At 56.8% G+C, this 140,724-nt stretch overlaps 3 protein-coding genes across 7 annotated transcripts in view; 1 reads left to right on the forward strand and 2 right to left on the reverse strand.

Moving 5' to 3' along the window:
- Nucleotides 1-17,858: 17,858 nt before the first annotated feature.
- KCNK9 (potassium two pore domain channel subfamily K member 9) lies at nucleotides 17,859-95,198 on the reverse strand. Its single transcript, XM_042973084.1, has 2 exons — nucleotides 94,916-95,198; nucleotides 17,859-19,889 (listed from the first exon to the last, which is right to left on the reverse strand). The coding sequence occupies exons 1-2, from the start codon at nucleotides 95,196-95,198 to the stop codon at nucleotides 19,048-19,050; spliced, it is 1,125 nt and encodes a 374-aa protein (XP_042829018.1). The 3' UTR covers nucleotides 17,859-19,047.
- Nucleotides 95,199-126,343: 31,145 nt separating this feature from the next.
- The window catches only part of TRAPPC9 (trafficking protein particle complex subunit 9), a 578,179-nt gene continuing 563,798 nt past the window's right edge, over nucleotides 126,344-140,724 (reverse strand). For both annotated transcript variants that reach the window (XM_042973222.1, XM_042973221.1), the window contains 2 exons: nucleotides 127,505-127,725; nucleotides 126,344-126,966 (listed from right to left, as the gene is read on the reverse strand). In XM_042973222.1, coding sequence (XP_042829156.1) covers nucleotides 126,799-126,966; nucleotides 127,505-127,725 — 389 coding nt within the window. In that variant the 3' untranslated portion in view covers nucleotides 126,344-126,798. The remainder of the gene's footprint in view (nucleotides 126,967-127,504; nucleotides 127,726-140,724) is intronic.
- On the forward strand, nucleotides 136,119-140,599 carry LOC122234978 (leucine-rich repeat extensin-like protein 5). 4 transcript variants are annotated; one of them, XR_006212990.1, is made up of 4 exons: nucleotides 136,119-136,283; nucleotides 136,731-136,825; nucleotides 139,669-139,874; nucleotides 140,074-140,228. XR_006212990.1 is itself a non-coding variant. In XM_042973224.1 (4 exons), the coding sequence occupies exons 1-4, from the start codon at nucleotides 136,257-136,259 to the stop codon at nucleotides 140,476-140,478; spliced, it is 621 nt and encodes a 206-aa protein (XP_042829158.1). In that variant the 5' UTR covers nucleotides 136,119-136,256; the 3' UTR covers nucleotides 140,479-140,599. The 4 variants fall into 4 exon arrangements, 1 of the variants encoding a protein (XP_042829158.1); XR_006212991.1 differs by lacking the exons at nucleotides 139,669-139,874; nucleotides 140,074-140,228 and adding exons at nucleotides 137,065-137,167; nucleotides 139,441-139,659; XM_042973224.1 differs by having other exon boundaries at nucleotides 136,731-136,750; nucleotides 140,111-140,599.

Here is a 140,724-nt window from a genome sequence, read left to right on the forward strand (position 1 = left end):
AAGTTGAGTTGCTATTGGATGGCCGTATGTCCCTTCGGGTGGTTATTCCAGAATACCACAGACTGGGGGCTTCTCAACTACAGAAGTTTATTCCTCCTGGTTCTGGAGGCTGGAAACTCAAGATCAAGAGCCCAATTCCTGGTTCACGAACAACCATCTTCTCGCTATGTCCTCACATGGCAGAAGAGGGGGAGGGAGCTCTGTGGGGTCTCCTTTATAAGGTCACCAATTTCATTCATGAGGGCTCCACCCTTCTGTCCTCCTCACCTCCCAAATGCCCTGCCTCCCAATGCCATAGCACTGGGGCTAGGTTTGAACATACAAATCTGGGGAAGACCTAAACATTTGGTCCAGAACAGACCATTAAGAAATGTAGTGAACACAAGAGTTCTGCTCTAAAAGCAGGGCCATCCTCACTTGTGAAGGGTGCCAGTTCTTGGGGTGAACTGTTCCAGTGGGAAACCCGGCATCAGAAGTACCCAAGACCATGCATGGCAACAGAACGAATGCCGGCTTGTTTCCTAAGCAATTGCTCTCCTTTGCTAGATGACTCGTTAGCTTTCCCAAGACCATTGTTTGGGCAGAGATGTATGTCCAGCTCTCAGAATCATCTCGTGATATTTTGTCAACGTCGGTTTAGTTGTGTGAATGTAGCAATCACGTGTGTGCAGGAGGCGGGATCCACCAGGAGAGAGACCACATACTCACAGTGGATGGGTTGAGAATAGTTGATTGCAAGAGCCATTTTCAAAAACTCAGCAGAGTACAAGGAAACCACAAAGGGTGGTACAGTACCTGGGGTGAATGGCAGGGCACTGTGGCCCTCTTGGGGGCAGGGGAAGGGGTTAGTTCAGAACCTTGAAAACCAGAGACTATGAAAAGAAGGCCACCTGGCAGAAGCTGGGACCCTTGCTTTAGAAACCATCCAGAACCCAGAGTCTCCCCAGGGCAAACCAGGAATAAATGTTCCCACCTTCCTTCCCCCTCCCAACCCCAAACTCCAGACTTCACTCTGGATGCTGCTAATTGGCCAAATCTAAATGGAAGCCACAGGTTTGTTTCCATGGACACAGCAGCGTGAAAAAAGGTGGAGAGAGATCTGGAGAGGAAACTCCCAGCTCAGCCTCTAGCTTGGGACGGTAGATCACCAAATCCCACCTCACACTGGCGTCTTAAAAACTGATGACCTCATCAGCCAGTCGAAAGGGCAGGGGTGGAGCTGGCCTTGATCAAGGATGCCTTGATTCAGGACTTAAATACTCTAGGCTTTGTAGGATGAGTCTGAATTCTGGCCTCTTCCTCTCCACCTGCCTGCTTCAAGGGACCCCATGCCACGGCTGGTGGCACATGGACCCTTCTCCACCAGCTCCTGTGGGGGAGGGAAAGGAGGGCTCTGATCGGCTGCTCTGGGCCACAGGTTCATTCCTGGAACAATCACCTGGTGGCACAGGGGACACGGTGCTCTAATCAGAGGCTGGGTGACCAGCCGTGCATGTGGCCAGGGGCAGGGTCTGTTTCCAGTGAGGGGATCCTGCCAGTTGTTGAGCATGGCTACTCCACTGTGCACTCCAGAACTTGAGAAGCAACACAGGGTGACTTGGGAGGCCCCCTGTGAGCCTGGTCGGAGCTAAACTGCACTGATCACCTGACCTCCACGAGCCTCTGCTCCGATGGTGGACCACATGCCAGTGTGGGTCTTCTGGAATTTGTGTCCGTTCAGAGCCAATGTCCAATAATCCCCCCAAAATTCTGGTTATTCTCACTCCCACAATGCACGGTCACCCTGGTAAATGGCCATAGGTCCCTTCAGGGAAGGCTGGAAGGAAGATTAATAGTATCAATTTTTGGCAGTGTGGCTGGATCTTTCCTCAAGGGGACCTGGCCTCCCTTTCATCCAGCAGTTCTGCGTCACTAAACTGGCTCAAGCCTGGAGTGTTCCCAGGATAAGGGGCCAAAGGGGGCATGGGGCAAATAAACACTCTAGAAGCCACTTTTCACGGGAGACCTACGGCCACGGGAACGTGCTTGGAATGCACACAGCTGAGCTGAAAGGAACAGCACAGAAACCGCATTCTCGGTGCCTGGCACACAGCTAGCATTTATTATGAGCATTACATATATTATCTCAGTGGGTTCCTTGGCTCATGGGGAGATGTTAATAGTAATAATTCCTCAAAAGAACCTGGTTTTACACATGCGAAACCTGCAGTGTAATGAGGTTAAGTAGCATTTCCACCTGAGACTGTGGGCTCTGAGCCGGACAGCTGACCCCATCCCACGGGGGACTCCCTGTGGCCCCTCCTGGCCCTGCAGGGGGCGGCCAGGTGAAGGGAGTCCTGCATGCCAGGCTCTTGGGTTTGTTTATCCACGGTGTTCTTGGTCTGGCTGGGGCTTGAGTGGACAGGAGCTGCCGGGAGGTGGAGAGTTTCTTGGACAGCACAACTACCAAGCTGATAGACCTTTAACTCTGTAATGAGGACTTGAAAAGCCTGCCCAGGCTTCACCCGACACCTGGCCCCTGGAGTTCCATCCAGACACGTTGTGTTCTCTGTTCAGATGAATGACTCCGGGTTCTGATGAGAGTGTGGCAGGACAGGAATCCCAGCCATGGTTCTGCTTGTTTCTGCTCCCCGCCCCAATCATCACCACCACCACCGGCTCTAGACGCATTATGAAAACCAAGGCCCGGATTGCCATCCGCGGCCAGTGCGTCCCCATCCCCTTCGGCCACTGCTGGTTGACGGATGCTAAGGATTCTGGAGAAGTGGCTCCTTGGCTTTTTCCTTTGTAGAAGGTGTCACCAGCCCCTGCAGGGGCCTCCCCCAATTGTGGGGGGGGGGTTGTGCTGGACGTACCAAAGAGATGGTGTAAAAACAATCCCCTGCACGGAGATGGGACTGGAATGGGGCAATGCTTGACCCAGATAAGGAGGAGCCAAAGTGGGGTTTCATTGTAGGCAACTGCCCCCAGCAAGATGCTGCTGGCCAGTGGCTAATTCAATGAATTCTTATGAGCCAACCACGTGCCAGACACAAAAGGGCTGAGGACCCAGTGTCCAGACCAGTTGGGAAAGTGAGAACTCCGGTAGGACTCAAAGGTATTTTTCTCTTTCACTCTATATGTCCACGGTTGGCCAGCTGGGGACTCTATGCTTCATGTCTTCACTTCACGAACCAGACTTGGCGGCCACTATCTTGAAACCTGTCAGCATGACAGAAGGAAAGAGAGTTCCAGAAGGCCTCACACCGTGACAGTTAATGCTCCAGCCAGGAAGTGACCTATGTCGCTTCCCTCATGATGCATTGGCCAGAACTAGTCCTAGGAATCCACTCACCCAGGGGGCCGGGAAGAGCCACCCTATCGTGTGCCTGGAGGGTGGCGGACTGGAAGGAGTGGGTGCACAGCATGGCTGACCACCAGGGGACACGCGCCTGGGGCTCCATGCACGTGAGCACGTGTGCTGGGGGGGGGTGTGTGGGCGCAGTGCTCCTCAGACCCATTTGCTCAGGAGTCACCAGGGTAACAAAGCTCAAAAGTTTCTTCAGGATATTAAAGGCTGTGAGAAGTTGTGTGTGGTGTGGTGGGCTATGAATCACCAGGAGAAGGACATAGAACACAGCAAGGCACATCACCTTTCGGGGGATGAGGGGAGGAGCAACTTGGAGAACCAGCGTTCTGGGAGCACACTGTGAGAAATGCTGCATCATTCTGTGAAAAGCACTTGGGGGATGAGTAGGAAGACAGGATTTCAGGGCGGTGAAACTACTCTGCATGATACTCTAATGGTGGATACGTGTCACCACACGTTTGTGCAAGCCCGTGGGGGGTACAGCACCAAGAGTGGGCCCTACCATAAACTCGAGGCTCTGGGTGATATGTCCATGTGGGTTCGTCTTATGGCGGGGGATGCTGACAACGGGGGAGGCTTGGAAAGGGGGGAGGAAGAGCTCAGGGAACCTCTCTGAACTGTCCTCTCCATCTTGCTGTGAACCTTAAGCTTCTCTAAAAAAAAAAAAAATTTGTTTAGGGCACCTGAGTGGCTCAGTCAGTTGAGCGTCCAACTCTTGATTTCAACTCAGGTCGTGATCTCAGTTTGTGAGATCAAGCCCCGTGTCAGGTGACGTACTGTCCTATGAGGAGCCTGCTTGGGATTCTCTCTCCCCTGCCCCCTCTCTCTGCCCCTCCCCCACTCAAAATAAATAAATATTTTAGAAGGGGATGAATACTAAATAAGAGGTGAAAACGTTATCTGAACCTCTTCTCCATTAAAAAGCACTTGGCACACAGTGATAGTATCTCACCGTTACTAAGCAGTGACTACCTGACCCTTAGTTAATAGTGTCTCTCTGCCCACGTGTAGATGAGGAATGTCCAAGGACATGGCGCCATTAAATGGTAGAAGTGACTTAGGCTGCTTCAAAGAATTACTAATCGTCATAAAATAAAGTTCCTTTTACTACTCCTTTTGGAGGACACAGAGGTGCCCACAGAAGCAGCTGGTTTGAAAACCAGCCCCTGCAATCGGGGATGTCCACCCTGTGGCTTTTGATGATGGGATTTTCCATTTGTGGCAAGGGAGAATAAAATCTTCAAAATCTCACGTTCTTTGCACTGTGACCTGTCCCCCGCCCCCCAATAGGAGACACAGGACCTCTTTGTCACCTTGGTTTCAGCCACCCTGGTGTCCTGTTTAGGGACCCCCAAAGTGAATGTTTTTTATACTATACTTAATATCGGGCTAACATCAACATACCCTACAATGTGGTGAAAATCCAACAATGTGATACAGTAACAGAAAAATTACACAGAGCTTAATTTATTTAGATGGTCATTTTTATTAATAGGTGCACAGCGATAACTTTAAGGGTGAATGTTGATGAACAGATTCCCTGAGTAGGCTCCAAAGGCAGGACGTGGAGACTGGACGTGAGCAGGTTCTCTGCACGGTGCAGGATGTGGGACAGCGGCCCCTGTCCCCTGCCCCCACCTCGGGAGTGAGGATTGCTGCGTCTGGCCCTTACCTGTGACTGCGGGGTCATGGCCATGTCTTGGCCCCGTGCTGGGGTGGAAGGAGGCATGGCACAGAGAGATAGGAAGACGATGTATGGGGTGAGGGTCAGGGAAGGCTAGTCTGGGTCTGCCCAGGGTAATAATCTCTCTGAACCCTCCCAAGAAGTGGCATCCCAAGAACAATGGGTAAAATAAAGCCTCCTCCAACTCGTGACCTGATTTTAGCCCTTCTACTGTCGTTAAGAAGCAGGAAGCTGACAACCTTCAAACTCTGGCTCCCTGCCCACCCCCCCAACCTTTTATAGATGACCTCACGGAGGGGTTCACAACAAGGGTCTCTGTATGACCTCCCAGCTCAGAATGACTTTTACATTATTAAATGGGGGGGAGGGGCAAGAGGAGAATAATATTTAGTTGCCATGAAAACGAGAGGAAACTCAAACTTCAGTCTCCATAAATACATTTTTTATTGGGCACCATCCCATACGTTCCTTTAGGAATCCTCTCTGGCTGCTTTCCTGCCACATCAGCCCAGTTAGGTTGTCGCACGGAGTCTAAGCTACCTAGCCGGCATTCTGTAGAAAGTTTGCCGATGCCTGGCTCAGAAGACCCAGCTCCTGAAGCCAGGCATGTGTTCGGGGAACAGGTGCAGTCACCAAGAGCTCAGGTACTCACCAGGGTCCGTCCCGTTTCCTGTATGAGCCTCTGGCAAGCGCCCGAGGAAGCCACACCAAGCTGGGAGGGCAGCTAGGTGTTCCATGAGTACAGACGTTTGCTACAAGACAGGCAGCAAGGAACCTGGCCTTGTGGGGCTCCCCCTGTGGCCATGATGTGCTTTTGGCCAGGGTCTCCCCCTAATCTCAGTTGGGACAGTACGAAGACCGCTGTCTTCAAGGTGGGGCCCCCACCCCAGCAGCGTCAACGTCACCTGAGACCTTGTTAGAGGCACATACTCTCGTCCCCATCCTGGACCTACATTCAGGGTGGGGTCTGGCAGTCTGTGGGAGCCCTCGGGCAAAGGTGATGCCCAGATTGGGGAGCCACGGCCCCCGGGAAGCTCTGACCCTGGCATCCCCAGGTGGGGCTCCATGAGGCCTGTGACTCCAGAGCACGAGTGAAGTCAGGAAGCCCCCAACGTCGGGGGGCTACCACAGATTTTGCCCTTGATTTAGAGAATACCGGGCACCTGCTGTTTTCCCCATCTTTCTTCAACACTCAGTAGTTGAAAAGGGGCAAAGGGGACGTCTCCTGTTTTGAACTAAGGCTCCTCACTCGGAAAAGAAAAACAAATGCTGTGGGGTGCCTGGGTGGCTCAGTCGGTTGAGCGTCCAACTTCGGCTCAGGTCATGATCTCACGGTCTGTGAGTCTGAGCCCTGCGTCAGGCTCTGCGCTGAGAGGTTGGAGCCTGCTTCCGATTCTGTGTCTCCTTCTCTCTCTGCCCTCCCCCTGCTCATGCTTTGGCTCTGTCTCTCTCTCTGTCAAAAATAAATATTTAAAAAAATTTTTTAAGAAAAACAAACACTGGCAAATCAGCTCTCGGTTCAGCTGAGGTCTTTGCTGGGCTTTTTAGGACCAAGGCTCCTTAGTGGGCCTGCCATGGGCTGCCCAGTTTTGACCCTGTCTACCTTGCTACAGGAAGCCGTCAGAAGGTGGCTGAGGGGTGAGGGGCCCCACATCAGGGGGACTCTTTCCCTGTCTTAGTGAAGGAAGACAAAGACACATTTGCAAACGTGCCATAGAGATTTTAATGAAAAAATTAGAAAAGTGCATTATTTTACAACACTACAGTAAATGATTCTTTCTTTTTCTGTAAAGACATTGTAAAATATATACAGGTTGCTTAGTGCATTCGTTACAAAAGAAAGATGCAATCCCTTGCATAAATTACATATTTTACACGGGCTGGATGTCTACTCGGACTTGTAAACATTGGTGATACAGTTTTGTTTGTTTTCGTTCTTCAGGTAAGCTGTGACAATAAATACCTCTGATTTCAGTTGATGGTTATCTCATTCTGTTCAACTTCAGAACGGCATGCTAAGGCCATTTGTGAAGGCGCCCTCTCCACAGGCGGAGAAGGCCAGAGAAGATCAACAAAGGGGAAACACAGGAAAAGGACAAGAGTAGGCTTCTTGGAATTTGGTTCACTGTGGTCCAGTTGGAATCACTGGTTTTGCCGAACCCAGAATGGCTTCCCACCGCCTGGTCTGATGCCCAGACCACAGTTAGACTCGTGGTCCGGTGCCCAAACCACCCACCAGGGTGGGAAGGGAGGTACCAGCTAGGGGCTCGGGACAAACCATCCCATCCACCCGCAGTGTGGCCGAGCCGGCCCAGCTTCTGGTAGAAACATCCTGACTTCCAAAACCGTCCCCTGGGAACATCCTTGAGGGCCTCCAGCCACATCCACACGCCCATCAGAACCAGACCCCTGTCCTCTTCACACGCAGACATGAAAACGTCCAGCAATGAAGAAAAAAAAAAACAAACTCAGATACCCAGTCAGTGCACGCACACACACACACACACACACACACACACACACACACGCTCTAAATGAATGTGAGAATCCACATCTCTGTGCCCGCCCCATTCCCGTGCATATATACCCATCATTTCACTGCGTGTGAGTTTGTAACTAATTCAAGCTTAACGACTCTATGCGTGGGGTCACAAATGATGCTTTTTCCTTGTTAAAGTTTTGAGGTACAAGGACACACGGTTGGCTGACATTAAAAATTGTGCGTCTTCGAGGGAGCATCTGTAATTTCTTGGCCTGCTGGGAATAGAATAGAAGTTCTTCCTCCTTGTTAACCAGATCAGTGGTTTAAAACCTACTTGTCTTCTCTGAAGTCTCTGCCTGGGTCTGATGTCGGTTTAGTTGCAAGCCCCATAGTTAACATTTAAGGGCATACGAGACTGCTTCAAACCTTCCAGTGGGGGCAAGCTGGATAATGCAGAGGGTGACCTAAGAGAACCTCTGCAAGTCCCTGCCGTCCCCAGATGGCTGTCAAAATGCTATTTGTAGGCTGAATAAACCAATATATAAATGGCCTTTTTTCAGGAGTGTGTTCTCTGAGGAGCCATCAAATTATAGAGAAATATTATTAATTGTGGGTTCTGCTCCACCGGGTTCTCGATATCATGTTTTTTCCGTTCGTTGGATTTTTACATTTCTACCCAACTCCTAAAATTCAGCTCAAACTACAGTAATTGCTGAAACACGTTCTCATCCCAATATCTGTTCAGGCGACTCTCTTTCTAGACCTCGGGCATCTTGGAAGCATGTGCTAGAGTTTGGTGTTCTGAGGTCAGGGACCTTGATGGTCCCATTCACCACCATGCCTCTTGCTGAGGCTGGCCCATGGCCGATGTCCAGCATGGTCAGTGAATAATCAGCAGGCCATACCACACAGAGGGCTGCCATGGCTGCAGCTCACACCTGGTGGCTGTAGGGTCCCCTTAGATTAAGGAAAGGCAAGACTTTCCCCCAAGGTTTGTCAGGGGCTTGGGACAGACTGTGGGCTTCGGGTCCTTGGAGGACCTCCCACCCACCCCATCGCCAAGCATCTGGTCCACTGGGAACTGAAAGGTGGGGCCAGAGAGGAGAACCCATCAACAGAGAGGGGTCGGAGGAAGTAGATGGAGACTTGATTCATCGGTGTGAGAAGGCCTACAGAAAACCTGTACCTGAAAAATGTGCTGGTCCTGGGAGAGAAGAGCTGGTCCAGCTCAGGAACCCTTCGCTGGGAGCACCTGGTCCTGCCCCCCCCTCCCCCCACTGAAAGGTCAAGCAAGAGCCCCACACATAATGACACGTATTTCCTTCATCTCCACCTATACCTATCTGGGGGACGCCTGCTTCTCCCTGGCTATTACATCATCCTTTGTGGAAGAGACTAAGACACGGCTTGCCCAAGGCCATGTGGCCTGATCACAAATGGGGAGGCAGGAAGCCAGGGCCAGGTGCTGACAGAGGTCCTTGAGGCCGCCAGCTCCCAGTGCTGAGGAGCTGGAAGAAGCAATGCTGGGGCTTTGTTTTCACTGGCCGAGGCTGAGGGCCACACCTCACGAAACCAAGAGCTGCTCTCTGGATGCTGGAGGTCTCCAGGAACCTGAACTGGGACCCAGGAGTGACAGGAAGCCATGAAGAACACAAGTTTCCCCAAGTAGAGATGCCTCACCTTGCAAGTGCCCTCCTGCCCTGACTCCTCCCATGGTGACCAGGCAAGGAGGCACAGGTGCCAGGAAGGCCATGCCCCTGTGCCTCAGGCAGAACCCAGGCAGCATCTAAAGGACCGGGTTTTCCACTCTCAATCCTTCTGGAACAATCCCACCCTTCTAGACCCTTCACAGGGGCCCAGGGAGATGGGGCATGTCCACCCGGATGACCTATCTGAATGTCAGTCCTCCTCCAAGCCATTCTCATGTCTCCCTCCCAGGGACGGTGACCTCCCCAGGCACAGAGTAGACTATGGAGAGGGTTCAGCTGAAGTTCTTCTGTCCCCCTTGGCCAGGCCCTTTGCCTCATGCAGGGGACCCTATGGCCTTTCTGGGAGACCTGCATTTCATAGTCACATTCTGACTCCCCTGCCTCCTGCCTCCTGCCTGGGTCTACCAGCCCACCCTCCCTGTAGCAGGGAACTGCCCTCTGGGCTGGGGTCTGCCCTCTGGGGCCACTGCTACTCAGCCAAGACACCTGAGGATGAAGCTTGGCAAGATTAATGACAAAGGCTTGTTCTGAGCATGGCACTCCTCTCGGGCTCTGGGCCCTGGTGATCTGCACAGAGATGGGCATTTGAACCATGTGAAGGAACCAGCACATTCAGCAAATGCTCTTCCTGAAGGCCCAGAACTTTGTCCTGTCCAATGCCCACCCATCTGGAAGCCTCCCCGTTCACCTAGAAGTGACCCCCTTCTGCCTCCCCCCTCAGGCAGTCCCCGTGTCCCTTCTGGTAAGCAAGAAGACCCACCTCTCCCTGTGAGCCTGAGCACAGAGCCTGGGGAGGAAGGGCCAGAAAGTGTGCATTCAGGGCTCCCTCCCAGTGATGCTACTTCTGAACCCAGCCACCCCACCCAGCACAAGACTGGAGGAGCAGTAAAGGGGCTGTCTACATCGTGCCCCTGATGTAGAGCTGTCATGGCTCAGCCCCAGTAGAGCAAAGACAGCTGACCTGAGTCAGATGGGGCCCTGCAGGAGGCCCCGTGCTGAGCCAGTGGCTTCTGTAGGGGGGGCGACATATCCTCCCAGGAAGCAAAGAGCCCTGAAGTCAGGACGAGCTGAGAACACAGCAGGGAAGAACAGAGGTAGATGGAAGGGAGAACTAGGGTTTCAGGACTAATGGGAAGGCAGATCCTGGGGAGGCAGACCCATCCTCCTACCAGAGAGGGGGAGGGCTACAGACACGGCGTCCCAGGGTTCCCCCAGGCACAGGTGCTCTCTCTTTAGAACAGGCACCTTGCACAGTCAGGGTGCCTTACGTAGACCCAGGAAACTAAGCAAAGATGCACCACAAGAAGCTATCGGTTAATTAAGGATCCATATGCCATTAAACATGTCTAACTGGGAGAGTTACCTTCAGCAGAAGGTGTCTGGGTAGATACTTCTAGATGCCGGTTGACGTCAGCCCAGCTGGTCCTCCCCAGGCTGGAGCTGGGGGCAGAGAGAACGAGGCAGACAAGGTTTGGGGGAGGGGTGGGGCAGGGTGGGAATTTGGGACCTTGGCCAAACCCCTCAGTCTAGAAAGGAAGAAACTCGGGCCCAGAGAAGTGAAATGACTTACTCTGGGTCACACAGCAAATCACAAAGGCAAGGTTTGAACCCTGGGTCACGTTTCCTAGGCTAGACTACTTTCCACTCAGCCAATGTCTCCCCTCAGCCTCCACCACTCAGAGGCCTCGCCTCAAAATCAAAGTCCACAATGCATTGCCTATGGGGGTGGGTGGAGAGCTCCATACCAGGATGCCACCCCTTGACCTTGACCGTACATCATGGCACATGCCCGCCAGCGCTCACCACGACGGCAGACGGCCCTGGCTCTTCAAAGGACCCTGCCCTCAGCACCACAGCCATAAGAGACCCCAACTCAAGGGGAGAAACCTGGAATAAGGGCAGGGGCCCAGACCAGCATCTGCAACTCCCATGAGGCCTTAGCCCAGGGCCCGAGGCCCTAGTCACAGGCAATCACAGAATCTGTTGATCAGAGAGTGGCAAATTCTTCACGCCAAGTGAGCATGACCTTTCCCTTTTCCTTTCATCAGCTCCATGCTAATCTTTGGTAGCTGTCAGACTTTGCCAGACAAGTCCCACGGATGCCCGAGTGACAGACCAAGCAGCCCTTATCCAAAAATGTTCCCCTATGCAAATTAGAGCCAATGTCCAGAAGACTTAAACACTCCCCCCCCCCCCCCCCCCCCCCCGCCACACACACACAACCATTAACTCCACCTCAATGATAAGACTCCAAAGGATTCAAGTTTGGTGAGACTCCAGGATCTGCCTGTGGAGTTCTGTCACGAGAGGAGACCCCAGTAGGGACATTCGGATGGACAGGTCCTCCACAGAAGCCTGAGACTCGGGCTAGGGTGTGAGGGGGAAGGGCCTTGAAATAAACTTACTGTGTGGGCACTGGGGAGCCAGGGAATGCTCTTGAGCACAAGACTGGCCCGAACGACTGAGGATGTGAGCAGCTTGTGAAGGGCCTGGACAGTCACGCCGCCTCCTGTCTGTCGGGTGTGGCTCTGGGGCAGGATTCCACTGCTCGCTGGCTGAAATCTGCGCTCCCGTGCCATGCCTCTGCTGAAAACAGCACCCACCTGCTCCTTCAAGGCTTGCCTAGAGAGTTCCAAAAGCTACTTCCTCTACAAAGCCCTACCTGAGTTCCTCGACCAGACTCCATCACTTCCTCTCCACGGTATGATTTCAAGTCCAATGCCTGGGAGTTAACCCACGGGAGCCTTGAGGCTGGCCGCTCTGAGAGCAGCAGATGGTGAGGGCACCAGTGTGGCACCTGGCATGGACCGGGTACCCAGTGTTATCCCCTGTGGTTCCCGTAGCCACTCTGCACAGCAGGGTTTATTTCTAACCTCCAACTTAAAGCTAGGGAAACGGAGGCCCAGAGAGGCAAAACCACCCCCCCACCTGTGAATGTCAGAGGCCAGTCTCGGGTGTGCAAGGTGCCGCCAGACTAAGCGGCTTCCTCCCCACACGCTGCCCCACAGAGGCAGGAAGGGTGTGCCTGTGTCCCAGGGCCCCAGAGCCATGCTGGACAGGTGCAGAGCTGAGGCCCAGGAGGTTCTGGTCACTCACCGTGCATGGTCCCACACTACCCAGCCTCTACTGGCGGGACTTCTGTGAGAACACAGCGCTGGCCTGGCTCCTGGTGACAGACGGGGCCACCACAGGGCCCCCTCCCCCCAGCCCCCACTGCAGGGTGAAACGTCACAAGCGTGCTTCTGGAGACTGAGGACGTACCAATCACCCACTTTATGGGAAGTGCCCAGCCGTGAGCAGCTTGGGGCACACTCAACGTTGGCAGGCAAATGACACGGAGTAACCAATGGCAGGTGATGGATTTCTAGCACACGGGTGTGCACTGATTTTCAGGGAGGGAGCAACTACCTGACTACCTGCATTGAAGGTCAGACATGTCTTGATAGCGGGGATGAGTAGGCAAGAAGCTAGAAATGGGACTGCCACGGTTCACCTCTCTGGGTCCTCCCAGCACTTACAGCGCTTAAGGCCAGCGCCATCGCCGTTCGCCCCCCACAATGTTCTCCTGGGACAGAAAGAACTAGGGAGCCCGGAGGAAGGCACCCCTGAGTCCATCAAGGGACAAAGGGTCAAGAGTGGCTTTTGAAGGATGAGGGAGAAGCCCCCTTCTCCACCTGCATGCTGGAAAGCAGCAGGGAGACCTTCCAGGTAGCAGGAACAGCAGGGGCAAAGGCTCAGAGGTGGGAGTCTGCATGGGCATGTTTTCTTGATTTTCTTGATCAAAATGAAAGGTTACTTAGCCACGGCAGGTAGGCTGCTTGATGGTATCAGAACCGAAAAATCCGTGCTATAGAACCTGCCGGTGTAAAGATCTCAAAGACAGAGGTCAGAATCACAGTCTTTAATAGCCAAGAGCACTGCCATAAAACCAATTACAGTTCTATGATTATTAATGATAGGAAAGGCTCAGCGATCATTAATACTCATTGAGCAGCTATCAGGTGCCAGAGTACCCTAACTAGCTTACAGGATCCTTACAACAATCCTACTGGGTTCTACCTGCCAGCCAGCTTTGAAATCGATAAAAGCAGATCTCTGTGCTTCATGTGTATTTATAGCTGGATCACCCCTACAGATGTTTAGGGAAAAGATGGCTGGTGTTCCCACAGCACAGCAAAGAGCTCCGTGTCAGAAGTCAGAAATAGCAGGGCGGTGTTGGGCTTTGGTATCCAGGGACTCATGGACACCTCCAGAAGCTTCCACTAGTCTCACCAACACAAGAGAACCACGTTTAATGTGACTTATCTTTCTACAATGAGAGGGGTAATCACAGAGGTCTCAAGAGAGCCAAACACCTCAAATGCATTAATCATGGCTACACATCTCCAGTGTTTTCTTGCCTAAAATTCCCTAACCTGAGCAAACCAGCAGACGGAAGCAGACCATGGGTCCGTTCCCCAAGACAACTGGCCTGGACTCTTCAAAATGGCAATCTCCCGAAAGACAAAAATGGTGAGGAAGAATGTCCTAGATTGGGCAAATCTGGGCCAACCAGACAGGCAACATGGAACGTGACCTTGGGCTGTCTGTCCGACTCACAAGAAAGCTCCGGAGGACATTTCTGGGACAATCGGGGAAATGCGGATGCTGTATTTGAGATATTATTATTGTACGAATGCTAACTTTCCTAAGGTGTTAAGAGCACTGTTCTCTAGGACAGTGCTCTCGTTCCCGGGAGATCAGCAATTTTTTCTTTGGCTGATCCACCTAAATGGTCCAGACCCCACTTCATTCTCCACATACCTCAGCATGGGCATGAGGGCATGGGAAGGGTGGGAGAGGTAAGCAAATGTCACAAAGTACCAAACATTGGGGAGTCTGGGTGATAGGTATACGGAAATTCATCATACTGTTCTCTCAACTTTAATCTGGAACTTTCAAAACAGAGTCAGTGGGGAGAATCATGCAAACAAGATCTCCCCCCACCCCGCCCCCCAACAGCAGCGCCTACCAAGGTGTGGGGCTCTGGGGAACCCAGAACGCACGGGTCCTGGTTCACGTGATGACCTCTGTTCTCGGTGTCACCACGTGTCCCTCTCTGTCTCCCCAGCACCCTGCCAAACCAAATCGCTGTTGGTATTCTTTCTGGTGTCCCGACCTTCAAATATGCCCATTGATGGGGGCACCCAGGGCACACGTCTTCATGGGTCAAATTCATTTTGTGCTAAGTGCTCATCAATCCCACCCAAGCTGTCCTGTCGTGTTATGGGACAGTAAGAGGTCTGGGAAGGTCCTCTGACTTCTGGGGGCCCAGCGAAGCAGCAGGTATGCACCAGGTCCCTGCCCTGCCAACCCTTCCTCTACTGGGAGGCGTCCAGAGTCCCACACAAGCCATTACCGGAGGAAACCCACATCAGAGCCCCAGCAGCAGGCCTGCACGTGACACACGCCCAGTCTGACACCCCTCTTGGAACACTTCAGAAGGTGGTACCCGTCACACTAGTAGAATGGATGCGTTCCAACACAGGCCTCAGACCTCACGCCTCTGTGGATGCCCGTAACTGGTATCTTAATTAGGGCCAATTATTTTAAAAGACTGCGTAAAGAAATAGGGCCATAGACCTCAGTGGTGGGTGGCTTTCCTCCTCTGATCATCTGTGCTCTTACCTCCCTCTCCAAGTCAATGTGCACACACAGTGAACGCCTCTAACCCATTCCTTCCAGCTGCTAGTGATCGTTGCTAGGAATCAGGATCCACAAGGCTTTCAGATCTAGGTGAGGCAGAGAAAAACGACCTCCTAGACTTATTGGTGGATTTCTGAGTTACTGTCCAGACGGTTCCCCACTCAAGGCCCCTTGTGCAGAGAAGAAACAGCCAAGGTTCTGCAGTCACCCTCCCCTTTTTACGGATGGGGTTTTAGCACCTGCAAAGGCGGGCCTCCTGGCCAACAGCCTGGGTCCATCCATTTCCTCTCCCTGTGGGGATCTTTGGGCTGCAAATGACCTGCTGTGATCATGCCCAGTGCGGGCAGCTCTTCCCCATCAGTGATGCACGGCAGGAGCACAACAGATGCTGCAGGGAGCACCGGGCAGCTGACTGCACTGAAGGGTTTGCTGCCTGGGTTTCAAGACAAAGGGGCGTGGGTGGGAAGAGACCAGATCCCAGCTCCGGGGCTAACCAGGCATCTCAAAAACCCAGACAGTGGGTTCACTCTGAGGTAAATGAGAGTCTAACAGTCCCGTGGTGTGATAGCACCTTCCACCCAGCAAGGGTGTGGTGAAGAGGGAAACAGGGAAGGTCTCTAGAAAGCACCCAGACCTGTTTGGGACGATCAGGGCCACTGCCCACCCTCCTGTCTTTGGTGGAGTGGATGGATTGAGATCTCCTAGGCGGAAAACGTTCGAGCAAGAGTCCAAAAGCTCTTGAAGGATCTACAAGGCATGTTGACTTTTAGACCCTGCATCTAGAGCTGGGTGGCCAGCCAGTCCCCCTGTGATTCAGGTGGAATGCAGCTCTTCTCAGCTCGTCCTAACTGAAGCTGAAGCCTGCCTCCAAACTCCTGTGACTTCTCCCCTTCGCCGAGTGGGCACTGCTACCTGGAAGGGTGTGAGAAGCCTGACTCCGGAGAGAAGTCGCCAGGCACGAGAGGGAGGAACAGAGACTCCTTGAGGTGCTGAGGGACCTTGCAGGTATAAGCAACAGCAGTGACCGAAGAGCCAGGAAGAAAGCAGGAGAAACCCACAAGAAGACCAAGGGCCTGGCTGGCTGACCTGTGATGCCAGCTCACTCTTTCTGCACCTCAACTCCTCCCCCACCCCCCCGAAAAATGAGGGATCTCGGTGAGGTGACTCAGACTAAGCTTCCTCTTGGCTTTTTGAGGATTCTTGTGCTGACTGAGCAGGTCTCAGGTGTCCAAGCCCTAGATGGAGATTCCTCAGACCCATTTTATTGGAAGAGAAGGACCCTGGAGGCCCTTGACTCACTGTCCCCAAGAGAGCACCTCATTGGTGCGCATGGAGAACTCCTTGGCCAGAGACCACGGTAGCGAACCGCTGGGCCATCACCTAAGAAAGAGATGGCTGTCACAAAAGAAGCAAAGCTAGGTTCCCCTCTGTCCCCTCAATATACCAAGCATGAACAAGGATGTTTAACTTTGGAAGAGAAGACTCACTGATTGTCCTTCAGAGGGCTGAACAGTCGCCAAGGACAGAGAAATAAGAGGGATATGGCAGGACAGGTTCCATGCTGCTTCCAATATTTAAGTTGGTGGTCATCACTGAACAGCAAAAACTCCATCCTATCATCCTTAATCCTATACAGAACAGTCAACTCTGTGGAAATACAGAATACGGAATGTTTTCCCAATCTCCCCAGGAAAGGAGGAGCTCTCTGTCACTGGAGGCATTTAAGTAGAAGGCCACTTTAAATGGATATTTGAGTCAGGAAACCAGCTCTGAATGAAGAGTTGAGCCCATGTTCCTCTGACTCCAGGGTCCTGGTGCACCTACCTGTGGACAGAAAGGCAGGTGCCCTCAGTAGAGGGCCTAACGAGGACACCGTGGTGTGGCAGGGTCTGCTTCCTGGACCAAGACCAGCTCTGGGACATTGATGAGCAAACCACTCACCGTCTCAGTACCTCAGTTTCCTCTCTAGATCAAAGACGATCCTACCCCCATCTGAGGACACACCTTACAAAGGTTTTGATGAGAAACCTCACACTTCTTCTAAGCGGACTCCTCCAATACATGAAGCACTCTGCAAGGATGGGCTAGTATTTTCATACCCGTGACCCCCTATCACCAAAAATTTCTTCTGATGGAAAAAAAAAAATTAACTGCTTCTATTTTCTGGACAGATTTTTATCCCTAAAATATGCATCTATTCAAAATGAGTGAATCGAGACAACCTTGAAGGTTGAGAATGGTCTATTCTGGCCTCGAGAAGCTGTGGTTCCCAGACCCCTTCCTCAGGCTCTGTGTCCTGATGCAGGTGCCATTTTCAACATGTGACGTAAGCACTACAGTATCTGCCTCTTTGGAGGAGCCTGGACTACTGCATTTCAGTCCAATGGCCCAGGTGCTTGGGACTGGTGGCATTTAGTGCCCTCTCCTTTCAGGAAGCTTGAAGGTCCACTCCTTCTAGGGAGATCCTCCCTTCTGGGAGATCCCACGGGGGCTCCCACTGCTGCTTCTGGGCAAAGCAGTTAAAGCCCTTTTCTATCCAAGAGCCGTGACCTTTGAGTTTATGTAGAAGCCATGAGAGGATAGGTGAGTTTTACAAATGACAGGGGTGGTGACCAGGCAAATGAAAGGCACCAGACTTTCCTTTACTCCTGTCATTGAAAAGGCCTGCAACATGCCATATTCAATAACCTAGCTGCCCCCAGGAGACTAACAGGCCTTCCCATTGAGCCATCTAAAGGGAGGGTGGGGAGGAATTTCTCCACTACTCAGGAAAACCATCCCCGGAGATCGACAAGTTCCCAACAGGCCAAGACACCACCCTTACCTCCAAACGCTTCCTGAGACCAACACAGACTTGCCCTTATTTACAAATCAAATGCAATTAGAGACTGTCTTTCTTGAACTACATACATACATATATATATATTTTTTAAACAAGGAATGCCCTGTCGTTTTTTATTAGGAAAAGAAACCACATCCACGAATACCCATTCTCATCCAAGCATCCCACACTGTGATTCTTACTTATGCAGATCGATGCTGCATAAACCACCATCACCACCATGTAAGCGAGAGGGAAATAACAAAATAGATACTCTGAGGTTCCAACAATTTTCCAGTTTCCCCTGACGCTTCCAGTTGTGCGGTAAATTGTTGGAACTGGAGATGATAAAATTAAAAATGTCTTTAATTCGTATTATTCTTGGCTTTTGATTAATTCCGCTGCTAGTTTTGTTTTCTTGCGTTGATAATGCATACCAGTTTTAACAAAGTGCATGCTTTTAAAAATTTTTGAACTGGCAAGCTAAGATGATCCGTATCTTCTTTCCCACCCACCCCGAAAAAGAAGTTAATATAATTTAGAACGTAGCGTCTAAAGAATATGGTCATGACACATCTGGGATCGAGCCTGCTTATGGAGCATGCTTGATTTGGCAGAATGGTAAATCAAAAGCCTCGTGGGTTTTGTTTTCCCGTTTTTGTTTGGAAGCAGCTGAAAGCAGGTTCTTAACAGAACTGTGTCGTGGAAAAGAAAAATTAATACCTGCCACTTTCCGCTTTGTCGCACGATACACACACACACGGGTACACGGGCGTGTGCACTCACTCACACACCATCCGCGCACGCACACCCACCCAGTGCTCGGGAGGACGAGAGGGAGGAAGTTAGGGCAGACAGCACGTCGGTGGTCCCTGGCCGGCTGGCAGCCTGGGGGGCAACTTTGGGTCGGGTATATTCTCTCAGCTCTGCCTGGTGGTCTTGGTCTGACACCTGTCCTGGGAGAGCCACCCCAGAGGTGGGGCAGGCTGGGGAGGGGTGTAAGGCATTCTTCGCTGGGAAGGAAGGAAGAAAGGAAGGGAAGAAGGAATCCATGCTTCATGCTCAGACGCGAGTCTCAGAGGGAGTCGGGCCTTTCTCTCCCCTTGGGCCTGCTCTGTCTCGCCGGGGGCGGTGGGGGAGGACGTGAAACCTGGGGGGGGAGGGGAAAGGAAGGAGGGAAGGTAATCGTGACGATGACCATCACAACCAAGGATGCTCGGAACGAATAAATGAGAACGAAAAGACGAGGTGGGCCGGTGGCACTTGACGTCAAGGAGGACAAGCGACTTTTCCCGCCTGCCCGGCACGCCCCGCACCCTAAACGGACTTCCGCCGTCGCATCAGCCTGTGGTTGTCGGTAAAGCTGTGTAACCCGGGGGAGGTGGAGCTGATGGGGGAGGGGAAGAGGCTGTTTTTCAACGTGCTTGGTGAGATCTCCTCGATCTTGTACGAGATGGAGTGGAAGTAGTGGGGGGCGAGCTTGGCGCTGAAGGAGTTCTGCTGGGCGGCCGGGCGGCCCCCGTACTCCTGCGGGCGGTAGCAGGTGCAGGAGCACACGTACTGCAGGTCCGGCGCGTCCGCCTTGTAGCGGGGCCGGCCCTGCCGCGCCTCCTCGGGGATGTGGATGACCATGCTGTTGCGGTTCCCGGCCAGGGACGCCCTCTCCTCGGCGTCCCGTCGCTCGTCCTCGCTGTTCATGGTCAAGAACCTGAGGACCACCAGGTTGAGGAAGGCGCCGATGACCGTCAGCCCCACCAGGATGTACATGAAGCTGAAGGCCACGTAGAGCGGCTTCTTCTGCAGGGCGCCCTTGGTCTGCAGGGCCACGTAGTCCCCGAACCCGATGGTAGTCAACGTGATGAAACAGTAGTAATAGGCGTGGAAAAAACTCCACTCCTCGCACTGGGAGAACGCGGCCGCGCCGATGCACAGCGTCCCCATGCAGGAGAAGAAGCCCACGGTCACCATGTTCTCCATGGACACCTCCGTGTTGCGCATGCCGCAGCACCTCTTGATACGCTTCAGCAGGTAGCGCACGAAGGTGTTCATCCGCTCGCCCAGGCTCTGGAACATGACCAGTGTCAGCGGGATGCCCAGCACCGCGTAGAACATGCAGAAGGCCTTGCCCGCGTCGGTGCCCGGGGCCGCGTGCCCATAACCTGAGGGGAGGGGTGAGAAAACAGGGAGAAGGCGTGAGGAGAGGCCCCGTGAGCTCTGGGGTGGGGTCGCACTTGGGCATCTCCGTTGGGGTGGGGGTGGGGCTGGGACAGACAGGGAGGGAGAGAGGAGGACAAGGGCGAGCCGGGGAAGAGAGGTCGCTGGAGGCTGGGGCTGGGAAGACGGTGGAGGCCGGGAGAGGTGGGGAGACGAACAAGGAAGAATCGGTCAAGGGTCCTTTGCAATTCAGGGGGGGGGGGACTTGGGGCGGTTCATCTGGGGCCATTCAGAGGGGGTGCGGAGGGCCTTTCCCTGCTCCTCTTAGAGCAAAGCAAAGCTTGAAAAGGAAAAGCCGCACACTCACTAACGAGAAGACTGCAGAAGGAGTGAGCCCAAGGGAGAATAATACATATGCCCACCATGCAACACCAGTGCTGCTGCCTCTCTGCTGAGTCCTGGTCCTACGGTGCCTCGTTCTGACCTCCTAAGAGCCTTCCAAACCCGGTACGACGAGTCCAACACCAAGGGTGGGAAAACTGAGTCAGTTACTTAATAGCAGGATAACTTGATCTCTTCAGAGCTGGAATTTGAGCCCAGAGTTTTCAGGCACCAAGAATAAGGCAGAGATGTTGACAAGAGGAGTCATTGCAGAGTGGAATATACACACCATGATAGCAAAGACTCGTATCCGCTTTGTTCACGGTTGGATCCCCGCACCCCCCCACCCACCCAAGGTGATAGGTAGCAGGTAGAATATTGAACAAATGAAGGAATAACATTGTGCCACTGTGTGAATGGGGGCTTCTCAGGAACAAGGGGACCAAATAATCCTTCCAGACCTCCCATGTGTAAGTGCTTCTCAAACTCTTCATGCAACTTCATCCATCCCGTGTCAACTTTACAGAGTTGAGCTGTATCTTCCTCACATTCTGAATGAAGATGGCAGTGCTTGAAGGGTGAAGGTACCTGACAGGGTCATTCAGCTAGTTAGTAATCATGTGAGAGCCAGGATAGGGTCCGTACAATATGGCAGAAAGAACATGAGACTCGGGAGGCTCTAGTTCAAATTCTGGAACTAATACTGTCCAGGAAAAAAACAAACAAACCCTGAATCATGGGGCGGTATTTAGACTGAGACCTTCCAACATGTCAAATCCTGCCCCATCAAGAAAGGCTTCCCTGATGTTACCCCGAGCCATTATGGGCCCATAGCTCTTTAATCATGTACACTATCTTGGGCACCAACCCTTCCCAACCCTGGTTTCTTCGTGTTACTATCATCCCATGCAAGTCCCAGTCCCCACTGGGACTGGGTTGTGCAGATCTGCTGAGTCAGCACCTAGTCAGGGCCTGGTACCTCCGTAGGGACCAACCAGGCCCCCAGACCTCCACCTGCCCCTTCTCCCCCCTAGGAAACAGTCTGACTACTCAAGCCCCCAGCTCTCTACCAGGGCCGCATCACTTAGGGTCAGCTTGTCTGTCTCTCCCCTGGCGTGAATCTGTGCATGCCCTACCTGCCCCAAGGGCCCTAGTCTTGCTAGAGCAGTGGCCTCCTATGCTTGCCTCCAGGGCGCCTTCTCTTCATCCTCTCTGGCCCTCAATCCCACTGGGCCAGCACGGAGCTCCAACCCCTCAGAAACCCCATCGTCCTTGCACAAGAGGGAAAATGACAGGACAAAGTTGGAGTCAGGCCAGAAAGGCTAAAATGGGAAAGAGAAAGCCGAGGGGGAGAGCAACCAAGATAGTAACAGAAATCCAACCTGAAGAACAGAGCAAAAGCAGATTAAAAATAAATTCTCAAAGCCTCAGAGACCTTTAGGAAAATATCAAAAGGCATCCCAGCAAGACCAAAAAAAAAAAAAAAAAAGTGAATAGCCAAAATGGACCAAATTTGGTGAAAGACACAGATTTACAGATTCAAGAAGCCCAGTGAACTCCAAGCGCAAGAAGTACAAAGAAAACCAGCCATCAGAGCCAAACAGCTAAAAACCAGAGAGAGAAGTCTTGAAGGCAGCCAGAAAGAAACAAGACATCACACGGAAAACCATCTCAATACTCCTCCTTCTAATCATAAGCAATAGGAGCCAGGAAACCGTGAACGAACATCTTTATGGAGCTTGAAACAAACAAAAAAAGACTGGTAACTTGGAATTGTGCATCCACAGAAAACAGCATTTAAGAGTGACGTCAAGGGACACCAGGGTGGCTCCATCAGTTAAGCGTCCGACTTCGGCTCAGTTCATGATCTCACGGTTCATGAGTTCGAGCCCCACACCGGGCTTTCCACAGTCAGCACAGAGCCCGTTTCACATCCTCTGTCCCCCTCTCCCTCTGCCCCTCCCCTGCTTACTCTCTCTCAAAAATAAAATAACAAAAATAATTCTAAAGAATGAAGTCAAAGCACATTTTAACATGAAAGAAAACTTGTTCCCAGTAGATCTGCACGGCACAATTACTAAAGGAAGCTCTTCTTCCTAGAGGGAAAGGGTACCAGATGGAGGCTTAGGTCTTCAGGAAAGAATGAGGCACATCTCGGTAAACAAGTGGGTTTATATTTATACAAAATGTAGGGGTGGGAGTCCCACTATGTCTCCATATAGCTCACCTGCGTGGCAGATACCAAAGCCAGATGGATGGTGGGGAAACAGTAGATTGTTGGACACGTAGAAAGGTGGTGATGTTAGCTGATGGCTCTGGATGCAATCTATTTACTCCAGGAGACCAATGATGCATCTGCTGGGTCAAAAGCTGCTCATGGGGTTCCCGGGCCCCACCCACACCTGTCAGCAGTGATGGTCAGAAGCCGTTTCCTTCGCGTGGCCCCGGGGAACAGCAGCCCCAAGCCCGTGGCAGGGTGGTTCAGTTCTCCGGCCATCTGTCCTGCTGCATAAGGAAAGCACTTCCTCATTCTGGCGCCCCCACGGCGTATCCCGCTGCTCCATTACAGTGGTGACACACAGCAGTCAGGTGCAGGTGTCGCCGAGTGTGGGAGAGGGATGCCCCCGGAGGGCAGGACCTTCCGAGGAGGAGACAGCCAGGCAGGACCTCTTCAACACCCTGCTGTCTGGCTTCCAGTTAGGTCGCCAGGAGGCCAGAAGACGACCAGGACCTTGGTCATGAGCCTCATCTGCCAGCAGCCTCACAGCCTCGAGCCACTCTCCACAGTCCCAGCAACGCGGACCGCACCCTGCCAGGGAGCCACGCCCTCCCTGGTGGCTTTCCCTCTGCCAGACTCACCCTTTCCAGAAGAGTCTATAAACAGCCCATTAATTGATTGCTCGAACTGAGAGTGCTGCTTCCTGCACAGGCCCCAACCGACACACCGCATGTATTCTCCACCGGACCCGCTTCCTGTCTCTGCTGTGACACAACACTACAACCAGGTGTACAAATAACCACGTGTGCATGTAAAGTACGCACAAGCTATCTGTGGAACACACAAGGGCAGCGTCTACGGGTACATCACACAGGACGTCCACAGCACAGAGGGCAACTTTGTGACCAGCGTGAACGTGTGGGTAGAATGACCACGTGTACGCGGAACGGGACCCATAACCACCTACATTACACCGATACCCAAAAGGCACATACGCTATATTCCTAGCACACCCGCGTTCAAGGACACGTTCTGTCTGTGCAATATGTGTGTGTAGAGCCGCTCAATGCACAGGACGGGTACACCCTGTTCCTGTATATGCTGCAGGGATTACATGCAAGGATTTGAAATTCAACAGCATCCACGCGATCTATGAGTTACACATATGAGAGGAAAGGAGAGCACGTGCGCCAGACGTTGGGAAGGCCATTGCTCCTTCCCCAGAGAACGAGGCCTAAATCTCTGGGGTCTCACGGAACCTGTGTGACAGTTCAGGCCCTGAAAGACGGGGTTTTCCGTCCATGTGTGAACGAGTGCACCCCGGCCTCCCTGGGTTGGGCGCCATATTCATTCAACGATTCTTGTGTTTTCTGTCCAGACTGGTGACTGCGCACCAGGACCTGTGCTTGTCACGGGGGATCCACAGGGACTTCTCCCAAAATCTCCCAAGGGGCTCTAGTCAGCCAGCCTGGGCCCAGGGCCCTGCCCAATGCCTGGCACGATGGGTCCTGGGAAGCTGAGGGCAGATGGGTGTCCAGGCCACCAAAGACCTCCAGGCTGAGCCGCCCCTGTCCTCCTTGATCATCTCCTGTCCCCCGACCTCTGGTTAGGACCAGTCCTGGAAGCTTCAGGAGCCACATCCCCGTCCAGGCTTTCCCACTAAGTCCCCACGCACCCCACGCACCCCACGCACCCGGGCCAGTTCCCCCTCCACCTCTGGGCCCTGCAGAGGCAACATAACGTCAGAAATCCCACCGAGGACTACACTGCCCATCCCCCCCCCCCCACTGTATGAATAACCCATCCTTCTGGCAAAGCAGTGTCAAAAAATGATTGACACGGCATTCAGGAGGCATGCACAGGGCCCAGAAGAGCTACCAACACCAGGTATCCGGTGCCTGCCTCTGGGCTGCGGGCCTGTGACCTCTGCAGGGTCACTCAGTTCACTAGATGGAGGTGGAAGAGGAGGCTGAAAAGGGGACAGGAGAGACGGGGTCATCATTCCCCAGCCCTGCAGGTGACCAGCGCTGACCGTCACCCAGAGCTGACGAGCCGGAGCACGCACTACTGGGTGCAAATCTCCCTGTGCACAGGGGCACAGCCGCTCATGCTGTCCGTCTGCACCCGGCCGTGCCTCCCACAGACTTTTCCACGTGTGCAGAGTCAGGGACGGACTTGCTTGTGGCCCCAGCGCTGGCCATGACAGGCTGCTTGGGTGGCTGCTGGGTGTGGGGCCAGCCCTGGGGCCTGCTCACAAGGACCGCGCACAGTCTGAAAAGCTGCCCCCGGTGCTGCACCCCAAACACCACGCTCCCCGAGTTCCCGGGCGCTGAAGCTCCGACGAGTCACCAGTGAGTCCGTCTGAGGAGGTAACCCATCCTCCCCTCCCCAGCCCTTGCCGCGTCCTCACCCCCAGCAGACAGCACCTGCTGTAGCCTTAGCCTCCCGACCACTGCCAAGGCTCTACCCGCCCCCCCCCCGCCATCTACGGTGTTTGTGCGGTGCCATGGGGTGCCTGGGGCTGGCCAGGAAAGAGCTGAGTGGCCCCGGGTCGAGTCCAGTCCCCACGCTGTAGAGGCTCAAGGGTTCCTGGCCCAGCACAGGAGCTGACAAGGACACAGACTGGAATCGAATTCAAGGGACCTCGGTGCCATGAGGCAGCAGAGTCCTCGTCAGAGGGACCCCGGCACCTGAGACCCAGCTTAGCGCACTGGCTAAGGCAGGGCCGTTGCGTAGGGCCCAGGAAGTGGTGGGCGGGGAGGGCATGGGTTGAACTGCAGCTGCGGCCCTCCCCAGTTCAGGCCCGGCCCTGTGTGGGCTGCTGGAGAATCAGAGAGGGAGACAGACCTGACTGCCAACTCCAGGGAGGTGAGCAGTGTCAGAATCATCTGCTCTGCCGGGTGCAAAGTTCTAGCACGAGGCCCATGCCGGAAGCAGGGGAAGCACAGAGGAAGGACCCAAGTCAGACGGGGACATCAGCCTGCAGTCACTGCCTGGACGCAGCCTCCAGGGTTTTGATGGGTAAATAGGAGTTTGCCGGGAGGAGAGGTGGCTGCAGACTGCTCAGGCTGCCCACCTCCGTGGCGTTCGGACCTCACTCAGTGCGTCAGGCCATCTCGCTCTCACCAGTCAGTGCCCCTCCCCGGGCCTGGGAGCTCTCTGTCAGCAGGTGGCAGGGCCTGAGCCCATCAGGAGCGCTAAGGACAGGGCAGGGGGTGAGGGAGGGCAGGGCCAACGTGGGTGTGTGTGGTGAAGAAGGTTTGGGAGAATGGGAAGGAAGACCCGTGCCCCGTGTCCTGCCCCAGATTCTAGCACGTGAACCCCCACCCCCAGGAGAGCACCTACGTGCTAAGCCTGGAGGGGGCTGGAGGGTCGTAAGAGCCACAAGGCTATTCGTTACGAGGCATGCGTGGAGTGACCCTGGAAAAGGCTCATATCACCCTCCCCACGATCAGAGAGGCAAAGCGAGGCCCAGGGGCAGGCAGGTCGCCCCCCCACTCCACACACCAGGCCATCACCACCCCGACTGTACTCCCCTCTCACCCACACTGACCTGCCCCGGTGGAGAGTCACAGCTGGGCTGCTGTGGGCCAGGCCACGGGCAGGGGGTCCTGGCCTCCCTCCCTTCCACCGCCCTCTGGCCAGACTGTGAGCTCTGAGGACAGTACTGCCCGCTCCTGACTCACCTCTGTGATCCCAGAGTGTGGCACGGGGGAGGCACTTGGAGTTTAGAAGGATGCATCACTGGGTAAATGATTTCTGTCCCCGGGGCCCTGCCTGGAGTCCTGGCCAATCCCGAGCCCAGCACGGCTGGGGGCAGCTTTGCCCAAGACACTGCATCATCCAGCCTGATTTCATGGCCTCTTTAATATACTTCCTGGGTCTCCTTGATCTGTCCCGGGAGAGGCTTTGCAGAGAAGACGCCTGCGTCTCCCGGCTGCAGCTGGCTAACAAATAAAATGAATAGGCGCCAGCTTTCCGGAGGGGAAAGATGCAGGGAAGAGGGTAATAACACTCATCATTTCTGTTGGGTCTGGGGCTCCCTGAAGAACCAGCTGTGGCTAGAAGGCAGCCCTGCCTTCCAAGACACCTTGTGCTCCTCTCTGGCTCCTACTAGACTTTCCAGAAGTTGACAGTCACCAGATATAAGAAGTTTCCCAGACCTGGCCCCTGTTCCCGGCAGTGATTCATTAAAGGTGCCGTGAGGGTCCGGCAGGCTCTCCTCACTGTGAAAAGTAAGGCAGCCAGACAGTGTGGGTCACAGAGCTGCCTTGCTCCTGGCACTCTGGTGCTCAAGAACTCTTTGTGGCTCCCCTTAGCTCCCTGGAAATCTAGGCCCATCAACAGCTGGCCTAAATGACTTCCTCAGGCTTGCACAGCACCTCACAGTTTGCAAAACTTCCTGCTGGGGACTGCCCCTCCCTGAAGCCTGCCCTGATCCCTTGGCCAGAATTCCACTCCAGGACACGGCAATGGACGAGACTGGCCCCCGGCATGGGGCCAATTCAGGTTGGAGCCCCGACTCTGGATGGTCACCCTCCCTCCCCAGGTACCCTCAGTCTCTTCTGTCAAGTTCAGGGGGGCTGGGCTGCTCCCTGAGCCATCACAGGCAGGTGCTGGGTGAGGGTGATGGGGGCTGTCAGCTCCAGCCCACAGCTGCCCGGGCTGGGGACAGACTGCCCCACACAGGGAGGGAGATGGCTACACGGGCCTTGGGTAGTGGGAAACTTGCTACCGGAAGAGAATGAAACGTTTATAAAGGACATACAAGGTTTTTGTGCCGATAGGAATTAAAATAGGCACACATTGCATTAAAGAATGACTCAGGGAGGTGCCGGGGAGGGGGGCCGCCCTCAGCCCCCTGTGCTTCCTGGCTGGCTCCCCTACCTCTGTGTGCAACATGCGTCTCACTCCTGCACCCTCCCACGAAGCTGGCCTTGCTCAAGCCCCCAGTGAGGGCCGCATGATTATTAAGACCCAGGTGTCTGCTAACACCAAAAAGGAAAATGACTCATGGGCGACCAGGGGGTGGAGAGTGGGCAGGACGGGTTCTCAGGAGGTTCCTGGGTAGGATCAGCAGGTCCCAAGGTCTGCCACTTACTGACCATGACCTTGGGAAAGCCACCTAGACCCTCGAAGCCTGAGCTTTCTCTCTGTAACGGGGGAATGTGGAGGGAAGCAGTCCCTTGGCACCTTACAGTTTACAAAGGTGAGCTCTGAGGACAGTTCTGCCCACTGCTGACTCACCTCTGTGATCCCAGAGTGTGGCACGGGGGAGGCACTTGGAGTTTAGAAGGATGCATCACTGTGTAAGTGAGTTCTGTCTCCGGGGCCCTGCCTGTCCACAAAGCTTGTCCACATCCCTTCTTCCATCCGAGAGGGACGTCCTTCCTGCAGCTTCCCCAAGTCGGCTCTGCCCTCCTGCAACATAACAGAGCTGGGTACCACCGCCTGGGCTGGGCTCATGCGCAGGTCTCCGTTCAACCCCTGAGAGGGTCCGGTGCTTCTTGTGGGCTCTGATTGGGTGGCTAGCCGAGCCCCCCGAACCAATGAGCCTTTGGCTCTGTCCCGCCAGACTAGTAGGGTGCCAGAGCGTGATGTCCGGAGCCGCTGAAGTAATTTTGGCACCATGAGGATGGGTGCAACCACAGAGGAGAAATCCCTGACCAGAGAGACCGGGCGGATCATTGCACCCCTGTGTCTGAGCCCAGCTCACAGATGGTCCAGCCTGTTCCCCAATAAGTCTTTTGGCTTCAGCCGGTGTTTTGATTGCAATTGGTTAACACTCCACATGCTCTACTGCTTAGCAAGACTAAAAATAGCGAGCAACAGTTTTGTATGGACAACGCAGTCCTCTGTAGGTCACTCTCCCCGCACCTGACACGGCTTCTCCCACAAGCACCTCAGATCCGTCCGAGGGCAGACGGGTGGGGGAGGCGAGGCAAGCCGGCAGGCGGCCAGAGGCACAGCCCAGTCCCCGGAAAGAGCAGCTTCTCCAGGGCCCGGCCACAGGGCGCAGGCCAGGGCGACCCAACTTCCTGATTTTTAAAGAGAAGCTGGAAATACAGATTTTGTAAATGTAGAATCCAACTGGTGTCTAATTAAACATTTTAATGGCACAGGCCAAACAAAACGAGACAAAACAGACCATCTGTTTGTCTAAAACAAGAGGTCGTGATGCTCCAGAAATGGGGGGAAAGGAGGTGAGAAGGGCAGGACGGAAGGCTGGAAAGCGGAGGTGGGGGAACAGGGGGAACGAGAGGTCAGTGAGCCCGCCACTCGTCACTCCCTGCCACCAACCCTCCACGGTCGCGAGCCCAGGGGACAGCAATCACCAGCCAGTCCGTCTCACAGATGCACAAACCCAAGGCAGCAACAGGTGCCATCGCCCATAGAAGCTCCTCCCCAAGTGGGCTGAGGCCAGCCCCGCCTCCCGCCACGCAGACGGGAAAGCCACACCCAGGCGGGCACAGTCCTCCTGGGTAGACTGAAGCCCCTCCCACAATCCCCATGGGGAGCTCCACCCCCACAGAATGCACGAACCCATCTCACAGATGAGAACACTGAGGCTCTTTGCCCAGAGCCCTCGGATTCCAAGTCCCCAGCCCTTTCGCCCTTCTTGGAGCCATGAGGAGGCCCCAGTGATTTGCTGATTCACAGGTTTGGCACTCTGTGTTCTCTGGAGGAAAATCTGGCAGATGTGGTCTTATTTAATGAGAGAACATCTCCCTCAGATACTTTTAAGATTATTATTAATTTCCCAAATAGTTCCCTTTTGGTTTCCCTTCATTTTATGTCTTAGGGGGAAAAGGGAACCTGAAAATTTATTTTTGGAAACTATACAAGCTTAGGGGCGCCTGAGTGGCTCAGTCGGTCAAGCGTCCGACTTCGGCTCAGGTCACGATCTCGCGGTCCGTGAGTTCGAGCCCCGCATCGGGCTCTGTGCTGACAGCTCAGAGCCTGGAGCCTGCTTTGGATTCTGTGTCTCCTTCTCTCTCTGCCTCTCTGCCCCTCTCCCCCTCTCCCCCTCATGCTCTGTCTCTCAAAAACAAATCAAAAGCATTAAAAAAAAAACTTTTAAAATGTAAAAACAAAACACTGTCTAAGCTTATAAAAGGCATGAAATCTCTGACCAGAGTGCCTGACCGGCCTTTCTGCTCTTCTGTCCTGTGCGAGGGCGGGGCAGGCTGGATGCGGGGTGCTGGGTGCGGGCACAGCCCGTGCTGGCCACAGGGAGCCTCCACAGTTGGCACGTCGGCCTGGTGCCCACTCGCACAGCTCTGCCAGACGGACATCCTATCTTCTCGTCTGCAGGCATCCCCCAGGAGGGAGCGCCTCTCAGCGCGCAGACTCACGGGAAGCCTGGCCCAGACCCCAGCTGCACCTCCACCCCTGTTTCCTTCACCTTGGGAGGGTCCAGTGGGGGTCAAGTAACAGGTTATCATCCCAAGTGATGAACGAAAAGCAGCCCGGGCAGCCACACGCACGTCTCCGTTAGTCCCCAAAACAACCATGCAAGGTGGGCGTCAGGGAGCCCTTGGGGGCGCAGGTGCATCCAGGGGGGCCCTGCTGGAGGCGGTGTGCCCACCCAGGAGTCCGCAGGAAGGCAAGAGGCAGGCCTTACAGCTTTCTCCGCTCTCGGCGCCGACCCAGATAACAAAGAAATGCATTCTTTAACCGTTATTTTCAGCACTTCTACTGTAGATGTCTAGCCCAAAGACTCGAAAATAAGTCTTTAGACACTCGTACGCCCATGTTCACAGCAGCCAAAAGGGAGAGACCACCCCAATGTTCCCCCGTGGATGAACGGACAAGCAAACTGTGGTCTACCCTCACGAGGGAATATTACTCGGTCTTGAAGAGGAAGGATATTCTGACACATGGTAGAATGTGGATGAGCCTTGAAATATCACGCCAAGTGAAAGATGCCAGGCACCGAGCCCTCCACTTCCACGAGGGGCCCAGAACAGGCAAATCCACGAGGCAGGAAGCAGGTGAGAGGTCGACCGAGGCTGGGGGAGGGAAGAATACGGGGTGGTTGCCTGCTGGGCCCGGGGTTTTCTTCTGGGGCGATAAAAATGTCCCAGAACTAGACAGGGGTGGTGCTCACACGGGATTACGAATGGACCAGATGCCACTGAATTGTACATGTTAAAATGTGAATTTCATGTTGCGTGAATTTTACTTCAACGGGAAGAGTAAGGAAGCTATTTATTTTTAAAGCAAAACTCTCCCCATTTTCTCCCTGAGGCTGAGGGAGGGAGGAGTGGCGGAGGCCTGGGGGTCGGTGGGGTTCTGGGAGGAGAGGCTGAGCTGGCCTGGGCACAGGGCCCCCGGCAGACTGAGCGCACCCAGGAGAAGCCCGGACTCTGGGCAGCACCGCCCTCCCTGCCAGCCTCCTGGGGGTGCAGGGGCGACGCAGCCTTCACACCTGCCCTCCATCCCCAAGCCTCATCACAGTCCTGTGGGCTCCCTTAACCAACCCCCCACTCGGGCCTCTGGACGCAGGTGACAGGCGTCCATCCTGAACCAGCCACGGGCCACCTCCTCCAACACAAGGCCCCCCCCTGGCAGGCGCTCTGACAGCACAGCCTGGCGGGCAGAGTCAGAGCAAAGGACCTGGACCAGGGTCGGAGGCCCAGGCCTGCCCCAGAGGGGAGGGTGAACCAGGCCGTGGGGCGGGCAGTGGCCCAGCCTGCTCCCTCCTGCCATGAGATACATGGCGATGCACCCGCCTTGCCGGGCTGCCAGGCTCTGATGAGGCACCCACGGGGGGGGGAGGGGTGGCAGTGGGGGGCAGCTCTGACACCTGGGGCAGGACGAGGTCAAGGTCAGCCCCGCCCACTCGAATACCCTAAGCCGGAAGCACAGAAGCCGGGACTACAGGGCTAGGGCTGGGAGGGGCTAGTGCCGACCACCCACCAGGCAAGCTTGTTCCTGCAGGGGCGCCCCCTCCAGGGGACAGGGAAGCGCACGTGGGGCGGGGACTGGCGGAAGCCGTGTCCCCATCCTCCCGGTCGGGCCCTCCCCGGGGCCGGGGCCCGCTCCGCTCAGCGACCAAAGAAGCTCGGGCGCCCTCTGGCGGGCACTCGGCGTCGGCAGAGCCGCCAGCCCGGCCCGCAGCCCACGTTTCCCTGGGCGGCATCCAGAGCCCGTTCACCTCCTCCTCAGTGATCCTTGTCATGCGCGGAGTCTCTTCCCAGAAGTTCCCATCAGTCAGCGGCAGCGCTGACGACACAGAGGAACGATCGTAATAACGCGGCGCTAATGACCGCAACCACCTATACCGAGGGCGCGGGCTGGGCCAGGAACTGAGCTAAATGGTTTAAAGACTCCCTCACTCTGGGGGGAGGGGACACCCTCTGCAGGTGCGTGCTGTCACCTCCACAGCGTGGAAACGTGCCTTGCCCCCACCTGGGCTCCCACGCAGGCCCCTAACACTAGGCACGACCCCGACCCCACTGTGGGCGTGCTGGCGCCCACCCCTTCCAGAACAGAAGCCCGTGGTTCCCTTCCTGCCCTCCTGTGTCCCTTCCTAGTAACAAAAAAAAGAAAAAGCTCCTCACTCTTCTGTTCTTCTCTCCTTTCCTCCTCACCCACAGTACAAAATCCCCCCAAAAAGAAACCAGAAGAAAATGTGGTAAAAACAAACCCATATTTAAGAACTTAAGTTCGGGGGCTGCTTGGGTGGCTCATTCAGTTAAGGGGCCGACTTCAGCTCAGGTCATGATCTCACAGTTCATGGGTTCGAGCCCTACGTCGGGCTCCGTGCGGACCGCTCAGAGCCTGGAGCCTGCTTCGGATTCTGTGTCTCCCTCTCTCTCTGCTCCTCCCCAACCCCACCCCCATGTGCGTGCTCTCTCTCTCTCTCAAATAGACATATAAAAAAAATTTTTTACGAAGATCATAGGAATAAGTATATAAAATTTGGCTGACTTTTGAAAGTCAATGGTAGAATAAGAAAATGTAAAGTCAAGCAAGGCCTAACGCCCTTTAATAACTGGTACATTTTTAAAAAAGAGAAACCAAGTCAAAAATATTAAAACTCATGCTGTTTGATGTGGAGACTGTCTTTCGGGGCTAATTCACCCTGGAGTGCACGGGAGGAAGGAAGTGAGAATTCATACCAGAAAGACCAATAGGGCAGAACATGCAGAGCCTTGAATGCCAAATTACTCTTGGCTCTAAGAACCAGCCAAACTAGGCAGGTGGCCATGGCCCCAGGGGCCGGCAGATTCCACCGCTCTGTTCAGATGCTCCCTGCCCTCTCAAAGGACCCTGTGCAAATGCCACCTTCTCCAGGAAGGCTCTCTCCTCCTTCCTCTGAATCCCCAAAAGAGCCCGGGCACACGTGGATCTAAGTGGCACGGAGTTACGGGGCCTGATGGCAAGGTCCTCATCCCTCATCTGTGACATGGGCATGACCCGTGGGGCCAACAAGGCCTGGGGAGCAAAGACAAGGGTGCACATTCCAAGTTGAAAATGGTAAACTACAAACACCCGTGCCTCTCAGATACGTAACGCGCCGAAATGAAGGTAAAAAGCGTTGCGTTTGTGGCTTCTGAGGCGTTGCTTCCTAAACTTTGGTGCTCACGGGGACTGGACAGCCCGGGATCTTATTATAGTGCAGGTCCTGAGTCAGGAGGGCTGGGAGCCCAGGACTCTGCATTTCTACCCAGGCCCCTGGGGACCCACTGCTCCGTGGAGCTCCCGCTGTGCCGGTAGGACCTAAAGAGAAGCCAGGTCACATCAGAGCCGTGGGGGGGCCAGTGCCCCCTAGAGATGGTAACAGGCCTTGTTCTAAGCACATCTGAGCTGGAGGAATTGAACTCGTTTCCTGCAGCAGCTGCAGGACTCCCTTCCAGGGCCTCAAGCGTCGGGAGATGCTCATTTTGTCTAGAAGCAACAGGAAAGGGCGGTTTCTAGCCCGCTGGTGCCCACCCACGTGCGTGACCTCCTCTTGCTCGTGCGCACACAGCTGGCCCACGCCGTCCCTTGTGAGCAGACACGGCGTATGACTCAGTGACAGCAGCAGGGTTCCGGCTTGGCCCATAAACACCGGCCTCACAGTTCTCTCGCTCTCTCTCCTCTCCTTCTCTGAGTGTGTCTGTCCCCTTGCCTCTCTGTCCCCCTGCCTCTCTGTCCCCCTCTCCCTCCTCTCCCTCTCCCTGAAGATTGCAGAAGACTCAGGATCTCGGGAGGACAGAGCCTCTGGCTGTCAGGAGCCGGGGTTCCTGAACAACCACACAGAACACAGCCCTGCTGACCCAAGAGGACAAGTCGCTTGTACTGCGCCACGCCCCTGAGACTCGGGCCACACCTGCAGTGACGTGTCATAGGACGGTCTACCAGCTGAGAGGCCAGACCCCAACGGCAAACACATACAGACGGACATCGCCCAGCAGGCCCGAGGAGAACCCACACTTGCATGTGGACACAGACCCCACAAAGCCCTTCTCCAGCCCGTCCTCACATCTGCCACGCGGTCAGCACTGGGACAGTCCCGTCCATTTCACACGGGAGGAAACTGGATCTCAGGTCCTGTGCATGTGCACACACAGACACACGCAGGCCCGTGCACATACAGGGATGCGTGCACACATATGCACACGGACATGAAGATGTGCACACCCAGGCACACACAGGTGCACACACACACACACACACGCACAGGCCCACGCAGACTCACACACACATGACCCCTGTGGCCCTGGATGCTCTTGGAGAGTCATGAAAAAGGAGCAAGAAAGACTGAAGAATCTTAGCCCCACTCCCCCCACTCCCTAACTTTTAGTGGTAAACATGCATTAAACGTGAGCACTGATAAAAAGCACAGAACGATGCTTGGCTCATAGCCTTTCTGTGCTTGGTTTCCTTGTTGGCAAATCGAGAATACCACCACCGCCAGCCTCTTGAAGTTGTAAGGATTAATTCAGCCGAGTCACTTGCCCGAGGACATACGATCCTACGTAGACAATCCTCAGTTGCCACAAGACCACCCTGTGTCAAGATCGTGTGAAAAGGCCGCCTCCGGCACCTGCGGGAGAACATACGCGCACAGACACACATGGCCCAGACCCACCCTAGCAGAACAGTAACCCCAGGTCTCCCAGTCTCAAGGCAGAGTGGAAAAACCCAGACGTAGAGGCAGACGAGCTCGGCCTGACTCCTGTTCACCTGCACAACTTCAGGAACAGGCTTCGGCACCTTGCGCCCGGTCTGTTCTGGAGACCAACTACACACAGCACCTTCCCCCAGGGCTTGCTGGGAGTTCAAGATAACAGATACAAGTACCAGGCCTGTGCCTCCCTAATGTCAGGGGCCTCTCCCTGGACCCTCTGGTCTTGGCTTCTGCCTTTCATTTTCCAAGATAGTGGGTAAACGTTGTCCAGGAGTTTGTCACAGGTGCACACGATTCCTGTTTCTTCTGCCTTATGCCTCAGGACCTTTGCACAGGCCGAGCTGCCGGCCTTGAACACCCCCTCCTCTGCTCGACACCCCGCCTGCAGGCTCACTCCCTTTTCCCTCAGCCTTGGGCTGGGACGGCTCAGCGGCGGGGAGCCAGGGTGCTGAGTCAAAGCACTCCTGCTTCTGGCTCCCTCAGGCTGGTGATCCCAAGTTCAAATGGCTTTGGGACCATGTAAGCGCCATCTGCAGGGGAACAGGACTTGTCTCAGAGGTCAGAGGGAAGTGGAGACCCCGATGAAGGAGACAACCACCAGGGAGCTCCAGGCGGCTACTGCTTTAAGGGAGGGAGGCCCAGGAAGGGGGGGCCCAATGCTCCCCTTCTCTGAAAGGCAGGCCTCCAGATGCTTCTGTGGACGGAGTGCAGACCACGCGTTCGCAAAGCCCCTCCCTTATTGCTACGTCCTCCTCATCCGCCCAGCAGGATGCATTTGTGTCTGGTGCCAGTGACCCGCCACTGCCCCCCTGTGGCCCTCACTCCCTGCGGGGCCAGCGGGACACGGGCGGCAAGCCCACCAAATCACTGGCCATCTCTTGAGATTTCCCACACCCTCCTGCCCCCTGGAAAGGGCCCTTCACAGAAGCCCACTTGGGTTATCTGCACTGTGGGGGGCAGGGGGGCATCTGTCCTCCCCAGACCAGCAGGAGCACCTCAAGGGCGAGCTCTGACCCCAACTCTTTCTGAAGTCCTGGGGCCGTGCCGGGCACACAGGGAGCGGGTGCTTGCCAAACAGCTGGGTAAGGAAGGTCTGCTGTAGTGTCTCTCTCCACCTGGTCTCCTTACACACGGGATGGAAACTTCGAGTAAACCGCACCCTTGAATGAAGGCGGTGGTAAGTAGTTTATAAAGAAATCAATTCACCGGGCCTGCCCTGGACTCCTCAGTGGGGGACCCCCTCCTGGTGTGTGGGACACTTGCGTTTTGCCAGAAACTTTCAGGGGCTTTGTTGAAGAGGTGTCGCCCTGGGGGTGGGGAGAAGCCACCTAGACAGACACCTCGAGGTGCCCGGGTGGCTCAGTCGGTTAAGTGTCCGACTTAGGTCATGATCGTGTGGTTTGTGGGTTCGAGCCCCAAGTCAGGCTCTGTGCTGACAGCTCGGAGCCTGGAGCCTGCTTCCGATTCTGTGTCTCCCTCTCTCTGCTCCTCCCCTGCTCGCACTCTGTCTCCCTCTCTCTCAAAAATAAATAAAAAAAAAATGTAGAAAACAAAACCATTAAGAGCATAAGGATGTCGGCCATGTGCCGGGCACTGTCCTAAACACCAAAGTGCCTGCAGTGAGTACAGCTGCTGTACCCATATTTTAAACGCAGACTCTGAGGCCCAGGGGTTAGTAACAAGCACAAGGTCACTGTCAACCTGGCAAAGCAGGGATTCAAATCCAGACCCCTGCCTGCCCCACAGCCCTGTCCCCTGGGCCACCTTGCTGCCAGGGTGGCCTCAGCTTGTCCACAGAGCAATGCTCACTGTCCCAGAGCAGGGTGGGAGGGGCGTGGGTGCAGGGTGGGGAAGGAGGCCGGGGCAGGAACGAGGGAAGGCCACAGAGAGGCAAGCGGAAAGTGTCGACGTGGACAAGAGGCAGGCTGAGGGCCCCGACGTCAGGGGGTGCGCCTGCCGTCACATGAACAGACGGTCACCGTCCGGGCTGGGGGCACCTCCTTCCTTCCTATCTCGGGGGATGAAATGGCCGTGTCGTTCGTTTCGGCATTCCCAGTGCCTGGCACGTGTGGGCACCTTATCCAGTGCACTCACTCGCCAGGTGACTACTGGGCACCTAGCACGCGTCGGGCACCGTGCCAGGCACTGGGGAGCAGTGACAGTGGTGGCCATGGTGCTGCTGACCGCAGCACAGTGATGGGCAGGAGGGCGCTCTGTGTGGGGCCCTCTTCTCCAAGCTCTAGCCGCCGGGGACAGTCGGCACAACGCTCACAAGGATGCCACACAGCGTGCGAGGGAAGAACTCCCGGGTGGGCCGCTAATAAGCCCATTTCACAGGCAAAGAAGTGAGGCACAGGGAAGCTGTGCCCACTCAGGGTCTCACCTGCCCAACCCCCCGCCCAGGCCCTGCCTGTAAATGGGAGCCTGGCCCCACGCTTGGGTTCCGGAGCTGCCCGCCCACCCGCCCTGCGGAGAAGGACCAGCCGCACACCTCCATCCCTGTCTGCAGGAGGCCTCTATAAACACAAGCTGGCCTCGATTCATCTCTCCGGAGCCACGGAGCCCTTTTAATCAAAGCGGCTGCCCAGCTGTCTGTGGGTGAGGGACGGCCCTGGACCGTGAGAACAGCCCTGCACCTGTCTTGTTAGCGGCCTGGTGTCTGGCAGGCGCAGGGCAGGGAAGGACACGGCCTCAGCCAAGGAGCCCGGACCGCGGGGGCCACCCCAGCCCGGGGTGCCATGAGCTCTCTCTGCCAGGACCAGGCCCGGCCCCTGCTCAGCCCCCCCAGCCCCCCGGGGGAAAATGAGGACAAGTTCAGCTTCTGTGGCTGCCACGGACAGGGTCCCTCCAAGAGCCCAGATGCTGGCCGCGGGGGGCCGTGCTGGGGAAGGCGGCCTTCACGGGACGGGTCTGGGAAGAGCGCTGGGCTCAGGTCACAGTCTCCCTCTCTGGGGCTCCGTTTCCCGTGTCCCTTGGGGATGAGCTTGGCCCTGCTGCCTGGGGTGGCTGTGAGGGCTCAAAGGAGCGACCCTGCGGAGCGCTCGAACTCTGACGGGGTGCCAGGCACGCAGCAGGTGCCGTGTCGACGCTAGAGAGAGCACAAGGCAGCCTCTGTTCCGAGCTTCCTCCTCAGGGCCCCGCGGCTGTGATGTCACAGACGTGAAGCACACAGTGGGCCCTCCACAGATGTCAGTGGGAACTGGATCCCGTCTGCCATCCCCCTCGTTCCCACAGTCAAAAGCTGTCCCCAGAACACAGTCTTCGACCAGGACGACCTGCTGGAAAGGCCAGGTCAGCCTTGCGGCAGGAAAGCCGTCCCCGCCGTGAGGACAGGGCCGACGTCCAGGGAGCCGGCCACCGGCCAGTCCTCGTGCCGGCCGCTGGCCGAGCCTGGTGTCCTCATCTGTCACAGGGCCCGCAGCCCCTCCCCAGCCCAGTGAGGTGGGCGTTGTGTGGGACCCGTGCAGCCCAGGCCCGAGCACAAGGACGTCCCCACAGTGGTCACCTTTCCTCCCAAGCCAGCCCTGGGCCACCCCCACATCTTTCTGCCAAATCCCACATCACGTCCTGCCGAGGGGCCAACCACCCTCAAAGTGTGGCCACAAAACGTCCCTGGGAAGCCACAGGGTGCTGGTCAACACGCAGGTTCCCAACCCTGACCCTGACCCATAGAACCAGGACCCTGGGCACAGGCCCGGCATCAGCATGGCAGAACCACCCAAACGAGTCGAGGAGCCACGGCCCCCACATGCGGGGCTCTGGGCTTGGTGCCCACTCCAGGGCCTGCCGTGAGGCAGGAGACGGGATGGGTCTCCGGACCTGTGCAGTTTGTGCGGACGTCCACAGGGTCCCCAGGGGCAAAAGCCCATGGGGTCCCCAGAGGCAAATACCCACCGATAAAGCTTCCTTCCACCAGCCCCGCAGGGAGGAAATCATGCCTGACCACAGCATCGCCCCTGATACCCTTCCTGAAAAAAGCCAAGGGTGACAGTCGTTTGGGTAGACTCACTCCAGAATCTGTCACCGCCAGTTTCCATCACTGCCCAGCGCTGGGCAGCACCAGCAAGGGAGCAGGCCGGCAGCTCCAGGGGGCTGCTTTGTGATCTGATTACCCTTCCTCACTGTTCGAGGAGACCCGGGTCCTGGCACCAGCCCCTCCCTGCCTCAGCTCTGACCTTGGGCAAGTCACGTCACCTTGCAGAGATCAAAAACTGAAACGCAAAACAAGAAATGGAAAAATCCCCACAGATCTAATCCTTCTTAATTTATCTCCTAGACTCCCAGCTACTGTATTTCCTACTTCTTAGATTTTTTTTCCATTTTGTAATTTGCTAATTGTAGGAATAATAGTCACTCGCTGCAAAGGGTCGTGAAAAGTCTTTTTAAAAGGCTACGGAAGCAGGAGAGCATTACCCACAGACCGACCAGTTCAAGAGGCAGCCTCGTGAGCGTTTTCTCATATCTTCCAAATCGTCCTGCCAAACACACCTTCCAGGGCTGAGAGCAAACTCTAGAGAAGCAGTTATGTGGCCTTCTTGTAAGAAAATGTTTGTGTCGTTATATTACCGGTAAAAATTCTTCACAAACATCATTTTTAATTCTTCATAAGCTTCAAGCGGACACACCATAATTTCTTCACCTAAATAAGCTAAATAGGGAATCCAAGAGGCTCTAATTTGTCTCCATTGCTAATAACCATTTGTGTTTTGGCCAAAAGCACACCATTTCCGGCCCTTGGGATTTTATTCTTACCACGTAAAAAGACCAGACACCAAGGAAATGCCAGAACGCGGGCTGAGCACTGCACAAAATTAAAAAATAGCGATGCTTCATCATCTCCTTTCCTGAGGAAGGGTCTGAAGAGAACTTTATTCTCATAGCACCCCCCCAACTGCTAGGGATGATTGCTCCCATTTTCCTAGAAGAAACATGTTCAGAGAGGTCGAGTCCCGGCTTCTGCTGATGAACCCAATCCTTAATGTGCTTTCTGAGGTCACAGAACCTCACTGACGGCCAGACAACTTCCAGAGTGGCAGAGTAAGGACTGTTAAAGATCTCCTCCTCCAAAACCATGAGAACACTCCCAAAAGTATCTAAATCAACTTTTTTGAGGGGCGCCCGGGGGGCTCAGTCAGTCAAGTGTCCGACTTCAGATCAGGTCATGATCTCACAGTTCATGGGTTTGAGCCCCGCATCAGGCTCCTTGCAGACAGCTCAGAGCCTGGAGCCTGCCTCAGATTCTGTGTCTCCCTCTCTCTCTGCCCCTCCCCTGCTCACACTCTGTCTCCCTCCCTCTCAAAAATAAATAAGCATTAAAAAAAATATTTTTAAATCCACTCTTTTGAAACCTGGAAGTTAACTGCAGGCTTGCAATAATCCAAGAAGTGTTTATCCAAGAAAAATAACTACATTTCAGAAAAAAAGGAAAGCTTTACGGTGTTCTAACTTACCCTCTTCCCACCTCCCTGTTCCCAGCTGCAAGGTAGCCTTGAAAACCAACAGCCCAGCAATCACGATCTCTATGAAAAACAGCATCCACCAACACAGGAAGGGGGCAGAGCAAGTCTGGAGCACCCCGTCCCCAAAACCTCACCCCGACAGAAATGCCATTATTTGGCCCGTCTGGCGGCTCCCTGTAAAGTTCCATTCCCATGGTTTGTCTTTATGTGATCTGACTCAGAGCCTGCTCAGTGATAAACCATATCGCCAGGACATTTGTTGAAAACAATCACAGGCCATTTTTTTAACATTACAGTTGCCTGAATGGGGATTACTAGTTAGAGCTCACAAGAGGGTGACCTTAAAACTAGAAAAGAAAAACTGGAGAATGGGAGACTTTGAAACACTCCAATACACCCATGGGAACTGAAAAGGCCACACATGCACACAGGGCTGTGCACGTTACTGGGAAACCCTTAGGTGGTCCCCATCCCTCACTTCGGGCTGACCTTGAGGCCCCGCACAAGCAGGAAGCAAAGGCTAAGATAGCTGTAAATGTCCTGCCAGAGCACTGCGTACCAACCCCCCCCCCCCACACACACACATAGCTTCTCTTGGAGAAGACTGGGGGACCTGCTGGCTTAAGGCCTTTAAGGAAATCTCTGTCCAATGATTAGCTGACCACTAAGCAAACCAAGGAGAGATTTTGTGGCCACATGTGACAAAGATTACAGATGTTACAGAATTCATCCAGCAAAACACAAACAGCAACAACACTGAACCCTACGGAGGAGGGAGAATTGATTCCCAGAGTTGCCATATTGTATCATTTTAAATACTTACTTTTGAACAGAAAATTCTAAGGCACACAAAGACCTAGGAAAGGACGGCCCATCCACAGGAATAACACACAATTGGTAGCAAATGTCCCTGAGGAATCCAGAGATTAGTAGAGATACATCAGCTGTTACAAATATGTTCAAAGAATAAAAGAAACCACATCTAAAGACTTACAGGAAAGTAGGAGAATGGGGTCTCACTAAACAGTAGCAATTGAATAAAGCAATAATAATAAAGCAGTGTTGAAGGGCTCAGAACATATACAGATGTAATTTGTATGATAATAATAGAGCAGAGAAGAGAGAGGAACGGAGTTTTGTGGCATTCTGCATACTATTGAAATTAAGTTGGTATTAATCCAAACTACACTTTAAAAAGTTAAGATGTTAATTATAACCCCCAGGGCAAGTACTAAGAAAATAATTCAGGAAACATAGTAAAACAAACAACAAAGGAATCCAAATTGTATACTAGAAAATATCTACTTAAAAACAAAATGCAGTAACAGAGGAATGAAGGCACACACACACAAAGATATACAGAAAACAAACAGCAAAACAGCAGACTTAAATCCTACCTTATCAGTAACTGAATATAAATTGGCCGCATACTACTATCAACAGGAAAAAACTGAAGTATGGACAAAACATGATCCAGCAACATGCTGTCTATAAAAGACACACTTCAGATTCAAAGACACAACCAGATTTGACTTAAAAGGACAGAAAAATCACGCAAACCACCCAAAAGAGCCACAGCGTCTAGACTGCCATCAGACAGAATAGACTCTAAGACAAAAATTTTTACTCGAGCCAAACAGGGAGATTTTATGATAGTCAAAGCTCAATCTGTCAGCAAGGCACCACCATTATTCACACACCTAACGGCAGAGCCCCAAATACGTGAAACAGAACGTCACTGCTGTAACCGCTGGTTAGATTTTTCTCCGTCACCGCCTTCAACCACGCCCTGTCAACCGTCCCATCGCCCCTTCAGGACACCTGGGGAAGAGTCCATAACTTCCCCGCCCCTTTCAGTTATTCAAACCCCAAGCTAGTCTAAGCGTCCTCTCAGACTCCATCTGAATCTCGTCTCCTCCTCTATGCCCAGTGCAGACCGTAGCTGGGATGCAGACGGGGACAGGAAGGAACGCAAGGGGACACTGGTCTGGCCGGGACGCCTCCTGCCCCTTCCCTCACAAGCCCGCCTTGTGTGACCCCAGGGACAGACCGCAGGAAAGAGCAGAGTCCTCTCCCCGTCTGCCTCCTGCTCCCTCTGCCCTGAGGTGGCCGAGGACTGGCACTGCTGTGGGCACAAGCCTGGGTTCCCAGGTGCTTTCATGCCCCCGTGCCAGCGTGAGAAGGAAGAGCCCCCCCACCCCCCTCTTGCCACTGGGGTCCCCTCACCTCAGGTGGTGGCCGCTGTCCCTCCCCAGGGTTAGGCTGGACCCAAGAGGGCCTCTCTCTCCCCAGGGCAGGGACCCCCAGCAGGAATTCCTGTGCTGGAATTGGTGACCACCCCTCTGTACCCGGGTAGGCCAAAATCAGAGCCCCCCCTCCCCGCCTGGGTCTCCAACATCAGCTTCCAGCTGGTCCCTAAGTCTCATGCCTTCCACCATCCATCCGCGTCCCACAGCCCACCCCCCATAGCCGCTGCCAGGCCTCAGCGCCCTTACCCCCTGCCGGAACCTGCTGAGGGGCTCCTGCCCCGAGCCCCCTGCCACGGCCCCGCTGCCTCTGACATCTTCTGGGCATTCGCTGCCAGGTGGATTTTACCAGACGTATTCTGCAGGCCACAGAGCCATTCAGTGTGTGATCCGAATTAAATAAACGGGAGGGGCACAGAGACGATGCAACCTGAGCTTTGGAGCCTGGGAGCTGTGCCACCTTAGGAAAGTTGCTTCCCCTCTCTGAGCTCCACGTTTCCCATATAGAAAATATCAGCTGCTGGGGCGCCTGGGGGGCTCAGTCGGTTGAGCGTCTGACTCTTGGTTTCGGCTCAGGTCGTGATCTCGTGGTCTGTGAGATCGAGCCCCGCGTTGAGCTCTGTGCTGATGGTGTGGAGCCTGCTTGGGATTCTCTCCCTCCCTCCCTCCCTCCCTCCCTCTCTCTCCCTCTCTCTCTCTCTCTCTCTCTCTCTCTCTGTCTCTGTCTCTCTGTCTCTCTCTGCCCCTCCCCTGCTCACTCTCTCTCAAAATAAATAAAGTTCAAAAAAAATATTAGCTGCTAACATTCACTCTCTGCCAAGTGATTCCACGCAAATAAGCCCACTAATTCTCCCGACCACGCCAGTCACTGCAGGAGTGGTCTGGAGGCTCAGAGAAGGTCAACAGCCTTATCGAAGGCCAGGCCTCCAGCAAGTGGTGATGCCAGGGTTTGAACCCAGGCGGCCTGACTGCACACTGGCGTATCACGGGTGACCAGCAAATGCCAGCGCTCTCCCCTTCTCTGCCCACAAGCGCCAGTGGACCCCGAGACGCACACGGTGAGTCAGTGCCCCGAGCTGAGCAAGTGGGTGAAGGGTGAGAACCAAATCACAAAGCCCTTTGCCCTGCACTGGCCGGTGGGTCCGTCTCCACAGCTCTGGGGGTCTGGAATCCGGGCCCGTCACGGGGCTTGTTTTAGCCAAAGGGACAGTAGCAAAGGTGAGGAAGAAAGGGTGACAACACACTTCTGATTCCGGGCTTACGCCCTCCGATTGCCTTCAGGGCTCAGCCTCCGTGTGACAAGACCCCAGCCCGCGTGGAGCAGAGAGTGGCCGGCCCGGCTGAGGCTCCAAACCAACCAGCCCCCCGCCCAGCCCCCGCCGGCTGCCCCCACCCAGGCCAGCAAGACTGCCCAGCCGGGCCCTGGACGTAACCTCCCTGAGGACGGCATCCGCATCTGTGACGTGAGGTAAGGACCCCGGCCCTGCCCCCTCAGCACACAGGTGCCAGGGGGAGAGGGCAGGCCTGTGCCAGGGCCGAGCCGCTGTCCGTGTCCCCTCACCTCCGCTGAGCCCGCTAACACACACCTCCAACTGCCCGCCCCCCACCTCTCCCCTGCTCCTCCAGGCAGGGCTCAGGTCACAGCGACTCCGTGCCTGGGGCTCCTTCTAGCCCCAGAAGAGCAGCGGACATCAGCAAACCTTGGCTAGCACGAGCGTCCACAGGCACCGCGGAACTGAAATAAAATAGCGGTGTGGCCCTCTTACCTGCAGACCATCGCTGCCTTGGGGGTGTCAGCGGTCAAGCTGGTCGCTGGAACCCTCGTCTGTCACCTGACCCACCTCTTTAAGTCTGTCTTCGCTCCACTGCAAAAACCGCTCCCAGCTCCTGCCACACCGCGCTGATCTGTTCACGGGACAGGCCAAGTGGCCGGGACAATGACGGGCTAGTCCCTCGGCCTGTGACGCCAGCTCGAAGGTGTGCTAGTCCCTCGGCCTGTGACGCCTCGCCCCCCCCTTCCCCAGGAGTGCAGTCGGCTTGTCTCCCGGGTCCCTCTGGACCGGGCTGGGGGTCCCCTGCCCCGGGCTCCTGCATCTCCTGGACTGGCCCGTGTCAGAGCCCTTTGCTCACAATCTGTGGGCAGGATTCAGGGGCCCCAGGAACTCGGACGGGAAATCAAACCACCGCCCTTATCTCCACCACCCTCTGGCTGACATTCAGCGACTCCTTCTACGACGCACGTGAACAAACCGAGGAGGGGTCTGCGGTGGCCGTCACCGCTGTCACCGCAGCAGCGAAGGAAACGCTGTATTTCCGTGCCACGTTCGCGGCTGGGGACCTGACACATCGCGGGTGCATACGGTCACCTAGAGCCCAGCATAGTTACCCCCGGCCGTCCTTACCGAATGCATCGGTCAGGAGGCACACTTCTCACCGGCTCCCTCCGCAGAAATTATCTTCCTTTCCGCGTTTCGGTTTTACTGGTTTTTCGGGGAGGGTTGAACGAGATCAGGGAGTCACCTGCCTAGAGTCTGGTGCCCCTAGAGGCTCCGTCCCTCCTGGCACAACAGGGCAGCCTGTGACCCGCAGGTTTAGGGGTGGACGTCTGGGCCACCGTGCAGGGCCGGGCCATCTGTGCCCTGCAGCTGCACGCTGGATCCACCCCAGGTGCCAAGCCACAGGACACCCCATGAACTCCCCTCTCCAGCGCTGCCCTCCTGAAAACCAGCCATCAGCATGCAGGGCTCAGCACAGGTGCAGACCACAGAGCCTGTCCCTCATTACTGGAGGGACACGGGCCTGGCTCTGGCATCTTAGTGCTTGCCCGCCCCCCCGAGACGGGCCACACACCCTGTTGCGCGTTCACCGGGGTCTCCCCGCCGGCCCGGCCTGGAAGTCAAAACCGTCCCCACGAAACCGCAGCCTACCCAGAGCACGGATGATCGTTAGCAGGACTGGCCCCCAGAAGGGACCGCCAGCAACAAGTTCAGGGGGAATCAGGGTCTTGAGACAGAAACTCCTCTCTCTCAGCAGCAGAACCCTCCCTCCAGAACGTGTTAGAGCCGGGGGAGGGGGTGGTGAGCTCTGCTGTGCTGTTCCCGGGGAGACAGGGAGGTGATCTGCCTCCAAATGAGGGAGCCTCTGGCCGGGGTGCCCTGCCACCAAGTGGGTGGGGTCCGGCAGCCCCATGCTGGACTGAGGGACACCGCAAGGAAGGGGGGTGGGGCAGAGAGCAAAGAAGATTCTAGAACCTGGACCCAGAAGCCCAGTGCGGTTTGGTCCCTGAATCTGTCGTGTGATGCTGAGGTCAACCCCGCTCTCCAATCACTCTCTCCACTGTGACATCATCGAGCAGGACAGCTCTCTGGCCCCCTTCCCCAGAAGAACAAATTAACGCCCCTCTGAACGCCACCCTATTCAGGCAGAGGGCTGCGTGCGGCTGGCTCCGGCAGGCCCGTCCGTCCGGGACACCAGGAAGCATCCCTCTTGGGCAGGGGAGAAGGCTGGGGGGTTGACAGCCCAAGCACACAACCTGGGGACTGTGGTCAAAAGGGGACACCTGCGGTCCATCGCCCTGTCCCAATACACCCAAGGGCCACCCCCTCCGCAGTCCTCCCAAGGAGGCCCAGCCCCCAGCCTCTCCCCACCTGCCCTAAACCCGGCTGGGCCTCATGCTCTCCGCGCCATGCTCCTGCCTCCCGGGTGTGCGGTGAACCAGCTAGCCACGGCCATGGGTTGCCTCTGTAACGTGGGCTCTGATGCCCGCTCATTGTATCCTGTCCACAGAGGAGGGGCTTCAGGTGACACGGGTTCAACGGTATAAAAATCCACAACGCCAGCCAAACCAGACGGGCCCCCAGGAACCCTCACTCAGCAGTTCCCACCCTCCGCCGTGCTGTGCCCACCGCTGTGTCTCCAAGCCGATCCCTTTCCACCAGGCTGCCCTTACAGGAAGCCTCCCTGCCATTCCAACAGGAAGCATTTTGGAGAAGGTGGGGAAGAACGTCCCTTCTCTTGCTCAGTCACACACTGTGCAGGCATCATGGGAGCCCAGAGCGCTTGGAGCAAACAGGTCAGGGCTGGTCAGTGTGGAGCCAGCACCCCCAACCGGAGGCCACGTTCAAGGCCACCCTGATCAGTCCCTAGGCTGCGGGAGGGGACCTGGAGGAGACGCCGGGAGCCCGCACAGGTGTCCCTCGCCCAGACCCCCGGACTGTCCAGAGGGGGCTCCCTGGAGGGGGCAGCAAACCTCATCTCCCATCGGGACTCCGCTGCAGCTGCACAAAATCCCGGGGAGCAGGGGTCCCACGTACGACTGCCAGAGCCAAAGCCCAAGGGCTTCTAATGCAGACCCTGGGAAAGCCAGCGGGGGAGCAGGGGCCCTCACGGGGGCTCCCCCACACCTGCCCTGGACCCCTCTGGTAGCTATTGTGAAACAAAGATCATCCAGGCTTTAATACTCTTATTCTGCAGAGCTGGGTCCACACAAAGCATATCTACACACCCCCGAGAAGACAGGGGGGGAAGGACCCCTGTCCCCAGCTCATAGGTGGCACAGCCGACCGTCGAGCCCAGGCAGCCCGCGGGTGGACCCGGGCCCAGGACTGCGTCCCAGCAGCCGGTGCATGCAGCCTGACTCCGGACTGTTTCTCTTGCCATTCTGTTATTTGATTCCATTCTATTATTCTATTTCATTTTTTAATATTCTAGCTGTGACCCACTAACTCGATTTCGTGACCCACTAATGGATCACAGCCCACGGTTTAGACAATATTCCCAGGCAGGGCTTTTCAGCCAGAGGCGGATCGGGGCAGGCCGGGAAGTGAGCAGGCTTGGAACATCCACACGGGTCCTGAGGCTCAGACCCGACATTCCTAAAGTGGGCGCCACTGCTCCCCCCCCCCATGCCGAGCTGAGGAAACTGAGGCTCAGGAGGCCTGCTCAGCAGCCCCAGGTGGCACAGGGGGGTTTGGAGCCAGGCCCAGCTGGGGCCACACCAGGCAAAGGGAGCTGCGGAGGTGGAAGGCTGGCCTCAGACCCGAACACGAGGATGCTTCCCTCCACGCGCACTGCTGCCCCCTCTGTGGAGACCCTCTCCCCAACCAGAGGAGCCCTGGAGAGTGCACATGGGGCCCTGGGCACGGAGGTCGGACAGAAGACTCATGCTGTGTGCCTTTTGGGTGCCTCGCTCACCCTCTCTGGGCCCCGGGGGTACCACCTATAAGAAGAGGTCAGGACTCCTTCACCTTCCGAAGGCTGGGACTCACCCAGCTCAAGGATTCAGCTCCGGAGGGCAGAGTGCCTGCCCCCAGCACCAGAAAGGGCAGGGGCCTTCGAGGTCTAGGCTGGGAGGGCGGGAGGTGGCAAAGCTAAGCAAGGGGGCGCTGGGACCCTCCCCAGCCCGGGGCTTCCCTGCCAGTAAGCAAGGCCTGAACCCCCTCCTGCTCAGGCTGCGGGAAGCACCACCAGAGAGGATGTTCGGAAACATGGCGCTCCATGGGAGGCCCGGAGCAGGTATCTGGTGGGAGCCAGTTTCCTGCCCCCCCTGCCCCTCCCCCACATTCCCAGCACCCGTGTGTCTCAGCGTCAGCTTCAGCCAGAAGGTCCCTCACGTCACCCGGAGCCAATTAGCCGGCCTTCTGCACACCTGCCCGCTGCCATCCCCAGAGGCGGACAGGAGGGCTCCATCGTCACCGTCTGGGGCCTCACCTCCCTCAACCTGCTCCCCAGCCTGCACCCCCCAGGCAGCCCAAGGGGTTTCCTGAACCTCAGACCTGCCCTTGCCGGAGACCCTGAATGCTCTGTGACTGCACCCCGCTGCCTCAGCTGGCTCCTAGCATGCCCGGGGCTCTGGCGAACACCTGTGCTCCCCCACCGCCATCCTCTCAGATGACCGCACCCCACGGCCCTGCTGCTCACCTTTCCAGAAAGATCCCCCCTCCCCTCCTCAGGTGGGAACTGTACCCAGTGTTCAAGGCCTGGGTCTGAGGCCACCCTCCCCAGGAGGCCCTGTCTGCGTCTAGGGGGCAGGGGAGCCCCGGGGGCAGCCCCTGCAGACACACCGTGCTGGTTCAGCGTGCAAAGCCCAAGACCAACAACAACTGACGTTTTGCCAAAGCCATCAGTTTCCGAATCTCTTCCAGTATCCCGTGGAGGAGACAAGGGAACGCGGGCCGACAACAGGTCAGCGGCTTCCAAACTTCTGTTAGTAAGAACCACAGAGACCCGACTGCCGGGTCAACGCGGAAGGAGGTCTCTAGCGGCCGGCCACAGGGCTCCATCTTGACCCGAGCGATATTTTTCACTGATGATTCAGATATGACCCAGAAGAAGCCTCACACGGAACAGAGAGGGACACCCCACCAGTAAACGCTCGCCATCCTCAAGGAGGCTCCTACACACGGGAGCGTCAGGTATTCCAGGGGCATCTGCTAACTGATGGGCCGAAAGACTGAACGAATGAGCCGTATTGTGGAAGAGAGCTCCGGCCATCTTTCCAACCTTTCACAGTCTAGAACTTAACAAGGGAAGATAGATCAGATTCCTAGAAACGGGGGTACGTTTGTGGCTTAACACTAACTGGCTCTTCTTGGTTTAATACAATGAGGTGATGTGGTCGCCCCAGAAGGGGGGGGGGGACCCTGGTTCGTGGTCTGACACAGGCCATCTGCTACCACACCCACCTGTGGGCTGGGCACGGCCGCCCCCGCCCCCCCTCTCCCACGGCAGTGGGGAGCTCCACAAGCCTGAGGTTCAAGGGCACAAGCAGAGAGGTGCTCAGGCCGTGCTCCGCTGAGCGTTAGCATTAGTGGACTGTCCCAGAGACGATGCCTGGGAAGGAAACGGTAGAGGCTGAGAGGTGGTTCCAGGCCTCCCACCATCACTAGCCCCTGAGGAGTTGGGGGGGTGCTTACGGCAGAAGCTGATCTGTGTCCTTCGCTCCGTTCACCCATTTAACAAGCATGTACTGAGCACTCACAACCTGTCAGGCCCAGTTGTAGACATTTAGACTCTTTGGGGAAGGAGAGGGAGGGAGACAATGAACACCAAACACAATAAATAAGTGAACTGTGCAGGAGGATAGGAAGTGCTAAGGGCGGGCCGCCTGGCCGTCTCAGTCCCGGAGCGTGCAACTCTTCAACTCTGTGGCTGTTAAGTTTGAGCCCCACGTTGAGTGTAGAGATTAAAAATAAAATCTTAAAAAAGAAAGAAAGAAAATGCCAAGGGCCCGTGTCATGCTCTCCTGCAGTGACCCCCATGGCTAAGGGGCAGCCGTGCAAAGGCCCTGAGACACAAGCATGCTGGCCTATAGGAGGAAGCAGAGGGACAGCGTGGCCGGGGGCCGCTGGTGAGGGGAAGGAGGCAATGACATCACACGGACCCCATTAGCAGGGTCGGTGGGCCATTGTAAGGACTCTGGCTTTTGCTCTGAGAGAGACAGGAAGCTTCTAGAGGAGCCTTCTAGAGCTTCCCAAAGTGCCCTGCCCTGACTTTCACTTTACAGGACCCCCCCCCCCCCCGCCGGAGTCTCCAATTTCTACCTCTGCCCCCTCTGAAGAAACCGCCTCAGAATACACAGCGTGCAGCCGCTGTAGAAGCGGTCAGGCAGCTCCACAGAGAGTTCAACCCAGAGTTTCCACACGAGCCAGCGATTCTCCCGGGGAATATACCCACAGGGCTGCCAAGAGGACCCCGACCAATACTTGCACACATCTGTTCCCAGCAGCACCGCTCACAGCGGCCACGAGGAGGAAGCAGCCCACACGTCCGCACGTCTGTAGAGGGACAGACCGGCCGAGTGCGGCGGGACAGCATCCACGGTGGGGTTATCCAGCCCTAGACAGCCACGAAGGGCTGAGCCAGGCGGCCAGCGTGGATGAGCCTCGAACACGTGAAACTGAGCAAAAGCAGCCAGAAACAAAAAGCCACATGTGGTCTGGTTCCGTCTGTGTGCAGTGTCCACAACAGGCCAATCCGCAGAGACAGGAAGCAGGCTACTCATGCCACCAGGTCTGGAGGGAGGGGCGCGGGGAGTCGGTGTTTACGGGTCCAGGGTCTCTCCTTCTGGGGAACTGGAACGAGACCCGAGTGGCAGCTGTGCAATACCGCGAAGGCACTGGAAGCCACCGGACTGCATACTTTAAAGTTGCTAATTTTGTGGTATGTATTTTACGTCAAGGTGGGGCAGGCAGAGGCCGGCCCAGCCATCCGCGCCCAAGAGAGTGGTGGCCGCCACGCCACCCCTCACAGGGGGCTCCTGCCCCCCGCCCCCTCACCCAGGGGGCGGCCACTAGCTCAGCACACAGATTCAGAGGCCGGCTGTCGCCGAGTGCTGACCACAAATGGCAGCTGGCACCAGCCCGTCCCCAGCAGCTGCGTCTCAGCCCTCAGCCCAGAGGAACAAGCAGGGTTAAGGATCTTCCCAGCCTGCAGACTGGTAAGGACCTGAGCCTGCCCGCAAGGAGCTCGCCGCCAGCCTCCAGTGTCCTGGAGGGGCTCTGACCGCCGGGCCATGATGGGTACCCTCGGGCACGTGGGTGTCCCCACCACTCCAGGCTGGGATCTGGCCCGGGGGGCGCTGTCTCTCCAGATTTCAATGTCCACCTCCCACGTCCCCTGTGGTGGCAGGTCACTCCTTACAAGGGGAAAGAAGCCACTGGAAGCCTAAGGAATTATGTTCACTGGTTTTCACAAGCCCCTTCTGTGAATGTCCTCCCAAAAATAACCGAAGAAGGCTGAGCTAATGTTCACCCTCCAAGAAGTGTTCTCTGCCCTCCCCAGCGCCACAGGCCCCCCCCACCTTCCACGCCGCCAGCCTCGGATGGGACTGTGGTGCTCACGTCCACTGAAGATGGACGGGCTCCCCTGAAATTCTCCTTTCTCACTCCAACTCGGCTGGTGGAAAATGGCAGGATTTTCGAGTAGAGGCGATCTGGAAAATGGGTCCTAGCAGCGTGTCACAAGCGTGTGTTTAATTATGCAGACGCGGAATCCTGGGGCACGGGAGGCTGCTCGGTGAGCTCGGGCCCTTTGATTCGGGGGGTGGCACGCACGTGGCTATCATGGCTGCACAGTGAGGGTGGATTTTGCGAAAACAGAGAGTCACCGGGCGGGCCACAGTCGCTCCACGCTTCACGGGGCTCCTGCTCTGAATCCCACCCCTGGGCGGCCCCAGCCTGGCCTTTCTGTGGCTGGTCCCATTCCTGATCCTCCTGCACTAGGCCAGCAGGGCGCTCCCCTGTGCAAGTGCCTTCCATGGCTCCCTAGCACCTGTAAGACAATGGGGTGTGGCTTTAGGGCTTCTAATCCCAGTCCTACCACTTCTTAGCTGGGTAACTCTGGGAAAATGACTTAACCTCTCTGCCTCAATCAGTCATTAAGAGGATACTTATGGGCACCTAACATGCCCTAAAGTCTGAGGACAGAGCAGAGAACAAAGTACCACCACCAGATGGGCAGTAAACATTTCCCCACCAGAATGGAGACTCCGTGGGAGCTGAGTGGGAATTCTATGCTCACCAAGGAAAGAGGGAGGGGTAGGAGTGGCAGTCAGGAAAGGACCCTCTTTTGTCATCTCCCAAAAGGTACTGAGAGAGCAAGCCAAGGAGATACCTGGGGAAGAGCATTCCAGGCAATGGAATAGCATATACAAATGTCCTGTGGTAGGAGCAGCCTATCCAGGTAAGTTAAGATCAAATGCGGCCTTGCGGCCATATGAAGAACCTAGTTCAGAACTCCTGAGTGGCTTCTCGCTTCACCCAGCATAAGATCCAAAGGAGTGAATCTGTCTGATCTCCGATACCTCATTCTGGTTACTGTCTGAATACACCAGGAGCACAAGTGGGGCATCTTAACACCAGTAGAGGCTGAGCTCACTCGCATCACTGCACAACTCTGTGGGATGCTAGTAGTCTCCCCGCCCGGCCCGGCCTCCATCACGTCTCACCTTGAACACCGCAACAGCCTGGCACACACAATGGTTTAATGAGCACTAACGACTATCGACAGAGTACTCAGAAGCCCGATGGGGGGCCAGCAGGGGCAGGTGCTGACTTAGTACAGAGGAAGGGGCTGAGCAGAGCCGGGTGCCCTGCGGCTGCCTGGCTGCTTGTGTCTCTTCTTCCTTGTCCCCTCTCTGTCTTCCTCCCTGTCCTCCCCACTGAGGGAGGCTGACCCTGCGGAGGGACTATGTCCTGTCCCCACGTTAGGGTCCTTGTCATCTGACTCTGAGCAGGAAGGGACTGGATTTGAACCAGACAGGGTTGAGCCGGTTTGCATCTAGACCAGAGTGAATTTCAACAAGCACAAATCCCTGGGAATGTGGGTGAGGGTCTCGACCCCGTGGTTGGCGGGAGGACCAAAAGAGCTGCCCATCGTCCCTCAATGAGCTCAACCCGGAGATTCACCAAGACCCCACCAAGCCCCTTGTCCCCGCGTCCCTCCCAAGTGATTCTGGTGAGCCTGCTGGCTGGCCGTTAGAGCCCCACCCAACCCTAAGAACACTTGTTCCCATTAATATGGAAAGCTTGAGAATATCTGGGTAAATGCAGGATAAATTCATCCAGGAGAGTATCCGGATAAATATCTGGATGAACGCTGGGCCACAGGTCACTGCAAACACGGCTTCATTGCCACTTTGCTTCTTCCTTGCTGCAAGACCTAGGGACCATGGTCCCCCACGTGCCCCCAGGCCGTGGTCCCGGTGGGGCCTGCCAAGCACAGCCCCGTCCGGCCCCTTGCCCGAGTCTTTCCCTGGCATTGAGCACAAGGACACTGGACCTCTGCTCTAGACTCATTTTCTGGGACTGATGCTCTGGCCTGAGCCGGGGAAGGAGCCCACCTGTCCACCACGTCGCCCGGCTCTAGCCCTCCCCGACCTCGGATCACATCGGTTGAGGCCCAGACCCCAAGAACCTGATGTCCAGTCTATTCCAACACTCCCCCATCTTATGAAGCCCCTGCATCACCAGTTGAGTCTCAAATGTCCTCACTCTCAACCCCCACGAACGGGTAACATCACCCCCAGCTGGCAACGATTTGATAAGACAGTAAGTGACAGGCACAGGCTCGTGGGGTGCAAGTGGAAAACACCCACCACAGAGGGTCCCCAAGGCACCAAGCCCTCCCAGCAGGCTGGAGCCAAACAGCCCAAACAGAATTGGCCACATGGGGATGCTTACAACCTGAGCAAGCGGGGCGTGAGGAGCTGACCACATGCACACGGGACCCCCGGAGCTGGGGGACCCGCCCTCCCTCCCTGACCTGTTGGCTGTCCCAAGGGTTCAGTGCTCAATCCACTGTCCTGCTGCCTGCCTGTGCCAGCCCCAGCACCCCTCCCTGTGCCACTTTGGCGGGGGTGGGGGGCTTCCTCTGATCCTCAGAAGATAGGGTGCTGCCCACTGAGGCATCCACCAAGGGCGGGATTCTCCTGCCGGGAGCTGGAAGTTGATTAGATGGTTATTTGTTTTGCCTTCCGGGGGCGGGGTGGGGGGGCGCATGTGGACCCTAAAGAGCATTCAGGAGAAAAGTTGGTATTTTATGGGCCCATAAATACACAGAGTGCCGCGTAGCCAAAGGCTGTCCCCCACTGGCTGCCAGGAGCCCAGTTGGCAGGTGGCACAGTCAGGGCACTCCTGACACCCAGTTCCTCGCTGGCAGCCGCGGTGGGTCCCTCTGTGCCACGGGAACTCCTGGCGTGGGCTCCTCTCCTTCTCTCCTGCGGCCTGAATGCAGCGTCCCGGGGGCTAGGGACCATGAAGCCGCCCACGTGGGGCGTTGCTGTGCCACTTAGGTCCCTCCTTCTGCCCCACCCGCACTCCGTCTCTGTTCAAATGTTTCTAGGATGTTGATGGAGCACAGAGCCCGGCGCATCCCAGCCTCCCAGTGTTTGCTGCATGAAGGGCGGACAATAGTCACAAAAGCCACCAGCCCTGTGGGCCTCGGATTCCATACTGGGCTTTCGAGTGACAGAGAGCACTCTTTCTGAAAGTATTTTATTACAAGAAATCACAAATATATGGCCAGGAACAGAAGACGGTATGAACATATTTTACACGCATTTGGCTCTATCTTAATAAAAAGAGCACCTGAGACGTTTTATTTCTTTGTGCCATATTTGCTTTGAATCGAATCCAGGTCCCCCACCCGGAGCCTCCGCCTACTCTAGCCACCTCCCCCCCCCCCCCAGGTGACCCTCTCCCAGTGTCAGGGCTCATCACTCCAGTGGTCCACACTCACAACCGCCACGAGAGACCCTTTCTCTCCTCTCCAGACACTTACGAGGTATCACTATATTTAAACACTTGTTTAACAGACACTCAAAACTCAAATCAGACGACGTAAGGGGAAGTGCTTTCAAAACCCATAAATCGCTCGACAAACACGAGGCGGTATTATCAGCTCAAGAAGAATCTGCCTTCCACGCCCTCTGGAGGCCCATGAGCTCACTCCCCCCACCCCCCACCCCAGGCCAGCTCACAACTCAGCTCTCAGGCGGCACCTTCCCCAGAACTTGGGCTTCCACGCTGCCAGGGACCTCGATTCTCACGTCCTCCAACTCCAGAGCCTCAGGGCCGAAGGGGTCAGATCTAATCCCCATGCTCATTTCACCCTGGGGGTGGCGGGGGGGGGGGGAGTGGAGGTCCAGAGTGGGCAAGCTAGTATACAGAGGCCACACAGCAAGTCAGTGCCCAGGCCAGGACTCTGGGCCTAAAGCCTTATCCACTCAATTCCCTCAAGAACAGAGCTTTCTAGTTTAACACCCTTGGGAAGGAAAAGGAGGAGTCTTTTTTTAAGAGAAAGAAAAGTCTAAATAAGACCAAGCATAACCTAGGAATAGCTGAAGTTTATCTCAATTTTCTGCTTACACAGCCAGAGAAGGCTCTGGGGAGTGTTTCTAACATTTACTTGTAAAACACGAGCCACCAGGCCCCTGGGTGCCCATGTCCCACTGCCCCAGCTCCCTTCCTTGGGGACAGCTCTGCCTGGTGGAGGAGAGTGAGCCTGAGGACAGGAAGCTGGCCTCAGAGTGCGTGCCCACACACCCAGACCCAGCCAGGCTGCCCACGGACCGTACCCAGAGGGCAGGCAGACGGACGGACGCTCTCCAGCACGCAGGGCCAAGCACTGACCCTCCACTCCACACCCACCCCCTCCCTCTCTGACCCCTAGACCCTCTGGCTTTCTGACAACAAGCCCATCCCTACTCAAGGGCCTCCCCCAGGCTCTTCCCTCAGCTAAGGCGACAGCAGCGGAGGCACATGCTGGGCGGATGCCTGAACTCTCCTCGGTCACAGATGAGATGTCACATCCTCTAAGAGTCTTTCATTTTGGTCCCTGTGTGGTCGCTTCACACTGCACTTTGTTCAAAAGCTTTCCAGGCACCTGAGGATACTGTAAGATCCAGAAGATAAGCATTCAATGCTGAATTCATGGCCTCTGCTGGGGAAGGCAGGTAGCAGTGACATGTCTTGTTTTCCATTCTATCCTGGGGCCTCATGTGGCACCAAGCATGGATTTATGGAGCACCTATGGTGCCTGCTGAAAAAGGCTGGATGCATGGGGGGTTGAGTAGGTGGATGGGTGGATGGATGAGTACATTGGTGGGTGGTGGATGGCTGGGTGGATGGGGAGATGGATGGTGGAGGGGTGGGTGGCTGGGTGGATGAGTGGGTAGCTAGGTAGATGAATGGTGGATCAATGGATGGATGGATGGGTGGATGGGTGGGTGGCTGGGTAAACAGGGAGATGGATGGATGAGTTCATGGATAGGTGGCTGGGCGGATGGCTACCTGGGTGGTTGGGTAGATGGATGGTAGTTATCTGGATGGGTGGCTGGGTAGATGGATAAACAGATGGGTCGGTGGATGGATGGGTGGTTGGGTAGAAAAATGGGTAAACATTATGAACAGGTGAGAGGATGGCTGGGTGGGCAAACGGATGGGTACGTGAGTAGACAGAGATATGGATGAGGGATGGTTGGGAAGATGGATGGTGGATGGGTGGGTGGGTGGCTGGGTGGATGAGTGGGTAGCTGGGTAGATGGATGGTGGATCAATGGATGGATGGGTGGGTGGGTGGCTGGGTAGACAGGGAGATGAATGGATGAGTTCATGGATGGGTGGCTGGGTGGATGGCTACCTGGGTGGTTGGGTAGATGGATGGTAGTTATCTGGATGGGTGGCTGGGTAGATGGATAAACAGATGGGTCAGTGGATGGATGGGTGGTTGGGTAGAAAAATGGGTAAACATTATGAACAGGTGAGAGGATGGCTGGGTGGGCAAACGGATGGGTGCGTGGGGAGACAGAGATATGGATGAGGGATGGTTGGGAAGATGGATGGTGGATGGGTGGGTGGGTGGGTGGGTGGCTGGGTGGATGAGTGGGTAGCTGGGTAGATGGATGGTGGATCAATGGATGGATGGGTGGGTGGGTGAATGGATGGGTGGGTGGCTGGGAGATGGGGAGATGGACGGATGAGTACATGGATGGGTGGCTGGGTGGATGGATGGTGGTTATCTGGATGGGTGGCTGGGTAGATGGATAAACAGTTGGGTCAGTGGATGGATGGGTGGTTGGGAAGAAAAATGGGTAAACATTATGAACAGGTGAGAAGATGGCTGGGTGGGCAAACGGGTGGGTGCGTGGGGAGACAGAGATATGGATGAGGGATGGTTGGGAAGATGGATGCATGCGTGCGTGGGTGGGTGGGTGGATGGATGGATGGATGGACGGATGGACTGATGGATAGAGAGATGAATAGATGGTCTAAATGGGCAAATGGATCGGTGGGTGGATGGATGGATGGACGGATGGTTGGTTGGAAATGGACAGGTCAGTGGGTGGATGGGTGGACACACGGGCAGATGGCAGGGCTGGAAATAAAATTCTCGTGTGTCAGGATCCGAGTTCCCTGCTTTCTCAACCCTCCCCCCGACTCCCCTGCTCTCAGACACGGCTTAGGAACAAGCTGACAGCGACAAGTGATGGGGGCTAGGCTGCAGACCCATGCGGCCTCCAGTTGTCAGGAAGTCTGACAGTCCGTCTCACAGAGAACCACGTCCCTCCTTCTCTCCCCCGAACCTTGCTCAGCTCACTCGGTGTCCAGGAGAGGAGAGGGGAGGCAGGACTCACCACCTCCTGTGATCACGAGGAACAAACAAAACAAAACACTCCTTCCCCAGCTCGTTCCCAAAATAGCCTCTCTCGCCACCCAGACACGCTGGCTGGCTGGCTCTCCCTCATTCAGACCTGACTAGGCAGATTTTCTAGAGCCCTGAGCTAGGGGGAGGGAGGGGGGGGTGGGAGAGGCTGAGACTCCCACCGGTCCGGGGCCAGAATGACAAGGGCAGTGGCACCCAGCAGAGCAGCCGGGAGCGGAAGTGAGTGGAGCCAAGCCCTGTGCAATCACCGGCCATCCCAATTCCACCCTGCAAGGAAGCTGCTGTCATCCCCATTTCACATATGAGTAAACCAAGGCCCAGAGAGAGGGAGTGATTGCTGAAGGCCACACAAGCTGCTCTCCCCATGTCCCCGGGCCTCCGTATCCTGGGCAAGGCCAACCAGAGTCAGGGGGAGAACGCAGATCCCAAGCAGTCAGGGAGGCTTCCTGGAGGAGAAGGCAGGGTACCAGAGAGCCTCCAAGCCTACAGCAAGGGCAGCTCCTGGAGCGCCTTGAGTCTCTGTTTCCTGGCCTGCACAAAGGGAACAAGAGCCCTGGGAGGAAGGGCAAGAGGTGAGGTTCTTCTAATGGGAACTGAGCCACAAAACCCAGGGGGCACGCAGGAGACACGGCCACCCTTCTCCTGGACACAGCCACGGAGGTCGGGATGGGCCAGGGTGGGGGCAGGGAGACTCCCCGGTGCCAGTGAATGGGCCCAGACCTGAGGCGAGAGGCAGCTGTCGGCCCTCCGGAGCACAGGAAGAAAGCAAAAACAAGCAGCTTGAGCAGGGAGCCTGTGCTGGCTCAGCCCAGGACACGGCGGTTCTGCCTCCCCCTGCCCATGCCTCCCACCACCTCCCGCAATGTCACCCTTGCTCCCCTCTGGGCTTCCACCCGTGCTCTTCCCTCGGCCCCAAGGGCCCTTCCCGTTCTCCTGGGTGCCCTCAGCCCTCCCCCAGCACCTCAGGCATGACCCCTGGGTCCTGCTCCCAGAGGGGCTCCCAGCCCCAGGACCAAATGGATGAGCCGCCTCAGATGGCCCCTCCTCCAGGAAGCCATCCACAACCCCTCACCACCTCCCTGCACACAACTGACCACTTTCTCTTTTAGGTCAAATTTTGGAGGGGCTCAAACTGATACGATGCTCTGTCTTCTGCCACCAATACTTCCTAAGTAACCGTGGGCATGTCCTAGACCTGTCACCTGTCTTGACCTCCACATACAGGCTGGCACAGGCCACCATCACCTCTCACCTGAAACACACCACATCCTCCTCACGGCCTCCCTTCCCCGGTCCCGAGGGCCAGACCACAGGGTGACCAGAGCGAGCTTCAACACAGATCACGCTGCCCCCGGCTCAGGCCCCGACACAACCTGTGCTCCCCTCTTCCGGACTCGTCCTCCCACAGACCCTGGCCCCCGGGCCCTTCCCCGCCCACCACCAGCGCCCCCACACCACAGCACGCTCCGTCCTCCAACAGGAACGGCCCATCTGCAACCTGCACGGTCCTCCTGGCTCAGTCCTGCCTGTCCCCTGGGGCTCACCTCCCACCTCGCCACCCCCAGGACGACTGCCTCGTCTCTCCAGGCCACACAGAGCAGTGGGAAGTCAGCCGCCGGCTTGAGCCAGGACGGGACCCAGGCACCCCGGTGCCCCTAACTGGCTGTGGGACCTTGGTGGGTTGCTGAACCTCTCGGGGGTCTGGCAGGGAATGAGAGCCGACCTCAAGGCTTCGGAACAAAGAGGATTCCACCCAGAGCACTGGTCTCAGAGGTGACAGGGAAGCCGAGGCAGTCCAGAGCCGGAGGCACAGGACCACCCACCAGGGGCCGGAGCCACAGGGAGGGAGGATGTGACGTGCATTCTCCGATGTCCTGTCCACTGAATGGGACAGGAGCGAGGGGTTTCAACGAACACCTCCGTGATCTGTCTTAATATCTGGGCTACGTGAAAGCATCACCTGCTGAAACAGCCGGTCGGGGCTATTCTGTTTGTTTATTTTTGTGTTTACTCACCCTGGGCGAGTAGCACCTTTCCAAAGGTACCATTGCTAGCGGTGAAACAGAGTCTCCACCTGCCTGGAATGTTAGGATGTTGGTTAAACGGGAGAATGTCTGCAAAGCTCTTAGACCACCCAATCACTGGCAGCAAACACTCAGGAAGACGGGAGCTATGTGCCCCAACTTCACCGTAGAAGGCACAAAAATGTCGGTAAAACCCACATATTGGATATATTTTTCATTCAGCCAACAAACATTTATTGACTATGAAAAGTACACGCTGCCTTGTCATCAAGGGGCTTAATTAGCACACGAAACAGCCACTTCGACACAGGCTGTTCTGAGAACTTGGGCATGTCTGTGACCGTCTTCATACTCCAGATGGGAAACTGAGGCTCCCAGGAGTCATCTGCCTAAGGAGGTCTCAGAGCCTGTCGGTAGAGGAGCCCGGCTTCAGGGCCCTCCTTGCTGCCCCCACCCCACTCCCGAGGACCCCCCTCACCGCCCTCCCCCAGCTCCTGACCAGCACCCACACCTTCTATGCATCTTTGGTAAAAATGCAATGACCCTGTCTCTCAATAATAAATAAACGTTAAAAAATTTTTAAAAAAGGGGGGGGGGCGCCTGGGTGGCTCAGTCGGTTGAGCGTCCGACTTCGGCTCAGGTCATGATCTCACAGTCCATGGGTTCGAGCCCCACGTCGGGCTCTGTGCTGACAGCTCGGAGCCTGGAGCCTGCTTCGGATTCTGTGTCTCCCCCTCTCTCTACCCCTCCCCTGCTCACACTCTCTGTTTCTCAATAATAAATAAACGTTAAAAAAAAAATGCAATGAAAATGCACAACTCCAGATACTTTCCCAGAGCGGAGCCAGGACTCAAACCAGCTGTGGTGGACTCCACAGCACCAGCTCCCCAACCTTCCCCAGGCCTCAGGCTGCACAGTAAGGGTGATGACAGAGGGCTTGGAGCTCACTGAGGCAGGAAGTGGAGAGGTATCTCCCAAAAGAGCATCTCTGCCAGGAAGATGCGGTCCTGGGCAGGTGTCGAGGCAGCGGGCAGGCGGGAACAGAAGGACCGCATCTCCTGACCTTTTCCTGCTTCCCGGGCTGGGGGTGCAGGGAGGCAGGTAGCCCATGGCTTCAGGGGTGCCCTGAGGGCTTTAGCACTACCTCTTTGTGGGAAAACTGAGGCTCAGAGTGGAAATCTGGTCCAGCTTCCCAGGTCTTCCTGGAGAATGAGGCCCGGACCCCACGACCCCCAGGGGGCGGCCAAGAGCCACCACCCAAGAAAACCAAGCGAGCGAGCTCACTCCTGCCCTCCAGAGCCCACACCACCTGCTTCCCCACAGCCACAGCAGCTGCCTTTTAAGGGCCCTGCTACCCACTCTGAGGTGGTGAGGTGGACACGAAGTCAGGAGAGCCTCAGCTGAAGCTAGAAGGGGCTCAGGACCCGACCCCAGCGGTGCTGGGCAGACAGCTGTGCCCTCCTCCTCCGGTGACTGCCCAGGGCCCGGACCATTCTCAAAGCCCCACCTGGAGAGCCACTGCCTGGGTTCAGGACCCGGGAGCTGTCCATACCCTGGGGGAGTCTCCTGGCCTCTTCCTCAGGCCTTACTCTCTGAGTCCCTTTGCTCCTGAGGTCCCATACACCCTGCCAGCCTCCAGGCCCGGCCTCCTGCCCACAAGCCCACTTTACTGCGGGCAGGGAGGGACAGGTGGGCAGCATGGAGGTGAGCAGAGAGGCCAGTGGTCCCACCCTCCCGGCCCGGGGGCTCAGGGAAGCCAAGTGAGGGCTGGTGAGGGAGGAAGTCTGGCAGAGGCACAGGGGTGGCCAGAGGAGGACAGGCACATGGTCAGCAACGGCAGGAGGGGAAGGAAGGATGAGGTCTTTGTACCGAGCCACATGCCAGATGACTCTGCTCTCCGCCAGCTGCTCTGGTTAATGAGACAGGTAAGCGCGAAAAAGGAGATCATAGTTCTGACCATCATCCTCTGCTAACATTCCCCCAAAGGACAAGCCTCCAACCAGCCTCTGGCCCTCCTGGTGTGGGGGGAGGGGAGGGCTGGGGGACTAACCTCAGGCCAGGAGTAGCACCGGCATGGGTGTAGTGATGCTTCAGGTGCAGGAATCCAAAAAGGGAGCTCCCCTGCTCCTCACCAGGGCAGCACCCCACTCCCACGAAGGACACCCCACGCAGAAGTGTTTGGTAGTTCTACCTGATGGATTTGGGGGGATGCTTACTTCCCAGAAGAAGGATGCACAGACCCCACTATTGTTTTATGCAGAGCAATCAAGCTGACATCTGGCGACGGCGTTGTTTCTCGTAGCTGCCGGAACTGCCACAAACCTGGTGGCTTCACGCAGCACAAATTTATTTTCTTTGGTGCAAGAGCTCAGAAGCCAAAGTGTGTCTCACTTGGCTAAAAACGGGGTTCGGGTTTGGGGGGATCTCATTCTTTCTGGGAGCTCCTGCTCTCTGCTTCCCTGGTCCCTCCCTCTGCCTCCAAAGGACCCAGATTACATCTGGCCCCCAGGATCATCCAGGACACTCTCCCTGTCTTCAGGTCAGCTGCTGAGCAACCTTAGTTCCGTCTGCAACCTTAATTTCTCCTGGCCACGTAAGGTAACGGACTCACGGCTGTGCGGGCTTTGGGGCGGGGGCATTACTCTGCTTACCACAGTGAGCAGCTGCTGGGCGACCCCCACCCGCCCACAGCACTAAGTGGGGGCGGGGGGGGGGGCTCATGAGGCTTACAACTTCCCCTTCTGTGAAATGGAGCAAGGAGGCGTGGGGGGGGTGTCATTACCCCCAAGATCTGCCTCAAAACAGCCAGGGCAACATGAGCTACAGCCCACTGTCCAGACCAGCGCCTCCCAAACTTGTAACAGTCCCCCGGGGCCTTGTCAGAATACAGGATGCAGGTCTGGATGACCCCAGCACTCCCCCTGTCTAGCCAGCTGTCAGGTGAGGCCCCAGACTGCCCCTTGCATGGCCACCTGTGAGAATCTCCGCCCTAAACCACTTCACAAGAGCCAAGTTCATCAACGCCCCCCTTCTGCTCCCTCAGCACCATACCATGCAGAAAGCACTCACACATTAGCCAAGTACTCCCAAAGCTCAGTCTTTTTTTTTTTTAAGGTTTCTTTTAATTTATTTATTTTTGAGAGACACAGAGAGAGAATGCGGGGAAGGGGCAGAGACAGGGAGAGAGACAGAATCCCAAGCAGGTTCCGCACCAGTAGCATGGAGCCCAATGCAGGGTTTGAACCCACAAACCATGAGGTCATGACTTGAGCCGAAGCTGGATGCTCAACTGACTGAGCCACCCAGCTGCCCCCAAAGCTCGGTCTTTCGAGGGAGAAGTCAGGACCCACCTGGGATCTGAGCCCAGCTTACCAGGCATTCAAGCAACGGCAATCAGGCCTCCCTGTTATAAGGTGGAGGAAACTATGAGGGGACAGCAGGAACCACCTAATAGGGACAGAGGTGCAAATCCACTTTTATATATATATATATATTTTAATTTTTTTAATGCTCATTTTTGAGAGGGGGTGGGAGGCAGCAGAGGGGGGGGGGGCGGAGACAGGATCCTAAGCAGGCTCTGAGCTGTCGGCACACGGCCCAATGCGGGGCTCAAACTCACGAACCGCGAGATCATGACCTGAGCCGAAGTCGGACGCTGAACTGACTAAGCCGCCCAGACGCCCCACAGATCCACTTTTACTATGTACCATGGGCTGGGTGACCAGAGGCAAGTTCCAAAGATTCCTGAGCCTCGGTTTCCCCACCTGCGCTGTCGCACAGGGCGGGCAAAACAGTATGCAATGCTGCTGCCAGGGGCTGACCCCCACTGTGTGCAGTGCTTACCAGACCCTTCTTCCATTAAGTGCTAAGTAAATGGGTCCCCATGAGCACCTACCTCTTGGCTCTCTCTGTGACCTCTATGGAAACCATGATCATCCCATTTCATAGATAAGGAACCTGATGGGAGAGAGGGTCCATTCATCAGCCACCCAGCTCTTGAGGCCAGGGAGCAGCACTGCTGAGACTCGAACCCGGCCGCCAGCCCGAGTCTGTACTCTCAACCACCACAGCACCGCACACAGCAGCCCTCAAATACCTGCTGACTGAAAAGGAGGTACCTGACGACACAGAAAGACCCAGATCCACATCAGGCTGCATCTTTTACCTGGCACCTCACCGCCTCCCCAGCAGCATCTCCAGCAGCGTCTAGTCTGATTGTCTTTCTTCCCCGCGACTTTCGCTCCATCTGGTTCTCAACCGCGGCCGTGTGCCGCCTTCAAGGTGAGACCAAGCGGGGCACCCATGGCCCGTGGCCTTGCCCCGGCCTGGAGAGCTGGGTCTCCCCCATCCACTGCAGCAGCACTGCGGCTACACTCGAGGCCAGACCGAGTCAGGTGCACGGCTGACCCGCCCAGCACCTGAGGGCTCAGTGGTGCAGGGGGGCCCGGAGGGAGGCACAGCCCGGCTCCCGCCTGCATGCCTGGGACATGATGTGGCCTCGGAGCAGTCCCGGTGGGACGGGGGTCAGGCTGCCGTCCCCACATTTGCGAAACGAGGTACCACGTGCAACTGTCTACAAGCATCCCTGGGATAGAGGTGAGGACACAGCACAGGGCTCAGCACGTGGACGGTTCCAGCACTGCTAACGCCATGAGGCCAAGGACTTGTAGCAAGGATGAACGTTCAGGCGAGAGAGAAAAGCACCCATTTCCAGAACCTGCCACACCCTACACACCCCAAAGCATCCCTGCACGACTCATCCGCACACAGCAACATGTCACTGCTGATTAAAGCTTGCAGCGGGCTGGGCACTTCCCACCTCCACTCCACGGAGAACTCACTGCACCTGTCACCCCCGTTACAAGTGAGGAGACTCAGCTGCGGTGGGGGGGGGTGGTTTGCAACCCTAGCTGGCTCCTCAACCTGGGACCCCGGCCCTCCGTCCCTCAGATGTGACGTTTGAGACCAGACGGTGGGGAAGGAGCCAAGGTCAGGATGACAGAGCTCCTGGGGCATGCCAGTACCCCATGTGAGACATCCGCTCTCTCCGAACCCTTCCCAGGACCCTGTGAGCCCAGGGCCACGGTCCACACCCCACAGATGGAGAAAACCTGTGGCTTCATGAGGCCAAGGGGATCATCCAAGGTCCTCTGGTAAGTGTGAGCTCGTCTGGGGTTCAAAGCTGTCCGACTCCCAAGTCAAGGCAGGACCTCCGTGAGAGCCCGCTCCCATGGGCCCACCCTTAGGGGTGTCCATTGGCTTGTAAAGTACGTGACCCAAGGTCCACCTTTAGGAGTGTCTGCCCAGTTCTGCTGGTGTTTCCCTGGGCACAGGGAAAGTGGGAGAGGCGGCCAGGGCCAGAACACCTGGTGCAGCAGGGCCCCCACTGCCCTCACATGCACTCTGCCAACCTAGGCCTGCCCAAGCCTCTGCCTGAGCCCCAGCACGCCTGGATCAGCCACCATGGGCCACAGTAGTGGGCAGAGAATCAATTTCCCAAAAATGGGATCCTTACCTTTTTCTGAGGATGGAAGTAAAGAAGGGAAGGAGGGAGGGAGGGAGGGAGGGGAGGGAAGGAAGGAGGGAAGGAAGGGAGGAGAGAGGGAGGGAGGAAGGAAGGAAGGAAGGAAAGAAGGACAGAGGGATGAAGGAAGGAAATAAGGAAGGGAAAGAAAGAAGGAAAGAAAGAAAGGGAGAAAGAAAGAAAGGAAGGAAGGAAGGAAGGAAGGAAAGAAGGAAGGAAGGAAGGAAGGAAGGAAGGAAGGAAAGAAAGAAAGAAAGAAAGAAAGAAAGAAAGAAAGAAAGAAAAAGAAAAGAAAAAAGAAAAGAAAAGAAAGAAAAGGAGAAAGAGAAAGGGAGGGAGGGGAAAACAGCATCAGGGGAGCCCAACACAGTTACCACTTCATGAACTGTCTCATTTGTAAGAGTGAAGGAGGTGGGCAGACACGTGCTGGGCCACGGAGTATACGGTGGGCCTCACATTGGTCAGCCTGGAGTCCCCCGAGGCTGCCATCCAGCTCGGCCTTCCCGGGGCCGCCCGGCCGGCACCCAGCCCCTGGCCTCTGCCTGTGTCCTCTCCACGCTGCCCCGCTCCTCCCGGGAACATGAGGGGCCCACGGGGGCGGGCGGCCTCCTGCCCTTCACATGCTATCACTCACGGCCAGGGCCACGCAGAGCCGGCGTCGGGCCGCCGGAAGCCTCCTAAGTGGCCTGGGAGAAGGGGGCCGTCCCGGGACCCCAAGGCGCCCCGAGCGGGACCCTCACCAACCTCTGCGGCCCGGGCACCATGGCCGTGAAGCTCTGAGAGCATCACCCCGCGGGACAGCAGCTCACTGCCCCCGCCCCCCTTCTCTCTGGGAATCGCTGCACTTAACCGCCCCCTTCCTTTGCCAGGACAGCCCCCGCCCCCCACCCTCCCCTCCTCAGGGACGGCTGCCCACAGACCCGGGAGCCGCTGAGCCCCTTAGACTCTGGGGGCCTCTGACCCACCACAACACCATTTTTTCCGCAACACCACCAGTCACTCTCCGGGGCGCCAATTTTCTCTCCTCCGCGAATGGTCTGCAGGAGCCCCAGGCAGCACCGAGGGGACCGAGGAGGGCCAGGGTCCACCATGGGACACTGGCCCTGGCCCAGCAGCGGAAGGAACTAAGGCCCAGCTTCCACCCTTGAGGCACACGTGGGATGCCACACACCCAGGGTACCAGCCGTGCACTTCCTTAGAAAGGCCAGCGCCCGACACCAGGAGGGGCCAGGCGCCATGACATTTCCCCTGCCAGGTGGACAGTCATCCCCCTTACGGAGGCGAGGACACTGAGGCTCGGGGACGTCGATTGGCAGCTCTTGGTGTCACGCACAATTGCCTGGAAGCAAAGAAGCCTTAGCAACCGCCAGGGGGAGGGAAGTTCACATCAGCTGCCCCCCACGCCCACCACACAAGGGTCCGGTGGACACGGGCCCCACCTCACAGCCCAGGCAGCACCATCCCTGGGGGCCTCGCTGAGGAAAACGGAACGGAACGGGGTCGGGCGTGTGTGACCCTGTGGCCGCACGTCCGGGGACGCACGCGGAGGGGAAAGGGGACGGGCGCACGGAGGGGAGTGCACGGGCCTCATCCCAGCAACCCAAGCAACGATGAAAACTCGAGTTACTCTAAGCCTCCAACACAGGAGAATGGTGAGTCCCGGCTTAGGAAGACTCCACCGCACGGACCGACGGTTTAAAACCGCGCTCCAGGGCTGCGGTGCTGTCTTTACGTCCATGAAAGCAGGTTCTGGATACGTCAAATGGAAAAACACCAAAGTTACAGGGAAGTTAAGGGGAGCAGAAACCCGTCTTTATCAAGTAAACAGGAAAAGGAACCAGGTGCCAGCTGTACGTGTGTTTGGAAAGTATGGGCAAATGACATCTGGGGCCTCTGAGCCGTAGATCTGGGGCCAGGAGCGCAGGAGGTCTTTGTTCCTTACGCGCGTTTTCTGTCTGCTCCCACAAGGACTGTGTGGTATTGGTGCAATTAGGAGGTTTTGTTTTTCAAGGTGAAAACCATCATGGTGAGACAGGCAGGCCCAGCTTCCCACCTCTGGCCTCCTCGGGGACGTCCCACCACAGGGCAGGGGCAGGGTCCTGAGCCCGCGACAACCACCTGCGTCTGCCTCATCCCCACCCCTGCGGCCGCTGAGCCACGCGGAGCGGGAACAGTGTCCCCTGCTCAGCTCAGCTTTAGACCTTGCTCATCCCAGGGGCCCCCTTCCTGCATCCACGTCTGTTCTAACAACACAGGTCACAAGAAGGAAGCACACGGAACACAGCAAGAGCCAGCCTGCGTGGGCACAGGCATGTCACCTGCCACTCTGCTCCTGCAGCCCGAGGCGACAAGGCTGGCCCATCTGCAGAGGTGCCCAGGCTCCAGGTGGCCTGGCCCCAAAGACGGGCACTCCATGGTCGGCGCTCCCCTCCCTGCCTCCCTTTCCTGGCTCATCCCTCCTGGGTGACGCTGTTCTGGACCCCCTTGGGCCTACACGCTCACGTCCTTGCTCTGTGGCCCCAGCAGCAGGGCCCCCAAGCCTGCGGGGGAGGTGCCTCCAGAAGCTGCCACGGGCAGATCCCCGCACGGCGGCAACCCCAAGGCCACCTGCGTAAGGTCTTTCTTTATCCCAAGTGTCCACTCGCGGCTCCCTGCACGTCTGCAGTCCGGTGGGACACAGGCTTGGTCAAGTGTATGAACACACTCAGCTCACGGTCTGGTGAATGCCGGGAAGGGGAGGCTGGGGGCCATAGGAGCCAACAGCAGCCGCTGACCATGGTCCCGCAAAGGCTCAGTGGCCAGGCCTACTCCCAAGCGCTGACACAATTCCCGGAGCCCAGGAAGTGCTCCCTGGGTCCCTCTGTCGCAGAGGGCATGTGCCCCGCCCACGGATGTCACCAAGCTGATCAGAGGCAGAATCTGGGGACAGGACACTGTGTCAGCCCCCTGCACCAGCTCCACAGCAGCAGGCTGGGGAGCCCAGGCTTTGAAGGGGGTCACGGCAAGGCCCCTGTCACCTCTTACTAAACGCCCAACGTTCTGGGCAATGCCATACCCAGGAACAAAAACGGCCAAACCTCACTGGCTAGCCAAAACCCACTCCCTTGGGCAAACGTAGAAAACCAACAGCCAACACCAGGCAGTATTAAGAATCACACTACAAAACGGTCTCAAAATAGATCCCAATACATAATTCCCATGGCAACGGCCCCACGCCTGAGGACCGCCTCCGGGGAGTGGGGAGCGGAGGGGACACGGGGCAAGGTGGGTCCAGGACATGGCCCGCCGGAGGGACACAGAGGGCCCAGCCCCTCCCTTCCAGTCCCATGCCTTCTGAAGGGCCCGTGTGGGGAAGGACGTGGGGGTCCAGAAGCATCCTAGAATCTGTGGGGCTGGAGGGCCGTGGGGAGAAGCACCCAAACCTGCGGACCCCCCCACCGCCCCAGGCTCTTCACCGGGCCGGTCTTCCCAGTGTCGCCGGGCTCGAGGCTACGTGCCAGGACGGACAGACTCAGAGATCTGGGGAGTCCAAGTCCAGGGAGCGGGGACAACTGACGAGACAAGAGAAGTAAACAGCCACGGTTCAACCCGCCCACCACTGACAGAGCCCCTGCCCCATTCCAGGATGGGATGTGAGCGCACAGAATGACAGTAAGGAAGCCCTGGGTTCTTGGAGTCAGGGACCTGATGCCCCCCTGCTGCTGAGCGGCCGGATGAACACCCAGCAAAGCCTGACACACAGAGAGGAGACCAGTGGTTGCTTCAAGCTGGGGGAAATGGGGGAACAGGGGGCAGGAGAGGGCTAAGGGCTTGGGGCTTCTCTCTGAGGCAACGGACGGGTCCTGAGGCTGAGCGGGGTGCTTGCACAATCTGAGAATGTACTAAAAACCACGGGATGGCACACTCTGAGAGCGAGAACCGGACGGTATATGAACTATATCTCAATGAAGCTATAACAAAGACGACCTGGCTGTACCTGGGCCAACAGTTGGGACAGGAAACCCTAGAAGTACCTGGCAGGTGCCGGGTGAGCAGTGGGGACCCCGTGCATTCACCTCTGTAGGTCAGTATCTCGGTTAAAGGCCCTGATGGTCTGACCTGGTAAGCACCGTGAGCCCATTTTACAGATGGAGACAATCGGGTTAGGAAAGCTTCGGAGTTTACCAAGGCTGCACAGCTGGCAAACAGCAGGCCGGAAAGAGAATGCGTGTCTATAAGCAAGACGTCAGCTACGTATATTTGGGAGGACGGGCGAAGCGCCTTTTGGCAGGTTGCAGAAATGCCGTCCAGGAGATGGCCAGGCCTCCCTGAGCTTCTGCGGCGGCCGGCAGAGGGGAGGGGCCTCACGGTCCAACCAGACAGAATTCATCCCAGCAGCACCTATCACCCACGGCCACAGCAACCCCTCCAAGGCCAGATTTGGGGCCCCCCTCCCCCCCCCCCGGAGCCAGCCCCAGCTGCTGAGACCCCATGCTTGCCCCTCTGAGTTCCTCGGGCCCTAGGCACGCCCAGGACACGGCAGCCCCAGCTCTGTTCCCACAGCCCATCCAGGGTGTGATCTGAATGTCTGTGTCTCCCCCAAACTACACGTTGAAATCCCAACCCCCAAGGTAACTGGGTATCGAGTCCATCGTAACAGTGGAGCCCCCGTGACCGTAAGCGTCCTTCTGAGAGGTGAGAAAGCAGAGTGCTCTCTGAGAGCGACACGGAGGCCGCCCCCGAGCCAGGAAGAGGCCCTCACCGGGCCACGGGGCAGCGAGGGCACACTTCCCAGCCTCCGGAGCCGTGAGGAATGAATTCGGGGCGCCTAGGCCACCAGCCTGTTACGGCGGCCGGCAGGCCAGGCAGACAGACTGCAGTGTCCCTGGTGCCATCTGCGTGCGAGGCAGGGGACCCCAACGCTCCCGTTTCACAGAGGAGGCTCTTTCTCACACTCGGGCACACAGCTCCAGAGGGAGGAGCCGGGGTTTAGAACCCCAGACCCCGCGACCCCAGCGCCCCACGCTGCCCGGAGCGGCTGGCCAGACAGCCTCCCTCCCCTTGTTCTAGAGCTCCGAGGCCCTCCTCCTCTGCTGACGTGTTTGTGGGGACTAACAGCACCCATGACGTCAGGGTCACCCAAGCTCCAACTCCCACTGGCCCCGAGGCCAGGGGCAGAGCAGGGGATCAGCACCAGGAAGGGCCCGCACGTACCCGCATCCCACGGGCCGTGCTCCCCGCAGGGCAGCGCAGGGACGTGGCAGCGCCTCCCCCCAGAGCCTCCCCCACGCGGGGTCCCCACCCCGCGTCCTCTCAGTCTCGCTGAAGCAAAGCGGTGTGGGGTTCCAGAAATAGCTCTGGCCGTAGAGTCACGCACACCAGGATTCAAATCCGGGCTCCGCGCTACTTGGCTGTGTGAGCTACGGGAAAGCGACTTCGTCTCCCAGAGGCCCGCTGCCCCCCAGCCCCACAAGAGCAGAGGTGGACGGACTGAATGAGGTAATAACGTCCCTGGCCAGGCCCTGCTTGGGGACACAGGCGGTGCCTGAACTGGAAAGGACGCAGGGATGGGGGCAAAGAGGACGGCGGGGAGACAGGCTATGACTTCCCGCACTCCCTTCCACCCACCCCGACCCCCTGGGCTTCTTGTGCCCCCAAAATGAGCTGGACACTCTCGTCCCTCGCCCGGGTTGACCCCTCCCCACCTCCTGCCACCTTGCACAGGCTGAGCCACGCTCGGCTTCTCCCAGAAGCCTCCGCGGCAGACCCTGCTGGGCTCGCCAAACCTCGCAAACCTCGGCTCCCTCCTGGGCTCACAGCTAGCCCACATGTGCCAGACTCCTTTGCGGTGAGGCAGGACCACGTGACTGCGTGCCGACCCGTGGATGGGGTGGGGTGGGGGGGCGAGACACGGCGATTCCGGGTCCGGCCCGTGAAAACGCTCCACGCACGCCTCCAAGCTCTTGCCCCACCAGCTAGTTGAATGGAGAGGACACCGAGGACCTGAGGAGAGCGGGGCCACAGGCTGGAAGGGGACTGGGGCCCTGAATGACCCGGCAGGGCAGAGCCTGTCACCCGTATCCACGTGAGAGCGAGATGAGCTTGCACCGTGCTGAGCCGCTGGCATCCGGGGTTGTTTGTTACGGCAGTTAGCCCACGCTGACAAATACACAGCCCCGACTCCCTCCTCGTGTCCCTCCTGGCCCTTGGTCCTCTGCACCATCATCAGCCAGTCGTCTCTCTTCCGCCCTGTTCGGTGAGCTGTTGGAGAACCAACACCTAGGACTACTCATTTCCGTTCCTAGCTGGGGCGGGTGCAGAGAGGGCGCTCCTAAACTGTGCCCAGCAGATAGGCTAGGATTCCCGAGAACGGGAAGTCTGTCCCCAGAGGGCCCTCCGGCCGTAGCGTGCCCCTGATCCTCTGAGAGTAAGTCTTACTAGCCACACGCCAGGCACCGTTCTAAGCGCTTCCCAAGGACGCACTCACTTTGCCCTTCACAACACAGAGGCGCACTTGTCCACGGCCCATGGTGGGCAGGCCGCAAAGGCAGGACAGAAGCCCAGGCTGTGGGGCTCTGAGACACACGGGCTTCCCCGGGAACCATCCAGCGCACGTTTGGGCCCCCTCCTGTCCCACGCCCCACTGAGAATGCACCTTCGGGCCATCACAGCCCAGCCCTAGGGTCCACTGCCCCCCAAGCCGCCTTCACGGGCTGCTCACCCCCACCGCAGCTGAGCGCAAAAGCTGGAGACTCTGGGAAAGACTGGGGTGGCAGCAGGCACTTCTCCCCGGCCGGCCAGATGCGAGTGTCACAGGGGAACGGAGCGCCCTGGCAGCTGCCCCCGCACCCCCGTCCAGGAGCTCCACATGGTCTGGGAATAAGGACCCCATGCTGGGGGGTCAGAGACTTCATGGGACCTCCAGGGCCTGCCCTCTGCACACAAGATGCCCCACAGACACCGCTGCCCCTTGCAAGATGGGCACATGTGTCGTGAGTGGTTCTCACCAACGTATGACCACCGTGATGCTAAAATGCCATAACTCCCAGCGTCAGCTGGTCAGCAGCCACCCCCTTGCCTGTCACCACCCTGCCAACCCATCCCTTACGTCTCCCAGCTCGGCTGATCACAGGCAAAGTGGGTCCCGCAGCACCGATGTCAGATGTTTCCGTGGTCACCTCTGGGTGTGCAAACCCTCATGCAGCCCATGGGGAAACTGAGGTGAAGGCACTGACTCACACCAAGGGGAAGGGATGGCATCCGGCTTCCCAGCAGTCCCTCCTCACCCACGGCCTGTGGCTCTATCCACACTGCTTATACCGCAGGCTGGTCTGACCCCAAACGCCGAGAAGCGTTCATCATCCAGCCGGCCCTGGCTGCCGCTTTGTTCAAACCCCAAGAGGCAGCTCAGGACCCAGTGAGAGTAATTTCTTTGAACTCCAAGTACTCTGTGAGAGGTGACAAGTGGGCTGGACCCCTTTACAAAGGAGAAGAGAAAAACCCGATGCTCCCAAGTGTCTGTGACCGCAGAGGGGAACGTGGCACCTCGTCCCGACGGGACCAGCCCGCAGCCGCCCCGCTGAGGCACGCAGTCCATCACCTGCTCTCCCCGCTGCCCACACCTGCTTGGCCTGGTGACCACCGGCCCCCAGGCCTCCACCTTCTTCCCCAGAGGTCTCAGGGCCACAGCAACCCTTTGCAGGTTCTGGAATCCAGATTTCACCCACGGGTAAAAGGGCTCTCAGAGAGGGCTTTCCCCAGGAGGGGGCCTCCCCGAGCCCTCCTCTCGGATTCAGGAGTTGAACCCACCTCCCCTGCGGGCTGAGAGAGCCGGAGCCACTGCCCCTCTGGGACCACTGTCCCGTGTTCACCCCGGCTCGCAGGGTAACTGTCTCCAGGTCACTTCAAAGTGCATCTGGGTCTTAGCTCACGGCCAGCATCTCTGCCCTCACTCCCGGCTCTGCTAGGATGAGCCTCCAAGAAGCCGGATGTCTGTCAGGAAGGTCCCAGGTTCGGCGGCGTGGCCGGTTCTGACCTCCACAGACACCATTCCCTTTGACGGCCTGATGACACTGGGCTGGCCCGTGGCCCCACGTGGCCAGGCTGGGGCCACCAATGGGTCCTTGCTGACATACAGGCTCCCATCCTGGGACCAATGTCCTCGCTCTGAGACACGGCAATGAATGGTCTCTCTCTCCAGACTTCAAGCGGGCCAAACAGCTGCCCCCTCGCTCCCCAGGCCAGCCACGCCCAGCTTGTCCATCCACACGGTGGTGGAGCCCCAGCCGCCGCTGCAGGGGCCTGGAGAAACACCCTGATGATTTACAAGTTTGTTTTTGTTTTAAAGCACGTTTCAGAGTAATGAGCACCTGATTCCGGGACTGCACACAGGTTGTCCCCTAGACACCTCACCCCTCGTCCTCACGAAGAGAACCTCAGTCTTATCTGAACAGCCACGGGCCCACCTAGAAATACCAGGGGTAGCCATGCGACCCTGATGAGGCCAGGGAGGGCGGACGCTCACTCCAGGCGGGGCTGTGGGAGAGTCTATGTCCCTCATGCTCGGGTGCAGCCCCGGGGGACACCCCCCTTAGCTCCTCCCCTTCCTCACCCCACCCCAGAAGATGAGGAAGGACAAATAAAAGCCACTCGCTAAAGACGGGGACACAGGAGGCCAGAGGGGCTGAGTCCTTGACGACCTCCTGAGGCGCTAACCTGGCCTGTTGACACCCAAGCTTCCTCTTCCGGGGAGAATCCCCAACCGAGCCGCTGTGGTCAGATTCTCCTTCCAAGAGGTCAGCACCATGCTGACTGACGGACACAGGGAGGGACCATTCGGCCCAGGACGTCTGGGTGCGAGCATCCCCGGTAACACTGGGGGCACCGCAGGGACCGGCACCAGTCACCAGGCACCTAGAGCTCACTCCCCAGCATCTTCTCAGTCAGTCCTCGCGCTGGGAGTCCCACATCACAGGTCACGTACTGCTCAGAGAGGTTGATGAGCTCACTCAAGGCCACACAGCCTGCGAGGGCAAAGCCCGGGATTTGGGCCAAGTCTCTCCCAGGTGCCCATTCACAGCTCGGGAGACTAAAGCCGGGGAGGGGAAGTGGCCGCACAGCTGGGGGCAGAGCAGGACTCCACGCGGATTCACTCATTAACAAACAAGCATTTATCAAGTGCCTTACGTGTCACAAGCACTGAGTCACTGAGGACACGGGGACAAGGAAGGAGCCAGGACAAAGGATGCATCACCACGGCCCTCCCACCTGTGTGCTGGGGCTCCTTCCCAACTGCCCTGGAGCCCCCGTCACAGCTGCCATGATGTGTTGAGTCGAGGAGCGTCCCTGCTGCGTGTGCCAGGCTCAGTGCCGTCCCGGGGTGCGTGGCCGGGGAGCCCACAGTTCCCGGGTCCCTTCCCCTGAGCCACCTGGTCCCACCCCATGCCAGTAGGGACTTGGGAAGCTGCACCCACAGCCAGCGGGCGCTGGCCGCTTCTCTTCCTGCTGGCACAGCCTCGGCCCGGAGCAAGCCAAGTGTGGGCTCCTGGCTTGATTTTTGGCCAGCAGCAGAAGTGCAGGGACCGGAAGTTCCAGGGCTGGGTCCTCCGGGGATGCCACAGGGGCAGGGAAGGCCCAGCTTCAGGACGGAGCCTTCGCCAGGGCCACGGCAGCGTGCGGTCTCTTAGCCCGGTCTCCCATTTCACGCCCCGTGACGCGTCCGAGCCAGGGCCACCATCCGGAACCTGCAGATGGCAGCTCGTGAGGCCGGCCAGGTCCTGCGTGTCCAGAGGGGCTGTGATCGGACAGCCCTGGGCAGGGGAGGGTCGTGGGGGAGGCGGGGGGTGAGCCCGAGGAAGCTGGTCTGTCCCCCTGAGACTTCAGTGCCCCAGGTCTGCCTCTCTCCTTCAGTGCGGCCGGGACCTGTGCTCAACGGCTGGGGGCTGGGGGCGGGAGGCTGCAGCCGCTGCCACTCTCCAGCCTCCCCACAGCCCCGCCACCCCACTTCCCCTGCAGCCGGGGGCTCTTTCTCAGGTGCACCTTGCCCTGTGTCATAGCTGCTATCATCGATTGGGGGACGGTGTGTCCTAAGTGAGGTGCACGCCCAGCATGCACCAGGCCTGTCACCTGTAGTCCCTCTCTGGAGCCACACCCAGCCCTCTAGCATTGGCATTCTTGTGGTCCCCAGACCGTCGTGGAGAAAACGAGGGCGGACAGAGCGACACCTGGGGCCACCCTCTAGTAAATGGCTGAGCCAGGACTTGAGCCCAGTGGGTCTCGTTCTCCGGCTCCAGAGCGGAGTGCCCTCCCCCTCCATGTCCTCCAAGGCGCCGCCCATCCAGCCTCGCCCCTGCCTTCAGTGGGGGGCCAGCCTGAAGAGCTCTCCTCGGGGGCACGGACGCCGTCCCTGACCATCAGTCAGAACTCAGCCCCGCCCTGGCTCCCGCCTTCTCGGCATATCTCGTAACCGCAGCTGCAGAGGCATGTTTGCTCTTTCCACAACTGGGTCCCCAGACGTGCGCCTCCCACCCCCTGCGCAGGGGCGCCTGGCACAGAGTCTGCCTCCTCACAGCCTCCCCCGCCCGACGGTGCACCTTTCGGCCACCGTGCACCGCGTGCCCACATCATCTCACCACACCCTCACGGTCTCTCTTCTACCCACGTTACCGATGGGAACCGAGCTACATGGCCTGTTCACGGTCGCCCGGCTAGAGAGAGGCCAGGCCAGGCCGTGCCCCCAGCAGAGTGGCGCCCCCGGCGGCTCTGACCGCTGGGCACGCTCCCCCTCGAACGGGCTGCTCCACAGGCTCCCACCGAGCAGAAGGAACAGCACAGTGGCCTACAGAGGTGCCAGGCAGAGGGACCAGCCCGAGCAAAGGCGGGAGGAGGGGGCACAGGCCACCTGAAGAGAGGCAGCTGGCAGAGGAGGGTGGCTTCGTGTGGGCGCCCACACACCCCAGAAGTCTGGACGTGATCCTGCAGATTCCCCGGAGCCCCCTCGGGAGCTGGGACGAGGGCCTCCGGCCTCAGGAGGCTCACCCCTGCTGCGGAGCCGTAGACGGCATAGCGCTGGGAAGGCTGGGTTGAGTGATGCCTCTGCCAGAAAGAGTGAGAGTCCGGAACATTCCGCAGCAAGGCTGGCCGTGGGTCAGGCCCACCTCACGGGGACGATCTGAGTGGAGAGGCCAACGTGAGGGCCAGTGCCCAGAGCACCACTGTGGAGCACAGCTACTAGGCTGGCCCGCTGGCCGGCCCGGAGTTAGGGGGAGCGAGCCACCTAGAAGAGTGGCCCAGCCCCAGGTGGGGAGAGGGCTCCCTTCCCAAGCTCCTGGTGGCCCCACGGAAACCAGGCCAGGCCGTGCAGGTGCCCAGGGAATCCGGAGGGAGACCAGAAAAGTCAGTGGGTATCTCAGAGTGAGCGGAGAGGCCGAGGGGTGCAGGGAGGACCCAATCCCATGGAAGGCGGGACCGCCCTCCCAACAACGACCCACCGCATTGTGCCGACACCTGCCCTTCAGCTGTTGTTTTTCAAGAATTTGCTCTTCTGAAAGGCCTGGAGAATATTCTAGAACAATTAAATACAGCTTTTGTGGAAGCTGTTCCATTTACACGCCTATGTTCATTCAACAAACGTTCTCGGAAGGGCCTGCTCAGTGCCAGACGCCAGAGGACAAACGCCTCAGCCACAGGGAGGTGAAGGCAGTCCTGCTGAGGCAGGGGAGGAAGCCAGGCCTGGGACGCGCTGAGCTGCACGCAGGGCGACAGGTGGTAAGCCCGCAGGGGCCCTGGCGCTGCAGGGACACGTGGGAGGGGCACCTAAACAGCCAGAGAGGACTCCAAAGAGGGTGGGTCTTGAGTGGTTGGGAAACTCGGTCTGCAGGCCCCGGGTGCTGCCGGGACGGGGCTGAGCGACAGGCGAGAGCTCCGACTTCAAGGACCGCGACAAGCAGCGCCCGCACGCTCTAGGCCGCCGGGAGCCATCGATGGCTTTTCAGCAAGGGAGTGACTCGACGCGATCCCATGGCCCGCGGCCAGCGCAATGCACATCAGCACAGGCCTTGAGCCACCCCAGAAATGCACGCGCCTGGAGAGGGCCGGCGGGAACCGCGGTCTTAGTGCTGTGTTGCATAATGCCTGGCGGCCCCCGCCAGCCCTCTGAAAACAAATGCTTAGGTCATCCCCAGAGGAAGCCAAAAATTAGAGGGCTCCTCTCTGTGCCCAGAAAGGACCTAGGCTGGGCTGGAAAACAAAACCCAAAGGAAAAAACCCAGAACACCTCTGCTAGCCGGGTCTCCCGGGTCTGCGGTGGGGGGCGGGGGGTAGGATGGGCTTCAGCCAGGGGCGTCAGGGGCTGGGGACAGGGGCCCCCACAGGACTCTGGTAAAGCACACGAGAGCAAGGTGCTGGCTGATGGCCAAGGCCCCCCCCCCGCCCCCGCCCGGGTACCGACACACTTAGCACCCCCTCTTGGGAGGCCGCTGCTGGGCCCAGGAGGAAACGCTTAAGAAGCAGAGAACGACGTCCTGCCAGGGCCAGAGTCCCCTGCCTAGAGGAGGAGAGCAGATGTCTGGAAACCAGGCAGCCCCCTCCTATACACCCCTACAGCCATGCTCACCGCCCTCTGGGGTGCCCCTCCGTGTAAGTGTTTCCCATTTCAGTGCCATCTTCTGGGCTGATTCCTCCACGAGGGATTCTGGAGACACCCTGGCCCTTGCCTTCAGCAGCAGGAGGCCTCAGAGCCAACCCCGTCTGCAGGATCAGGATCGCTCCCTAGACGGGGGGAGAAAGCCCAGACAGGGAAGACAGATCTGTCCACGGGACTGCCTGCAAGGCGCCCGGTCGCCCGTCGGCACGCGTAGTGGCTGACCGCGGCTGAGGGCTCAGAGGGCTGTCCCTGCCACGGGGAGAGCATGAGCAGAGTCTGCAGGGTGAATGAACGGGTGGTCAGGGTGTCCAGGGGTCGGGGCTCTGTGTCCCCGGGGCCTGGAGGCAAGTGTGAGACGGGGCACGCAGCCACGCCCCCCGCGCTAAGTGGGGCCGTGAGACCCGCCCCCGGCCAACGAGGTAGGAGCAGAAGCTGCCCCGGGCTCCCAGGGCAGTGTGTCCAGAGGGTGGTGTTGGCTGGCATAACCCTGCTGACCTCTGCCCCGTCCTCTCCCTCTTGGAACAGAAATGCAGCCAGCACAGGTCCAAATGGCAGCACTCAGGAAGACAGAGTGGGAGAATCCAAGGAGCCTGGGCACCGATGGCCCTGGGGAGCACACCCCGGAGACCTGCACCTTCACCCCCTGGACGGTCCACTCACACTTCCCTGGGGAATCCGCGTCCTCTGGCTGCCTCCAGGCCAGCCACACCTCAGCCTGGTCCCCATCGCTGTTCCTGACACAGGCACCTTACTCGGCCAGCCCTCTCCGACCACAGGAGAACACACTCTGCAACTCTGAGCCCAATGTGTGATGTTCTCTTTTTGTCCTGCCTCCTAGGAAGCTCCAAATACACATCAACTTGTCTCAAAGCCGTTGTGAAGGTTAATATGTATGAATCAATCTCTCTCTCTCTCTCTCTCTCTCTCTCTCTCTCTCTCTCTCTCACACACACACACACACACACACACACACACACACACACACACACACGATTTTTGACCTGGTTCTATACCTTACTTTTACACCTTTTGTTATAAGCCATGTCACAACCTTCCTGATGAAAAAGGGTAAAATAGAAGCTAAAAACACGAACATCTATATAACAGGTGCTCACAGAAGAAATCAGACACAGACATAATCTCAGGACAAGAAAGAATTTACAGCTAAAAGTATCAAAAACAAGGGCACCTGGGGGGGCTCAGCGGTTTAAGCATCTGACCCTTGATTTTGGCTCAGGTCATGATCCCAGCGTTCATGAGTTCGAGCCCCACATCCGCCTCTACGCTGACAGCACAGAACCTGCTTGAAATTCTCCCTCTCTCTCTGCCCCTCCCCCGCTCACACTGTGTCTCTCTCAAAAACAAATAAACTTTAAATAAATAAATAAAGGTATCAAAAACCATAAAGAAGCTTGCTTTGTAAAGCTTCTCCACCAGGGAGAGAGAACACAACTTTATACATCCAACCGCGTGGCTTCAAAATACACGAAACTAAAAATCGCCAGAGATACAGAAATACAATTTGCCAGAAATACACTGGCAAATCCCAGTGGCAAAGTGCTGAAGGAGGCACTAACAGACGTCCCTCGGAAATTCATCGGGCCTCAGTAAGAATGACGATCCTCACACGACCACAGACCGGGCGTGGGACGGGATGTCTCCGGGGCCCGGCAGCGGAAGCGAGCGGCGTGGGCACCTGACGTGACCGCCATGGGGGCCGTGGGCAGCGGGAATGAGCGCAGGTTCCGCTACGGGCATGAAAGGCAACCAAACAGTGATCATTTAAGACACTCTGTGTGCCGAACCCCACGTGCGCGCGGGCTGAGTTAGCCAGCATTCGCTGGTTTTCCACCCTTGAAAAGGAGTCGAATAACGTAATAAACCAGTCTGATTTTACAGGTGTATGTAGAAATGTAGGCACAGCGGAGAGATAGATGTTCTTTTCCAGCATCCTTGGAACTTTATAAAAAGTGATCCTTGGGGCGTCTGGGTGGCTCAGTCGGTTAAGCATCCGACTTCGGCTCAGGGCATGATCTCACAGTTTGTGAGTTTGAGCCCCGCGTCGGGCTCTGTGCTGACAGCTCGGAGCCCAGAGCCTGGAGCCTGCTTTGGATTCTGTGTCTCCCTCTCTCTGCCCCTCCCCCACTAGTGCTCCTTCTCTCTTTCTCTCTTTCACTCTCTGTCTCGCTCTCTCAAAAATAAACATTAAAAATAAATTTTTGGGGGGGCGCCTGGGTGGCTCAGTCGGTTGAGCATCCAACTTCGACTCAGGTCACGATCTCGCGGTCCGTGAGTTCGAGCCCCATGTCGGTCTCTGTGCTGACAGCTTGGAGCCTGGAGCCTGCTTTGGATTCTGTGTCTCCCTCCCTCTCTGTCCCTCCCCCACTCATGCTCTGTCTCTGTCTCTCAAAAATAAATTTAAAAAGTTGAAAAAAAAAGTGATCCTTGAACTACAAGGAAAAAGCCCAAAAATCTTGAAATGTAGAAGCCGTATGTACTTCAGACATGAACTTCCAGACAGAGAGCACTCCACAGCCGTTAGCGCCTTCAAAAGTTTGGAATGCAACAGCTAACTCAGTCTTCTTGACAACCTTGAGGGCTCTTGTTATTTTCATTGCTATTATTACCCCCATTTTGTAGATGGCAAAAGCCAAAGCACAGAGAGGTTGCATTATACACTGAAGGTCACAGCTAGTAAATGGCCAAGACAGGACAACAGCCAGGCAGCCTGGCCGCAAAGATCACGTTCGTAATCACGATGCTGACAACAGTGCGTGCGTGCACGTGTGCGTGTAAATTTAAAACAGAACACTTCAAATAATTCTTGGATTAGAGAAAAAAATATGCCCAGCAGTGAATTGTTTACAAATAAGTGATGATAACAGACCTGCGGGATGCAGCCATGGTGGTACACAGAGGAACAAGCGTAGCCGTTAATGCCTGCATTTAAAAAACATAAAGCCTGGCATCTCTCGGTGCTTGAAGGTGAAGAAGGAAGAACAAACCTAAGGCACGTAAAAGAGGCATTTGATAAATACCACTGCAAAAGTCAGCAAGACAGACGGCATGACTAATAAACAAAACCAAGAACTGGTTCATTTGAAAGATCAATACGTGTCCTCAACTAATTCCAAATATTTTCAAGCAACATAAGGGCCAAAGGAAGCTTGTGAGCAGGCCAGAGCCTGGGGGGGCAACCGAGGAAGTGCTCCGTCCCCCTGCGCACGGCCAGCTGCCGGCCGCTGCCCCGTCCCGGGGACCCGACCGCACAGAGGCGGCCGCTTCCGCTCCGCGTTCTGTTCAAATGGTTTCAGTTTCACGATGCAAATTTTCAAATATATACTAAGGTAAGAAAACCGTGTAACAGTCTCCCGCATACAAATAATGAATAGCTCGTGGTCGCTCCACCCAATTCAGATTATTTTGAGGCTGGTAATTCCCGGCAATTCAGATTATTTTGAAACAAGTGCCAGAGGCTGCATTTTATCTCTAAGTGTTTTGGTATCTATCTCCAAAAGAGAAGGACTCGTGTATTCTATAGAACCATAATAAGATAACCACACCAAAAACCTAACATTAGACAGTGTGTGTGTGTGTGTGTGTGTAACTTACAGAAATACTACATGTCACCTGTTTAAAAATCCAGTTACAGACACGTTTAGAAGCAGCACGTTAGACTTCGTGTATCCGAACCCGCAGACATGCCGAAGGAGGCAGGATCACTCCCAGTCTGCGAGTGGGGACACTGAGGCTGAGACCAGTGAGGGGGCTTCCCCGCCACCCCCTGCCAGCATGGGGAGGGGGCAGGGATGGGAGCTCGGTCTCCCGAGGACACATCGGACGCTGGGTCCACTCCGCCACCGCGGCCTTTCCACCCAACACAGAACTAGATTTTGAGAATAACAAAAAAACATGGGACACATCGGGGCAATAAAATATAAACTCCCCTTGACCATAATGAGACAGGCTCGTCTTCCTACGGGTGACACAGAGGAGAACCAGCATGCGTGGAACAGCCTCTCCACGCGCATCCTGCGCCAGGAGCTTTCGGGTCCCCTTTCACACTTAATGCTCAGCCCCAGGAGGATATCACAGGCTGAGCTGCGTTCCCCAAAATCCATATGCTGAAGTCCTGACCCACAAGACCTCAGAATGGGACTGTATTTGGAGACGGGTCTTCACAGACGTGATCAACGTAAACCGAGGTCAGGCACGGGGCCCTGCTCCAAGGTGACAGGTATTCTTATAAGAAGAGATTAGGACACAGACACACTGGGGGACGACCAGACACCTTGACCTCAGACTTCTGTTCTGTAGAGCTGGGAGAAATCAAGCTTCTGGTGCTCCAGCCCTGGGTCTGTGGCACTTCATCGTGGAGTGGGGCTGCCGAATGCAGAGAGATGGCTCCCTGTCTGCCTTACAGAGGGGTGGGGAGCATTTGAACCCAGATCATAGTCCAAAGCCGTGCTCGCTCCACTGTGCCCGGCAGCTGAGTACAGGGAGCAGCGAGGGGCATGGCGAGGGGCGTGGACGAGCTCTGGGTCAGCCAGCAGAAGGAGCAGACAGCACCGGCAACCTGGCCTCATCGTGGGGAGGCAGATGTCCTGCCCATGGACGCTGGCTTTGATCATGTGACTGGCTTCAGCCAATGGTATGTGGACGGAATGACAGCAAAAGTGTAGGGTCATGGCATAAGGGACCTCACTCACCTTCCCTGCCTGCTGATCCCTTGCCACCACTGAAGGAAAACACACAATGGCTTAGCACAGAGCCGTCTGTCAGCCTGAAGACCAGCAGTGAGAAAAGGCGCCCGGCTGAGCCATCTGGGGCAGCCGAGCCCAGCTGAGCCACAGGCTGCAAGCAGTAATAAATGGTTGTTGTTTTACGCCTGCACATTTGCGGGTGATTTGTTACACGTCGCTAGCTAGCTGATACAGAAGGTCGAAAGAAGCAGTATGTAACGCGATAGCTACAAGCACAGACTCTGAGGTCAGACTGCCCGGGCATAACTCCTGGCGTGGCCGCTCTTTAGCTGCGTGACCTTGGGCAAACTGCGTAACCTCTCTGGTCTACCACGTCAGCTTAAAATGGGAATACACGAAAGTATCCGTCCGATAGGGTTGCTGACAGGATGCAACTCGCTGAGATGGAGTGTCAGGAACCAGAACCCCATGGAGAAATCACGAATGATCACTCCGTTGTTGTGGCGAGAGAAGGGAGGTTAACCTTGCCCCGGGAAGCTCTGGTCGGCATGACTAAAACAAGCCGCCGAGAGATCTTCTGTCTCTTTTGTTTGTTTCAACACTGATGCCACATCTGCCTTTGTCACTGTGTGACCTCGGGCAAGTCACTGGATCTCTCTGAGCCTCAACATAACAGGGCTAATCTTTGACCCCACCTAGTTCACAGGGTTACAAAGGTGGTAGAGAACGGGAACCCCCCCACCCCCCGCCCAGGGACAAGCAATACCTATGGGGTGCCGGTACTCTAGGCACAGCGATGGAAAAGCCTTCCACCTCCGCAGTTCTCCCTTTCACTGGTGCAGGGTGGACGAGGACGCACGCCACCGTTGTCCACTCTATCCCCAAGGCAGACACGACTAATCCATCGCAGAGGGCACTCTTCCCACCGGGGCTGCTTCTCAGCTCGGTGTTCCAGTGACCAAGCCAACCGGCAGGACCAGAGGGACCCGGCGAAACTTCCCATCCCCGGAGCTAGACCAGGGCCCAGGGGCTCCCCTTCCCAGGCCTGGCTCCACGGTGTTCAGAAGGGCAAGGGCCCCAGGTCCACAACTGCACCCACGGAGTCCCTTGGACCAGCTGTGTCCGAGATGACGGTGGATTTTTTGCACCTGGGGACACCAGCCTTCCGACGCGGCACGACCGGGTCCCGGCCACACAAAGATTGCTAAGAAAATGTTCTGAGATGGCGAGGACCTCAAAAACGTCTTCCCCACTGCCGAGAGCTGCCGAAGCCGCGGCGGCACCAGGAGACCCACACCCTCCTGTGTGGTTGGTGGGAACACTACCCGCCATCCCCGGTGCCCTCACGCCCTCTGGCCTGGGAATCCCACCGTCACCCAAAACCCTTAGGGAAGAACGCAACCCAAGCTACACACGCACACAGATGTTCACGAAAGCGCTGCCTAGAGTTGGCAAAAAAATGAAAATAAAAAAAGGTACGTTAAATTGCCATGAATAGAGGAGTCAAGAGATGACAAGACATTCTGTTACTGGAGTTAGAGCCGTGAAAACAAATCTCCCTTAAGACGGCAGAAACACAAGGCAGTGCTGGACGCAAACTTAGAAACAAAAGGGCTCTGAACTGCTAGGCGTCCCCTACAGACACTATGGGTGCCTACCAACACCTAGCTCCGCTCCTTCCTCACCATCAGAACCCCAGTTAGGTCTGAGAAACAGCACACCTCATTTTCCAAGCTCCCTCGCAGCTAGGGTTGGTCATGAGACACAGTCCTGGCCGTGGGTGGGCCATCCGGAAAAGCTCTTCACATAGGAGCAAGCCCAGCTGGCACACGCCTTTCTCTTTTGTTCTTCTGCTTCTCGCTGCCAGGAGGATGCCGGAGGTGATGCCGGTGCTGATGCAGCCATCTTGGAGCCCTGAGGCACCGGCTTTAGGCCAAAAGCCACACCAAGATGGCAGAAGAGAATGACAGCAGGAGCCAGAGTCTCTGAAGGCATCCTGGAGTGCCTGCAAGCCCACCTGCTCATCCCAGACTCCAAAACAGAGAGACAGGAAACTGCTTTTGGTCGAGGCACCACCGAAAGGGTTTTCAGCTACAGGCAGCTGAACATAATCTCTAACACACTCATTCTGACGAAGTGATAAAAACAGTACACAACTGTGGGCAAAATGATGAGCATGTGAACAAGAAAAGCTAAAGTCATTTTCAGATACGACCACAGAACCACAGGGGAGTTGTGGGGGCTTTTCTCCCCTCTTTATAAAATGTTCTCTGCCATTGCATTCTCTGCTCAGTGATGTGAGCACACACCAGCATTCACTCTGCCGGTGCCTGGGTCCCTCTGGCCTGAGCACTGTCCCTAACAGGTGACAGACCCATTCTGCCAACCGCCAGTGTTCCCCAGCGCTCTGGGTTTATCTCCCAGAAATGGCGCTCACGCTGGGAGGCCCCTCATGACAACCAGACCCGGCAGGGACATCTCCCCAGTCGCTCCCAGCATCCCGGGGCCTGGCCCTTTCCTGGGGCCCAGACAAGATACGTGGCTTGAAGCCCAGGCCAGCCCTGTACCACCAGCACCCGTTTTCACACTTACTCCAAGAGACACAAAGGCCCCAACACCACCTGGCAGACCATGGAGCCCAGAGCTGTCTCCATTCCCAGGGCCTCAGGGCAGGGCTGGAGCCGAGGCCACGCTCCCCCAACACAGCGTGCTCGGGGTGTCTGCTTAAGGGGTGGAAGCCGAGGGTCCACCTGCGGTCCTCCCAGCACCAGTGAGCTTACCCTGCCCACCTGCGTGGCCCCCCCCCCGAGACCCCCTAAAGTGGCCCCCCCGAGGCCCCCCAAAGTGGCCCCCCCGAGACCCCCTAAAGTGGACCCAAGAACCCCTAAAGTGGCCCCCCCAAGACCCCCTAAAGTGGCTCCCCTCGAGACCCTCTGAAGTGGCTACCCCCGAGGCCCCCTAAAGTGCCCCCCCGATACCCCCCAAAGTGGCCCTCCCGAGGCCCCCTAAAATGGTCCCCCCGAGACTCCCTAAAGTGGCCCCCCGGAGACCTCCCAAAGTGGCTCACCTGAACCCTCTGTAAGCAGGCTCACCTCAGCCCCACCTGAGCTCCCCTGCCCGTCCACATCCTGACGCGGATGTCACCTCCCCTGAGAAACCCCACCACTGGGCTGCCTCTCCCGGCGTGGCCCCCACCTGCCGTGGCCCAGAAGGTGGCTTATTCTCCAGTTCCGCGGAAGAGCTTCAGGGAAGAGAAGTCACCAGGCCAGGGGCCATTCTGCACTTCAGGGGACACGTGGCGATGTCTGGGGACGTTTCTGTGTGTCACAACTCAGGGGGTGCTGCTGGCAACAAGTCAGTGGAGGGCAGGGATGCTGCCCAACGTCCTGCCGCGCACAGGATGACCCCCACTGCGCAGACGCATCCCGCCCCGAAGTCAGGGGTGGGCCCCGGGGAGACCGCTGCCCCAGCCTGAGGTCACCAGGGAGGATTAGAACCCAGCACACCCCAGGCCCGGGCCGGGGCCCTCCGCGCGGTCCCTCCACGCGGTCCCGTGCTCTCTGCTGCGCTCACACCAGCATCCTCGCCGTGGCTCGGAAGAAATCACGGTCTCTTGCCCGCAGAGGTGGGAACCCTGCCGGCAGGCACCACACAAGCCCCCAACCAAGGCCCCGAGTCGCCGGGCAGAGTCACCTCACCGAGCTCCTCCTGGGCTCCAAGCGGCGGGCAGGGGCAGCCGCGGTGGAGGTGCGTGGGCACGAACGGTGGCGGGGGCCCGGGGCGTGAGTGCACAGCCCAGACCGCCTCCGGGGGTGGACGGCCCCCCAGGCTCTGCCCCTCATCCCCGGAAGACCGCAGCCACCCCTGAAACCCACAGCGTCCCAGCTACGTGCCTGCTCCGCACCCCCAGGGAACGGTCGACAGGACCCGGAGACACACATCACACGCTCACGCTCCCGGCCCCTGACCCTCTGGCTGACAGTCAGTCAACAAACGCCTTCTCTGCATCTTGCGCCCAGGCTGGGTGGAGGGAACAGCGCGTGCGAGGTCTCCGGTGGGAACTGCCAGGTAAGCGGTAGTCCGGGCCGTGTGTGAGGGAGGTAGAGGGAGGAAGGGAAGCAGGGAGAGGAGGGGCCCCAGGATAGGAGGCCGGGGGGGGGGGCAGCGCCAGGGGTGCAGCGGCCACGTATATGAACCCCCGTGGCCCTCGGCCCGGGCAAAGGCCTCATGATGCTTGCTGGGAGGCCTGTCACCTTCCCCAACGGGGTGCCCCCCACACACCCGGCACAGCCGGTGAAGCCAAAGGCCGTGTCGCAGATGGGTGTCCCTTCCCGCCAGGCACCCAACTAACTCACATGGGTCTGTCACCAGTGGTGGGTTGGGGACCAACGTCACACATTGAAGCCGCAGGAGCGGGAAGGTCCCCATTTGGCACGACGGGCCCCTAACCTGCCATCTCCCATTATAACCAACAGCTCGAGTTCCAAAGGGGCCTCCTCCATCGGGCACGCGCCCGGGGCCCCAAGGCACAACCACGCGGGAAGATGGCCCCCTGAAGCAGCCAGCCCGAAGTCCTCCTGCCTCTGGGGGCCAGAGGTGGCACTTGGTGTCTAGGGGGCCTGCCCTGAGCACCGTCCGGGGAGCCCGAGCCCAGCCCTGCCCTGGGGCCTCCGGTGCAGGGGATGCTGTGGCACAGACACAAAACTAGGGCACCGGGTGAGAGGCGCCCCAGGACGGCGAGGTACAGCAGGCCGGGGGCACAGCCACGCATCCCCGGCCCAGGCGGGGAAAGGACAGCGGGGGAGGGGCAGGGCACAGCTGGACCAGGGAAGCCGGCACGAACTGTGACCCGGGCAGGCACTGGACCGGCTGGGGCTTTGGCCCGAGGCTCTGCCTCTGGCCCTATGGGGAACGGGGTGCTGGGGGGCCTGGCAGGGTGTCACCTTCACAAAGGGGGTCATGGCGGCAGGCATCCCCGAAGCCTCATCTTCTCGGCGGGAACCGTCTGGGGAAATCGAGCACCTGGGCTTGTACGCGGTGGCCCCAAAAGACCCGGGCCCGGCGTCCCGTCCTGAGAGCCTCCTTCTGCAGCTGGCGGGAGCCCCTCACGAGGGTCCGGGCCACGGGCCCCACAAGTCGCAGTGCAGACCAGACGACCCTCAAGAGGGCGGGCGGTGTAGCGGCACGTGACCAGTCCCCCACGTCGCACACAGGAGTCCGGCGTCCGCCTGACCGTCATCATCACAACCAAAAGCCCCAGGTGCCTCCGAGGACGCCTTTCACAGACGTGCGCTCAATGTTCACGGCCACACACGCAAAGCTCTAGGTCCCCATCTCACAGACAAGGAAGCGAGGCTGGTGGGTCACAGCTGGGATTGGGCGTCCGGGACAGACAGACACGGGGCAGTCCTGCCTGGGGCTACAGGCCCCCGGGCTCCGCCTGTTCCCCGAGCCCCTCTGTGCCGAGTCCGAGGAGGCACGTGGCTTCCCCTGGACGGGAAGGCCGAGGCCACGGGCAGGGCTCAGGTCTACCTCCCCCACTCCCTGGACACCTGGCCCAGCATCCCCCGCCGCACCAAAGCTGTCCCCGTCGCGACCACCGCACCATGGCCACAGGGCCGCCTCCTCTAGGCTGACCCCACGCTTCACCCGGGGCCACCCACTGGCTCCTTCTAAGGCTGGGCACGTGATGAGGGTGAGGACCGGGCAGGGCTCGCCCACCCCACTCAGCTAGCACCCCTGCGAGTGGCTGTTCCCCAGGCAGGTTTTGTCATTGCTCAAGGCCTGGCTGACCCCAAAAGCCCAGGCGGGAGCAGGTGGGGTGGGGACGCGGCCACGGCCAGGATGCAGCTGTTCACAGCGCCCTGAGCCGCGGGCCCAACACACTCCTGGCCACTCCTGAATTTCCTCCCCTTCCCCTGCCACCGCGAATTCTTCTGTCAACCATCCCCTCTTCTCTGGGTCCACAGCACACGATCCCACTCTCTTCCTCGGAGATCCACGTCAGGGACTGTACTTGGGTTCACACCAACGCGAGACGGAGAAACCGCTGCTCAGGAGCAGACGAAAGAAGTCTGCGTGAACTAGAAGCTCGAGACACGTCAGCGCAGGGAGGGGCTGCCCAGAAAAGCTGGCTTACCAAGCCGGGGGGGCATGAACAGAAGCCCAGCACCTAGACGAGGGGAGGGGGTATTCTGCACTCGGAGAGCACACACGCAGACCGAAATTGCTCGGAGAAGAACCAGGCTTAGGGAGGTACGACTGGAAGAAACTCGGGGGCCTAGGACTATGTCCAATTTCCTAAAGTCGGTTCCAGGACAGGGGGCAAGCCGAGCTCCGCTCACTCCTTCCTTTGGAGAACCGCAAGCTACAGCTTGGGCGCCCTTAGCTATTGCACAGGCAGAGATCCCAGAGTCGGGATGGGCGGGAAAAGGAGCCCTCAAACAAAATCCCTTGGTGAAATGAACCCCAGAACCCCCTTCCCCAAGGCTGGCAGGGAGGCGGCTGCTCCACTGGGGGAGGAGACCCTCACTGCAATGCTCATATCCCAGAATTCCTCTGCCCGCGGGACTCCCTTAACGGCGCAGACTGCCTGCCCCTCCTTTGTCAGCCCAGCCCGCCTGGGTCCTTGCGGCCAAATTCCTGGGGCTCTGCTGAGTCCAGGACACTTGTTTCCCACGGTGTTTTCCTGGTGCTCCGGCAAGGCTGGTGTAAACCAAGAGTAGCATTGCTCCGTGCCCTAACTCACAGGGGCAGGCCCCCTGGGCTGGCGGCCTGCCCGTCCTGGCTCCAGGGCCAGCCGCACCCTGGACTACCCAAGCACACCCCCCTACGGCGGTGGCACCACACATCCAGGTGCTGAGTCCCTCCCTCTTCTCTTCTGCACCTGAGCCCCCCCCCCCGTCTCCAACTTCTAAATGCAGACCTTCTGTCCCCTCTTTAGGTGACCACCACAGAGACTGGCCACCCCTTTGAAAGAATGACCCCCCAACACACACACCGCTTTTCCACATGGTGGCCCCACCAGATCAGAACCTCACACAATACCTGCATCGTGCATATAAACACACCCTACCACCTTGCATGCAAGGGAATGAGCTCCCTGTCAGTAGGGGCATTCAAGAAGCTGACCAGCGGAGGGAGGTTCTGGGGTGCCGGTAACAATGTTTCTTGATTTGAGTGGGGCCTACAAGGGTGTGGTTTGGTCACAGGAACCACTGAACGATATACTTCTGCTTACACGCGCTTTTCTGTGTGATAGTCGTACTTCGGTCAACATTTCTAAAAAGCAAAAGTGCCTGGGATTGGCCGACCGCTTTTCAGGAAGGTGATGTGGCTGGGACACCTCGGGTCCCCCCACATCGGGGCATCAGCACTTACTGAGAGGCTACCCGGGGCCCTGGGCACTCCCGCCCAGCACAGGGACGGAGACGGGTAAAACCCCAGCGCTGGAGGAGTGAACACGGTACATGGAGGGCTGAGTGACCGTTCAGAGGAGTCAACGAGCGAACGAGTGAGAGGGGGAGTGAGTGGCTGTAGAGAAGGCTGGTTGCAATCACGCACGGATACACAACACAAACAAACAGGTGCCTGGAGCACCCTGGGAGGGAGCGCAAGGGGATGGGGGGCGGTGCGAACGCAAGACGCCTGGGGGACCCGGGGATGGACCGGCGACTGGAGGCGCGGACACAGGTGAGCGTGGAGGCCAGATGCACAGAGGGCCGCTTCGCCTCCTGCTGCTGCTCTGACCCTCCTGGACTTGGCTAGTGAGGTGACCCGGGAAAGAGGAGGCAGCGGCGACGGGTGTCGGGACGGCGGATGCCGTCTGATACCTGCCCCCGCCTCAGAGCACCTGGCTAGGTGTCCCCATGCCCTTCAGGAAAGCTATCTCTCTCACGTCACCCAGGGTCAGAAGGAACCTCACTTCTCGGCTTCCTCCACGACACCCACAGGCAGTGTTTACTGGAGGGCCGATGCTACCTCGAGCGCCGCGGGGTCCAGGCGGGGTCCAGGCGGGGCCCGGGGAGGAGGAGCCAGCCACGCACTCCCGCCCGCCTCCTGCACACCGCCAGCGGCCACACCGGAAAGTAGCAGGGAGACGCCTCCTGTCCAGGCCCCGCGCGCTGGGTGAGCCGGCCCTTCACCTGACCCTCGCTAAGCAGGTCTCCTGAACAGCGGAGTGAAAGGGAGAAGCAGAAGACGTGGATGGAATGTTCCACAGGCCCATCCTCGGCTCCTGGGACAAAGCCACAGTTGGAGCTCGCAGCCCTCGGCCTCCGCGTGGGCTGCCTCATCATGCCTCAGTTTCCCCATCCATCAGGTGGGGTGATGCTCCCACCGGTCTTGTGGGAGAAGCGAGCGCAGTTGTGTGAAAGCACCACGCTCCCTCCGGCACCAGCCTGCTGGGTCCCCCCGGGCCTGTTTCCACCCTGTGATCCTTCACAAGATGCCCGCGGGGGCGGGGGCGGGATGGACAGACAGTCTGCCTGGGGCGGGACAGATGATATCAACCTCGCTGGCACCAAGGGAGGCACAGGGGGCAGGGGCACAGCTCAGGGAGGCCGTGAGTGGCCGAGGGGAAGGCCAAGCCTCCCTGGAGGGTGAGAACCTGCCAGAAGGATGCAAAGGGCCAACCGAGGAACGCACCCCCGGGGCCGTCTGCACCCGCGGCACTGAACGGGTTAAGGGAGTTTCACTGTCCCTGCGCCTCACACTGAAGCTCAACCAACCGTTTGGGTTTCCAGCTCCGCCTCGCCCCCCCTCAAGGCCAGGCCTTATCTTGTCATCTAGACTGTCCCCAGAGTCTCAGAGGCAACGCAGACCAGGCAGGGGCAGGCGCACAGCAAGAGTGTAAACTGTGTATTGAAACCTACACCCAAGAGTGCCAGAAAAACACAGAAAACGCTTTCCACTTTGTGAAAACTCCACTCAGGCTCTGTGCGTGAATGAGGGAGGGGAGATGCCCTCGGCGCTCCGCCTTCAAGCCGGCAGGGGGCCTGGAGCAAGGAACGCACAGGGGCCCCAAAACTCTCAGGGTGTGCCCCACCCCCAGCCAGCAGACCGTGGCTCCCAGGCCTGTCACCTCAGCTCCCGGGGCAGCCACCCCGGCTTCAGAGGAGCCCAAAGGGCCCAGAGAGACACCGCCCCTCCAAACTGCAGCCAAAACAGAAAACCTGTGTCTCCTTCCCTCCCTCCTTCCCCTACACAGACCAGTTTTTAAATGGGCCTCCTGGACCCCGCAGAGGAGATCTGAATTCTAAGCACTGTTTCTTCCTCTCTGATGATCCCAGAGGTGGTGACAACTTAGGTCACAGACGTCAGATTCAAAACAGAAGGGTCCAGGAGATGCCCCCTCTGCTGTCAGACCGGCACTGACTGTGGGGCGCAGTGCCTCCTACAGGAAGCCTACAGACCTGCTGGGAGAGTGGGGGTCCCTTAGGCCTCTGCCCCAAGCAGGAAATTCAAGTGAGGCCCTGGCCCTGCCAGGCAGAGGCTTCCCACCATCCTGCTAAGCAGCCGAGCACAACGGGACATGGATACAGGGCTCCCACCTTCCACACGGGCCTCTCGGAAGTCAACACCACCCCATCCCGCAGGCAGCTTCAGATGGCAGGTGGCGCAAACATCAAAAAAGAGAGAGGAAGGAACCTCACCCGGAAGCGGTGGAGGGCGGCATTGGGCGCGCCCTTCCGGGCCCGCTGGACCTGTGCTGCCCTCCTCTGTCGGCGGTGCCCGGGCCCGAGTCCCCCGCCCCGAGGGCTGGGCGAGGTTCACGGGCCAGCCCCTCACAACCTGTCATGGGGCCACGGACCCAATGCAAAATGGTAACCGCATTGCTTTTAAAATCCACCTCACGGAAGGAGCTAGTAACTGAACCCGAGAAGCGCCGTTCGCTTACGGACCACGAGCGCCACGAGGTTCCCGCCCGCCTCGTGGGCTGGAGCTCAAAGTTGAAGTCCGCTCGAGAAATCGCTCAAGGTTAGATTAAAAATGAGAACACCCGTGAAGATTCACCTGACCCATTAATATCACCGTCCAATAGGAGACGGTGCCTCAGAGGGCCCGGCTCGGGGCTGCTTTTTGTTCTAGGCCTAGGAGGACCTTAATTTGCATTTATATTAAAAAAAGAAGAAGAAGAAGAAAACAAACAGAATTAACTAGAAAGGTGCTTTGTTTCCTGTAAATTTGAGCTCTTGGGCTAAACAGCTTCCCAGGGCAGACAGCACGGGCTCAGCCCGTGTCAAACACCGTGAATTCACACCTACAGAGTGAGTGCTTTGCGCTATGCTGAGGTAGCCGCAGGCAGCTGGGCGCCTGCCCGCCCTCAGGTCCAACCGGGCAGATCAGTCCTGTGTCAGGCTCCTCCTGCAGGTGGGGAAACTGAGGTCGGGAGAAGAGACACGACCCCGCTGTGGTCTGCCAGGATGGCCAGACTCGAGATGCAAGGCAGATCGCTGGGCTCCAAGTTCAGCGTCAGGGCGGCTGAGTTAGGGCAACGTTTTCTTCCTTGTCCTTGCGTCTGTGCCCCAACCTTCCTTTCCAGAAACTGGGGTTGAAAACTCGACGAAAGAAGTGAGGAAAACCAACAGCCAGCAGGTGCCCCCCTGGTCCTGGACAGACTGGAGGCCCACCCGTGTGCCGGGCCAAAGAACACCCTCGGTCTGGCCACACGTTCCTTGGCGTGTTTCTCCTTAGAATGTGCTCGGAGCTACCCGCCAGGGTCAACAAACACGCCTTGATGAGAACTTTACCAGCCTCTTTCTATTTTCAGGTAAATGGGAGCATCTCAGGGTTTGGTTTTAACTCCAACCTGCTCCGCGAGGCTGGAGCTCAGCTCTCGCGACCAGATGGGTTTCAGGTGCGCGTTTCGCTCCTGGGCGCGGTGTGCTAGCAGATTTCACCTGCCAGGGGCTAGATCGTCGGAGGCATGCTGAGGGGATGACGGGTTCCCCTCCCCGCCCAGAGCAGTCAGTTCTCAGAGGCCCATTTCTTGTTCTCGGGCTCTCCAGCAAACAGGCCCCCGTACCCCAGGATCGGCACCATGTGTGTCTGTGACCGCCACAGCTCATGCTGGAAGTTTAACGACAAAGATGACGGTAATGACCGCCTGGCCCTTCCAGGCACTGGAGGCACAGTGGGGTGTGGGGAAGGAAGGACTTTCCTGTGTTTTGGCCGCCGGGCCAAGCGGGAGCAAAGCTAGTTACGTAGACAACAGAAGAGCATTTTCCTCCCAAAGACATAAAAACCTGCACCAATGAATTAAACATTTCAAACAAGATGACTCTCTACAAAGTCTTCTCAACCAAGAAGCAGAGACAGGCCGTCCTGTGCTGGTACATCCTGTTGCATATGGCACTGAGAAATCCTGCTTTTTCAGCATACAGAGCTTTCCAGACAAAGAAAAATACCAAGGGGGAAATTAGAGGAGGAGGTCCGGAGGAGTCAGGGTGGACGGAGGAGACAAGGGTGGGCAGGAGGGGACCTCTTCTCACGGCGAGGGGGCACAGGGGGCTGGGCAGACACAGAAAAGAGGCCACCCGAGCCAACACAGCGGCCCTGACAGGTCCAAGGAGATGGCTGGGCAGAGGCAGGGTGCCGCGCGGGGACAAGTTGCAAACCACAGAGACACCACCCTACCTACTGCCGTGTCCGCTGGGTTGAAGCGACCCGCTCCGGTTCCCAAGGCTCTCCAAGTGCCACGTGATCTCAGCCAGGGCCCTGCCCTGGGCACCCACTAGGGACTTTGCTCTCTGGCTAGCACCATTGGGAGAGGGACCCACAGGAGTCCCCAGGGTGTACCCATTGGACTCTCTTCCCCAGACCAGGGCTGAACCTCCCCAGTTTCTGGGGACTCCGCAGACCTGCCTCACCCACTATCACAGCCCGTGGGGGCGGGGGGCCGGAGGACAGGTCCTGGCCCTGCCCCCCACCCTCCACTGCCCTCTTAGAGCACTTCACCCGGTTGCCACCCCCACCCCAATCACCAGAGAGCAAACTCTCTCTCTCCTCCGGGTACCTGGCACGACCGGGCTCCAGAATTCGAGGAGGAGCCCCGAGGGAGGAAAGCTGGACTCCGGGCTCAGAGAAGGCTGGAGGCCGGCGAGGGTCCCCCGCCGCCCGAGTCCCTCTCCGCGCGGCGGAGCCAGGCCAGCCGTCTCCAAGTCCCGGAGAGGTAGTAAGTGTAAGGCTTGGAACCCCGCGCAGCCCAGCCCGCGCCGGGGCGGTGGGTGGGTGGGTGTCTGCTACGGGATTATTCTTAGCGCTCCACTCTCTTCGCAAAAGTGGCGCCTCCGCCCTCCCGGCTCCGGCACGCTCGCTCGGGGCTCGCAAGCCCGGCCCAGACGGCGGCGCGGAGCGGAGCCCCGGGTGGGGTCCACGAGGGGCGAGGCGCGGAGGCGCAGGAGAGGCGGGGGCTCCCGAGAGAGGAGGGGGCGCGGCGGGAGGGGCCCCGGCGACGAGGCTGCGTTTAACCCTCGGCGCCCCGCACCCAGCCCTGCGCCGCGCGCTCAGCCGCCTCCCCGGACTCCTCCCGGGGCGCGGGGAGCCCGGCGGCGGCGCGCCCGGCCCTTACCTATGGTGGTGATGACCGTGATGGCAAAGTAGAAGGAGCCGGCGAATTTCCACTGGACGCCGGCGCGGTGCGGCTCCGACTGCAGGATCACCAGCTCCAGCTGCCGGTAGTCCTCGGCGCTGATGTTGTACTTCCCCTTGATCCGGATCTCCTCGGCTTTGAGTTTCTCCTCCTCGCGCATCTCGTGGTCCGACTCGAGGGCGTCGAAGACGGCGGCGCCCACCAGCAGGTAGGTGAAGGTGCAGACGATGAGGGACAGAGTCCGCACGTTCTGCCTCTTCATGGCCGCCAGCAAGGAGCCGGCGCGGGGGGCATGTCCCGCAGGCTCGCAGCCGCGCGCGTCCCACTGCAGCGCCCGGCGGCCGCCGCCGCCTCCTCCGCCGCCGCCGCCGCCGCCTCCAAGTTGTAAGCGGCGGCGGCAGCAGCAGCAGCAGCAGCAGCAGCGGCGGCGGGGAGGCGGGGGGCGGGGAGGCTGGGGGGGCCCCCCTCCGCCGGGGCCGCCACAGCCGCCGCCACCGCGAGGCGGCTGGCGGGGCAGGGGCGGCGCGGGCCCGGGCTCGGGCGAGAAGGCGGACAGGCACAGGAGGCTGCTCGAGCGCCGGGGCCAGGCGTCCGGGAGCCCCGACACCCTGCGCCAGACCCGGCCGAAGCAGCCCGCCCCACTGCGCAGGGCCATGCACGGCGGCCCCGCTGGGCACCGCGCGGGCCGCGCTGCCCTCCGCGCCCCGCCCCCCGCTCCCGCCGGAAAAGCAGGGGCGGGAGCCGGAGCGCGGCTGGAGGGCGGCCGCCGGAGCCCGCGCCCCTCCGGGTCCGGCTCCCGGGCGGCGGCGCCCGGCTAGGAGCCCGCAGGTCTGCGCGCGCGCCTCGCGGGACCTCCTTCCCCTTCAGCCCTCTTCGCCCCCCCCCCTCGGGGGGGGGGGTGGTGGAAAAGTTTGCGAAGTGGCGGCGTCTCCGGAGTCCCCAGCAGGCGGGGAGGGGGCCGAGCAGGTGCAGCGGGCGGGGCGGCCGGATGCCCGAAGGTCCGAGCGCCCCGCGCCCACCCGGGCGCGCAGGGACGCGGCGGGGTCCCCGCCGGGCGTCGGCCGGTCGGCGAAGTTTGCTCGGCTCAGCCCCCGAGGCGCGGGAGCGGGGCGCGGCCCCAGGGCGGCAGGGCCCGCGGCGGAGCGGCCTCGGGGGCGGCCCGGGGACGGCGCGGCGGCGGTCGGCCAGCCCGCTCCTCCGGGGGCGGCGGACGCGGCGGCGGCGGCGGCGGCGGCGGCGGCGGGAGGGGTCCCGCGGGCCTCGCGGAGCTGCGGGATGGGCGCGGGCGCATGAGCCGCGCCGGGGTCGGGGCCCTCCGGCGTCCGGGCGTCCGGGGAGGCGGCCGCGGCGCTGGTCTGCCAGGGGCGCTGCGTGCGTGCGCGCCGGAGGGAGCCGAGTGTGTGTGCGTGTGTCTGTGCGTATGTGTGCCCGTGTGTGTGCCCGTGTGTATGTGTGTGTGTGTGTGTGTGTGTGTGTGTGTGTGTGTGTGTGTGTGCGCGCGCGCGCGTGGCACCTCGCTCCGGCGGGAGGGCCGTGGGGGGCGGGGGCCGGGCTACGCCGAGGCCAGGCCTCCCTCCCTTCCTCTCTCCCTCCCTCCCGCAGCCTCCCGGGCGCGCCACCTCCCGCCTGGTCCCCAGCCAGCTGGCGAGGCGGCCTCGGCGGCTCCCGCTGCAGACCGAGCGCGGCGCACGGCGCACGCGGAGGGAGCCAGGGAGGGGCGGCCGGTGCCGCTGGGGAGGGGGCGGAGGCGGGCCGAGGACTGGGTGTCGCCAGAGTGGGGGTGGGAGGCGGAGCCACCAGCAGGTTTCGCAAGGGGGAAGGGAGGATAAATGAGACTGCTCGGGTCCTTGTAGCCCAGCTCCCCGGGAGCGCCTGCCGCTTCGCGGGGCTGAGAGTTTGAGAGAACCGGGCCTGGGGGAGGAAATGGGATTCAGCCCGAGAAGGCCGACCGGCGGCTTAAGGGAGAGAGACCCGGAGGAGGGTGGGAGCTCGAGGGGAGGGCGTTCCCCGGGGGCGGCCACCGGCCGGGCGCACCTCCTCCTCGCGCGCTGCGGTCCCGAGGGCCGCCTCGGTCCCTGCGAGCGTCTCCGGCCAGGTGGCCCCGCACCTGCTGATCCTGAGCTCTTACCCCGAGAGCGCGGAGGATGTCACGGGCGGCTGCTACTCTCGCGGTCGGGGCCTCGGGGGGAGGATGCCGCATTCCTCCTTCCCTGTCCCCTCCTCCCTGTTGCTTTTCCCAGAAACACTCCTTGGTTCCCCGAGGCTGGGCGCGGGGTGCACCCAGAACAGAAGCCTGCCCCTCCTCCTGCACCCCAGCGCCTCGCGACGGCCCCACTGCCGGCCAGCCTGGGCAGGCGAACAGGAAGCCCAGGCTGGGGAGAGCTGTTCCTTGAGTCGGAGAGGAGGCTTCGCCCTGCTTTGTCCCTTTCCCATACCCTTCAGGTCGTCGAGGGTTTTCCCTCGACCACCGACCCCCTTACTCTCCACTTGAGCAGTGGAGCTCGAAGTGGGGAGGCCGAAGGCGCCGAGACCCTGGGCTCCCCCTTGCCTGGGTCTGGCGACCTCCCTTGGACCCCAGCCGGGGAAGAGATGGAGACTTGGGGAAAGGGACGCCCCCAGGCGGCGGGCTAGGAGACTGGGCAGAGGCGGCCAAGGGCGTCGCGGAGTAGGCCAGGGAAGCCCACCCATCCTTGCGCAGCAGCTCGCGGGCGCGGGCGCCTTGAGCCCTCAGCGTCGCCCCCCTCGGGCAGTACTCAGACTCCCCATCCGCGGAGACTCGGGGCCCCGCGAGTCTGGGAACCCTGCTAGGGCGCTCTCCACCCCACTTCTGGGATTCGCAGGTGTTCGCGCCCACGGCGCTGTGGGTGAGGGGACCCGAGCTGTGGGAGACGTCTGGGTCGGCGGGCACCGCTGGGCACAGGGAAGGGGAGCCCCACCCGGAGCAGTCGCTTCCCCAGATTCATTTTGGAACCGAGGCCCCTGCGCTTGGCGAATGAGCCTGGCCTCCCGGTGAGTCACCGCGAGCGGGCGACAAGGATTCCCGCAGCTGGTAATTAATCGCGCCGCTCGGCCCACGACGGAACCCCAGTCGGGCCTCCCGCCGCCCTGCAGAGGCGCCACCCCTGAGTCACAGCCGTCGGGCCTCGGCAGTCCGGAAGCCGCCTGCCCGCCGGGGCGCCACCAGGGGGCACTGGACTCCGACCCACAGGTGGCCCCGCTCTGAGCCAGCCCTGTAGGGGAGTCCAGGCTGTCCCCGCCGGCGGGTGCAGGAGCGGGGGCTGAGATGGCGCTCCATCGACAGATCCCAAGCTTTGTAGAGAGCCGCTTTTATTCGGTTTACACACAGCCTTTCGGGAAAACGGAACCGCTTTGCGTGCCTACCGGAAGGGGCCTCAGAGATAAAACTAGTCCAAACTGCTTGTTTGACAGATGGGAACACTTCCAACGAGAGAGATTCGTGTTCCCCGGGGACACAGGACAATTACCATCTACAACCAGCTCTTGAATCTCTGCCGGGGTTCTGTCCAGCATTCCTTCCAGGACCCCAGCTGCCTTCTGACCCCAAAGTCCCAGCGCCTTGAATGGCCCCAGACCGCCCCTCAAACGCTGGTTCTTCCTTTTCTGTATTCCTCCAAAATACAGCCTTTGGGCTCAAAAGAAACAAGCTCAGGGAGCCAAGCCTCCCGGAGGGACCTTGGGGGGCTGGAAGAGGGGACACACACGCACACAGCCCTCTCTGTACCCCACACTCCTTCCATGGCCTTGGCCTGCAGGTAGAAGAGAAGTCCTTGGAGCAGAGCTTGGCTCTTGGCGTCTTCCCTGTGTCTCCAGCCCTCTTTGCTTCAGTTGCTCAGCACCGTGGGTTGGTACCACTGTCCAGAAAGAGGTTAGACTGGCGACCGTGCCTCTGGGGAGCCCAACTCCCTGGCCACCTCCAAGGTTGCAGCCCAGCCCCAGGCAGCTTGGGAGCTCAGGTGTGGCGAATCAGAGCCCAGGCTTTCCACCCCCCACCTCCCAGCCAGAGAGTGGCTGGGCGTGGCTCATCTCTCAACCAATGAGAGCCCGGGAAAGCATTCCTAAAAGGAGCTGATGGCACAGAGAGGGAGGCAGGAAGGCCCCTCACCCAAGAGCCACCCGCTTTGCTTTAGGGGAACAAGTGCATTCTCTGTGCCGCTTAGGCCACGGGTGAGTTAATCCCGAGCCTGAGCACTGCTGCTGGTGGCCTGTCTGTGCTCCTCCAGTGGACCGTCACTGGGCCTCCCTGGACCTCGGTGTCTTCTTCAGTAAAAACAGATGTATTTGATTAGATAATAAAGAACATCATGGTTTCATAACTAGCTACTGCCTACTTGTTTCCTAGGTTCTTTACACACGCCTGGCATGTTATTAGACCCTAGGGGCTAAGGAATATGACCCCGTCTTACCCAGAGAAGCCGAGCGGTTGATTCTGGCCCCACGGTGACTACGAGTGGCCCCGACTCCCAGCCCGGGGCTTCTTCCACCTCAGCGCTCCGTGTCTCGGAAACCGATTCTGCTGCTAGCCGGGAGGGCCAGTGCTCTAGGCCAGGGCCCCAGCTGGCTGCCCGGGTGCCTCCGCAGGCAGAACCGTCTTGCTGGCCCACGACCATTTGCTGGCAAGGAGCTACGACAGCCCGCTGCTTCCAGAACATCACAACTCCCGGGGCAAGTTTAATGTTTTGTCGTGGTAATGCCCACATCATTGAAAGTGGGCAGGACATGCAGAACCATCGTCCCCATTTGACAGATGGGAAAAGTGAGGCACTAAGCCTAGCAGCCCCCGAATCACAAAGAGAAGCTGTAATGCCAGCCCTATCGGTTCCTCCCTGTGCCCCCAGCTCTGCCAGCCCCATCGGTTCCTCTGGCCCATGACGTTCGCAGCTGATGAACCCAGCAGTGGCCGATTCCGGAGGGAAATACTCTGTATCCAGGCAGCTAGGCCCATCAGCTTCCCAGACTGTTCTCGGGAACATGAGAGAGTTACTCTGGGAACACTGGTTAAATGGGGAAATGAAGGATTTCTCAGAGCCCTCAGTCTCCTAACGGGCGTCATGACCCCCAGACAGGAGTAGGATGAGCGGCATTTCTCAAATTCATTTGACCACGGAATCTGCTTTTGGGCACAGAGTTGGCCCCAGCGCCAGGTTCCGGGCTGCTTTTTGGGAACCGCTGTGCCAGCCCATGGAGCTGGGCACAGAGGGGCAGGAAGCCTGGATTCCACTTCTGGTCCCACATGGACGAGCCCTCCTCCAGCTCCAGTCCTTTCTGTCTCCAGCTGAGCACCGCCCCCTCTTCTGCCTGCAGAGGTCTTGTGAACACGCTGACTCTTGAACTTCCCTGATGGAACCCTCTTGGAGCTCCTAGTCAAGCCTCTGCCCACCCCTGGCATTGCCTCCCTCAGCTCCTGCCTCCCTGCTGCCCTCCTCCAGTGCCAGCCATTCAGTGCACATCGAGCCTCTGTGCCCTTGCTCATGCTGTTCCCTCTGTATGCCTTTCCCTGTCTTCTTTGGGCTCTCTGCTTTCAAGATTCAGCTCTGGCAGTGTCTCCTCCAGAAGCTTCCCTGTCCTCAGGCTGGACTAGGCTCCTGTGTCCCTGCACACACTTTTCTTGCAGTGACCCCTTTGGTGCTTGTCACATCTCCCCTGCCAGACTGAGCTCCTCGAGGGCAGGGCTGTGCCTACCTCAAGTCGGTCGTGCAGAGCCTGTTGCTCAGCAGGTGCACAGTAAATGCTTGATGACAACTAAAAAGCAGAGTGGGGTTCACTCACTAGCAGGTCTGAGGTCACTCTTAGGAAGAGATGTCTCTTAGGAAATCAGGAAAAAGTCAATGCACAGAACAGAAAGGTAAAACTGCTGTGCAGATGGCAGAGGAGGCTGCCTACTGGGGTCCTGTAGGTCCCCACACTTTAGGCCTTGACTCTGATGTCGCCTGGGGTCCAATGCAGTAAAGGAGGAGGAGAGAGAACAAGAAAGAGGTGGGAGAGAGAGGGGACATCAGGAAAGAAGCTCAGACAGGAAAGGGGACTGGGCCTGACGCCAGTGGGGCCAAGGGCGAGTTCACCAGGACTGGCACTTAGGGTACCTGTCCTTGGCCTGTGCCCGTGGCAGACACTGTTCATCGATCCCAGCCCTGTCTTCGGCCGGGAGACTCTTGAAACCGGGGTACACACAGGGCTCATCCTGGGCTCAGCACGGACATGTTTCCTTTCAAGGCCGTCACCAATCTGGCTTCAGCTGAGATGGCCAAGAAGAACGTGGACAATGTGAGAGGACATAGGGACCCATTGTAAGTTCTTGAGCAGGAGAGTGGTACAGAGATAGTGGGGAACGGCACCCTGCCTGGTGTGCTGGTCCTGAGTGTTTCTTGAACACCTGCTGGATGCTGGGCCTCAGGTGGGCATTGCATCCTCGTAACTCTTAGCTTAGGGTGGTAGCCATGACTCCCCTGCCCTTGTGGGGGTGGAGGTGGGGTGGGAGCTAGGACGCTGTGCCCTTTCTTTCCAGGCACAGGTAACAAGGGGCTGGACCAGCAAGGTGACAGGAAGGACAAGAAGAAAGAGGGAGGGTCAGCCCTGCCCCTGGTACACAGCAGGTGCTAAAAGGTGTTTCATTAATCCCATGATTGAATCCAGATGATGCCAGGATAAGTCCCAGGGTTTGGTGACATGTGGTGAGGGTCAGAGCGGAGGGGGGTGGGAAAACGGCCCAGCGCTTCTGAGATACAAGCAAAGCCACTGATGGGAAACTAAGGGAAACTAAGGCTGGGTCTGCCTCCGTCTGCCCACAGGGTTCCAGAACGTTATGGCAGGGAGCAGGGGGCATGGGTCCAAGCTTGGACAGCCAGAGCCTGTGGCCTTTGGGCTGTCAGATCCCCACCTCCCCCGAATGCCCATTGCCAGGCGACCTGGGGACATGAGCTGCAAACTGGCTGGGGCTCCGCCCCGAGTTGTCGGGCCCGAGTGGGTCCTACTGGACATTTCCGAGCTCCAAAGTTCTTGGGTCTCAAGACTTCAGTGAGGTCTCCAACTGCAGCCATGTGGGTACAGTCACCCTGGGGTTCATCCTCTAAACTGCTGTAGGGACGGATGGTATGGGGAGCCATGGCTCGGGGCAGCTCTGATCCGCTCCCAGAGTTAGGGCACTTTTAAAAGCGGGAACTTCGTGTAATGGGTGGTGAATGTGCCAGCCCTCCCGGACTCACGGTCACGTGGCCAATGAAGCCAGGCTAAGCGCCCCCACCTTCAAGCCAAGGACATCCTCCCAAACCCCATGCACACGTACTTTATTAGAGGACAGGTGATCAGTGGACTTCAGGCTTCCTAATGGGGCCTGAACCACTGCCCATCTCCACACCTGATCCATAAATCGCTCCATCGCATTCCCCACGGAGCCCAAGTGCTGCCAGGATCAGTCCAAGGATCGCAGAGGCTTCCTGCCCTGACAGCTCCCGGGAGGGGCCGCCGGAGGGGCGTGAACCTGCGCCCACCGGGAGCGTCTCATTAATTGAAGCCCCAGCAGCAGGCCAACCCCCTCAGGAGTCAGTTCTAAACCAGGCTCAGCCGGGTTCCTGCGCAGCAGTAAGGGCACCCTGCCCGCCCTCCACTTCTGGGTATGTGGGACTTGGCAGGACAGAGGCTCCCGGCGTTGGCCGACTGGGTTAATGAAATGGATTTGGGAACAACAAACCGATGGCCCTGAAATGGCACTGGTGACCCTTCTCTCAGTCCCTTCCCCACCCCCAGTGCCTGGAATAATTAGATATTCATAGAGGGGACATTTGTTGAACCCAACTCTCTGCCGTCTTAAAATAAATAAAAATAATAATAAAACAAGAATAAAAACCTTCCACTCTTAAACAAAAAGAGGGTCTCCTGGGTGGCTCAGTCAAGCACTTGACTTCGGCTCAGTTCATGATCTCACACAGTTTGGGGGTTCGAGCCCTGCGCCGGGCTGTGTGCCCACAGCTCAGAGCCTGGAGCCTGCTTCAGACTCTGTGTCTTCCTCTCTCTCTCTGCTCCTCCCCCATTCACGCTCTGTCTGTCTCTCAAAAATAAATCCTATTAAAAAATTTTAAATAAAAAATAAAAAGAATCCTTTGGAATAAGGCACTACCTGCAGACGTGGGGAAGCAGCCCATCAGAACTTCCTCATCTTGAACCTGAGCACGATGGGATGATCTCCTGCAGTTGTGGACCAGGCGAGATAGGAGTGCTTGGAAAGTGCCAGCTCAGACGAAGGGGCAGGGCTAGGACTGAAGGCAGGTCGGGGACTCCAGTCACGGGAGCAGCCTGCCTCTGTAGCGCACGCCCCGTGGGGCCAGGCTGTCCATCGTCCGCACTCGGGCTGTGGAGGAAGTCCGTGCTGCAAAGGCAGGCCACCAACGTCCAGATCCCAAGGTGGTTACTTTCTCCGGCTGTGACCTGGGGTGTGACCGGGGGTGAGGGAGGCGCCCTCTCGGTGCCTCTCCTGGGTTGGTCAAGCCAGACAAGAGCCCTCGGAGAAGTGACCGGGCGTGGTGCCTCCATCATCGTGGCCGCTCCCCCCGCGCCTCCCCGCCCACCCGGGCTGGCTGTCAGTGCTCCCGGTGGGAGCCGACTCACCTGGGGGCTCCCGTGGGGGTTCTGGGCGCAGCGCCTGCGCGGGGAGTTTACGGATACCTGTGGAAGGTGTTGCAATATTTTCCCTTTTCAGAAGCCTGGTTCTCGCCTCTGCCATTTTCACCTTTGTGCGGCAGAAGGTATTTTTGCAAACACAGCCAGGGTGGCAGCCACAGCGGGTCCCCGCGCACACGGCTGCTATTTTGGGGACTCGCAGGTGTACGTATGGATCATTACAGGCCTGTCGACTCACGGGGAGAAGGAAGAGAGCCCCCCCCTTCCGCCAACCCCTCTGCCCCAGGAGGGTTCTTGCGCCAAGGCTGGGTCTGGACAAGGCCCTGTGCTCCCATTGCAAACACCCAGCATCGTTTCTCCATTCCCTGCCCCCGCCCCCCAGGCCTAGAGCATCCTGAGGACGGGGTCTGTGCAACCCACCATGTCCCCAGCACAGAGTAGGGCTGGGTAAACTTTTACTGGGCTGAATTAACGGCCAGTGCTCTGCGTGCAAGTGCCTGGGCTCTTCTGAGAAGCTTTCTCTACCTCTGACCTGCTCTCTGCCCCCATCCCCCCAACATCACCTGCCAGGCTAGGCGCTCCATGCCGGATGGTCTGGGCTCTGCAGCGTGGACGGGAGACCGCGGGGTCTGGAGTTGGAGACCCAGGGCTCACATGAGGCCTGTGGGACCCCAGAGGGCTTCCCCGCACAGGGGACTTTGCCTTCTGGTCCCCAGGCCACGGAACAGGCTGATCCCCAGCTCTCGCGGTTGTTGTGAACACTGGGTAGACTTGCCCGCACCCTGATGTGCACACAGTAGGGCAGAATCCAGGGTTTAAGTCCTTCCCCCCACCTAGGGCTGGAAGGAATGCTGGCAATTAGATCTCCTTCCTCCTTTGACCGATGAGGAGTCCATGACCTAGAGAAGTCCAGGGAGTTATCGTCAGCAGAGCTGGGACACGATGTACCTCCTGGGTTCCCTGCGCCCAGGGAAGTCTGCAGCTCAGCAGTACAACCCTTGCCTCCAGGGCCCACTGGGGGGATTGGAGAGCCAACAGCAAGGTCCCTGCCATTGTGGAACATACATCCTGCTGGGAGAGTGGACAGTAAACCAGGGAAGTGGCAGGGTAAAGCTGGAGCCAGATGATGGTAGGAAGATGAGAAAATGTGGGGCAGTGAAAGGATGGGGTGCGTAGAGGGAGATTTGGACATGCTGGTCAGGGATGGCCTCCGCGAGGAGACGGCATTTGAGCTGGGACAGGAAATGACATGTTCCAATTCAGGGGAGGCATCCAGGCAGAGGGAACAGCCAATGCAAAGGCCCTGGGGTCAGTGGAAGGAGTTTGACTTGTTCAGGCAAGAGCAAGAAGGTGAAGGTGGCTAGAAGGTGGCACACAGGAGATCAGAGGGTATGGCTCCAAGGCCCCCAGCAGGATGGGAGGCAGGGCCGGATTATGATGATTCTCACAGGCCACGGGAGGGACTCAGAAGTCTCACGTGCACTGTGGGGACAGACTTGAGGCATGTCACTCCCCACTGGGTGGGTGTGGGGCATCCACGTTCTGCCTGCATCATCAGTGCAGGGTCTGGGGCCTGGGGATCTCTGTGACCCGGAGGAAGAAGGGCCCCCAGGAAGTGGATGGCTAATTAAAATAATAACGGCTCCAACTCTGATGACTCCGAGAGCGGGCGGTGTGCACAGCTTGTGTGACCAGCCACCAGCCTGTCGGAGACCACTGCTGAGCATCTCTTTGCTCACAGGGCGCCGGGGGCTTCTGGGGGTGAACTGGGCGAAGTCACTGCAGGGTCTGATGCTGTCTGATCCCCAACACCCTAGGGCAGGCCCCACGGACGCAGCAAAAGGAAGCATCCCAGTCCCCGAATCACTGCCCCGGCGCACCGTCTCTGTGGCTCTAATCTTTTAAATGGTGGCAGTTTGAATCGCTGCCTCTTTTTTTTTTTTAATCATTTTATCCTTTTTACGTATTTATTCTTGATCGCAAATAATACTTTTTGCATAAAATCTAAAAAGGAGCGGAAAACAGAATGAGACACAAGAAAAGTACCCTCCAGGTCCTAAGGATTTTGCCCCCCACCCAGGGAAGTTCGCAGCATTTCAGCAACAGGCACCAGCCCTGACTCTTACACCCTGAAGCGGATGGATGGCTGCTGGCGTAAGTTTAAAGGAGCAGGAGAGGGGGGCAAAGGCAGGGGATGTTCGAGAGGGTTTGCAGGGGAGGTTGGAGGGAGACAGGAGGCTCCAATGCCACCGGGCTGGGCCCAGACTCGCATCACAGGCCTGTGCCCATCTCTGTCCCACTCAGGTCCCCAGTGCAGCCTGGGGAAGCCAGACAGAGGTTCCATCCATCCCGGGTAGATGACAGCCAGGCAGTCCTAACACCACACAAGTAATTATCACTGTACGAAGACTGACTCAAGCATGGGCACATCAGGGTGTGAAGCTTGGGGGCAGTCGTGGCTGGACAGGGCACCTTGTGCTCAGAGGTGTCCTGTCACAGTCGAGGGCTCAGTCTGTGCTCGGGGCCGGCCTGGCTCAGAGCCAAGCACCGACATTTCGTGGGTGAGGGTCCTGGACTCTGAGCCCCCGGCCCTTCCGTCGCAGAATGGGTGCCGTGAAGGCTCCTGGATGATCAGGTGGCAGGAGGGCGACAATCCCTAAGGTGAGCCATGTACTGGTTTCTGAACTGGAGATGGGGGTTATGCAAACAGGTAGGCTTGGAGCCTGATGGTCCTGGCTCCACCGAAGACTGGCTGGCTGACCCTGGGCTGGTCACTTCACCTGTGTCTCAGTCTCCCCATCTGTGAAATGGGGATGTGGTGCACGTTGTGCCCTTCGCAGAGCGCCCTGCACAGGTGAGCACCGAATGCAGCTGCACCTGTTGTGTTTGTCTCGGTCTCTCGCCTTGAACCTTGTTCTCTTGTAAGATACCATTGTTTCTCCAGATGTAGGGACACTGGTGACCCCCACGCAACTGTCCCGGGGGATTCTGGACCCAGCAGAGGAGAGGTAGCACCAGAACTGGACACCAGAGAGAAGGCAGAAGAGATGGACGGTGCGGTGAGGAAGGGAGTGTTGGGGAAGATCAGAGGGAAGGTGGCAGAGGGGGTGACCAGGTGGGTCCAGGGGGACCTCTCCTTGGTGTTTCTACCCCAGAGTCTCATCTCTCTCAGACTCGATCTTCGAATGCGAGATGACCAGGAACAGAAGCTACATTTGTTCATTCTTTCTTGACACAAAGGTCTGCTAGGCACCTACTGAGCCAGTTCCTGGCCCGGGCCCTGGAGGCTGCCAAGATGAGGTCAGGGTGCTCACGTGTCCCAGACCAAGGCGTTGTGTTCCTGTTGGCATCTCTGGTCCACTGTCAGCAGTCCTGCCCCTAGTTTAGCCCCAAATGCACCGACCCATTTCCGTTCTCATGTACCCCACGCCTGGCCATACTGACCCTACCAGTGCGTCCAGAGTGTGCACCTCTCAGCTGTCATGGGGAGATGTGGGAAAAGGATCAGGTCCAGGCTCTGGAGGTCAGGCCTCTCTTTACCTCCAGTTGGTTTGCCTTTTCTGAGCAAGAGGCTGAATCCAACTGAGCGTTTGGCCTCTGACCTCCTGTCCTTCCTTCCCTCCCTCTCTCCTCTTTCCCTCGGGGTCAGCTCTGTATCACTGGCGATGGCTCTCCCGGCTTTCTCTCCATTTCCTCTCCTAGGCGTCCTGCCCAGTTAAGTTCTTGTGTGTTCAACTGCATCCCAGCAACTGCTTCTTGGTCGTGGCGGGGGTGGTTTCAGACTAACACAGGGCCATTCTGCAGTCGGACCTGAGCCCCCAAAGAGCTGACAAAGAAACTGCTCTCTGCCACGTGAGGCTACGACTGCTGCCAGAAAGGGAGCCCTCCCTGGGAACTGATCTGCTGGCATCCTGATCAGGCACCTCCAGCCTCCAGAGCTGTAAGAAGTATATGTCTATGGCTTAAGTCCCCCCAGTCTGTGGAATTTTGTCATAGCAGCCAGAGTTGACTAAGACAGCAGTACCAAAACAATTTTTTTTTTAGTTAAAAAAATCAGTGGCTTAAAATTACAAAAGCTTATTTCTGGCTCATGTGAGTTGACAGGGAGCTTTGCTCAGTGAGGTCCCTCTGAGACCCAGGCTGACAGACGCTCTCCTCCCAGGGGCTTCCGTGGTCCCTGATGGGGAAGGGAATCTGACAGATCTGGCCGTGGTCCTGAAAGCTTCTGCACAGAAATGTCCTTCATCACTTCGGAGTGTGTTTTGTTGACTGAAGTGTGCCACATGGCCAAGCCTGGGGCGGGGGGCAGGGGCTGTCAGGCCAACCTCATGCCCAGCGAAGACCTTTGCCCAAGAATCCTGCCCCCTGCCCTGTGGAGGTAAAAGGAAGGTGTCTGAGAGTAATTCCTGAGTCCTCGTTCATCCCCGGCATCCCTCACTCAAGGAAAATACTCAAGAGAAGACTCAAGCCTGAACGTGAATGAGAGCAGGGCTCACAAAATGAAGATCCATGAAAAGGGAAAGACACAGTGGTGAGCGGCAGACCTTGATATGTGGATACAGTAAATCAAAATGAATAAGGATAGACCTGTCTTGGACTGTGTCATCCAAGTGCTAAGTAAGGGTTCCTGAAATAGAAGGTCCATACTAGAAGCAAAAATTCTACTGATTATCTATTTATAAAAGTCACAGCTCAGCAAACTCTACAAGTTATGGGCATGGGGAAATGATAGACTTCCCAAGGATCTCATCTTTGACGGGGACAGGAGAGGAAGAAAATAAAAGAATTCTAGAAGTGTCATCTTATCAGACTGAGGAGAAATAATCAGGAGGAAAATAGAACATCTTATGGTGTGAAATAGCCAGTATCTCATTCTCAGCTACTAGTGGAGAAATCTGTGTCTGGTTGTACACACAGGGAAGAGAAGTTGGCCGTCACTGCAGTGGAAGGTGTCTCTATGTCTGCTCTGGCTGCCATGACAAAATTCCACAGATTAGGGGGTGTAAACAAATGTTGTTTTCTCCCAGTTCTGGACACTGGTAGTTCATGGTCAAGGTGCTGGCAAGGTAGACTTCATCCTCAGATTTTGTCTCTTGGCTTACCGATGGCTGCCATCTTGCTGTGTGCTCACATGACCTCTTCTTTGTTCAGGTGCTGAGGGGAGGAGGGGAAGAGAGAGCGCTGTGTGTCTCTTCCTATAAGGACACCAATCCTGTCGGATCTGGGCCCCACCCTTAAGACTTCATTTAACCTTGCTTACATTCTTAGAGGCCCCATTTCCAAACATGGCCACGTTAAGTAGTAGGGCTTCAACATAGGAATTTTGAGGAGACACAAACATTCAGCCCATAACTGAAGGGCCAAGGTAGGGACCTGCAAATTAATAAAAGGAAAAATGGAAGGACCAGGAACTTGATGAAACCATCAAAAATGAGGAACAGTGATGCAAAATAAATAACCAACAACAGACTATTGTAAAAATCACATTAAACATAGGAGATAATATCTCAAATGGATAGGACTGAATTCTCCCAGTACAGGAAAGGCACTGTCTTACTGGGCTCGACAAGAAAAAGGAATAAAGGAACAAAGTTAATTATATGCTGTTTTTTAGAAATACACTTGAAACAAGATGATATTTTAAATATTTTAAAAAATTGTTGGGAAGATATTTACAAGGATAAAGCAAATTAAAATAAGGTAGAACTAACAGATATTAATCTCAGGTTAAAAATACTTACCTGTGATAAATTAGAATATCATACAATAAAGTGATATATGGCCATAAACCTGTATCAAAAAAAAAAAAAAGATACAAAGCTGTATATAGCAAAGCCTATTAGGAAAGGACAGAGAACTTGATAAAAATGAAATTAGAGTATGATGCAACTGCACATTTCTAACAGAAATGGACAAAAGTATCAGAAATTAAGGAGCAATCTGATGTATCGCATGGCCACTGATTAGATCATAGTTTGAACAAATCAGATTTTAAGAAGTCATTTTAGAAACAATGAGGGAAATTTGGGGTGCCTGGGTGGCTCGGTCGGTTGAGCCTCCCACTTCAGCTCAGGTCATGATTTCATGGTTCGTGAGTTCAGGCCCCGCATCAGGCTCTGTGCTGACAGCTCAGAGCCTGGAGCCTGCTTTGGGTTCTGTGTTCCCCTCTCTCTCTGCCCCTCCCCCACTCATGCTCCATCTCTCTCTGCCTCTCAAAAATAAAGAAAATAAAAAAAATTCTAAAAAAGAAACAATTAGGGAAATTTGAATATGGAGTTTTCAAAGATCATGGAACATCACTGTAATTTTCTCATGTGCAATGATGGTACCTCAACTATGTGGAGAAGCCTCCTTTTTTTTTTTTTTTTTTTTTTTTAAGACAAAGTCTATCCTGGAGCAGTTCTTTTTCTTTCTTTTTTTTAAATGTTTATTCATTTTTGAGAGACAGAGAGAGACAGAGAGCAAGTGGGGGAGGGGCAGAGAGAGAGGGAGGCACAGAATCTGAAACAGGCTCCAGGCTCTGAGCTGTCAGCACAGAGCCCAACGCGGGGCTTGAACCCATAAACCGTGAGATCATGACCTAAGCTGAAGTTGGGTGCTTAACTGACTGAGCCACCCAGGTGCCCCAAAGCCTCCTTCTTTATTAAGGAGGCAAACTGAACTATCTAGGGATGAGATGCCATGAAACCTATACTTTAACTTTAAATACCTCAGTAAAAAACATATATGGTAAAATGCACCATTATTGAATCTTCCTGATGAATATATAGTATACCTTACATTTGAGTTTTTTGTACATTTGAAATTTTAAAACAACAAAGTAATAACACCAGAACTGAATAATTCAACCAATAAATGTGAATATGTATAGTATACAATTACATATAAAATTTTATACACATCACATAATTACATAATTATATTATATATTTTAATTAATATTAACTATATTATATGTGAATATCATATATGAAAATTATATATGTAAACACACATGTTCTCAGTGAATACTTTTTCAGGCATTTCCAAAGTCCACTGATAAAAATCAGCATATAACTGTATTTTTATTTTTTTTTTTACTTATTCTTTTTAATGTTTATTTTTGAGAGAGAGAAGGAGACAGAGTGCAAGCAGGGGAGGGGCAGAGAGAGAGGGAGACACAGAATCTGAAGCAGGCTCCAAGCTCTGAGCTGTCAACACAGAGCCCGACGTGAGGCTCAAACCCACGAGACATGAGATCATGACCTGAGCTGAAGTCGGACACTTAACCAACTGAGCTACCCAGGTGCCCCATGTATTTAAAAAAAAATCAGTATGTAATAGGCCACCAAGAAAATTTTACCCAATTCAAGAACACAAAAACAGTTTTTCACCTTGTGCCATATCCAATGCAAGTAGAAATAAATGATTTTAAAAAGGGACCCAAAATCTTCAGTTGAAGATTTAAAACATTCCTATAGAACTCTTGGGTCAAAGAGAAAGTCAAAGGAGAAATCACACACTATTTGGAAAGCAAAGACAAAGATGTTTCACACTAGAACAGTGGAATGGAGTGAATACAGCTGAGACTCACAGGGCCGGAGATGCTTTCACTAGGACCGGGGAAGACTGAACACAACATGCTTAGAGATCAGGAAAAGAAACAACAAAAGAAATACAACAGAGGGAATTCATGAATATAAGAACTGAAATTGATGACATAGAAAACATTTTAAAATAGTGGAAAGAATATGTAAATGCAAAAGCTTGTTCTTTGAAAAGGCTAATAAAACTTTTTTCAAAGCCCTGTGAGTCCAATTATGGAGAATAAAGAGGGAAAGTGAAGTTAGGGCAGATTACGAGTGAGGAGGCAGACAGACCAGTATAACTACAGATACAGGGGAGATAAAAATAATTATGAGGGAATATTCTATGCCACTCTGTGATAACAAATTGAAAACCTCAGGGAAATGGGTGATTTCCTGGTAAAAGTAAATTACTAAAGTCAGCCCAAGAAAAAATGGAAAATTCTAATAGACCAATTACCATATAAGAGATGAGAAGGTGATTGGCGGTCCATCAGTGAAAAGGCACCATAATCAGATGGGCTCACAGCTGAGTTCTATCTGGTTTCTAAAGAACTAATCATTTCAGTGCTGTTTAGACTATTTTAGGCCATTTAAAACGATAGAAGAGAAAGTCTCTTATCCATTCTGTGCATCTAGAATAACTTTAATACAAGCTATACAAAATAAGGGGAACTATAGACCAGGGCACTTAAGAATATAGGTGAAAACTTCTAAAGAGAACACTAGCAAATAGAATCTAGCAATTAGTAGAAAGAAGAGTACGTCACCCTTCAGGTTTCTTTTGGAAATGTGATGTGATTGAGGACCCTTGGCACTGGGGACATGTTGTAGGCACTGGTCACCCTCTTCTCAAAGCATTTCTTGTGACAGAGTAAAGATTGGGCAGAACTAAGACGTTGTTGCCAAATGCCAAGACTTTATATGGGAATATTATGGGGCTTATTTCCAAAACAATCTCTAAAAGGTAGTATTGGTTCATCATCTTTTAAATGTTCCACAAAACCAATTACTTTCTGATTTGAAATCCGCTAAGGGAATTTTGTGTGTGTGTGTGTGTGTGTTTAATTGAGCACCGGTACACAAGACACTGTGCTCTTGTTTGTGATACGTCTAATATCATTGAATCCTTGCAGCAGCACTGTGGGGAGTGGGTGTGATGGACACGGAGGCTTAGAGGTGCAGTGACTTCTGAGAGCACTCAGAGTCTGGACCTAACCCCTGCTGGACTGACTGCTAAGCCCATGGGTTTCAGTGGCATACAGGGAAGCCACATGTGGAAGTCCCCCAGTGACTTTCTAGTTCCTGAAGGAGTTCCAGTCCTCTCCTCCAAAGCCAGGGGCAACGGAATGAACACTGGATTAGGCTCCAGGAGACCTGGGTTCTAGTTAGTGCTCAGCCACCAGCTTGCTGATGGGTTGGGTTTTGACTCTGAAGACCTTTGCCCTTCTGCAAAGTTCCACAGCGCCAGCTCTTGGTCGCTGTCCACGGTGCTGAAGGCACTCCTGCCCCAGGGCTCCAGCTTCACCCATTTTCAGGGAGCTGGCCTGGGTGGTTGCCAGGAACATAGTGCGATTAATCAGCAGGTTTGAAATGGCAAACTAAATTCTAAAGGTGGAAGAAGGGAAGAATTCTTTATTGGTTTGCTGAATCAGTGCCAAAGGATCTTTCCTTTTTTACCGAAAGCCATGTCTTTGACAATTCTTGTCACGCAGGCCTGAATTGAACATCTCAATTTTTGGAGAGAGGCGTATAATTAAGTTTCCACTGCCCAGGTGAATAAATGGAACATTACCTAATTCCCAAAACCCCCTGTTTGCTCCTCTCAAATCCAATCCTTCTCTTCTTTACCCAAGAATCTATGCCAAGTTTTATGTCAATTACTCACTTTTGTCCGTATGCTTTTTTTTTTTTTTTTTAACAATCTGTGTATGTATCTTTAATAAACACAGTGATTTACTTTTGGGATTTCAGGTAACTAGAATCGTAGCACATGTATTCTTTGATTGTTTTCTTCATTCCATCAACCTGATTTTGAAGTACATCTGTATTGCATATTCACCATTGTATACAGCATTCTGTTACACACATATGCCACAACATACATGTACATTCCATTCTTAATATGGCAGATAGGCTTAAGTTCCTTTTTCATACTATGAACAATTCTACTATAAACATTCTGGCACATGGCTCACATTGCACAAGCCACGAAATATTAAGATATGTACATTTTAGTGGGATCATTGGGTCATACGGTATGAGCAGTTCGGCTTTACTAGCATTGGTAGAGACTTCTGGTGCTTCCCATTCTCCCCTCCTCCCTATAGGAGACATGCCCCTTTTGCAGTCAGGTGGGGCCACATAACTTGCTCTTCTCTGTGGATTGTGAGCATGAGTTACATTATTTCCAGATTGAATAATCTCACTACAGTGTCAGACCCTCCTATTTCTCCCAGTTTGTGACCTGTCTTTCCACTTTCCTCATGAACAAAAGTTCTTAATCTTAATATAGTAAAATTTATCATTTTTAATGGCTTATGATTTTTGTGTCTTATTTAGGATAGCCATCTCTACCCTAAGATTGTAAAGATATATATCATGTCTTCTAAACATTTTATGCTTTGGCTTTCACATTCAGATCTTAACCTAGAACAGATTTTTGTATATGGTGTTTAGTAGGGTCTCATGTCTCTCCCTATGGCTACTCAGTCTCCCAGCACTATTCAAGGAAGAGTCTATCTCTTTCCATTGGCATGTGGTAGCAATATATGTAGGGGTCTGTTTCTGGGCTCTCCATTCATCCATTTTTCTATTCCACAGTGTCTATTTATTTTGTATCATGATACATTTTGACTTATTCTTCAAGAATATGTTGGATATTACTGAGCCTTTGAATTTCTAAATAAATTTTAGAATCAAGTTGCTAAGTTTCACCAAAGAAAAAGTTGTGAAGATTTTTATTGAGGTTGTATTGAATCTATAGATCAATTTAGTGAGAATTTATATCTTTAGGCTATAAATACAGTGTTCCACCATTTATGTAGATCTTCTTTAATACCCTCCAATAAGTTTTTTTCTTCACAATGATCTTACACATAAGAAAGATTTACCCCTGGGTTCTGTATTATTTTCTTATTGCTGCTACAGCAGCAATACAACAATATAACAATAGCAGTAGGTGACTGCAAACTTAGTGGCTTAAACAATGCAACTTGTTATAGTTTGGATGTCAGAATTCAAAATTGAGTCTCACTGGGCAAAATAAAGGTGTTGAAGGGCTGTGTTCTTTGTGGAGGCTCTAGGACAGAATCTGTTTCCTTGCTTCTAGAAGTTCAGGCATCTCTTGGCTTATGGACTCCTTCCTCCATCTCCAAAGTCAGGAATATCAGGCTAAATTCTTCTCAAGTTGCCATCTCTCTTGTTCTCTTTTGTCTCCCTCTTCCTTCCTCTTTTATGGATCCTTGTGAATACATTAGGCCCTCCTGGATGCTTCAGGATAGTGTCCCTATTTTCAAGTCAGGTGATTAGCGACTTTAATTTTATCTGTACCCATAACTACTCTTTGCCACGTAACCCCATATATTCACAGGTTCTGAGAATTCGGACATGGACATCTTTGAATGCCATTATTCTGCCTGCCACAGATTCTTTTTTTGTGTGTGTGTAGTTTTATGAACGGTAAATTTTATCATTTTATTTTCTAGCTGTTGGTTGCTGTGGTACAAAAATGCTGTGGATTTTTCTATATTGACTTTGTATCCAACAGTTTTGCTAAGCACTTATTAATTCTAATATATATGAATATTCTTTAGTTTGTTGTTTGGTTGATGATATAATGTGCAAATAATGATAGTTTTGCTTCTTCCTTTCTAACCCTTATGCCTTTCAATTTGTTCTTTTCTTGAATTTCTCTGCTGGCATGGACTACTTATATAATGCTGAACAGAAGTTCAGCTCAGAAATAATGAGCTTGTTTTGTTCCCGATCATAAAGAGTGCTTATAATATTTCAACATTAAGAATCAAATTTTCTGTATGTATAGTTTTTGTAGATATCCTTTTTATCAGGTTAGGGAAACTCTCTTCTAGACCTAAATTGCTAAGAGGTTTTTTGGGGACTTAGGGGGTTTTTGAAAGTCGTGAAAGGACATTGACTTTTATCAAAGATTTTTCCCACATCTATAAGAATGATCATATAATTTTTCTTCTTTCATTTGTTAATGTGGCGGATTCATAATATCTTTACCAATGTAAAACCAACCTTGCATTCTCTGAATAGATGTAATTTGGCCATGATATGCTATCTTCTTCACATAACACTAATCTGCTTGCTAACATTTAGATTTGAATTTTGCATCTACACTGATACATGATTTAGCCTGGAATTTTCTTTTCTCATGCTGTTTGTCAGATGTTGGTATCAAGGTTATAATGGCCTTCTAAAAAATATGAGTGTTTTTCCTCTTTCTCCATATTCAGCAATATTTTGTATATCATTGGAATTTTTGCAGTTGTTCCTTGAACTAGAATTTACTAGTAAAAACCATCTGGTCCTGGATTTTCATTTTGAAACAGTTTTTAACTACTGATTTGATTCCTTAATGGCTCTAGGATTATTCAGTCTAATTACTATCATCATAAATTTCAATTTTTATCACATTTTTCTAGAAAATTTATATTTCATTTGTTTTCAAGTTTATTGGTATGAAGTTCTTCATAATTTCCTCTTATAATATCCTATTATTGTCTGCAGTATCTGATGTCCCCTCTTATTTGTAATGTGATTATTTGTGCCTTTTTTCTTTATTAATCTAGTCAGAGGTTTCTCAATTTTATTAGCCTTTTCAAGAAATAACCTTTGGCTTGTTGTTATTGTGTGTTTCTTCTTTTATTAATTTATGATCTTATCTTTATTATATTCTTCTATTTTCTTTAATCTCTTCTGCCATCATTTTCAGCTCCTGGAGATGGTGCTTAGTTCATTAACTTTTACACTTTTCTCTTTTGAATATAAGCATTTAAGTATATATAAGCATCCCTCTGAAATCTAATTTATCTGTATCACACAAGTTTGGGTACATACTTTTATTATTGTTCAACTTCAATATTTCTTACTTTTCAATGTAATTTCTTCTTTCAATTATCTATAAATGTTTCCTAATTTCCAAATACATGAGACTTTTATAATCATCTTTTTGTGATTGATTTCTAACTTAACCATATTAGGTTCGGAGAATGTGTTGGTATGATAACAGTCCTTCAACTACATATTGGGTCACAAAGCAAATCTCAACATATGTGCTTGATAAAAATGTCTCTCTATAGCTGTTGAGTGAAGTGTTCTATATAAGTCTATTAAATCAAATCTATTGAGTTTTTCCAATTTTCTACATGTTTAATACTTTTTGTCTTCTTGATTTTTCAGTTATAGAGAGATACTTGTTTACTTCTTGTGGTTCTATCAATTTTGCTTTATGTATTTGTAGCTATATTATTGGTTGCATATATATTTACAGATACTATAGCTTCCTGGTGAGTTATCACTCCTATCATTATGATGTTATTGTCTTTATCTCTAGAAGTAATTTATTTTTTGCTTTAGACTTTCTATTATTGGGATTTTTCAGGTACAGCTTTTCCTTGTGTAGTCTTTTATTTGGGGTATATCAGACTTTATTTCTATAACTTATTATTTTTTAATGTTTATTTAATTTTGAGAGAGGGCATGAGTGGGGGGGAGGGATAGAGAGAATCTCAAGCAGGGCCTGCATTGTTAGCGCAGACAGAGCCTGACTCCAGGCTCCATCGCACAAGCCATGAGATCATGACCTGAGCTGAAATCAAGAGTTGGATGCCTCACCAACTGAGCCACCCAGGTGCCCCTCTATAACTTATTTTATAACCAATTCTGTTACTTACCTGCTGTATGCCTCATTTTTCTCAACTATAATATGAGGATAATATAATTACTGTTGTGGTTTTATTTGTTCTGCCATTTTCATTTTATTTCTGTGGTCTTTTTTCGTTTTTTGCCTTCTTTTTGGACTGAATAATTCTGATTTTTTTTTAAAGTTCTTTTTTTTAGAGCATCTAGTTTAAAGTTGCTCATGCTATTTCTCATTTTCCTAATGGTTACCCCAGAATTGAAATTTACATGATTAAAGCAACAAAGCTTAAATCTAACTTAATATCTTTACCCTCATTCTAATCCTTTGAAATTGAAATTAAAGCACTGTAGGGGTTCCTGGGTGGCTCAGTTGGGTAAGCGTCTGACTCTTGATCTCAGCTCAGGTCTTGATCTCAGGGTCATGAGTTTGTGCCCCATGTTGGGCTACATGCTGAGCATGGAGCCTACTTTAAAAAAAAAATTAAAACACCTTAGAACACTTTGATTCCAGTCATACCAATATTTATGTTATTTTGCTATATATGTTAATTCTGCTTAACTCCATAATCCATAATTATTTACACAGTAAATGCTTAGATACTCACGTATGTGCCACTTTATTGTTCCTTTCTTCACGCATCTCTATCTGGTATCAATTTCTTTCTGCCTGGAGTTCATTCTTCAGAATTCCATTTAATGGGGGTTTGGTGGTGGAAAACACTACTTTTTTAAATATGAAAATGTTATTTCACCTGTTGAAGAGTGTGTTACTTAGCATATTCTCAGGTATTATTCCACTGACTTCTGAACTTTGTTTTTCCTGATGACAAGTCAGCTATCAAGCAAATTGCTATTTAAAAAAATATTTTGAGAGGGAGACTGAGAGTGTGGGACAAGAACAGAGAGAATCCCAAATAGCCTCCACGCTGTCAGTGCAGAGCCCGACGCAGGGCTTGATCTCACTTTTTTTTGAAGGTAATTTGTCTTGTCTTTCCAGCCCCTGTTAAATTATCCCTTTGCATCTGGTCTTTGAAATTGTATTATGATGTGTGTACTGTGTATTTTAAATGTTAAGCTACTTGAGTTTGTTGAGCTTCTTAAATACATGGATTTTTGTCTTATCATTCTGAGAAGTTCTCAGTCGTTATCTCTTTGAATACTGCCTTTTCTCCATTCTCTTTACTGTCCTCCAGGACCTCTGATGAGATATATGTGAGAGCTTCTCACTCTGTTCTCCGTGTTCTCTTAAGTCTCTTTCATGCTTTCTGATCTTTGTGGGCTGCATTTTTTATAACTTGTTCGGCTCTCTCTTTCATTCACTAGTTCTCCCCTGAGCTGGGTTTAATCTGCTCTTCAACCTATTCATTAAGTATTTAATTTTAATTCTATTTTTCAGTTATAGGAGCGCCATTTGATTATTTCTTTATGTTCTAGATCTTTACTCGTTTTAATCTTCTTTTTCATTTCTCCTGACAGATTAAGCATGCTTATTTTATAGTCTACGTGTGATAAAACCAATACCTGATTTTTTTTTTTTTATCAAGCCTAAGTTGATTTTTTTCTGGCTCTCACAAATGATGCATTGTGTCCTTTTATATTTGATAATTTTCTTTTAACACTTCAAATTATTCATTTTCCTTGTAGAAACCCTTGGAATTCTGAGAAAAAGTGGATTCTTTCAGAAAGGATGTGCTTACTTCTGTACGGTGCCAGTATGTGATAGCAGGGTGTGTGAGGTGTGTAGGACCACTTTCAAGCTTATAAATGACTCAAGGTTTGGGGAAAGCACTTAGGGAGTGTGGCTTGGGAATGCAGGTGCATGGGAGGGCCATTCTGGGTGAGAATCAAAGCGTGGAAACAGAAAAGTTTTATTTCTGCTCTCTGAGTAGGGTAGGGGATATTTTCAGTTCATCCTTTACTAAGGATTTAATTCTTTGGACTCCTAAATTCATGAGGAGCGGTCTCCTATGATTCCCCACCTGATGAGCCCAAGGGGTTGTCTTTCTCCTCTCAATTTTTAAGACTACAAAAATTGATACTCCTATGTTGACAAAAACCCTCAAAGTGAAAGTTGGCATCAGTGCCCCACTTGCCTCTCTGGAGGTTCTGGGGATGAGTATCTCTCAGTTTCCTGCCAGCTAATAGATGCATTCACAAATGTTTTTTGTATAATTACCATCCTTTTTCATTGTTTTCTGTAAGAGTCTTAGGACCCCTAACCCATCACATTGACACCCTCTTTTGATCCTTATTTATAATTTGTCTTAATCCCTTAAGACAATGTTCAGAGGCCCCAGGAGCCAGGTGACCCCATGCATCCCACTCTCTTCTCTGCTTACTGGGACCAGGCTGGCTCAGAAGGCATCATAATGACAGTGCTTTCTGGGCTGGCAGAGATGATCTTTTGAAACCATCCACAAATCCAGCCTTTGCTTGAATACAAAGAGCTCACTGTGACAAGTCACAGAGCTCACTCCTTTGCCAGGCAATCCATTTCTCACTTGGGCATGTGCATTGGAAAGACCTGCCTTCTATTATTTCATGTTACCTAATAAAAGAACCCAGGGAGCAGACTAATGGGGAACAGAGACATCAGGTGTCAGGCTTCCTAGAAGACTAGTGGAATGCCAGGCTCAGAGCTGGACAGGTACCTGGTAGGACAAAGAAAGGCAGTGAGAAGGGAGGAGAAGGAAGCCGGGATCTATCAAGGCGTTGCTATCATGTGTAGCAATGTTGAGGACAAGGTGCCCATGAAATGAGAATTTTTATCTCCATTTATCCAGAAGAAAAAAGAGGCTTAATTTAAGTGACTTGCCTGAGGTCAGAGTTGAGAAGAGGCTGAGCCGGGTGGGGTCCAGCTCATCCGGTGTCTTCCTATGGATCTTTGCTTGGTGAATTTTGGATGACAGAGTGTGATAGCTGGGTGATTATGGGGCCATTGCAGGCCTGTCCTGCCTAAAGGGAACAAACGTCAGGAGGACGAGACCAACCCGGCTCAGCTGGTGAAGTGAAAAGCACACAGTCTATTCCTGGCATAGCTTCTTCTGGCCCTTGGGAGAGGGGAGGTTTCTAGATACCCCAGCTGTAGGATGGCAGTGCCCAGGAGCACACAGCACCTGGAGGAAGCAGGATGTGGAGCCCTCACCAAGACACCTGCTCCTGGGTTCCTGCCTCGGCCAATGCTAACGCGTAACACAGTTCTGTGATCGCGAGGACTCAGCCACACAAATGCCGACAAGCAGCCACCCCAGGTTTTCATGGGTCTTGGCTCCTGCTGAGCCCGCGACAAAGCTACAACTTCCTACAGTCCACGTGGCCTGACTCCGTTCACGTCTTGGCCTGAGGTTGGCGGGGGCATTCTGGCAGCGGAAGGGGCCGGGGGCATCGGAGCACAGGCTCTGGCTGGGTCATTTTTCGGGGTGCCTGGGTTCTTTCGAACATCCCCTCCTCCAAAAAGACAACAACCTCTGCCCTTCAAGACTTCCCTCTCGTTGCAGTCAGTATCTTCTCCGGTAAGTGTTGTGAAGTTTCTGTTTGTTTGTGGAAACGAAAAATACAGAAAAAGTCAAAGAAGGACAACTGCCACTATGCTTCCCGGTGGGAGTCACACGCTGTCAGGGTTTTGCACAAGCTTTCCTGTGCTTCCATCTCTGTCCTCCTCTCTCTCCGTCTCCACCCATCATCTCGCCCCCTTTCTCTCCATCATCTCTATTTCTACCGCACCTCTCTCCCCCCTCCCCCCCACGTACTTGTAAAAAGCAAGTTGCCATGACTGAGGTGCCCCCAGCCTGCACCCCATTCTGAAACCCCCTTTTGGCCCCGAAGGAGACCACTGTTCTCAGAGAGGTATGTATCCTTTCCATCTCTTAAACGTGTTTTTCTAGATAGCTTTTGATGCATAGAAATGTAGAGTCTGTTTGTTGTGGGGGGGGGGTTGTTTGCCTGAGCGGGGTCAGCTGCACACATCAGTTCCATCTACAGCGGCCCCTGGGACGTGTGCACGCTGGGTGCTCAGGTACTGTCTGTCCCATCTGGCCTCGTCTCCATAAGTGCAGTAGACTCGTCCAGTCCCCATTAGTGGCCATTTAGGTTGTCTCGAGTTTTTTGCAAAGCCTGCGGTGATGAGACGCGTCTTGGCTTCTGCCGGGCTGGCTAAGCTCTTTGTCCTATTTCCTGTCTCCTGATTCCAGGTCCACCCCCTCTCCATCTGGGTGGGTGGAGGCCCTTCGGAGCCCGCCTGTTGGCCCTGCTCAGGAGTTTACAGAGAGCTGATACACGGCCTGGGGCCCTTTTGTCTAGAGGGCCCTGATGACCTGGGCCCAACGTTGTGCCCAAGCTTCCCCTTCTCCATCTCGTGGCCTCTTCCCTGACTCTGTGTTGGGGGTGGCAGAGGGGCAGGGTTGGATGAATACGGACCACAGAGCATCCTGTGCTGGCTTTGCTCAACACCTTTCACAGGGTGGAGAGTTGGGGTCCTACCTGCCTCAGAGAACCCCGTCTGGACAGCTCAGAGCATCTTGGGGGTCAGGAGAGCCTTGAAAGAGCCTCATGTCTTCTCCTCCTGTGGGTGGTGGATTTGGGGGCTGAAATGGGGTAGATCTCATTTTATGGAGCAGGACACTGAGGCCAAGGTCATGTGTCTCACAGGGCCAAGACTGCTTCACAGCCGGGGAATGGCTATGTTCATTCTTTCATTCAACCGATGTTGGCTGGGCACCCAGGCATGCTCATACATTCCGGGCTTTTAGATAGAACCTCCAAGCTCCCGCTGAGCTGCACATCATTATCTCCATTCTACACATGAGAAGTCCAGGCTCAGAGAAGTGGAGTGGCCAGCCCGTGCTCACACAGCAAGGCAGAGCAGGAGCTGTGTTTGAGCTCCAGACCTCGTGCTTGACCCACGCAGGGCCCTGCCTCCAGACTGGGGACGGCTCGCAGCCACCTCCCACCCAGTGCCCTCCACCCACCGGCCACCTTCCCAGGGGCTCACATTTCAGCAGAGGACAGAGCACACAATGCACGAGCAAGCAAAGAGACCATTCCAGATTGGGCCACCTCCTCCACGGACAGCCGGGTGGTCAGGAGGGGCCCCTCGTGGGAGGTGATGTGGGGCTGAGAGCGGAATGCAGGCGGCCCCGTGAGGCCGGTGGGCAGGGCACCCATCCAGGCAGAGAGAACAGTCGAGCCCGCAAGGCACAACAGGTTTGCTGATGGAGAAGAAAAGGCCACCGTGGCTGGGGCACACTGTGTGCCCTGTGGGAGGGGTACAGGACGTGAGGTGGAGAAGCGGGCAGTGGCCAATACCCCCATCCCCCAGGTCCAACAGGACCCAGCCACAAACCCCACACCCCCCACTGGCCCAAACCCCTCTTCTTTCCCTCCTGTCTCCCAGCCTGGCCTCTCTCCTGGGCTCCTGCCCGTTGGGCTCCTGCCTTTTTGCCTCCTGGGTGTCTCCGCCCTCCTCAGGCCCCCGTCTGACCCCAAACAAAACCCGACCCCCTCCCCCGTGTCCCCACAAGGTCACCACCTCTTCGTGGGGCCTGCCCCAGTCGAGCACAGACTCTGTCAGTCCTCAGTGGCTGAGAGGAGTGGAGGGGCCCCTCCGTGTTCCAGGGGCTCACGAACCTGCTGTCCTGCCTCCAGGTCTTTGCTCTGCCCTCCTGCACTCCTAGAAATCCCTTCTTCCTCCCCCACCCCACACCACCTCCTCCAGGAAGCCTTCCCAGACCCTCCTGCCCACAGGCCCAGCCAGCCGGCCCTTTGGTCTCCCAGGTGCCGCTGCTGCAAGCGGGTTCCATATCCTCAGTCCTGCTGCTGGGCCCTGTACACCTGCCCACGGGCCCACCTGTGGGCGGCGCTGAGTTCCTGGCTGCCTGGGACAGGTGCCCGTCTACCTGCTCACAGCACGGCATTCAGTTTAATCCAGTTAAGCCCCACAGTGTCCTGGGCTCCTTCCTCAGGCTGGGGCAGAGTAAAACCAGGTCTTCCCATGTCCCTCTTCACTGTTTGCCCGGCCCTGGGCAAGTGGCCCCCCGAGCTCAGCAATCCTCGCCAGGGAACTGCTTCGGTTTCCTTCTGAAGGCGTCTCCGGACTCGAGCCAAGGATGAACAGCCAGCCTCACATGGTCCCCACCCATTGGGGTGATGCATCTGAAACAGGTGCACAGGATGGACGCCACGAGTGGACCCCCTGCCGGGAGTCCCAGGCTGCCCGGGGACACAAGGCACATTCCCAGACCCTGGCCCAAGGGCCAACTGGCCATTCAGAGAGCACCTACTGTGTGCAGGGCAGCGGAATAAGCCCTTGTCTTGGATCCCCTCACCTGAGCCTCACGGACAAGACGCCCCAGGCGAGGAGCCCAGGAAGCATCTCAGCCGGGACTTGACCCGGGACGAGGCCTCCTGCAGTGGGCTTGTCCATCTGACCTCCGTGGACGGAGCATCTCGGATGGGGAGCCACGGACGGATGGTCACACGGCCCGGGAAGGCGTTTTCTCGTGCCCGAGCAAAGGGCTTTGGCCGTCTGCTGCCAGCAATCCTGCTCTGAGGCCCCAGCCCCTGCCCCGGTGGCCACCTGGGCCTGTGTTCCGTACGGAGCCGTGAGCCTCGGGCAGCCAATGACGTGTAGCACTACCTCCCGCCACCCACGGCATGCCCGCCCCGACTGCCCCGCAGGAGGCCACGGACGGCAGCCCGGACACGGGGTCCCTGGGGCCAGATGCTGCAGGGGGACCCTGTGCCTGGGGAGGAGGCTTGGGCCTGGAGTTTCGGGTCCCTGGGAAGCTCCCCGGCCCCCAGGCCAGCTGACGTAACCCCCCCGTCCCGGCCAGGAGACGGGGCAGCCGGTTCCCTCCCTGGCTTAGCCAGCGAAACGGCCTTCTCACAGCGCCTTCTGATGCCAAGTGCGTGGTTCCCACCCCAGCCAGTTCCCCGCTCCGGCCCTGGCTGGGTGTCCTGCAGGTCAACTTAGCTCTGACGTGAACTACCGGGAGCTAGGTCAAGGGCTCAGTCCCATAAAATGACCGCCACTGCACACACTCTTTGCAAGTCCTGGCCGCCTGTACTTCTGACCAGCCAGCTACCAACTGGGGTTCCCATGACCCCCTCCTCAGGTCCCAGGGCAGCTCACAGAACCCACGAAGATGCTGCTTATGTTTACCGGCTTATTATAGGGGATATTACAAAGGGTACAGATGAATGGCCAAATCAAGAGGTGCACAGGGGAGGTCTGGAAGGGTCCGGGGCTGTCCCCTGAAGCTGGGGTGACCCCCTCCAGCATGTGGATGTGTTCACCAAACAGGAAGCTTCTGGAGCCTAGAGTTCAGGGAGTTTTGCAGAGGCTTCGTCTCACGGGAACAACGGGTCCTTAACTCAAGCTCCAGCCCCTCTCTGCCACCACCCACCTGATGGAGGGGGTGGGCCCGAAAGTTCCAAGCTTTTAGTCATTCTGGGTCTTTCTGGTGACCACCTCTCATTAGAACAAAAACACGCCTATCACCCAGGGAACCCAAGGGACGTAGGAGGCCTGTGTCAGGAAGTGGGGGCAGCGGCGGGATATCATTGCTATGCCACACCCAGCCCGTCTCAGAAAATGGCCTTGGGCAAGCCCCACTCCCTATCCCTGCCTCCAAGATTCCGGGGAACTTCCAGTGCCCCGGGGACGACGGGGAAGCATTGGCTGCCGATCTGGTAGCGACCGGCAGGCGGGCAGCAGGAACCCACTCCGGGGGATGGAGTATACGCGCAGGCTGGGGGGCCCCGAGGCAGGCGCTCTCTTGCTACTATGTTCCATCACTTGCCCTTTCCCTTCCCTTTGACCCTCACTCTCCACGGGGCTGGGGGTGGGGGTGGGGGCTCCTCCTAGACATGCTGCTTGGGCTGATTCCTGTCTCAGGGCTTGCTGCGGGGACTCAGACACGGACCCTTCCTGGGTCGGCCTCTGCCGAAAAGCTGAGGCTTCCTCCTGCCTGGGAGATTGGAGGCGGGGGGGGGGGGGTAGGGGTGGGGCTGCTCAGAGCAGAGCTCAGTGACAGACGTGTCCTGTGAGGGTGGACGCTGAGGAGCCGGGCGCGGGCCACCGCGGTCCCCGCGGAAGCTTCGTGTGATCTCAGTCAGGTGCCCCTCCCCTGGGCGGCACGGGCCTGCAGGGCAAGGCTGGGCTCTGGCCCCACTCACCCTCGTGGGAGCCGCTGAGCAGCCTGACCTCAGGGCCCGGGCCTGGACGCACATCCTCGGAGTGAAGTGTGGGGGAAGGCGGCCCCTCCTGGCGGTCTCCTGGGTGCCGAGGGCTGCAGCAGCAGGGAGGACCCCTGTGGGGTTCTCATCCCACTCGGCCATCTCCTGCCATGTGCTCCAGGCACGTGGAGACTCAGTTCCCCGCCTTCCCCCCGCCCCGTGAGGGGGATGGTGCCCCTGGGCCCAGGGTAGTTGGGGAACGCACAGCAGGGCCACATGTCCCAGCCATGCTTGGCACAGGGGGGCATTGACTGGATGACCTCTTATGAGGTTGGGCCTGTACAGTTCTCCCCACTCCGAACCCGCAGCTTTGATCGGGACCAGGGGGCTCTAGACCCCTTCAAAGAGCACCCACCTCTCAAGTCATAGGGTCCCCCTGGGTCAACGCACCCAGGCCTTCCTCCTGGACGGGTGACGGGTGACCGTCCTTCCTCCTCTGTCCCTGAGGGTGAGTCAGTGCCATACCCGCTGTCTGGGTGGCCTCGTGGAAATGGGGTGGCCCCAGAGTCCCGCCCAGAGAGCGATGTGTGGCAGACAAAAAGCAATGCTGGTGGGGCAGAAGTGGGGCGCTGGGACCCGCCAGGCAGAGAGGGCTGCAGGTGGCAGGGGGTGGGTGGCCCCAAGGGAGCGAGGAAGAGGGGAGTCCTAAGGGGAGAGCCGCCCTCACCAGCCAAGGGCTGCTGTGGCCTCAGCAGGGCTGGTCCCCTGGGGCCAGGGACGCCCAGACCAACCTATGCCCGCTGTCACTCCCGAACGTCCTCCGAGGGAGTGGAAGGGGAGAAAGGAGAGGATGTGGTGTGGATCCCATGAGAGAAAGTGGGAGGCCGAGACGGCCAGAGCTGTGGAGAGGGGCCCGAGTCAGTGCTGTGACAGGGGCCGGGGACCCAGGCCCAAGGAGCGCGTGCACAGGGCAGGGCTGGGGTCGCAGAGACAGACAGACACAGACCCGACCGCGTGGGCCACCAGCCATGTGTGACATGGGGATTTCTGTTCCGTGTCCCTACCGGAGTTGGGGGCTGACAGCTGGGTGGGTGGCCCCCTGACCACACTGGACGAGCAGATGCGTGGATACAGGCGGAGCAGCAGAGAAGCAAGGCGGCCTTTTATTGGAGAACTTGTCACAGACACACAGACACGCAGGCCCGGCCGGGGAATGGCCCCGGGCCCCCCGACGTCGGCCTGCTGGGGGCAGACTCCCTCCAAGCCGTCTCTCCTGCCGGGGCTGCCTCAGGGGGGCTCCCTGCCTCACGTGTGCCACCTTTTTCTCCTGGCTGGGCTGCGATCCCCAGGTCCCGGGAGCAGGTGCAGGGACCCCGGGGCCCGGGCCGGGTGGGTGCTGCGCTCTGGGGTTTGGTTAATGCCAGGCTCCAGCGGAGGGTCCTGCTGGCCAGTCCAGGAAGGGGTGAGGCTGCCGTGTCTGGGGCGCAGGAGAGAGGGGAGGAAGAGTAGGGGCCGAGACTGGGGCCGGGTGGAGGGAAGGCGGGGGCCAGGCCCGGCCAGCTGTGCCCACAGGAACAGGGACCCCGAGGGGGCGGGAGGGGCTCAGGCCTGTGCGTCCAGGGCCCGCACGTGCACGCTGGGCAGGCAGAACCAGGATGGCGGCAGCTCCTTGCTCGCACTGTCCTGGTGGAAGCGGATGTGGAGGAAGAAGTCACCCGTGTACAGGAAGAGCAGGGCTCCGAGGCAGGCCGACTGGCCTGAGGGCTGCACCTGTGGGGAAGAGGGAGCGATGTCAGCCCAGAGTAGCACAACCCCCAATGCCACCAGGAGACCCTTGAACCTGCCTGGAAGTGGGGGCAATGGGGTGGGGGGGAGGGCCCCCCCAAGGGCTTTCCTGCTGTGCTCCCCCAAGCAGGTGGCTGTCCCTCTCTGAGCTTCTGGCTTTGGAAGGAGCATAGCACTTCCCTCCCTGGACCATCCAGGGGTGCCGGCAGGGTGGGGAGTGGCTGGGGTGAGGTGTCATTTCAGTGGCATGAGGGCTGCTCTCAGTGGACTTCCCCAGTTCTCCTGGGCTGCAGGCTGCCGCGAAGCAGGGGGCGCTGACTGAGAGGGGCAGGGGCCGGGGATGGCGGCAGTAAGGCCCCAGGTCTCGCCATCCTGGTTCACGGCCAGGACTCAGTACACGGAGAAGTGAGCTACGTGAGGCCCACGGTGAGTCAGGGAAGACCCCGTCCCCACCAGGGGAAGGCAGGGGGCACCGGGACAGTGGCCGTGGGGGCCGCTCTGGGGCTCACAGACCGCCACGCACCGCGTCAAGGTAGAAAGTGCTGGAGCCCACGAAGGAGACGGCGTCATGCAGGTCGTAGTTGTGCACGCCATTCTGGTGGTCCTGGAAGGGGGCCACGGTGAGGGCGAAGGGCCCCACGCTGCGCGGGCTCTGGTTGGTCAGCCGCACCTCCAGACGCACAGGGTCGCCCACCCGGCAGGCTGCAGCCTCACAGTCACATGGCTGTCCGTCCACCAGCACATCTGCAAGGGTCACAGGACACGAGAATGTCAAGGGCACCGCCCAGCTGGCCTTGCTAGCCAGCCAGCCATCCAACCATCCATCCGTCCGTCCGTCCGTCCGTCCATCCATCCATCCATCCATCCATCCATCCATCCACCCACCCACCCACCCACCCCCTCACTTGTTCCCCCACGAACGCAGCCAGCCCCTCCGTGTAGGCTGAGTGCTGGGACACAGACATGTGGCCCGGTCCTTGCCGTCCTGATGTGCAGGCTGGAGGAGACAGGTGTGGGCACCAGATCTGTAACCCAGAGGGTGTGTGCCACGCTGGAGGGGCCCCGGGTCATTTAGGGGTCTCCCAGATGCTCCTGCCTGAAAGGGCTGAACCGTGATGGCAGCCCATGGGGGCTCCTGCAGGTGAGAGAGACTCAGAACCGCAGGGCAAGACTGCGGCAGGGGTGGCGCACGGTGTTTGTAAGATGAACAGCCAGTAGGCACCTGGGTGGGCCTCTGCCACACGCACTGTTGATTCACACGCAGAAGGGCCTGCCCAGCTTCCCCCAGACACCCCAGAGGTGACAGGACGCCAGCTGGGGAAAGGTCTGGAACCCAAGGAGCAGAGCAGGGATTGGGGGGGAGAGGGGGGTGGGGGCCGGTGGACTGGAAAGTGCCGTGCTGGGAACCCCAGCCCCCTGGAGCCCCCAGCACATCCCAGTGGGATGATGGGAGGGGCGGTCTGGGGGACCTGCCTGGAGGCAGGGGTCGGGGGGCACAGGCTGGGATCTGAGCAGGAGACGTTCTCAGGACAGGCAGATAAGGGGAGAGCAGACCCCGAGGAGAACCCCCGTGAAGATGAGGCAGAGACTGGGGGCTGCAGCACGAGAAGCTGCAAGACGCAGGAAGGAGCCTTCCCCGGGGCCTCCGGAGCGGAGCACAGCCCCGCGGCACCGTGACTTCGGCCTTCCGGCCTCCAGATCCCTGCTGCGTGGAGACCACAGGTGGTAACGTCTCACGGCGGCCCTAGACGCCGACGCGGCGGGTCAGGAGGTCGTGGGGGTCAAGGAGGGGGTCCTAAGGCTGCATCGGGACCTTGCATCACCCGGTACCGGTGCGGCTGCCAGCCCGCCTCACCGACCTCTCCCTGTCACGTCCACGGGTCCACGGAGGAGTGACGTGACCGCGACCCGCGGGTGTGCACGTCCTCACGCGTGAGGACTGCTTGCAGCCACAGAAGCGCTCCCGCCCACCCCGCCGTGTAACGATTCCTCACGTGCTCATGAGCGTGACCCCGTCATCGCCACTTCCCATGGCGGGGGCCGGCTGGGGTCGCCAGGTGGCCGTGGCGAAGACCCTCCTGCCCGGCAGCCGGGGGGGGCCCGGGCATCCACACGAGGCTGATTCCTCACTCGGGGTCCTGGAGGCGCAGTCTTGGGGGAAGGTCAGGGTGGCCTGCCCTGGAGTGGAGGGGGGGAGATCCTCCCTCCAGGGTGAGTGTGGTCCTCAGGGAGCGTGTGCATCCGTGCAGCTGACCCTGCGTGGCCAAGCCAGGGCTCGGAGCACGTGAGCGTGTGTGTGTGTGTGTGTGTGTGTGTGTGTGTGTGTGTGTGTGAAAGAGCGTGCAAGTTATGGGTGCGAGGGTGTAAGTATTGCGTGGGGGGAGCATGCATGTGTGTGTGAGTGTGCGTGGGAGTGCAAGTGCGCATGCGAGTGACAGTGTGGGTGTGCGTATGAGTGTGCCTGAGTGGGAGTATGCGTGTGAGAGCGTGGGTGTGGGTGGGGTGAGTGCGCGTGAGGGGCAGCGTGCGTGTGAGTGTGGACAGAGAGGGGGCACGCCCGGACGGGCTCTGTGGGCAGCTGGGTGGGGGGAGGGAGCTGCGGGTCCAGAACCCCCCACGTTTCCCACCAAGTCCGTTCTTCCAGCAAAGCCTTCTGAGATGAAGTGCCCCCCACATCCTTTGTTTCTTGAGAATCACAAGCTTTTACGACACGTTACGGAAAACTTGGGAAGTTCATAGAAACAGAACTCATAATCCCAGCCCTTCTCCCAGCCACACTCAGCGTCACGGTGCCGATTTCCACGTGTCTTCAGTACCGTGGCCCGGTAGCTGCTCTCTGGGACCACGGAACATAAGCGTGTTCCACACGTTGACGTTTCCGTGAGCACATTTTCAAAGCCTGCAGGGGATTCCATTAAAGCAATAAACTAATCTACCCACCCAGCCCCATGCAGGCCGTGTCCACTTTTTCGGTATATAAATATCCCCGATGTACACACTTTTATACTGAGCTCTGTCTGGATTCCTGCCTCACGTTCCTGGGATACAGTGTCAGGAGTGGACACGAGTGAAAATGTCTCTGAGAGTGTGGGTGTGGGGCGCCAGTGGAGACTGACCTCCAGGAAGCCCCAGGGCCCGCCCCTTGCCCACCCCACGTCCCCAGGAGGAGAACCCACTCCCTGCCGCCCGCCCCAGATCACTGGATAACATGCACTCGCTCTAATGTTCGCCACCCGCCCCACAAGTCCCACTAGCACCTGCAGCGAAGGTGACAGGAGCAGAGAAATGCACAAGTCCCAGCCTTCAGAAAGTTCTCAGTCCAGACAGGCAGGCCACGAGCTGGGCCACGCTGAGCCACACAGCCAGGTGTGCAACGGCGGGGGGGGGGGGGGCTGCTACACGGCCCGGAGGACAGGCTGTCACCAAGTGCAGGCACAGGCCAGCCCGGTAACCCTAACGTCTGCTCAACACTGAACTGGACGTGACCCGGCACCACCTAAACCTCTTGAATCAAATGGGGAAAATGGAGGGAGCAGGTGTCAGGGCGCCTCGGCTGGTGGTTCCATTAAGGGAAAGACACGATTATGTGCAAATCAGTGAAGGGTGGCTGGCTCATTACATCTCTGCTCTTTTTTTCCTTGCAGAGAATTGTGTGGGTCGCGGGCTTGCTAGGGCAGCTGAGGACTGGCCTCTGGCTCATCTGCAGAGCGGCCCCCAGCCCGCCTGTGGGTGCTGTTAACCCTTCCCTGGCCTCCAGCTCTGTCTGCCTTCCGCCCCCCACCCCGGCAGGGGAGAGGGGAGACAAGGCTCCGCACGCAGCTACTGGTGGTGACCTTCCCTCAGCACTCTCCAGAAGGAGCAGGGACTTGTGGCCAGGCCAGGGCAGCAGGGGTGGGGGACGGGCCCCTGGCTAAGCAGCAGGCTGGGCTGGGGTGTCAACTCTGCCTTGACCCTTCATCCTGGGAGAGGCCTCTGCCCACCTGAGTGTCCTTCACCTCATCTGCAAAGCTGGGATACTGATCCTGGCCTCAGAGGCCTGGGGTAGGGCTGAGGACCAGAGAGAGAACAGAGGACCCAGCCAGGCCTTCCCTGCCCTGGTCTGAGGTGAGCAGTCCCTGCTGGGCCCCCAGATCTTTGGCTCTTACTCATAGATGTGACTGCTGGGCCCCTGGGAAACAGGCTGTGGCCCTCCAGAGGGGCAGGACCCATCTGTCTTGCCACCTGCTGGGTCTTCCCTCACAGGGTGACAACTGTCCCTGTCATCCTGGCCTGAGGGCTGTGTCCTCCCTCACAGGGTGACAACTGTCCCCACCATCCTGGCCTGAGTGCTGGGAGTCCTGCACCCAGAAAACCCCTGGTACCAGGCAAACTGGGAGCGCAGGGCGTGCCCCCCCAGACCTGGCACCCATAATGACTGCCAGGGTCAAATTAGGGAACTTCTGCGCTCAGAAAGCAGCTGTTTCCTTCCTTTCTGCAGTCCAGCATCTCAGATCTGGGCACCAAACCTTCCCAGGTCACTGGGAGGACACAGTAGGGCAGAGCAGAGGGCTGTAGTTCCCTAAGAGAAGGACAGGCTTCCTGAATCGAGAAGGGTGGTGAGGCCGGTCTCCCCTGGGACCCGGGGGTCGGGGGCTGTTTCAGAAACCTGCTGAAGATAAGCCCCAAAATGCTGGGGATGTGGAGGATGCTGGCTGTGCTCAGGTGGGGTCTGTAACCCCACTGGCACTGCTTCCCCAGCACACGCCGGGCTCTGGCTCTGAACCGGGCCAGCTGTGTCCCGTCCTGGGAGGAAGGCCCTTCTGGGCACAGCGGGTAGAGGCGGCCGGGACCAGAGGAGAAGACTGAGCTTTCTGCCAGTGGTTCACGGGACTCACCGGGAAGGGGATGGGGTTGGATAACTAAATACTTCTCAAAGGCGAGCTGTTCTGGAGTCATTTCTAACGTGCCGGGGAGGGGACGAAGACCACCCAGTCACCGCGGGCCTGTGGCACATGCTGGGCTCAGCTCCAGCTTCTCGGTTCGAGTCCTGTCTGCAGAGGCCCCTGTGAAGGCCTCCCCGCCAGGTCAGCCCGCTGCCCTCACACGGGGAAGGTGGGTGCAATGTCTACCCGTTCACGGCAAGACTGGGACCTTGAGAGCCTGGGACCGCGGCAAGACTGCGACAAGGAGCTCCCGCTCTGTGTGCACAGCGGACCGGCCAGCCGGCCCCCTGCAGGTGGGCGGGGACACCAGCGTGTGTGATGTGTCCCACGCAGGCGGCACGTCCCCGCTCGGGTGTCCCCCACGACCACCATGGTGCCTTTCTATGGCGTGGGGGGTGGGCTCATCTGGGGTCGGCGTGAGTGGGGCCTAATTTCCCCCCTTGACCTCCAGGGCCACCTGCCCCGCTTCCCCCCACACTGGCGGGGACACCCCCCACGTCCCTCTGCAGGCGGGGTGGGGTGATCCTGCCGTCCGCGTCTGCACCCGCCACTGCCTGCCTTCTCTGAGCCTCGGCTTCTGCTCTTTTAGCTGGGAGAGCAGAACGCGTTTCGGGGGCTTTTGTGAGAATCGGGTGTGTGTGAGCGGAGCTGGGGGTGCACGGTGGCCTCAGGGCTGGTCTGACTGGTGCTGTTACCACCGTGACTGGCACCCACGCTGGGGGTACAGGTCGGGCCCGTGGGGCTGTCACACCACTGCAGACTCCCAGCACCCTTCTTCACCCAGAGGACTGGGTGCCGCTGGGGAGCGGGGCCTTGGCAGCGAGGGGCTAGGAGCCAGCGACAGAAGGGACAGACGCGCAGCCTGTGAGGTCGCATGGCCGGGACCCAGAACGTCCCAGCCTCAGGGAAGCGGAGCCCCGGGAGGGGCCAGCCCACGAGGCGCCCACCTGCCCACCCCCCGTGCCAGCGACAGGTGCCCGGCAGCTGTGCACGGGGCACCCCCACCTGGGAGCGGAGAGTAGGACAGACAGGTCTCTGGCTTTGGAGGGTCCCACCTTCCAGAACCCTGAGTCTGCTTTGCTGCCACAGGGATGGTGTGGAGACAGAATAACGCCCCTCTAAAGACATCATAATCCCTGGGACCTGTGGAATATGTTCCCTCGCATGACAAAGGCACTTTGTGGCTGTGATGAGGTTAGGGATCCTGAGACGGGGAGATGATCCTGGAGTATCGGGTGGGCCTGATGTCATCACAGGGGCCCCGCCTGGCACCTGATGGTCACACGGAGGCCACACCACCTCGGCACCCACACCCAGCCCATTGGCACGACCGCTGGTCAGTGGCCACCACTCCCTTCTCCACCCTAGCCCTGGCCAGCTTCCTGGCAGGCCTCCCTATGTCCACACTTCCTGTTCTACCCTTTTCCACACAACAGTCAAAGGGATGGTGTAAAAATGCCATTCGATCTTGTCACCCCCTTGGTTGACCCTTGGCTGGCCTGTGGCTTCTCTTTATACTCAGAATGAAAGGGAGGTTCGATCAGACCATGGCTACTGACCCTGGCTTCCCAGGCCCTGCGTGGCTCCAGCCAGGGTCCCCCCACTTCCTGCTCTAACCACACGACCTCCTTCCTGCCCCTCCAGCACGCCCGGCACGCACCTGCCCTGGGCTCCTGCACCTGCTACCCTTGCCACCTTGGCCCTGTCCTCAGGCCATTTCGGACCACTCAGTGAAAAGTCTTCCTATCCTTTTTCCTCTTCATGACCCCTCCGTCACCCTCGACATCTTATCTCTTGTTTACCCGTTTGTTTAATATTAACTGTATTCCTTCTTCCCTGGACACTCCGGGAGAACTGGCACCTGCTGTGTCCCCAGCACCAGGCCAGGCGGGCACTCGCTGTTTGCTATCTGCGGGGTGACTGAGAGGCTGGATGAAGGAGTGCATGTGTGCGCTTTGGGGCTGGCCACGCCCTGCCCCCTTGAGGCCCCCAGTCACTTGTCCGTAACTTGTGACTCAGGGAGACTGGGCCACGTCCCTGAAGTGCCCTGTGGGGAGGACGTTCAGATCAACCTGCCACTTCCTGGCTCCGGGTCCCTGACTCGTCCACCAAGCTTTCGTGGAGGACATTATTCATGCAGGAGAATCTCATGTTGTAAGAAATCTCCTGGGAGCAGATTAGTCTCTTCCCTCAAAGCATTAAATCGGGTCCACCTTCTCCCTCCGCCCCCGGCCCTGCTTCTCCTTCACTTTTAATACCAGCCAGAGTCACGGACTTAATTTTGTCTGGCCCAGAATTCTTCCCGAAACCGCTGCCACGTTTATGCTACAGCACGTCCCCGGGCTCTGGCAGAAGCACAGGCTATAAATAGAAGCAGGGATGAGGGAAGGGCCCCGGGGGGCCCACTCTGGAGAGGCGCGAGGAGGAAGAAGCCGCCGGTGCCAGCCTGCTCTTTGGCCGAGGGCAGCCACCGTTGGGTGGGGGTTGAGGTGCGGAGCGAGCCACGAGATGGGGGAGAGGTGAGCACCCCGGGTGGGGGTAGGAATCTGGTGTTGCCCCCACCTGCTGGTGTCTTACTCGGGGCCAAGCCCTCGACTGGCAACCCCCTGTCCCTACTGGAGGGCACACAGAGCGGTGTGACTATTGCTAAGGGACCCTGAGGTGCAGGAAGCTGATGCAGCTGCCAGGGCCTGGGCCCAACAGCCTGGCCTCTGGAGAGCCTGCTGTGGGCCAGTGAGGTCAGCAGGGGCTGCTCCCAAGTCCCCAGGGGAGACCGCCCGGACGGGGAGCCCGTCATCCAGGTCTCGGAATCGGCACGAGAGACCGGGGTCCCGCTTCTGGGACAGGTCTCTGCCCTCCAGCGTCAGTTTCCTATCTCTCCCCAGGAGGGGCCGGAGCAGCTCTGCTTGGCCACGAAGGCTCCCGGGAGGCAGACACGGGGCTAGTTTAGGTCCCTGCCTGGGTTCCTGTCAAACGCTGACTCTGCTGAGCTCTGCTCCAGTTCGCAAGCGGTGCCAGGAAGGAGCAACCTGTTCCTGGTGCCTTGGAGATGCGGAGGTACGGTCCTGGGGATGCACCAATCTACTGCGTGCATTTCACCCCAGAAGTTTCCATGATCCGAAGAAGCCCAGAGAAGGTGGAAAGCGCAGTGGAAGGGGCTTGTCCCGACTCGGCCCCTGCAGCCAGGCCTCCGGTACGCCTGGCACTGGCTTCCCTGTTCTTGTTGGTTCCTCGAGCACCCGCTGTATCCTAGCTCGGGCTCGAAGGCTCCACGGTGTTGTCTCGTTCAGTGCCCGGAACAACCCGCCGGGCTGGCACCCTCGCTGGTGCAGACAGTCTCGGGAGCTGGCCCTGCTGCGTGGTGGGCCGGGCCGAGCTCCCCCTGCACCCCTGCACTCCAGAGCTTTACTGAAATATACTTCACAGACCCCACGGTTCTTCCATTTACAGGGGACAATTCAGTGTTGTTAGTACATTTCCAGAGCTGTGGAGTCATCACCACGGACGATTTGAGGATGTTCTCATCGCTCCAAGAAGAACCTCCATTCCCTTAGCCTCACCCCCCCTCCCCATTCCCCCGGCCCTGAATGACCACCGACCGACTTCCTGGCTCTTCTAGACTTCACCAGGAGGAGAATCACGCGTATGCGGTCTCTGTCTGCCTGGTTTCACTCAGCATCCTGCCGTCAAGGGTCATCCTTCCTACCATAGGACAGGGCTCCCGTGTGGACATACCACACGTTGTTCGTCCTTCTGTCTGTCCGTCACCAACATTTGGGTTGTGTCCACTTACGTCTGTCAGGAGCAGTGGTACCGTGGACTCCCGTGGGCACGGTCTGCACGGATGCGTGTCTTTGTCACCCCAGGGCACATACCTCGGAGTCGAGTCGCCGGGTCACATGGGGACTATATTTAACCCGAGGAGCCAACAGGCTGCTTTCCGCAGCAGTGGGACTGTTTCACATTCCCACCTGCAGTGCACGGGGTTCCGGTTTCTGCATAGCCTCCCAATACCTGCTGTTGTGGCCTTTCTGGTTCCAGCCACCCTAGTGGGGATGAAGGAACATTTCCCGATGGTTTCCTGGGTATTTCTGGTTTGGCCACGTCTGGTCATGCTGCAGCGGCCCTTGCTGCCCCACGGGGTGGGTGGGTGTTCCGAAGGGCTCTTTTGTGAAGTCATTGCTCACCCTGCATAGCTGTGAGAATCTTCTGGAATCCCAAGCCCTTAGCTCCCGCTCCTCCCGGAGCCCAGGACCAGACCCTGGGACAAGCAGGGACCGAGAGTGTGGCTGCAGGCGAGGGGCAGGTTGGAAGCGGGGGTCACAGAATTGCAGGGGGGCCTCCGCGAGGAGAATGATCCCGAGGATGCGCAGGTCAGAGGTAGGCAGGCAGGCAGTCAGGCTCGGCTGCGAGGCCCACGGTTGTCTGTCCAGTCTGCTCTGTGCAGAGAGGCTGTGTGAGGGGTCACGGGCAGGGGCGTGCTCCTGGCCAATCAGGAGACACCTGCTAACCAGCTGTGAACAGCCCTGGGGGTTCCGACCCACAGTAGACTTTTCAAAAGAGAACTTCCTGGCCGTGCTGTGTCCTGAGTGTCTGGCTTTCTGGGTCTGGGGTGGCGCTGAGCATATAATGGCGATGTGCCCGCGTCCACAGTCTCACCCAGAGCGGGCAGCACAGAGGAGCAGGGAGGGCAGGAGAGGAAGCTGGGGCGGGACCTCCTGAAATACCAGTCTGCCCCAAGATCATGTGCAAATCACCTTCAGGGGTAAAAAGGGTGGATCTCTTGCTCAACTGGCTTATGTGCCAACCGGCTCATTTCTCCTTTAGGACCAGGCTCCCACGGCCAGGTGAGCTCAAACTCCTAGCAAGGACGCCCTCCCTGCCCTCCCCCCACAACTCGCCTCTCCCTGCCTTTGCTGACGGTAAGAGATGGGATGGCCAAGTAGACTTTAGGCACAGTGTCTAATTTGGGATAAAGAAAAATTCAAGGACGTAAGAACAAAGCCATAGACACCAATTAGGTAAAGACCCAAGAACAGCTGAGGTGTCTCAGGTTTTGGAAGTTAAAGCAGACGCGAAACTTAAACTTCACAGGACACACGTTTTTCTGGTCCACATAAATTTGGGGTGGGCCTAAATTTTACAGTCACATTTGATTCAGGTGAGGCGTGGCTCAGGCATTAATTGAGAAGCTTTGTCGCTCTTTAAATGGAGAGAAAGAACTTCAAGTGGACAGACAAGCGAACCCTGGGATGGCAGGAGAGGTAAGGTGAGGCCCCGGGTTGCACCCTCCTCCCTGGCAGCAGCTGGGCGGCTGTCCTGGGGCACATCTAGCAGGCAACTCTGCAGTTTCCAAGAACCCAGTAAAAAGTGGAGAATTTTCTCTAATGCCAATGTACTAGTCAACTGCCATATCTTTCCTCTTTACCAACAAGAGCCAAATAACTGACCTTTTCTCTCTGGCTGTTAGGAAGCCCAGAGCCAATGGTGTACCAATCTAGACCACCATGTCGGCCCTCAGTGAGCCGTGTTGTAGTCATGTGTGCACACGTGCACACACACACACACCCTCTCCTACAGGTCTTGACCAATTATGCCAAATATGGTCCCTTTTAGTCAAGGAATTTTCGGTTTAATTTTGCTGCTTTCTTGTATACCGAGGGAGGGTTTAGAAGAGGTTAGAAGCATGGACACGCCCAGGAGTGGGGGGTGATGGTGTTTGGGACAAGGGTATTGTGCCCAGAAAGGCCGTGCACAGCCTGGGGAGGGGGTGACAGACCACACAGCCCCCTCGCTGTTCCCGCGGCTCTGTGAGCCTCCAGCACTGGGGGAAGCGAGTCTTTCCATCGGATGTGCTGCTCGGACGGAGCTGGCCGGAGATGGACAGTGGCCGGCAGGGAGGGCCGGCTTGTCTGCCCAGAACCACAGTGCTGTTTTCGGAGAGCTCAGCTCCCGGGGTTCCTGCGGGTCACGGGGCTGGAACACAGGCTCTCTCTGTCCCCATCGGCGACTGTCAGGGTGTGCGCCAGATGAGGCCGGAGCTTTGCTCTCAATCCACCAAATGGCATGCATTTTTACCAGTTATTGAGGTAGCTAATTAGTTCATAAACCAGAATGCCTCCTCCTCGGCATCCAGGGAGGGAGACTGTTCAAGGCCCACACGTGTAATTACCCTCAAGTGGAGAACAGCTCCTGAGGAGCCGTTTGGCTCTCTTGGGTAAATAATTTACTTTTACAACTTTTCATTAAAGATTAAAGGGAATTAAATTAAAATTAAGGCGGGTTGGACTGGCAGAGGAGGCCCGTGCCACTCAGAATTCTCTCACCGAGAGGCTCTCCGGCCTCCTGAGCCCGGCCAGGGCGTCCAGTGCTGTGGGGGGCTCAGGGGGCGGAGTCCAGGGTAGGGGTGGGGGCGAGCTCTGGCAGGAAGGGAGCGCTGCCCCCAGCAGACAGGTCTCGGGCTGCATCCTGGCGCGGCCCGCGGCTGCCTGTGGACCGCGGCGACCCACCGCCTCGAACACAGGGAGAAACACGCATCCCCAACACCGCACACCGGTCTGGGGTCCCAGCCGCAGACACCCTCCACAGCCTCCAGGCCGGTGCCCTCAGCAGGCCACACAGGTAGATGGCAGAGCTCAGATGCCAAGTGGAGGGCCAGGTGAGCCCCTTCAGAAGCTGCTTCCTCAGCTGAATGCGGGCACCACGCCCGCACCACCTGGCACATGCAGTGGAGGAGACACACGCGGGCGAGGGCGGAGCCTGCCCAACAGGCATGGGGGCCTGGGGCAGGGGACCCCGCAAGGCAGTGGCTCGGAGCACACTGACACGGCTACCTCAGTGGCAGAGGCTGTAAGTAAGGGCAGAGCCCCAACCCGGGTCCCCCAGGCATCAGAGCCGGTGCATACCCCTCGCCCGAGGGCTCCACGCTCACGGCGGTGCCTGCAGCTGTCTGTGCCCACCCTGCCGTCTGTGCCGGGCTCCTGTTTCCTCTCACTGGCACGCAACCTCCCAGCTCTGCATCTCAAAGCCCTGCTCATACGCCCCCTCCACCAGGGAGCCCTCCCTGCTCTTCCCTCAAGGAACACTTGCTTGAACTTGAGGAGGTTCTGGTGGCAGAGGCCGGCCGGGCATTCATCAAGCCATGCCCTTTCCTCCTGGGCACACAGCAGCGAGTGTGAACACGGGACTGAGTCCTGCTCAGGGGACAGCTGGGGAAATGACACCCCCCAAACCTGGCCCACAAACACATCCGTCCCACAATCCCCATCTCCACAGAGAGGACTAGAAGTGGAGAGAGGGGCCACAGAAGGGGCAGAACTGGGGTCCCCCACTGAGCTCCAGAAAGGCCTCCCCAGAACAGCATGAACCCTAAACACAGTAAGGTTGGTGTGAGGTCCCCGAAAGCTGCGGCTGTCACAACACCGAGCCGTGACACCCACAGGCCTCCAGCGCTCGCGTGCCCAAGCTCCCGGCACTCGGGAGCATGGCTCGGACGCCTCGCTGGGTGCACTGCAGCCGGGTCCCCGCTCCTTCCCAGGGGACAGGGAACACACCGGCCGAGGGAGAGGAGCCTCCAGTGAGCCCGCCCCCTTCAACCACCTGGATTTGGACACGCTGAGACAACCGGAGATCAAAGGGGAGAAAACCACGGAGGACGTGCCTGCTGGCTGGTAGCATTAGGCAAAGACGTCTTTCTGAGAAGAGCAGAGAGTGTGAAATGACTCCCCGGTCCCCGAGCAATGTCTGTGCCTTGTCACTCTCTCAGGTTTCATCTTTTCTCGGGCCTTTCTACACAGAGCCGGCCCCGCCACCCGGGGAGGCCTGGCACAGCTCCGCCCTCCCGCACCCAGCCCTGCTCTCACCGCACGACGCCATCCCAGCCTCGGACCCCCTCGCCTGCGGGGCCAGCTCACACGCGGGGCACCAGTGGCGGCAGGGCGATCAGGGGCAACCACAGGGTCTCCTCTCCTGGTGAGCGAGCACGAGGTGGGCGAAGGCGGTGTGGGAGGCGGTCATGCACAGGCAGTCTGTTGCCCTGCCCGGGCGCCTGGCCTCCCCGGCAAGCGTCCCTGCCGCCGCCTCGGTGGCCGTACTTGGCCCTCTGCATCGGCTGGGGGGATGGCTCCTCCAACGGGCTCCTGAGGCCTGGGCACCCCCCCACCTTCCCCAGGGCCCAGCAGGGCCAGCTCACACGGGGCCTCCACCAGGATCTGCAGGCCTGCCACCGGCCAGGCCCCAAAGCCAGGACTCTGGCCTCCTCGGCTGCCCAGCAGAAGACAGAGGGTTTTCCGGAGAGAAGACATCGAGTGACGTGGGCCGTACCAAGGTGAAGGCGGTCTGCTTCTCCCTCCCTGTGGTCGCTCTCCCCCAGCACCCTGAGACCACCTCCACATGTCAACCCCCCACAGCCATATGCAGTGCCCCTCAGAGCCTCCCCTCGCTGACTCCTACTGGCCTCTTCAAAACTCAGCTCAAGCAGCACCTCCTCCTGGAAGACTTCCTACATACTGCACCCAGCCCCACGCCAGCTCCTTGCCATACCACGAACTGCCCCTACTCAAGAGTTTTCTGTTGACAGACTGCCTTCGGGCAGAGACTAGCTGCTCAAGGGTAGGGGCTCAGGGTTCGTTCACTGAACTAACTGAAGAATGAACTCAGCCAATCCACCGCTTGTTGTGTGACCTTAGGTAAATCACTTAACCTCTCTGAGCTTCCCTGTCTGCTTCCTTATCTGCTACATGAGAGGAACGGGCTGGATGATTTCAAAACGGGCTATTTATGGTTCTCATGCCTGGGCTCAGCCCCTCCAAGTGCACGTCCA

The sequence above is a fragment of the Panthera tigris genome, chromosome F2 (assembly GCF_018350195.1).
Source record: "Panthera tigris isolate Pti1 chromosome F2, P.tigris_Pti1_mat1.1, whole genome shotgun sequence".
Lineage (NCBI taxonomy): Eukaryota > Metazoa > Chordata > Mammalia > Carnivora > Felidae > Panthera > Panthera tigris.

What these genes read in the sequence shown, in the direction of transcription:
- LOC122234978 (XM_042973224.1), top strand. Translation starts at nt 136,257, where the DNA reads ATGATCCCGAGGATGCGCAGGTCAGAG. An exon ending in GACCAGGCTCCCACGGCCAG is followed by an intron (nt 136,751 to 139,668) that starts GTGAGCTCAAAC and finishes TCACTCTCTCAG; the next exon opens with GTTTCATCTTTTCTCGGGCC. An exon ending in CCACAGGGTCTCCTCTCCTG is followed by an intron (nt 139,875 to 140,110) that starts GTGAGCGAGCAC and finishes GGCCTCCACCAG; the next exon opens with GATCTGCAGGCCTGCCACCG.
- KCNK9 (XM_042973084.1), bottom strand. Translation starts at nt 95,198, where the DNA reads ATGAAGAGGCAGAACGTGCGGACTCTGTCCCTCATCGTCTGCACCTTC. An exon ending in CACGGTCATCACCACCATAG is followed by an intron (nt 19,890 to 94,915) that starts GTAAGGGCCGGG and finishes CCCTCCCCTCAG; the next exon opens with GTTATGGGCACGCGGCCCCG.